The following is a 122,377-nucleotide window of genomic DNA, read 5'->3' on the forward strand; positions in this document are numbered from 1 at the left end:
ATATATATTTTAGAGGCTCAAACGCAAAGCGTGTAAGTGACATTTTGATTCTGAACATTCTAACGATATTTTCAGGTGATTTTTTCGCTCAGCAGAAAAAGAAACATCATGATTCTTAGAAGACTGTTTTTTTTCTGATTCCCATACTTGTATAGTATGAAAAATTGCGGAAAAAACTTTTAAATAAATTTTTTTTAAATAAGGTATTTGTCCCTGACCCCCCTTATTGCTTCTAACCCCATCATTATCGTGCGAGTCGTTACCACAAGACTTAGAATGCTTTTCGTCTTAACAAAGCTGGTAGCGACTGAGTGCCTTAAAAATAGGAAATGAAAGGAACCAAGAAAACAAAACCTAGAAAGAGCTAAGATTTAAGACGTTGATTCTTCATAGAATCAGAGCAGGCATTTTTCTTAGATCCAAGATTTTTTTTTCAACAATTCCTCTTGACATTACGACAAGTATTACTGAATTTGTTTTATAATGATTTTCTGTAGGAAGCTCATCGATTTTTTTTTATTTTTTTCATTGTTTTCCATGGAATTTCTCTGCGAATTTTCATAGGAAATTTCTCTAATAATTTTATTCAGGATACCTCAAGAATTCAACATGAATTTTCCTAAGGAGAACTACAGAAATGGAAGATCTTCAAAGATTAATTCAGTAATCATCTATGAGGAATTTTTCAAGAAGTTCATATACCCACGATTTTAAACAGTGATTCATCCATCGATTTTTTTGGCACATCCTCCAATATTCCCGGCCAAACGTTTTCTTTAATTCAATTAATAACTTCACCAGAGATTCCAAAGGATTCCTGTAAAATTTGATTGAGATTTTGGTTTTTGGATTGATTGGTTTTGGTAATCAAAGTAATACTTGAGGAAATTACTGGAGGTAGTAGTTTTGGAGTTCTCATGGACTTCCTGGATCAACATCTAAAGGATTTTTTCTAAGGTTTCTTTGGAAAATCATTGGAAAAAATTTTGGGAGAATCGGTTGAGATAATGCTAGAAGTATTTCTGGAGAGAGATGCCTGTAGGAGACCCTGAAAGTATACTGAATCAATATGATAGTTCCTAAAGCTTTTCTTCGAGGGATCTGAGACGAAATTCTTGAAGAGCCTGTTGAACACCTTATAGTCTCCGAAGGTTACTTGGAGCTTGTACAATTTCGCATCAGGATTCATTGCAAGCAGAATAAGGAAAAAGAGACTTTAGACAGCATTTTGGTTAAAATAGATAGTTTAGAGACCTTCTATTGAAAATAGAGATTTCTTAGAGATTTGCATTAAGATAGAGACCAAATCTCTTAAAAGAAACTTAATATCAGTCCTGCCTTTGGGATTACTCATTGGATCAACTTTTGTAAACGAATGAAAAATAAATGAATATCCTTTATTTTTATATCTTTATTAAACAAATTTGACAAAAATAGGCCAAACTACTTGCCTTTATAACCAAAGAGGTTGTTCTTATTTCCTCATCTATTTGTAGATCGCAAATGGATAAACACCAAAAATGGGGTCCTAAAATGTTTTATGAAATCTTGTTTTTATTCAATAACACGAAAGAGCATGTTACTGCAACGACTTTAGCAATTTTCCCGCTCAAATAACGACTATATCATATTTAAACTTTAATTTAAAAATTGCGTCTATAAATGAACCTTGACACTTTCGATCATGTTTGACGTTCGCTTAGTCGGCAAAAACACCACAGGGGTTTTAGTTTTATCACTGGGGTTGTTCCTATCTGACATTTCAGAAGGAACACGGAAAACAAAATACACCCAAATTTTGAGTTTAAGTCAAGGGGTGTGACAAAATATTAAATAAATCTAAAAAAATGTTTTTTTGGACTGAAATAAACGAAAAATATTTAAAAATTGAGTAAACATGTGTTTTTGGCCTAAACTTAAGCGTTTGGCACTAAAATTGGGACAGTGTTTTAGGACCCTATTGTGCCAGTTTGTGTAGTTTGTTTTTCTTTGCAAACAAGTGACCCTAATCGCAAAAGTTTTCAGGAGAAACTGAAGATGCTTGACAAATGTTTCATCACACAGAAACTCCATCAAATCCCTTATCGTGTCTTACGACGTTGATTGTGTTTGGATGTATATTGAACAAATGATAAATTGTTTAATTTATTTTTCAATCTTTCTGCTGTAGAATAGTGGGTAGGACAATCCTTTGACTGTCCTACCCAGGAGTTTTCATGCGTAGTACATGTCCTACCTGTCCTACCCACTTCCCGCGCCACTGAGTTATACCAAAGTTATACTCAAAGCATTTACTAAGTTTTCTATTCCAACATTAAAGTAAAAGGATTATTCCTTGAACCCAACATAGCCCTATGGTTTGTGTTCAAAAATTAAGACGTCAAAAAGAGAGAGCTGTAACACATACAAACAGACGTAACACTGACAAAATTTCCATCGACCACGCATTTAACGATCATTTTACACTGCCGCCATCTGCAGGTCTGCATGGTCAACAGATAATAATGGTGTTGAAGGGCAATGGGTTTGAAGAAATTTGTTGTAAGTATTACGTCTGTTTGTCTGTGGATTCCCAATGATAGTTTGTTTGGTCCAATAAGCTAAAAACCGCTGCGTTGAGTTGAAATAACTATTTTCAACTTTTGAGGATGTACAGAAACCCTTTCTAGACTTCCTGACTTACGTCAATAATCTTCTCACCAGAAATCTTTCATAGGTTTTGTAAGGAATACGCCAAAGATCATGCAAGACATCGTTTCAAGGATTCTTTCGTAAATTAATCCACCAATTCCAAAAATAATTGTTCTAGACCAAATCCTTATAATCCTAAATTTTTCATGAATACCTCTCTAATTCTCACATAAAAAAACGAGGATGTCTTCCAAAAATTTTCTTTAAATCTCTTAAGATATGGTCTGATACGGATATGGATATGGAAAATTTATTCTAGGATATTCTGAAATTTGATGTGAAGAACCAGGAATACCCACAAGGGTTCATCAAAAATTGCTCGGAAAAACTCCCGATTTGCGAAAAACACCTTTATGTATTGCTCTACGCTCTACGAAAGTCCCCGCATAATACTTCTGTATGAATTGATGGTTTTGCTTTAGAACTAAACTTGGAATTCTACAAGGAATTTTCATAGACTCTTGAATTCATCAAAGATTTACTCCAGGACTTCTTATGATTTTTGAAATATTTTCTAGGATTTACTTTAGTGATTTTCCAGATTTTTTTTCCAAACATTTTTTTGAAGGAATTACTGGAGAATTTATATTCACCAATTATCCTCTAAGAAAAATGAGCATTTGTAAGGTTTCATGGATGATTACCACTGATCCTTTTCCTCCAAAGGTTCTATAATTTTTACAAAAAAAAAAAAATGACGGCAGACGATATATCGGTTTATTTTCAACCAAAAAACACTCGATTATAACCACGCGATGGTTGAAACAATGACTTACTAGCGAAATGATCTCGTATTAAAATTACCGCGCACGTGTTCTAGAACGTTTGCGTCTTAACGCGACTCGTGTTTCAGACGCGCGTAGAACATTCGCGACTCGTCGTTTCGCTGCTGTGTGGTGGGTGAGTGCCACGTGGGTACCTGGATGATGATGTCAATGACCGTGGGAATCTCTCACGAGCACTCACTGGTGGAGCTCAAGTCAGTTGGTGTAGCTCGCAATTTCAGTGACGTAGGCAGATTGGATCACGCTGGGGGCGTGTGTTTTGCTCCATTTGAATTGGGTTTATAAACGGATCCTTGTTTGCGCTTTTTCCGTCGTTTGCACAACTTCAGTAATATAAAAATCAATAGTAAAGCGAGCAAATACCGTTAAGCTCTAATAAGTTGCCTTATCCTGTAATAGAGAGGTCTTTTTCGTCTACCACCTACATATTTCTTCAGTATCGAGAGCTAGTGTTTTACTAGGGCGGTTCAAAATTTAAAAATGTTTGAAAATCCAATCTCCCATATGCTCCTTACCATCCTTACCATAAAAATAGTGTTCTGTGAAATTTTCAGCTTTCTAGGTGGTGATTTAAAGGTGGCCCAAAGACAATATAGGTTTGTATGGAAATTACTATGGAGAAATTTTGAGATATGTTCCAAACACGGTAGTTCTGTATATTAATACAAACTTATTATCCCATATTGAAAACTCGTTTTTCAAACCATAATGAAGAAATTCGCTGAAGAGAGAAATTCAATTCGAAGGATAGCAGAAGAGATATCCATGAGTTTGTTTGCTATTATTTAGCTTAATATGGGATTATAGCCCTGCAAACATGTACAAAAATCCCAAACAAAATTAACTCAACAAAGATTAGTTTCTTCAGCAACATCCTTCATTAAGGTTTGAAGAATGAGTTTTCAATATGGGATGATAAGTTTCTACTTACATTACAGTACTAGAGTGTTTGGAACATTTCTCTAAATTTCTCCATAGTAATTTCCATATAAACCTATATTGTCTTTGGGCCACCTTTAAATCACCACCTAGAAAGCTGAAAATTTCACAGAACACTATTTTTATGGTAAGGATGGTAAGGAGCATATGGGAGATTGGATTTTGAAACATTTTTAAAATTTGAATTGCCCTAGTGTTTTACTCAGTTAGTGTTCCTCCAAGTGGATTTCGAAAAACTATTTCAAATGCTTTCTGTAACCTTCAAGAATAGTTGAGACTGTTTAGCAAATTCAACTAGAAATTCATCACAGGATATTCCTCATGAAATCAAAACTCACGATAATTTTTTCAAGTGTTCCATAAATTACATCAAAACTGAATCTAAATTATATTTCAGGTATTACTCGCACGATTTTGAGTCTCTTGTCTCTTGAGTCCTCAAATGATTTTTAAGGAATGCTATCAAGGATTTTTCCAGGAATTCCTCTATCATTTACTCCAATTATTATGGTATAATATAAGGAATTCTTAGAGAAAAAGTCAGTGTGATTTGTGGTGGAATTCCTGAAGTAGTTTCTAAAAGAACTCTTGGGGAAAGATCTGTGGAACTTCTAAAGAAAATCCTAGAGTAAGTCTTGGGGAATCTCCTGGAAAAAAAAAACAGATGGAAAAATACTGGAGTAAAACGGAAGTTATACATAGATAACATCCTACAAGTTGTTAGGTTTTGAAGTTTACATGTACACGATGAAACATGTGTCAAATGTACAAATTGAAACTGCAAAAAGAAACCACGAGCTCCGGTGGGGATTGGACCCACTACTCCCAATTGGCCAGATGGGTGCTTCAACATACAAGCTGTGGATGCCCTCGAGAGACCCCGACTCTCGAAGGCGAAATTAACTCGATTACTCCATAGCACAAGGTATCATCATTTCACAGTTTAAACCTGCTTCGGATGAATGAGATGTACATTTGATAAACTTTAAAACCCAACAACATTACATTTCCTTAGGCAGGAATAGCATTCCTAACTAGACAGTTTAAATGTGTAATCCTACAAAGGTTTTTTTGCGAATCCATGAAAGAATGCTGGAATCCTAGAAGCAATTCTCGTAGGAATTTTTGAACTGTTGATCATTCTGTCCTTTCGCATCCTGGGGTTTTTATAACTCTGAAATCTGGAGATTTGTATACAGTATTGGACAATACATTTGCAACTTTTACGATTTTCCATGTAAAATGGTCAACTTTAGAGGGTTAGATCTGAGTAATTTATTCACCGATTTCTCACAGTTCTTCAAACAAAGTTTAATTTCAACTTATATTTTTGAGTGATTTTTACAATCACGAGTTCAAAAGTAATAACTGTTTGACTGAAGTGAAATTTTGATAGATTTCAATAATTGACCTAAATAAGAAAATTGGAAAGATAAGCTCCATGGTATATTTAACAAAGTTGTAGATTTAGACGAGATGAAAAAATTTGCTAAGAACAGTTTTTGTGTAAAGTTTTTCCTTTTTTAGATAAATAGTTTATAAATTTACGTCAAAAAACTGACTTTAGGTAAAATCGTTATAACTTTTGAACTCGTGATTGGAAATCTAAAAAAGTTGCAAATGTATTGTCTGGTACTGTGTATCGGAAGATTCCGACGTTTTGGCGAAAAATGTGGAGTACTACATTGTAGGAGAAATATTTGTGGGTTTTCCTGGAGTAATGTCTTAAGGAATCTCTCAACAAAACCCAGAAATGGTAGAATCATTGATCAATGGATTTCTAGAAAAAAAAACCAGGAAGAGTATCTTTCTCTGGGTAAATTGCTTAATCAAGTCAATGGAGGGGTTCAGCCTGCTAAATGGATTTTTTGTAGGAATCTCTGAACACATTAGTTGCGGAGCCTCTTTTAGTACTCTAGAATTTTCTGTAAGGGATCTTTCAATAAAATTCCCTGTTTGTCTGTCATATTTCGTGATTTTTTGATGATTATTTCTTAACATGCTGCTTATATATTAGGAAGGTTAAAATGGTTTTGTGCAACAAGTCCTGCCTGCAGAATGCTTTAACTGGTATGAAACGTCAAACGTAAGGGAAGACGGGGTAATATGCGCACTAGACTGATGCATATTTTACAGTTTATGCTCCCTATGCTATAAAGTGATTTGGGAGAAATTTGGTTGTGCAAACGCCATTAGAAAATTTATATGTAAATTACTTCGGAAAAGGCAAACCTTATGTGTTCAGTATTCTATCTGCTCGTCACAATTATTTATGGAAAAGTAAACAAACTCTTCTCATGTAAATCTTCCCAGCTACAACTTTGTCGAAGACCACATTTTTATAGAACGTAATGATAATTTGTTATTAATGATTTCAATGTCTAAATCATGCTGAGATGATCAATCCACTGCTTTCAGAGAAAAACTGCTTTTAAAACAGTGCTGTAGAACATAGTACCTAGTCTGGATTACTTTGATCTATTATTCCCGCCAGGAGCACCACTGTTGCCTGCCGAACAGTTGGTGAAGCATGCTGCTGCATACAAACCCACTTCATGATGATGAATAACAATTTATCCTGACATCTTATCAATATGTGGTTTTCGGCAAAGTTGTAGCTGAGAGGATGTTACATGATAAAAAGGTTGTTCACTTTTCCATTGACGAAGAGATAGAGGGTTGAACACAAAAGGTTATATTTTTCCATAGTAATTTTCATAAACACTTCAAACTACACAGTCAAATTTCTTCCGAATCATTTCAACCTCTGGGAAGCCAGAATTTGCATCACTCTAATGCGCACCCTGAGGAAAAACTCAATTTTAGCTGTGAATATTGTCAAAAACTTTATTCTATGCAGGTTTACAGGAAAGTAACATAAATAAGCTAGTAATTACTAAATCATATTGAACAAAAAAAAAGTTTAAAAGAAATGAAACCATAGCCAACGATGTTCCGAACAGCGGGATATAACGCGCCACCCAGTTCGAAACTGATTATGGCTAAATCCATTTTTTTATTTTTTAGTATGCAGTAGATACTATGCAGTTGTATGTTGTGAAGTTGGATTTGAGGTATAATTTGAATCTCACCGATGGTTTCTGAGAAACCATTCAGAGTGCCGTATTTTGCCCCGCACATTTAAGCCCAAGGTAGCCAATATCGTTTTTTAATATTTTGGTGAGGAAATTATTTAAAATTTGCAAGATAAAATGTATTTTAGTCAAGTTCGTATGCAGTTACCATATTTTACTAAAATACATTTTATTTTGGAAATTTGCGGTGGCGCGTTTTACCCAGACGGCGAATTTTACACCTAATTCCCCTAAGGAATAATAATGCACACGTCTCTGGTTGTGATACTTTAAGAATTTGAAGTGATCGTTTGGATGCCGTTTTTGACGATCGTTTAAAAACTACATTTATAATGAGAGTTATGTCTTTTGTGTGTGCTCATAAAAAACGTTCGGCCTTACACGCTATAGCGTATATTCTATAGAATCGTAAGTTTTACCCAAGTTTTTCAGCGTTCTAAATTGTCATCATTCACATGAGCATAGGTGACACTTTGGTTAATGACTTGCATCCTCTCCAATTAGATATCCGTCTTTCCGCACCCAACCAAGACTACTGTCAACTGCCTGACGAAATGGCAGTCACATTCGACTCCGTTGCACAGTATTCCCCTTTTCCTTGCTTTTTACTGCATAAACGGCATTTGTTGCCTAATTGAAACATCAGCTAGCAGCCAGCAGCGCAAATTGAAAGTGAGTCGCGCCTGTCTTCACATTTTCATGATCTAGCAATACGCTCGTATATTATCCCGACTCAAGCGCTGCTGTACCGAGAAGACTCATTTAGAAGCGAGGATCGTTCCGACGAAAATTAATTGCCAGTCTAATTGCTCGGCGTCAAAGAAATGGTCGGTGAATTACTTACCTTCTTGTTTCTTAGGATGGACCAGATGCTGATTCGGTGAGGCGTAATATTTCCAGAATTCAGATAGGGAGTTTCGTATTCATTCAAACACCGTCGTTCGATTTCGAGTTTCACTGATTTTATTCGATATTAGTGTATACGTCAATTGTAATATGAGTTTTACAGGTTACAAATGTTCGGACGGAAATTTTATCATTTACATCAATGTGCCAAACACGGTTGTGGAAATTTTTTGGTGTGCGCATCATTCTTTGTGCAAGTTACTTATCACTAATCCACGTTTACTTTTATTAAATAAATAATTTATTTGTTATCGTCTTCTTCTGTTATAGTAAATCTGATGCATACAAATGCTCTGCTGTGTCCTTATGCTAGAGATCCCAACAATTCTTTGATTTCCTATGCACTAGCTTATTGTATTTACAAAGATATGCATCATCGCTCATAAGTATTTTTTTTTTGTACAACGTTAATTTTGATCTAGATTTTGCCCCGTTTTCTTCCTAAAAATGATCTTCGATAAATGCAGCAGTACCTTTCCGTCTAAACTGTCTAGCTTTGGTTTGTTGAGGGGGCTTCCGGGTAGAGTTTCCCAAACTGCTCTCTAATCACAAGATGCGTTCGGAGCAAATTCTTTAGTGTTAATTTCACAACAGAGGAAAGTTGATGGACTGAGTTGGCTACCACCAAGTGCAACCTGTCCCATCGAAGGTGACCTCGATGGAGGTGACCAATCGGGTGGGGGTGGTGGTGGTTGCCGAAGCAGCAGTGTGTGCAACCGGGGCAACGTTGCCAGCAACTTTTGTCATTGTTACGGCTGCGGAAGATAGTTCTTCTGGTAGTTTTGCTGGGTGGACGTTACGCTCATCTGGTTGGGAATCTCTTCTTTCACCACTGGTAGTACTGTGAGGATAACAAGGGAAAAGAGACGAATCGATTAACCAATGGGCAATTGTTGAAAAAGGAAATGATTATTCATTTTTATGTAAAAAATATGAAAATCTGTATTACTCATAGATCATAACAAGTCCCATATTGTCTAGTGGTTAGGATATCCGGCTCTCACCCGGAAGGCCCGGTATGGGAAACTTTTTTATCAAGAATATAATGGAGCAATATATATTGAATATGGGTGTAGCCAGAATTTCCAGCAGGGGCCATCCTTTGCACCTTTTTGCATGAAACGTTAAATTATGAAGGATATGTATCCTACTTTTAAAACATGTTTATTTTGTATCAAACAAAAAACAGTTTTAAAGCAAATTTGATTCTTTCAATGAAAAATATAAAATGTACGACTTTTTAGATAACACAATGAATGAGAAACAAGCATTTTTAGGTAAAACAATCAAATTCTCAAACATACAAAACATAGCATAAGCATAAGCATAAGCATAGATGACCGTACAATTCGTAGTTGCTACTCCGTGATTGACCAGAACAATCGAAGTTGCACAGGGAATTAATGAATGGGGCTTGGGATTAGCTTACCATTCTTCAATGTGCACAAATCGAGAGCTCAAATTTTAAAAGTCAATAACGGCGCCGGCCACGTCCTTACGGTCATCGGGGAAGGGAAGGAATGTTAGTGTGACTACCGTTGTTACTAGAGACCGAGATCACCTCTGCATCTCCACGGTTGTCATGGAAAGGATATTGGGTTAGTGGGTAAGGTATAGATTTGGGAGTCACCAATGGTAGGTGATGCGATCCATGATATAATTACGCCTAACCGAATTCGCGAAATAATTCGATAATCGCATTGGACGCCGGACAAGTGTTCATCACTCGCCCTCGCAAGAGCAAGCGATGCGATCAATAGATCAAACACAACTAACGGATCACGCCACTTTTCACTTCACCCGACCGACGCGCGACATGTTTGATCCTGTCCTCATCGCCCGCCCCCGCAGGAGCAAGCGTCAAGGTCGACGGATCAAACACAACTCTCAACCAATTCAAAGCCAACGATAGAAGAATCAAATTCTCAAACATACAAAACATACGAAAAATACAAAAATGTTCCAAACGTCACTAAAAGTTTTCTTGATAAGCGTGATAATGTTTAAGACATCATTCTTATTTTTTGAGTTACGAAAAAATACACAAAAATTCCTGAGGATACCCTGTCTAAAGACGGAGTTGAGTATTGGAGGGTTAATTTTCATACAATTTTACTAGGAAAATGCACTTTATCCACGAATAACTCTCAAATTTATTGAAGCATCTCTAAAAGAGTTTTTTAAGTGAGTATATTTTCAAGGAATCTTAAAGGACTTGAAATCACCCAGAACTTTGTCTCGGGAATCCTCGAAGATACTTTGGATACTTTACACTCTTCAAAAATGTTAGCATTAAATTCCCGAATGAAATGTATTCAAAAACACAAAGCATAAGTTTTGCACTACATCAGGTTCATTTGGTTTTGCAAAAAAAAAAAATATCGTTGAAACACTCTATGGAAATCTCTCAGGAAAATAAATATTTCAAAGAATTCACAAAGTATTTTTAAGAGTTCCACTAATGATACATCCAGGAATTTTTTACCAGGTTTCTTCAAATTTTTTGTCCTGAGCTCCTACGGAAATAATACTCGAATGGAATACTACCCGGATAAATTTAAAGATTTTTCGAGTGTTTATTTCATACTTCATTAAAAGGTAGATACGTTCGTGTGGTAACTCCAAGATATGTCTTCAGACATTATTGAACAAACCTTGTGATATTCTTTGATAATTAACACCAAAAACTACTCCTTGAATCTAATTTATACACAGGTTAGGTTCAAAATAAGTCTGGAAGAGATTAATATTAGAAATTTTCTGATGATTTCTTTAGAAACTTCTCTAGATTGGCAACAATCTTCTTGGGGATCCTTTAAGCATAAATCAAAGAGTTCATCCATAAACCTATTGATATATTTTAGAGCCCGAGAAGTAGTGAGTTTTTAGGTTAGAAATGTTCTTAGGGGGTTCTTAGAGGTATAAATTCATATTTCATGAAAAGTATTGGATGAAGTTCTGAAAGAATCTCTGAAACCATTCCTAGAGTTTCCGAGGAAAATTTGCAGTTTGTTTATTTAGAGAAAATGTAGGATTAATTCCTGTAAAAAATTATATGCGACATGTTTTAGATAAAGCTAGCTATAATTCTTGGCATAAATCCAAATATATCATTTGGAAGAATACCTATGAAGGGTTGCTTCTGGATGAATTCCTGGATCATTTGTCGAATAAAATAATCAAATCTCTGCAGGATTTTTTGGCGAACTTTTAAATTATTCATCAAGAGTACACGAACATTTTTCCGAATAATCTCTAGTAAAATTCCAGAGAATTGCATTCAGATATGTTAGTAGTAATTTAATTATCACGGGGCAATGTCATTCAATTTTTTTTTCAATTTCAATAAAACCAAATAATAACGGAAATTTCTTACTTTTCTTCATCGTATTTCAAATATGGAAATACTATCTTTTCACGAGATAGCTTGAACATGGGTTAATGGATTTATACAATTCTTCCACTTACGTATTGTATCAGGGCTCTTACGTGCTTGTGTGATCGAAAAGTACGGGAAAACCACAAATAATATTGTGAATATTTTGAACAATCTAAATGTAGTAATGTATACTTCACATATCACAAAAGACAATGGTCTAGAGTGCCATAGTTTAACCAAAAGTGCACTACTCAGCTATTGAAGTTTAAGTTCTGGGGCAGTACAAAGTTTGCCGAAACAGCCGAGTGGCAGCTATTTTATGAATAATAATAATAATACAAAATTGGCTCCATAATGCCTTATAGCGCTTGAGCCTATAAAAAATCAGTTAAATGTGAATGACTTTTTGCGGCATGTAAGTGCAATGCGTCATTGAAACATTTGAACTTGCTTCACTGCATTAGAATGCATAGTTAGTCTATTTAAAATTAATTCTAAATTAACTCCAAAAGGACGCAATTTTTCATTCGATACTCCGCTTAGAAGTTACATACAACCAAATAAACAAACTTTAGGTAAAACATTGATGGTACATTTCTTCTGATAATCACGGCAAATGATAACCCGTTTATATAGAACAGATTTTCTTTTGGACTTGTACAATCAAAAGGGCGTAACATCAAAATGGGCCACACGATTTTTTTTAAATTTTGCCCAGACATGCAGCTTAGCTGTAGAAAACGACTGGTGATCAGATACCGTTCTGATTCAAATTCCGGACACTCAACTTTGTATGGGAAAGGTTTCACTTGAAATGTTTCAAAATTTCCCGTTCAAAAGTTCCCAGCTTTCAGGCTTGTTTTAATAAACATTTTCCATAGCAAGCCATGAAAAAATATCATACGCATTTAGTTTTGACGTTCTTCTAACACCCTCAGCCGTTCAATTTGTAATTTTACTAGTTTAATTTTGGTTTTCGTGTGCTGTCCGGAATTCGAATCAAAATGACCGTAATTTGAAGCAAAAGTGAGTTTGCGTCCGGAATAAAAATCATGGAAAAAAACATTAATTTCTTTTTATTTTAGGTTATTTGAGCTGCGAAACCCAAATCTTCATTCACCATTCGAAAGTTAAGTGTGTTTGAAGCTTGATAATGCAGAGGTATCATACAGAAAGTGTTCATTTATGTGCTTTTTGCTCGGTTATGCTTAACCGCGGCCTTAAGTGTCCGTAATATGAATCAAAACGGTAGATTTGATGAAGATTTTTTTTCTTAAATAATGGTCAAGGGAGTACCGTGGCCCCTATAAAAATGTCAGGTTTGCATTTATCATTTATTCCTACTTTGTCAGAAGTTTCCCGTTATTTTATTCCACACGAACACGTCGCATCCATTTACAAATTGAACTGTGAAGAAATCATAAACATCGGTTACCTCGTTCTCGAGCCAATCCGTGACATACACTCAGGCAAAAATACTATGAATATTCATCATTTCCCCTTATGTTTATTTGCCACAAGAAATCGGTAAGTATTTTATTGATTCACCTTATGAATTTATCTGAATCACGCCAGTGTGGTGTCTTGCTGATTTCATAAAACAGCATTATGAACATTGAAATAAAAATGATGAATTTCTTATATCAGCAATATAAACTACATTGCTTTTTATGACACAAATTATTATTTAATTATTAGTTTTTATATTCAGTTGACAATGCATTTCATTCAGAGTATTTACAGAAATGTCAACGCTTTCACCTACTCATTATTAGGTGAAATTTATTTTGATGTTGAGCAAACGTGTGGAAATTGAATTTCCAACTATTTTATCGTGTTGCGAGCATCACAATAAAACGCAGCAAAGTTGCACATCGAGCTCCTATTTTACGTTGGTCAAGCCTAATGCCAAAAAGATATTGAACAAATTGGCAACGGCATTACTCGTACTACAATATTTTGATGACGTCAACTCGACCATTACTCTTCGTTTATTAAAATCTACATCTACATCTTTTTCCAATTATTTGGATCCCCGCGATTGTACATTGCCTAACTTCCTTTCGGGACTTCTAAAAAATTTGACGCAATATGTTGGATCTCAACGATGGCGGTGATTTCGTGCTACAACTTTTCATAATAACAACCTTATGAGTTTTTCACATTAGTGACAGCTATGTGAATCGTAAGGCGGCCTAATGAAATTGATATATGGTAATGTTGTGAAACATACTTCGCACTTACGGTTTTCATCGAACTAATATGAAATCCATAATAGCCTTATGAAATATGGTATCACTAAGAAAATGATTCATGACGGCAATGGAAATCATAAGGCGTGCAATGAAATTTGCAAAAGTTCAATATATTTAATAATTTTCCCAATTATGGCTATCATTTCAACGGTATGAAATCCATATAAGCCTTCTGAAATAGGTTTTTATAGATTTTTCAATGCTTCATAAGGGAAAATTTATGAAATTCGTTAATTAATTTGCCTGAGTGTACATTTCATTTTTATTTACATAGGAGAGAGATTTGAGGAAAGGGAGTTTTGAAGGGATGTTTAAAAGAGTTAATGGAGTTAGTAATGCCAGAATCCTGGATGAAACCTTTTTAAATTAATAGAAAAAATGTTTATTGAAGTAATTCTTTATAACAATAAAATAACTAAAATTGAATTCTTGGTGTAATTCCTGAACAAGTTCAATATGTTCTTTGTTAGAATTCCTGGGATCAGAGACGAAACATATCATGCTCACTATACTCAATTCACTGACAGTTTTGCTACCATCAAAGTCGACGCAGCGCCTCCAACTGTTTTGTTTTTATATGAGATATTGACGTTTACTTGTTGTTTAGTGATTTCTTGGACGAATGGTAGAGAGGGACTAATTTTTGTACAAAGTCCAATCAAAATGATACAAAAGTAGATGAAGAAAACAAACAACGATGCCCGTTTGTCGTTTGTGTTTTTGACCTTTACCAATAAAAGAGTGTCAGTTTTAGAAAGCTAAGGATCAATGAGGTTTATGTAACTTAAAAATATGCTGTGATGTGGGAAATGAACAATAAGATGCACGTAATCGATATTATTGACGCGCATTTAGAGTGTTTCGTCCAAAATTTACAACTCCCTGAAGCGAAATGCAAAAAAGTCAAGCTGCCTCGAATGAACCCCATCATTTTATTTCCTGAGTATCGGTTGAGTATCAGCAGGTTAGAAGGAAATTAGCAATCGTGTAGCAAGCGCTTATTCTTTGTTTTGTTGTCAAGGTGAGAATGAAAACAAATAAAAATCAACGAAGATTCTAACCTGCGAGTGGCAATGGACCTATGCACGGGTTCGCTATTTGACGTTTCAGCGGTGCCGTGTTATTTACGTGACCATGGCAACGTGTGAATTCGGCACCGCTCAAACGTCAAATTAGTGAACTCTTGCATTGGTCCATACCAATGCACGAGTTCATTAATTAGACGTTTGAGTGGAGCCGAATTCACTCATTGTCATGGTCAAATAAATAACACGGCACCGTGCAAACGTCAACCTGCAGTGAACTCATGCATGGACCTCAGGCCCATGGCACGGGACGACTTTTAGCGTAGTCAACATCTCCATGTGTTTACTCATTTTCGGGTAATCAGAATGCGAAGTTTTGTTTAATGTTTATGATCCATAATCGAGCAAGTGTCGCAATCAAATCACTGATATCTTTCTTGGAGGCTTGCAGGATGCCTTTTAATGTTTGCTCTTCTTCCAAAACCATCGAAATGTTGAATGTGCTTCAACTTTTTGGCACAATATATTAGCTGATTTAACTATATCAAAAATTGATAATCAAACCATAGCAAACAATTAAACAAAACAATGGTCTTTATTTTCACAGTTCTTACAACTGACAGTGGGCGATATTCACTTATCGCCCGGGACATCCTGGCTACGAAGAACACTGTGTATCGATATATGGTTGTCATGGGCCTAATGAACCTGGGAGGGAGAAACCGATACAAAATTTATGTACGTCATAGTGAGCCGAGATTCTGCTGTTACGAACTGTTACTGTGAGCCCATATTTTAAAGAATGGACAAACACGAAAAAAGCGCGTAATTGATCAAAACATATTTTTGCATTTCAACAAAGTTGACAACAATCAGTTGAAAATCAATTCCTGCACACCCAGAAGCAATGCCACGATAGCACCTTTTAATTTGATCGAATATAAAGTACTGAAACACACATCTTTTTACTCTTTTCCAATGAAAATTAAAATTAAATGCACATAAAACTATGGCCCTTTTTCCAAGTTTGTCCAGAAAGATCGCAGGTACACATCAAAATAAAACTAGCGTTTTTTCCCAAGCCTGCCTTGATTGTCGTTGGTGAGCGGAAGTTATCTTGCAATTTGGAAAAGTGTTCAATATTTCGTGTGTAGTATCTGTGCCTACCTCCCAGGCATGGACCATAGGCGAGAGTAGATTAATAATTTCGTCCCTGCCTGGGACGAAATATTTTTTCAAAATAAAGTTCCATCTGGATTTTATAGATAAATTTTTGGAGTGAATATCTTGAGAGAAGTTCACGGGTGAACTTCTGGAACAATACACAGAGACATTAAGGAAAGAACACTTTAAGATATTTTTGAGATACTCCTAGAGAAGATTTATGTAATAATCTCTGGAGTATCTATTAAGTAGGTAAAATCCATGGAGAATCTCATAAAAATATTTAGGGGGATATAAGGTGGAGTTCTTGCGAATATAGGTGGAGCTTTCTCCAAAAAGATTGCTTGACAACTTCTACGATTTAAAATCTATCATGAAGCAATTATTTCGTGAATACTAGTGTTTTAGTATCGTTTTTTTAAGCATGTGCCAAAGGTAAATATTCTCCCTACCCCTCTGGCTACACTATGAGATTGAATCAACAAATTTTGTGATTCCTCAGAATCGAATCGTATGCTGAAACTTAGGTTTTCGTTTTTTTAAACGTTTTTCTTAGGGACCGTCCAAAAGTGACGTAGAATTTTAAAGGGAGTCGATCTTTGATTCTGTGTTGAACCGTGCATGAGGTAAGGGATAATAGGCTACGATAGGGAAGTGGATGTGAGTAATTGTCTTATGCTAAATGCTACATCATTTATGGACGGTCCCTTAGAATATGGAAAATCTACTTACTTGCTGTATCCCATGGTGAATAGTATGTCTCGAATCTCCGAGGGCATGGAGGAGGTGTGCTACCTGAAACTAAAGCATAGAAATAGTGTTATGAGCTAATCATCGTCCTAAGATTTCCTCAACAGATTAACCTTACCCAAGTTGTTCGATAAGGACCCGTAGGTGTTGATGGACACGGACTGCACCGGCTGTTGCAGCTGAAATATGTTCAGATGTACTATGCTTCTATTTTATTGGACTAAGATCTCCCATATTCCCAACAATTACTTACCTGTGTCGAGTATGAGTAGTTGGTCCTGGTTGGGCACGGCGTATAAGAACCCAGCTGGGGCGCTTGCATCCATGACGTCCTGTAATAGCAAAATACAGTTGAGCAATGGTATCATCAGGCAAAGCAGAGTGCACAACACTTACCCCGTATCATACCGCGGATACTGGTAGGGACTCTGCGGGAACACCGGTCGGCCAAAGTTTCCCGGATTGGTCATGTACGAGTCGCTGAACATCTTGGAGTAGTGTCCCGTCCGGTAGGGTCGCTTCATCCGCCTCCGGCGCTTGTAATTTCCATTCTCGAACATGTCCTCGTACTGGGGATCCAGGGTCCAGTAGTTGCCTTTGCGTTCGCCTCCACCCTCGCGGGGGATTTTCACGAAGCACTCGTTCAGACTGAGATTGTGCCGGATCGAGTTCTGCCAGCCTTTTTTGTTCTTCTCAAAGTATGGGAAGCGGGACGTAATGTAGCCGTAGATTTCACTCAGAGTGGCTCGCTTCATCGAGGAGTTCTGTGGGGTAATTTCCACAAATTAATTAAGTCGGTGGGTATCAACTAGTAAGCATCTGATTTTATGATAATTATAAATTAGAAGTTATGGTAATCTTTCGCACATATGCGCTTTCTTGGATTTTCTGCTTTGAAACTTGGTGACTATAGAAAGGCGAGCGCTCTCAGTCACCCGTGTCATCAAGCAGCCGGTTGGATTAAAATGTGATTAATAAATTCTAGCTTCAATGAATGTGGGTAATTTATTTTCTCCGTTTAGAAAGTGACGGATTCGAGCGGCCGATCTAATTTTGGAATCTTGAATTTTTCTTTCCATGGAGTATAGGAAATTTATCTTACTAACCTGAATGGCCATCGCTATTAGTGCAACGTAACTGTACGGTGGTTTGGTGTTTGAATTTCGGTTCCCGCTTGTTGGACTCGCCGAACTGAAAAGTTGACAGCAAAAAATGATGAGGTGAATAGACCTTGATTTTAATACAGATTAATAAGCCGATTTTTGGTTTTAAATCAGTTATAATTCCATGATAAAAATCAAAATGTTATATGGGAAGAGAACTGGGAAAAATGATAAAACATAACTTAACATTTATCTCTCTCTTTGTGGCGTTACGTCCCAATTGGTACAGAGCTTGCTTCTCTCAGCTTAGTGTTCTTATGAGCACTTCCACAGTTATTAACTGAGAGCTTTCTTTGCAAATTGACCATTTAATACAATTCTACAAAAATCATCAAAACTCACTAACCTGTTACTCGTACTCTTGTCATCACTGCCCATGCTGCCGTTGATGGAAATTTCATCCGTCTTGATGTTCGTGGTGCTTTGCACTCCGTTGATGGTCGCGTCCGTATTCTCCGCATCCTCGTGTACCCTCTCGATTACGGTGGGCAGTTGTGGCGGTCCAGGCGATTTCACTTGATCGTACGCTGGCAGTGCTACTGAAATGTGGTACAAGATCAGGCAGAAAACGTTACAGCTATTAGTTATCGATCACCACAACAATGACTGCATTTACGCAATCCAAATCGCCAAGAATATGCTAGTACACATGGCTTCCGCGGAGGAGCGTAATCGAAGTGTTACGTGTCAGTGCCGATTGATGGCACAGTTACCACGTACCATTGAGAGTGATTCAATGGTCTACGATCGCATCGATGACACACATGGCGAACGGAAGCGCTTTGCGTTAGTATTTCAATGGCAATTTGCAACTTGCAACTAGTGCACTAGCAAAACGCAAATGCACAGCGACAAGTGCTATCAAAGAAGGATTGCGTCCTCTCCTGATAGGAAAAGACTGTTTACTATAACATGGCTATACTAACCAAGTTCATGCTCACCTAAGTGACTGAGGCCGTTGAATGATTCTTGTTTGATCTTTGGCAGGTTTATCAGATTCTAGAAAGAAAAGTGGAGAGAACATGAATAGGATTAGTAAATTAATAAATAGTTTATAACCTGCGGATTGGAAATTGAAATGGAGAATCATGGTGACTCACAATTTCATGACGTCTGTTGAACCCTTAGGTATTTGACTTGAGCTGATTCATTTCTTATATCTAAGTGTTCTGTGTAAGGCACAACTATCATCAAAGACAAAATACACACTTAATATGTTGGCCTAGAAGATTCTGTGTATCTTTATTCAAAAGCGCAGAGGCTTCTGTTATGATTCTAGTCCTGATAAGGTAGTAGATTTTAGGATCTGGGATTTTCTCGAATCAACAGCCCCAATAAACAGCTAACAGGCAGGGACCATTTTTACACGCGTCAAATTTATGCACCAATATGTGCCCCAAAAACCAGTATCATCAGTATAGTGCTTGAGATATGACTATATTTTTAAATCGTGGGTGTATTATGGATTAAATCGCCAAAAGAACGCATAGATCAGAGGAAAAAATCGCTTCTTCGTCGTCACTTGGCTCGTTGCCTAACTGAAATATACGGGACAGCTGCCATTCTAGGCGCAATATGCAGAGCATAGTGGCACCTCACGTTCCGAAGTTCAGAACAAATGGAAGTATAATGTTACCCACGCTGAAGAAGCGCACGGTCCATGAAAGTGCCTTCCCAGAGGACTTTCCCCGTCCGAAAAAGAACTATTCGCCCAATTGAGCAGCAAATCAACCGAGCGTTTTACACATCCACAGAAGTATTCGTCGTTCGTCGCCATCGGCAGTTTTCTTCGTTGGGTTGATGATGTGATAAATTGGAACTGCCAGCAGATTAATATCAATCACAGTCTCGTTCTATGGACGGACAGCTCGGAAAAGAGATTTTCACACACCGCCACCGTTTTCTTCATCGCGATGCACAGTGGCGGAAAGCCGGACAAAACCTAAAAAAATCGACATCAAATTTCACATTAACAATTGAAGTATTGTACTCCAACTAAGAAACAACCTAATTTTTTTTTTCATCTACTAAATTTCAATTTATTTGAACGAAAATTGAGTCGTGGGGTAGTTTGGAGATGTAGTGAATTTTTTTCACCGTTATGGACCTATGCATGAGTTTACTAATTTGACGTTTGAGCGGTGCCGAATTCACTAGTTGCCATGGTCACGTAAATAACACGGCACCGCTCAAACGTCAAATAATGTACGCGTGTATTTGTCCATATAGAAAGATAAGTTCAATTGTTCATAAGTTCATTAAGAATTCAAAAATCTGTAAATACCGGGTACCCCCGTTGGTTTGACCACATTTAATCTGAACACTTTTTAATTTGTACCCCGCTAATTTGCACATCGTTCAGATTAAAAATGGTTCAAACGTCATTTAGCTCATGGAACGGAGAAAACTGAAATGGAACGCTGTGGAACGGAACGCAGAATCAAAACAAAACAGTGAAAGAGGTAACCAGAAACACGTTTCTAGGGTGACTAGAAGTTCAAACTAAAAATGAACCCCGATAGTTTGCATGAGGTACCGTTCAAATTAGCGGGGGTGCACGGTATTGTGATTGTTTTTGGATGTTTCAAATTTGTAGTTTGTACGGGGTATGCAGAAGTTCTCGTTTTCATTAAATTTTCGTACAACGTTCTGTATTTGGGGAATCAAGCGCTTTTTGTGAAACACTTCGAAATAATCTCTTATGCTGTATATAGCGCCAAATTTGCTCTAGTTTTTGGTGACGTCACTGTTTGCGCAAAACTGCGTCAAGCATGGGAAATAAAAATTTGTGAAAAATACACTCTTGAAAGTAATGAAAATTACTGTGGACGTATTTCTGATTATGACTGAATGACACATTATGTAAGTGATGGACAAACACGTATCCTTGAAGATGCATTGAACAAAAAATGTATTTTTACATGTTAGAGGACACGAAAACGATGGAACTGTGATCGACATTTCCAGTATCAGACACTAACGTTTTTAAAATTTGACACAAATTTACGTCGTTCGGCTCGATTCATTATGTGCATCCGGAAAGACGTAAATCACACGATTTTTTGGGAGTGTGTATCATCGGTTTAAATGAATTTATAAATATTTAATCGTTTTTTGAATGTTATGTTATAGGGCGGTTCAAAAAAAAAAAAAAAAAAAAATATATATATATATATATATATATATATATATATATATATATATATATATATATATATATATATATATATATATATATATATATATATATATATATATATATATAAATCTCATCTTCCGTACATTTTTTGCCATCCTTACGAAAAAATAGTGTTCTTCAAAAATATCTCTTCTCCCATCCGTCGGATAGAATTACTCTCTTCTTCCTTTATTATGGTTTGAAAAATGAGTTTTCACTGCAGCACTGACATGTTAGAAACACTTTTCAAAATTTCTCCATTATCTTCATACTTTAATTAAAACGGTATAACAAGGGAGGATAATTTTATGGAGTAAAACATCATATTTCAATGAAAGGTTGTTTTTAATCTTTCAAAATACATAAGAACGAAAAAAATGTTCACCTTTTGTTTTGTTTCATTTATTTCACGTATCGACACTAAATATAACTTGTGCTTCAAGGAAAGTCTTATGATGCTGTACATTGAGACGATTCAAATTTCAAAAATGTTTGAAAATCCAATCTCCCATATGCTTCTAACCATCCTTACCATAAAAATAGTGTTCTGTGAAATTTTCAGCTTTCTAGGTGGTAATTTAAAGGTGGCCCAAGGACAATGTAGGTTTATATGGAAATTACTATGAAGAAATTTTAAGAAATGTTCCAAACACGCTAGTACTGTAATGAAAGTTCATTCCATATCGTAAACTCATTCTTCAAACCTTAATAAAGAATGCTTCTAAAGAAACAAATCCCTTTTGAGCTAATTTTGTTTGGGATTTTTGTACATGTTTGCATGGCTATAATCCCATAAGAAGCAAAATAATAGCAAAAAACTCATGAATATCTCTTCTGATATCCATCGGATTGAATTGCTCTCTTCAGCAAATTTCTTTATTATGGTTTGAAGAATGAGTTTTTACTATGGAATAATAAGTTTGTACTTACATTACAGTACTAGCGTGTTTGGAACATATCTCAAAATTTCTCCATAGTAATTTCCATGTAAACCTACATTGTCTCTGGGCCACCTTCAAATCATCACCTAGAAAGCTGAAAATTTCATAGATCACTATTTTTATGGTAAGGACGGTAAGAAACATATGGGTGATTGGATTCTCAAACATTTTATTTATTAAACCGCCTTATCCTACATACTTTGATAAAAATAAGGTAACATGGTGGGGATGATTTGATTGAATTATTCATATTATTTCTTTGATATTTGTCTTTCAGAATACATGAGTACGAAACAAATTGCTTACATTTTTTCACTTCAATATTTTTAATCATTTATCTTACGTATCGAGACTAAACATAACTTATGTTCATTAGGCAAATCATAGGATGATGTACATTCACCATGACAGAAACTTAAGCTAAATATAATCGGGTCAGACGCGACGGAAATATATCTTGTAATGCTTGCTTGAAACTTTTCAGGTTTTCCCAAAAATAAAATGCATTTACTCATAGCCTGCATAATCGCATATCCTCATAGGTTTGTATGCAAAATTAGTAGCTTCAATACACTAAATAAAATTTCTATGAATACAAACACGTACAGAAATATTGCAAGGTTGAATCAACAAAATTGTTTGTTGAGTTCGACCCCTCTAGTTTGTTAAAATAACAATCCTATTTTGCTACTTCAACAATCAATTTTCGTAAAATCAAAAAAGTCGTTCAACTCGATAAACAGTTCTGTTTTTATATATTTTTTAAGCGTGTAGGAAAAATATGCAGTATAAACGTCAATCAAAATGGTGCGATTTTTGTTTCGTTTAAGTTTTTGTTACAGATGAATACTGAGTTAGGTAAAAACAATGGTGAAAAAATCAACTTGAAATTCATAAAATTCAGTGCATTCAATAAAATACAACTAATAGTTTCTTAAAATTTACTTAGCATAGTAAATTTTAAGAAAAAAAAATCAACAGAAATAACTAACTACTTTTTTTTATTTTATCATTCATTTCAAACGCTTTAGCTCCATAAGCAGCATCCTATCAGACGATCGGCAAAATTAGCGCCCGCAAACACATGATGTTTATATACGCATTGATTTGGCTTTATGTATAAATTTGTTTTATATTAATAAACACCAAAAATAGAACTGAAAAATAAATGTTTAGTTATATTTGTATTGAGAACCAAATACATGGACGAGATAAAAATAAAACCTAACCTAGCATTATTGGCATCCCAAACAGTTAGTCAACATGTCAAAAATGATTGTTGAATCGATAAAAGGTTGTGCTACGCCAGGTTCCCGCATGCCAGTTCCACGAATACTCCGTTTCACTGAATATCCCAGTTCTCCCAAAAAGTTCGTGGCACTCATAATTGTCATAACTTTTTGTGTTTCAAGGTGGCGAACGAATCGGTCAGTGGATATGCTCCCTTCTTTTATTTTGATTGGCCAGTTTTAACGTCCGAAGCATTTTTAGGATAATGTCGAGGTTGATCAAATATCCCATTCTTTTGATTGCTTTTTGTTCTTTCTAGTTCAGTACCCGGTCACTGAGGATTGTTCTTGTACATTTTTGAAATGCATCACTTTGCGGGGAAAGGAGTCATTCGGGAACACGGTTCATTCGGGGGAAACGATTCATTCGGGGAACTGGCATTCGAGGTAATGAATCACTATATCTTGCTTCATTACCGAGAACTTTTACAGATTTATCTAATTTAGCGACGTTATTAGCGAAAGAGAGGATCGATGGAGAGAAATCACTCGTGTCAGTTTGGCCCTATTGAAGTAACAGTGTAGAATTGATTATTTTGTTGTAAAATCAATGTGTTTCAAAAGTAACCGATGTTCAAAATAATGTCCCACGTGCCTTTGACTCAAAACAACTTTTTTTTGTGATACCCCAAGGAAAAAAGCGAGCACATGATAGGCAGTTGAAAGCGGTATCTTTGGCGTATATATATTTGGCTTATAGACATTTGGCCGAATTAACATTCGGGTAAATTTTGCCTTTTTAGAATAATAGGCTGTTTTTTTTTTATATTTATACTGTTCCAATGTATAGGAGCACTTAGCTGATAATAATTCAATTTGACTTTTACCTTCTTTTAATAATAGGCTGCCTTATTCGGCCAAATGTTCTCATGCCATATGTCCACTAGGTTAAACGTAATTTTATTCATTATACTTATTGACATTAGCAATAGTGAGTCCATTGATCCTTAGAATCTATTATATCTTGTACACATAATACAAAATTAAATCTCAAGACTTCCTTCTAGAAACTTTTAAAAGACAACATGCTTCTTTATTGATTTTCTGACAATCGATATCAGTTTTACAAATGTTTTTTTATGTCTTGGATAGAAATAATGTTGCCGAAACGTTCCTTAATGAATCATCTAGTCGAAAACGTGAAATACAGTGAGCATGTTAGTAATGAATACTAAAAATGCTAATAATCTTAGTTAACGATTAGAAAAAAAACGCCTATTTAAAAAAAAGCCTAATTTGGCTGATACAAATATTAATTTTCTTTTATGTCCAAGACCACTTGGAAGGTACGAGGGGGGGATAAAAATAAATAAGGAACAAAATAAATGAAAATTTAAAAAAGTAATTTTATTGAATTTTTATTTCTAACGATAGATGTTAAATTTTTTTCAATCGTCCTCTGGATCAATATTTTACCTGTTTTTTACTTGAAAAATAAAAAAAAAACAACAACTGATTCAAAAAATGATGAATCTTTTTTTTCTCCCCTTCTAAATTTTCAGATTTTTTAAGGGGGGAGTGACATAGAAGAAAATTAATATTTGTATCAGCCTTAAGAGTAAACCAAAACATTGAAAATGTTGGATCAAAATATTCTATAATAATAATACAGTCATCTCTCCCTTACTCGATATTGAAGGGACCATCGAGTTAGGGAGGTATCGAGTTACAGAACACAAAACCAATGTAACTGTGATCCAAGGGACCATCGAGGTAGCCATGAATACCAACTTTTACTATGGTTCTCTTACTCGATATCGAGATAAGGAATATCGAGTAAGGGAGAGTTAACTGTATATCAATAGTATTCGTTCTTACAATGACATTTGAAGTAATAGTATATAATTACTAAAATAATATGATTGAAGTTTCAGAAGCTCTGTTAATTTGTATTCATATATGGTAAGTTATTTTTATGAAATCTATATAAATAAAAATGGAATGGTGTTTGTATGTCACGAAATGGCTTACGAACGGGTCAACGGATTGGAATGATTCTTTCTCCGTTTTGTTCGTCAAGGGTTCCGACGTGTTTGTGTGTACAGTGATACCTCCATGAGTCGATGTTCCATGACTCAATATCGACTCAATGAATCATACTAAAACATAATTTCATGGTTACTATGATGGTCCCTAGAAGCAGCTTTCCAAAGAATTGCTGTTCCATGACTCGATATTTCCATGAGTCGATGGTCCCTTCAATATCGACTCATGGAGGTTTCACTGTATAACAATCCCAGGATATTCCCGGGTGGGTGGAGTGAAGTGAGGGGTTTTTTCATCTGAAGCTTAAATGACGTTGTTTTAATGGGGTTCAATGGTGTTGAATGAATTGTTGTCAGTTGGCATGTAAAGCATTTTATAAATATTTCCTAATAAAGTTGTTCAATTCAAAAACTTATATACCGTTTTGATTCATATTACGGACACTTAAGGCTTCAGTGAACTTCAACTAATCGAAACATGTATAAATTGAATCGTTCCCTATACAACTTTAGCGTAATCAGGCCTTGCAAACACTTACATTTCGAATGCTGGGTGAAGATTTGGATTCCACAGCTTTAATTCACTTTAATCAACAAAAATGTTCGGCCTCTTCATGATTTTTATTCCGGACACAACCACACTTTTGCTTCATATTCCGGGCACATTGATTCGAACTCCGGACAGCTCATGAACAACACAATTAACTTGTTTAGGGGTATTGATTTTCTTACATATTCTGAATCTACGTTAAAAATTAAACTAGAATCCAAAGTTTCATAATTTTCCGTCACCTGGAACTATTTTTAAAACGCATTTGAAATTAGTATGGAAATCACTTTTGAATCACCCCTCGGCAAATTTTACTTCGGGACGAACTGCCATTGTGTAAATTGAAATGTCATTGATTCGACGGATTGAAATCTTTTTTTAATCATTTATAATATCAACATTGAGATATTGAAGTGCAATAAAATCGTGTTATACTTAGAAAGATGAGCTCTTTTGATCAAGCTGGAACAAACAGTAAATTGTTCTCCACTAAACAACGCAATTAGAATACTCGAATCATTAACTAAATGCACTAATCCGTTAGAAAGACGTCAAAAGTAGTTGAACATTGTAAATTTTCATGCTATGTAACATGTTTATAAAAATCATCTTTCAAATTGGGAACTTTTTGACGGCCCATTTTGAAACATTTCGAGTGAAATCTTTCCCATACAAAGTAGAGTGTCCGGAATTTGAAGCTGTCTGGGATTCGAATCAAAACGGTAAAATCATGTGGTTGAAGTGCGCATAGAATTTACTGGAAGCCATGGGTACCTCAGATCAGTAAGCGTGTGTGCGTGGAACTTAGCGCATCGAGCATTATGTTGTCATGACAACGACGAAATGTGGTGTTAGAAGTGGAACAACCTAAAACTGTAGGCCGACGACATAGTAACGCGGCGCGAAGCGAAGCGTGACGCGTTCATCGTGTGATTTGCATATAAGCGAAGAGTGACGCTTTATGTGACATTGTAGCGCCTTGTTGAATTGCGTGGGTCGTAGTTACATTACAGGATATCCGGAATAAAAAAAAATGCAAAATAAGTATGTTGTAGTTTTAGATCTACATTTCCTACCATTAAGGGATTGACCATTAATTACGTTACACATTTTTTTAGGATTTGTGAAGGGGTTTGTATGAAAATATACAAAAATAATTATATAGCACGTAAGAAATCTAAATCTTATTAAATTTTGCGTGAAGTAAACATAATCATTAATGAAATGTTTCGCGAGTGCAGTATAGCATATAGTGTAAATAGGAAACCATAAGAAAAATCAAACCATCATTGGTCATCGGAGAGTTCATCCAGTTCATAAAGTGTTACAAATCTGCATGGGGTTCCAACAAACTTGGTGAGATTGTTCTAATTTATATTGTATTTATTTATCTTTTTGTATCATATATAACTGGGTTGGGAGGGACCACCAGGGCACCCGAATGAAGCGATTTGGACAGGGAGCTTGGGACTGCCTCCTCCCTGTTGTTAACATTTCGTGGATTGGAGGCGGGCTCTTCGACCCCATCTATTGGGAGTATTCTGTCAATCGAGAGCTTGATTGTACAATTGTTCGTGAAAACTTTCTTCTGGAAGGAGATTCTTTTCCCCTGCCGCGGGTTTCGTGCAAGTGTCTCTGCTTGCGGGTCCGCACATCCGTTTTTGGCCCTTTAGAGATGGGCAAACCGTTCGCGAACGGTTCAAAAGAACTAGTTCTTTGTGGTGAGCGAATGAGTCATAGTTCTTTTTTTGAGAACGGTAATTCAGAACCGAAGAGAACCGTTTACCCCGCTCTTGGCATGCCCCTCCAACATCTACCAGACGCTGATTACGAACGATCCGGTGCGACGAATGACCAACGATTGAAAAATGTGTTTGTGTGAGTGGTGATTCTTCATCGCAATCATTCCATTTATTCAAAGATTGTCTGGATTTTCTGGATAAGTATAAACCACGGACGGACAAAGTTTGGCGCGCAAATGGAAGCCCAATGAATGAACTTATATTTTCATTTTTAAATTTGTTTAACAATAAATCGTTTATATTGCGATTGTTAGGAAAATTTTCCGGTCTGCGGTAGCCGCAACTGTCGAAGTTTTATTGGACACTTAAGGGGACAGGATCCGTCATTGATTTCGGGATTTTCAAAAGCAGTTTTTCCGTTCAAACACAGTGAACACATTTTCATCGAATAATCTATAGTTTTGGACAGAAAAACTGCTTTTGAAATTTCGATGATGACGATGATTACGATGACGAATTCTTGAACTTCAAAATGCATTCTGCCAATAATTCAATTAATCTAATCATAACATGCTTGCAGAGAAAAATAATTATAATAATAACAGAAAACAACCGTCAGGATTATCGGAATATCATTGAAGTTAATTGATGATATTTCAGTGAAAGCAGTAAGGTCAGTTGCGGTAGTTTTCGGTTGAACCGTAAATCGGAAAGTTTTCTCTAAAATAGCAATACTAATTTCAAAATAATGTATTTTGTTCAGTTTTCTGTAGTACAAATTTTCTTATCAATAATAGAATAATAATTTAGATTAATATTTCGACTTTGACTAAATAAATCTTTTATGGGTCGTATTACATTGTCCTGTAAACGAAAATGAAAAAGATTTTCCAAAAGAACGAAATAACGGTTCAAAAGAACTAGTTCGCTTTCGAGAACGGAACGAACGGAACTGTTCATTGAAAAGAACTGTTTTGCCCATCTCTATGGCCCTTCATACAGGAGAATGACTGCTTACGAACAACAGCACAATCTTGATCAAATCGCTTTTTAGATTATTCCAGTGCTATAGGCAGATGCCCTGCTACAATAAATGGCAGAACCAAATCAACAACAACAACATCATAACAATCCCAGGATATTCCCCGGGAAAGTTGAAAAAAAACGAGCGTGAACGAAACTGTCATTTTGTATGAGACGATTAATAGCGTTTTTCAACAGCCTACTTGATGGCAAGACGAAGTTTGCCGGGACCACTAGTAAATAATAAATAAAAATGGGATCGTGTTTGTATGTCACGAAAAGGCTTGAGAACGAGCTGTCGGATTTTGAAAAACCTTCCATTGTTATGTTCCAAAAGGGTTCCAACGCGTGTATGTGTGTGTGCGTAAAATGCTAGGATATTGAACAGGAAAGTCGGAAAATGGGAATGAACGGAACTGTCATTTTGTACGAGACGTTTCATGGCTTTTTTCAACAGCCTATTTGATGGCAAGACAAAGTTTGCCGGGACTGCTAGTATATCTATAAAAAAAAACTGCCTTTCAATAAAGAATGCTAATCTACGATGAAATCAGTATCAGCAACAAGCATAACAACACTAACACAGCAAAGCTTCAAAGAAATGCATACGATTATAATAAGGCGAGACTAGCTTTTAAAATGATCAACTATTATGATGCCAATGATTATTCGACCAGTAATAAGGAAGAACAACCTTTGTTCTAACGAAGGAATATTGATACAATTGAAAATTACGTTAGCAATTGTAGTTCAAAACAAATTAATCATCTACTTATTTTTCACGAATCACAAACTACTAACGCGGAAGTAATGATAGAATGATAGCTTGGACACGGTGTGCTGAACTGTCAGATGTGTCCCAAATTACTACACTTTTTTTTATTAAATTTAGGGCAGGGTTTATTAGAGTATGTTTAAGAGAAAAAACTAGTAATTGAACTTTAACACTTCATTTTTGCAAAAAAATGAAATACTAAAATTGCTCGCCTTAAAGTTCAATTAGTTGTTTTTTTCCCTATTTTCAACCAGTCAAACTTTATTTCATAATTCTGCCGTTGCCCTTTCAGACAGATGTCATTAAGATGAATCCGAATCATAATCCGAACATAACAAACAACACTAAGCTTCATATTTGTTCATCTCCTGAATATTCTTCCAATACATACCTTCTACATTTTATGCATTTTAATCACGATTCTTAGCATAATAAAATTTGGATATCAAACATAATTTTTTAACATATTTTTAAAAGCAGACCTGCCAGTAAAAACTGTCATCGATTTCCAATCAAAATATCTCACCTTTCATTTTTCGATTCAAAGCAGTCATAAGAGAATCATTCGTTCGAACCAATTATCAAACTTGCTGAATTCGATAATTAAAAAAAAATATACTGCTTCGCAACTAAAAATGGGTGAACCAACGTGCGAAGTTCGATTTTTGACCAACTTTGCCACGTCGCGAGTCGCTTCGCTATAGTGCGCATCTATACCCTCCACCGTGTGCATTATGCGCACTATTGAGAATCGACTCGCGACACGGCGAAGTTGGTCAAAAATCGAACTTCGCACGTTGGTTCACCCATTTTTAGTCGCGAACCATTATACTAAATAAAAAATGTCCTTGGAAAACTCTTTCGGGGAAACAGTACATTCGAGGGAATCGTTTTCGGGAGAAAATCCTTCGTGAAAAAATCATCCAGGGAAATGGTTTTCGGGGAAATGTTGGACAATCTACAAAATTAACAATGGTAAAATTTTCAGCCATTTTGGACTACTATTGAGGTTTTGTCCGGCTTTTGCATGAGAGCCCGCCACTGTGACGTGCTGCTAAGCTGAGACTGCTAATGTCTGTCTTCCCGGCTCATTTACAACTGTGTCAACGTGGCCGTTTGATGGCACGAAGTCGAATATTTCCTCTTCGTAAATGGTTTGTCTAACGGGGGGCATTACAATCAATCGTGCTGTTTGAACTAGATTCGTTTTTTTTTCCTTTTCGCGATCGAATCCAAAAGTGCAATTTCATTCACGTGGATTGCTCGGGGCATGTTTCTAGTTATCAATCTAAATAATTTGACTAGCTGGGATAAATATTTTTGTTTTTCATCACAAGATTTGCAAAACATCAACCTGTTCGTCCGTCGCACCGACATCTGATAGGTATATGTATAGCGTTTTCTTAGCTTAAGTTTGTAAATTTTTCACATCGCTCGTATCTTACTCATCTTGAGCCGAGAACATAAGCAGCAAAGTCCAAATTAATGGACCGAACAAATACCATTAAATCTCACACACGATTCGTGATGGGTGCCGTAGGACGGCCAGTTGAGAACACTACACTTGTTCGGCCGAGTGACAATCGTGGCTTAGAAAACGATTTTTCAACTTCTGATTCGACGATTCTGGCAGACGGTTGTGGTGTCAGAACATGGGCCAGTACAAAGCCTTTGCGTAGAAGCGAACAATTCGAACCGGAAAGCCAGATAGAACGGGTTGCCTTAAAGATGGCACAGATTAGTGACTTCAGACGTGAACAAGTGTGCTGGACCACTGTGGGTGGAACATGTATTAATTGGTGAGTTTTGTAGCAAGCGATGTAGAGTAAAAAACGAGTCATCGGATTTTCGACTTATTCCAATTTGTTTCGGAATTTGTCAAAATGTGAATTTGATCCAAATGAAAACTGATTACGACACTTTTTAATGTGTTCGAATCCTCTGAGCATAATCTCAATAGAGAAACAAAAAAGTAGATTGGAGTACCTTGCACCTTCCAATTCCGCTCCAATCGCTTATCTTTGACAGATACGCGTATTTCGACTTCCACTTGTAATCTTCTTCAGTGGTAGATGATCTGGATACGAGCAACTGACACTGAAGAAGGCTATGTGGTAGTCGAAATACGCGTATCTGTCACAGATAAGCAATTGGGGCGGGATTAAATGTGATAAGGACAGTTAAAATACCTGTCGTGTTGTTCGTACACAAATTATTTCTATTGACAGATATTTTGATACTACCACTTAAGGTAATAAAACAGGACTTCTTAATTGCGCCCCAATGGGTCATTTTCAATTTTTGATATTGAAGCCAATCAAAAAAACAATAAATGTTTTTTCATAAAAAAAAAGATTACATAAACTGATAAAGATCAATGAAGTACTGATTTTTCGAAACTAATTTGACAATATTTGAATTATAAATGGATAACATTAAAGAAAGTTATCCTATTTAGCGGCAAGAAGGTGGTCTGCTTCCTCGGAACGATGCACAACCGCAGAGTTTACTATTTCATCAACAATGCACTGCCATCGTCAAGCGCAAAGCCAGTAGTAAAATTCACACATCAATTTCTCAGGAAAAAATACGAGTCTCACATCGTGTGCCGTTGCGGACATGCAGAATCGCAATGACCATGCACCCGATTATCTCAAACTCTTCGCCGGTAACAGCTCATGTTGCCCCGCATCTGCAAAGCTTCCTATTTCAACCGAAAGGAACTGTGGAATCTGTGAAACCTTCCACCACAGACAAACAGATGTAACACTTGGAACGAATTTCTTCAAAATCGATCGCCCAGTTTCGTAGCATCACTACAAATTATTGTTTTGTGCAGAAGGCGGTAGTTTGAAACGTCAAATTTACTAAATTATTATGCGTCTCTGGCAGTGAGATTTGAAACTTATCGAATTTGGAACGATCGGTAAATAATCGATCGATTGATATTTTGTCAGACTTACGTCTGTTCGTCTGTGTTTCCACCCTCAATCAGCCATCACGAAGTCACACTTTTCACAGCGGATTGACCTGAAAATTCGCCATTTATTTTCGCATGCACGCCGTTTGACACCAGTCCGGCTATGCCACGCCGCTACTCGCTCAGTCATCCGTCGTCAATGAGCTTAAAATTGAAACAAAAATAAGTGTGCTAATTTTTAATTGTAAAATAATTACTTTTTTCTTCGCGCTTGATCGGTGCATTTTCAACAGAAATGTGGCGGCGAAAAACGGGACCACGCTCGATACTTATCTCGATTGGTGCAGCGCACTTATTTGTCGCCGCCTTACCGAACTCTTCGGGAATACATATTTTTACCTATTTGTCAGCAATTTGCCCGAACAATATGAATGCTGTTTACCGATACATGGAAGTGTAGAGGGAAGTTGAATTATGACTGCGAAAGTTTTATTTAAAAAAAAAAAATGCGCTTACTGTGAGTCTGAAAATGCTTCAGATCGTATGTTTCCCGTTAAAGCTGAAGATTCGATCATTCAATCATCAGCAATCATCAAAAAATTAAAAACCAGTTTTATCGCTCAAATTTTAGGAAATCCTCGTGAAAATCTATCATTGTAATACAGATAGTAAGTGCAATGCAATGATAGATTTTCTTGAGCATTGCTCAAATTTTGACCAAAAAACTGGTTTTTAAAATTAGAAAAAAAAAGATGATGGTTATTTTCCTTTTAATCGATCGCGTTCAAATTGGCTAACGTGGCAGCAATTTATATCGCAACGAATGAAGCAATTTCTCAAGGCAGAAAAAAGGTCCGAAGCTCTTCTGTGGTACTGTGTGAGCAAGTATATATTTGTAAACGATGACTGAGGCCATAGGGTGACGCTTTAGAGTGATTTACTACCTGTTTATGAAATACGCGGAATTTCATTCTAGTCGGTCAGGTTTTACGTTTCAATGAACCCGGTTTGATCTTGAACTCCTCATGGGGTTCAACCTAGGGCATTTTTCAATAGCTGGGACCGTTTTTTGTTCACATGTTTTACTTCACTCATTATAAAGTGACCATTTTCGGGCACTCGGTGACAGTTTCCGAAAGGGCTCAAAATGGTAATTTTTGCAAACGCTTGTGCTGTTGTCGCGTGACGGTTTCTCATAGAAGTAAATAGATATCATATGATGTCCTTCCTCTCTTTCTGGCGTTGCGTCCAATCCAGAACAGAGCCTGTTTCTTATATTGGTGTTTTACAAACACTTCCACAATAATGACGTGAAAGCTTTGTTTACAAAATGAACATTTTTTTGTATTTTTTGCAATAGTCTGTAAACTGAAACAAGTCATACATTTTGCTAAATATTTGCTAATTATTTCAAAATAACAGCAGTATTAATAAACTTCATTCTTAGGGGATTATTGCACAATTTTTCGGAAGAGCTCACAGCATATTGCCAGTTGTCAAAGGATTTTCTTAGATTTCACTATAATTTTTTTAGATTTTGCTCTAGTGCAATCCTCCAAAATCATCCCAAGACATTAAACCTATGAATTCTTTTAGAGATTCCTCCATTGCACCCGGAATATTTCCGTAGAATTCATACAGAAATCACTCCAGACTTTGAAAACATTCCTTTGGGAATTTAAATATCTAAAACATCATGCAATTCGTTGAGGCATCATTCCATAAAATTTTATGGAATTGATTGGTCAAAGATTTTCCAATTATTAATTACATCATACAGGCGTTCTTTCAATGATTCCCGTAGAGATATCTCAGAAAATTCTTCTTGATAGTTCACGCAGATGACGAAAAAATACTTCAGATAACTAGAATTCAATGAGGAATTAGGTTAGGTTTTTTAGTCATAATTTCTTGATATTTTTCAGAAGATTATTCCACGCAATACATCCAGCTATCTCCTTGTATTCACCAATGAGTTCTGCGAGGATATTTTTTTTTACCAGAAATAAAGAACTTCTTTAAGGTGAAGATGGTGGTGACCAATCGATTAAATTTTCAGCTCAAACCTCAGTCTGGTTCTCTAGATTTGTGGTCTTGAAAATTTGAGGTTTGGCTTCGATGCATATTCACCTTAAGGCTATACCCAAATTTTATGACGCGTTTTGCAAAGAAATTTTTCTAAAATGCTTATACATCCCAAGTAACCATGGATAATTTTATCATTGCATATATAATGCAGCTGCATTGCAGTAAGCCTACCATTAAAGTAGTCTTAAAGTGGAAATGTTCACTTTTAAAGTTGAAATAATGCAAGAACGTAGATAAAGCAATCAACCAACTTATAAAGTATTTATTATAAGGGCAGCAGTGCAATTCATAAAGTGATAATAGTGGATTGATAAATTTGTAATGCATGGTAATTGTTTTATTGCTTGACAGCTCTTGAAATTTGCTGAAAAAAAGCAATGTTGCATCAATGTTGTTGATATGTAGTAGAAAAAGTGCAATGTTATAATGCTTGTGATTACTTGGGTTTATCTCACAAACTCCTCTAGAAATTCATAATACTGTCTTTCGAAGATTCATCCTGAAAAATTAATCAGAGATCCCTTAGCGATGAAAAAAAATCTCAGGACGCCTTCCATTTTTTTTTTTTTCAAAATTGCTTTTAAAATTTTTATGGGGGAACTCCTCAAACGATTCCTACTTGATGTTAAGCATATTCATTAAAAACTTCACAGATATTTTAAGAGATTATAAGATAAAACGTGTAAAAGGATTTCTTCAAATATTTATTCAAGGATATCTACTTTTAAACATTAATCTTCAAAATCGATTCACAATTGCTTTAAAAATCCTAGATTTCTTTCAAGGGTCGTAAAGTATTCCTTTCCAAACATTTACTTTATGAATTTCAATAGAAAAAAATTCCCAGAGATTATCTAAACAATATGTAGAGGAGTTTCCAATGAATTTTCGGTAGATATGAAGTACGTTATACAAATATTATATTGACTTGAAAAGTTCAATATCGAAATATTATTCTGGATCATCTTCTAATTCAAATTCAAGTGACGAAACCACAACATCAATCCACTAAGCTAAAGTGATTCCCTGACAAATTCGTTCCTCAGAAATGCTTGTAGGAGTCGTATGTGAAAATCTCAGTAGTAAACTTGAGGAAATATTTGAAAACATTTTAGAAAAATCTTTGAATAGAAAGTCTAAAGAAGTAAAACCTATGTTTTAAAGTAATAACTTTGATTATTTCTGAATAAATATCCTGGAAGGGATTTCTTTCCGGACTTCTTGGAGGAATTTTTCAGAAAAAATTCTAAAAAACAGTCTGGACAAAAGTTTGTATTGTATAATGAAGAACTCAGATTTATTTCAGATTTCTAACTGGCCAGAGTAAAATTTTGTGTCACCAGTTCTTCAGGTGTCTTTTTCAATCGAAAATGATCAAACCCGTTTTTATGGATGGCTTTCATAGTTAATGTTTCATGCAAAAACTTAGCATGGATAGTTATTCTGAGATTGAGGATGGTGTTGGAATTGTTCGTTTTCACTTGAAACTCACGAATGAACTTTTGAGGTTCCCCTGGTGGAAAAACTAGCTCCGTTGTTGGTTCTTATACTCTTCGTAGGGTATGAATAGGGGAACCATTCAATAAGAATTATTTTCTACGATCAAGTTAGAAATGACAACTCTAAGATAACCGACGACTTTATCATTTCTTGATAATGACAAATTAACACGACACTGAAACCAATGCAGTGTGGTTTATCTCCCGAATAGAGAAAAAAAAATCTCCAATTGTGATCACTGACCGATATGGTCTAAATCAGTGATTCCCAAAGGGAAGATTTTGAGGTGCAAGCGGGCGAGAATTTATAAAACTGAATTTGGGGGAAAAAAAGTTGAAAAGGGAGCGAAAGTGCTAGAATGAGAGCAATAAAAAAAAACAATTGCAAAAGTTATTCATATTTTGAGGCTCAAGTAAATCGATCATATGCCAAAATTTAACCTTTGCGTCCCTGACCTATTTTTACAACCAAATTTTCGTGATCTTTTGGCTCAAATATCCATAATGGTAAGTCAATTTCAATAAAATTTCGGCATCAAGATCTTGGTAAACGTTAATATAAAAAATAGGTTTGCTGAAATCTCGGTCAAAAAAGTACCGAGATTCTGTATTGAAAATTATCGAAATCTCAGCTGTTCGGTTCTCGGCGAAACATTTTGCTGAGGTCGGTGAAATAATTTAAGTGTGTAGAGCATAAATCGGAGTGTTCGGGTTGATACGGAGGTCAATTGAAGTGAAAATATAATCGAAAACTAAGATTTTAGAAAACCATGTTTGAAAATTAGAACTGACTTAACTTTTAGCTCGGGAGTCTTTGGTTTTTCGTTTTGATATAATGTCAAATCTGATACCTTTATAATTCTTTTCGAATGGGTTACAATCATTTCCAGGGTCCTGGAGTCGGCTCCAGAACATCCCGGAGTACTTTTGAATGACCCAGGATCATTGACCCTGTGTTGCAAGAAATTACTCAAACTCTCCACATCTCGATGTTCTACATCTCGATAGCTCTCCCTATGTCGATGATTTTTTCAGTCCCTTCATTCTGCATACATTTTCACTCTCCATATCTCGATACAGTGGGGGATCGAAATCCATACAGCCTCAAAATCCGTATACTTCATACAGAAAGTAGGCGTTTTGTATGAAGTGGACGGATTTAGATTCATTTCTTAGGTGTACGGATTTCGATTCCGCACGGTATACTCCTTATCTCGATATCTCCCTATCTCGATGTGATTTTTGTTCCCAATTTTCTCTCCGTATGTCGATATACCCATGATCAAAGGTTACTAGACTAGATTTTAGAGATTCAAAACAATTTACGAAGACGAAATGGCATCTGTTTGTTTTTAATTTTCCTGGTAACGGAGTGATTTTCAATCTAGTATTCGTTAAAAATTTGTTCTATGTCTCGATTTCTCCCTATCTCGATGGTCCCTTCGAAATCGAGATGTGGAGAGGCGACTGTATTATTCTCCTGACAAAACATCTTGAAGATTGATGTATCACATGATATGGTTTGCGCTGATCAAATTTTGATCCCCAACTGATGCCCGAGGAATAGGTCAGGGACGTAAAGGTTAAAAAACACTTCTCTTTCGATTGATCCACAAATCAAATAAATAAACAAGAACATCCGTTTATTATAATTTATAATATGAAGTAACGGACGTTTCTATTATTCTAGAATGTTTGTCCACACTTGAGAAAACTGTTGTTTTAATTTTTACAAATGGTCGATTCTAAATAGAACCTCAATGGAAGGTTATGCCTACTCTAGAACATCTGAAGAATTTCGATACTTTCGATTACTCGATACCAAACAATTTCACCTCTACGAGTTTGTAGGAACCTTTGAACGTGCTCGTTTTCAAGTTCTGATAGACAAAACTTAATAATTGTTATATTAGACTGGCCCTTATACAAAAAAGTTGTAAAACTCAACGGGGCACCCCCTAGATATGTGCCTTAGGGTAGGAAAAAAGCTCTCTCAAAATTTAAACTCATTTGGTTGCTCCCCCAGCTGGCGCATTTATTTCGAAGTTTGTATGGAATATTCGTTTCAAATATATTAAACATTGACCCTATGTCACTGTTTCGTTCCATATACTAGTTAATCGCGTTCGATTGAGCCAAGAATGACAAATACACTAGTTGATACCCTAATGAACATAGTTGCAGAAGGTTATATCTGGATTTAAGCTCATTTTCATTAACCTTTCAGTTGTTGAAAGTTAGTCTTAGATTAGCACTCCCGTGCAATCACATTTATGTATGTACCGTGTACCGCAGCTCGCCCAACGTCAAAGGTGGCCACCCAGCTAAGTTGAAGAAATACTGAGCAATAATGCCAATCTACTTCAGATAGTTAAAACACCTTCTCAATTTTAATCACCATACAACCTTCTACAATATTGTTCTTTATGGTATCAAGTAGTGTTTTTGACATGCTGGGTTCAATTGATCGCAATCAATAATTTCCCTGACCCAAACAGACTATTTCCAGAATTGTCAAACATATATCACCCAAGATTTTTAAAACTTCTTGCAACAACTTTAGAAACATAAAAACAAGTTTCGGTTATCTACACCTATATCTACACATAGGAATATCTCGTTTAGATTTGTTGATACAAGAATATCAATGCATGCGACAGATGCATGCAATTTCTATGGATGTACGAGTCGAGGACATTTTTTGGCATTTACACATGATGGGCAATTTTATCACAATTAAAGTGTAATATCACAGACAAAACCTTTTCAATTTTACTAATTTTCTGTACACCTGTGAAGAGATATTAATCAAAACGCAGCGCAGTCAGTTCAATAAAAATCAGGGGGCAACATCAGGGACGATTCCACAAATATTGATCTCGAAGGGGCGAAGGTAAGAAAAACGTTTGGGAAACACTGCCCTGTTTCTTCGGCAAATTGATAGACTATTGTGTTAATTGGTGTTTTGGAATCTTTTTCATAATAATTTCAGGATATCAAGAAGGCATTCCAGTAGAACGGGCCAAAAAACACAAAACCAATTTGACACACCGCTACACTTGTATCATATTGACTCACAGATTGGACGGATATCTTGTTTTGATGAATAAGTTCATATTTGGATGTGGCACGAAGATTTATAGATTTTTTTTTCAAAAAGTGTCATTGAACAAATAACTTGGTTGTACACAATCAAATGAGCTTTTATGGATTTGAACATTTTTTTAAAAAAGATTAGATACGCTAGTAAATCTGAAGGCCTGTTCAATAAGAATTACGATGATTGAGCCAGAACACCGAGAAAAAATAGCATGTAACTGAGGAACCATTCTAAAAAAGTCTCATTTTAAGATTATTTAATGAATGATGTGCATACCACCAACTTAATTATTCCTTTTAACTACCTTCAACCCATTGCGTAAATGGAGGTTCCAATTAATCTTTTTCCTAATTTAATTTACAAGTATTTTTATTTGTTGTGAGTTCATTTATCTTACTACCAGACAACATTCATTAATTTTAAAAGTTTTTGTAAATTATACTGAGAATGACTAATTATGTTTGCCTCAGATATCAATTATATCTCTTTGATAGATCATCTGTTCGTCCATTGTTCTACCAAAAAATAAGTAATACAGCCGTCTCCACCAATTCGAAACACTCCGTTGCACTGTGCCACCTGCATCAACGCCTTTATGCGGTGATGAGTGAAATATTCATTTCGGCGTAAATTTTCAACAAATTAAAACGGTGTTAAACTTTTATTGCCTGCCACTTTACACTACCGCTGACTGGCCGCATCCATTCGGGGGACGGCACTCGGAAAATTTGAAAAACGACAAAACCCCAAACGAAGCAAAACGTAAAATGATCATCATCCTCGTCTTAATTGCTCACGTCGTAAGTCATCCCGTGTCATGTGACAGCTTCGCGACTAATTTCGGAATGGTAAAATGGAAATCCCTGTTTTGTAGGTAATTTACACAAAACTTCATCGTTTGATTATTAATAAGTGCGAACAACGAGTTTTGAACGAATTTCGAGGTTGTTGGCATGGGTAGTTGATCGGAGATGCATTTTCCGCATTATCGCCTTCTGCAACCTGTCTTGTTCGCACTCCGAGAAAATGCATTATTCGTTTAGCTCTGACGGCGATGCGTTGGCGTGACAATTGTTTGTTATTTTTAGGGTTTCACTTTCACTGAATCATAATTTAAAACCACGTTGCGCCACTACGCAGCACAGCTCGTAAATCTCGACTAGCGCAGCATCGCAGGCATTCGTGTAGTTCTTTTGTACAGCTCCTCCATGGCGGCGAGGACCTCGCAAGAACAAGACGTGTCTCGCACGTAGAAGAACTCGGTCGAAGACGAAGATTGAAATCGGCCAGGCCAAAGCTGTTGACACGCTGGGATTAGCCGACCCGGGGCGCGCAAAAGGCAGGGAAATTTATTACCCTCCGAAGTCCTCTATATGGGATTCTGTTGTTTCCAACCTATGCGATTGCACAATGGTCTGAATCGACAATCTAGCAGAAAACAAACTTTTTTGTTTGTTCTCATTTATTGTACACGAATCATAGAAGTTGTTTGTGATTGAGTTTTGCGTATTTTTAGAAATAAGTTGAGTAGGATGGTCCTTATTTAGGTTCTAATATTTAATCAAACTGTTTTGTTTGAGGAAATTTGTAGTTGTGTTTTTAAGACAAATTTTTAAAATGTTATTATTAAAAACTTGAACGAAGGCATTTTTAACCGATTCTTCATTTGAGTTCATTAGATCTATTCGAAAAACAAAACAGTTATTTTGATTTAACAGGGACAAACTTTTAGTGTTACTTACACTTGCTATCTGGATTGCAATGATTGATTTTTATAAGGATTTCTTTAAGGGGACACGGGAGACCGTGTTATTTTCCCTATCTTTCGTCTCACTCTAACAATAATCATCAAAACTTTGTGGAAGCAAATCTCGAGTTTTAGTGAACCGATGAAGCTGAAAATTTATCGGGTTGTGCACTACATATATAGAATCATAGTGATACATTTTCGCATCGATATATGGAGTGGTTCTTGAGATTTGCTTCTTGAAATGGATAGGGTGATTATGATGACATCCCGTGCGGCCTTAAATTCGAACATAGTTATGGTTTTTCATTTTTCATGATTGCTGATGATTTAATGATGGATTCTTGAGCCTTGAGGCGAAGTAGGCCGTCATTGAAATTTGTACGCACCGTTGATGATTGTTGCTTATTCATCTCTCGATTTCGAATCAAAGAAAATCAGTTGGTTTTGCACTAACACAGCTGAAAAAGTATCAGCATACTTTATGTATGTTGGCGCGTACAGTGATACTTTGTAAAGTCAATATAAACTACAGTGATACCTCCATGAGTCGATGTTCCATGACTCGATATCGACTCATGGAACCATACTAAATAAATAATTTCATGGTTACTATGATGGTCCCTAGAAGCAGCTTTCCAAAGAATTGCTGTTCCATGACTCGATATATCCATGAGTCGATGGTCCCTTCAATATCGACTCATGGAGGTTTCACTGTATCAAGAAAGAGTTTTATCACTTTGAAATTGGTGGCAGCAAAATCATCATTGCTGCCAAAACGAATGACGGGCTACTTCGCTTTAACACCTAAATGAATCTAACTGTTTGTATTCTGTTAAATCGAGTTTATTTGTTGGAGTTCCTCGCTATTCTCTTCAAGAGATATGGGCCCCATCGTTATAGACTTTACATGCAACTTCTCGTTGCTGCGTGAGAGTGGAGCAGATTTCCAAAAGTGGAGCTTCCATGTATGCTTGTTCACCAAAGTGGCATCAGCAGAAGCAGTAAATTTGAGATTGCTTCAAGGTGATTATAGAACGAAGCCACACCTCAAATTATCAAGAGCACTAGACTTGAGAACCAAACAGCACTCTGCGTTGAAAATTTATCCCATTCGAATCTGAATATTTTCCAGTTGCATCTGTTGGTCGAAGAATGCAGGCGATCTAATCGGCAAGGTGATTCAGTTGAAGACAGTCGGCAGCGTTCAACAAAGAAGAAGTTCCAGTAAATGCCACAAATTCTAATTCAAAAATGCAGCTGTCGCAGCAAGTTTCATGACCATCGCGAATGTTACAGAGAAGAGTCCTGGACGAATCCTTTTTAAACTTGATTTCAGGAGCAGTGATACCTCGTTTGAAGCACCTGAAACCGCGCTCCCTTCGTCAACAGAAGGACGTGAAATTCCGAGGTAGTTGTCGTCGAGGCATAACGGACGAAAGCGCAGGCTCCCCGGCAAGTTATTCAACTATTTTACCGGTTATGAAGCTATTTTTGGTGAATAGTACTCATTCCGCAGCTAGACATGAGACGCTTGATGAGCTGATCGAACCATTTGGATGGCTACTGTGCGAGACAAGCTACAGTGCTGAAATCGAAATAGGTATTTTGGTTGAATGCAGAAGGCTTCATTCGATAACGAGGAGATGTTAGCTCCTGTAGCAAGACTTGCCACGGCGAGTGTCGTCGGATTCAAATGGACGTCTGAAGGAAGAATTGTGGCGATTCCTGATAGCGTAACAGCATGCACCACCCAATACAGTGTGTCGTTTACTCAAGTCATTACGTAGCAACAAACTCTAGCAATCCCCAGGGTGCTGGAATGAAAACAATTACCCATTGGCAGCGCCTCTACAGTGTAAGTACGATATTTGAAAGGAACAAAAGAAAAGGACGAAGTTCGTACGCAACGAATGAGCGAAGCCTGATATTTTGACGCAGATTTGGTGTCGGATATAAAAGATAGGGAGTCAGTTAGCAACTATCTGATCAGTGTATTCGGAAATGCTGAATAATGGTCAAGTAAAAAACGGGGAAGGGACGTTTCGCATAATTTTATGTGTGGACGTTTCGCATAATGGACACTTGGTATAAAGAGAATTATATGCCTTCTTCAAAAATGCTACCTGTTCTTATATGGAACTGCTTTATGTGAAACGTCCATTATGCCAAATGTCCGTATGCAAAACATCCTTATGCGAAACGTCTTCATGCGAAATAGGTCACCCCCTTAAAAAACAGGTGACCGTTGCTACATCTTCAAGCGAAGCGGAGAACTAGTCCTTAAGTTTGCTTTATTATAGATGCCATCTGGCTGTTAGGAGTAATGGCAGACTTTCAGCTGGAGGGTCCATCATCCGGTCGTAATCTTTGAAGATTATCAAAGCGATACCTTTGGTTTGGTTACTTTTACCAGGATTTGTTCACGCGGTACAACTGGAGGAGGTGTGCTGGGGCCTGTATTGTCGCCTCTCCCTATTGAGTTGTCAGGACCCCCAGTTACTTGTTTATGAAAAATAACATAGGGTAAGTGATCCACTAGCTGTTGGTGTTCCTATAGTTGCGGTTGTGTCATTGATACTGATTTCATTGAATAAGCCACAGAACCGACACTGCCAATCGACTCATTGGCTTGTTGGTGCACAAAATAGTTGAAAACATCGTTCAAATTGCTTAAAAATTTATGAAATACCACCAATACTGCCTCACTTGTACCAATAGTTGCGGAAAAGTGTTCCTATAATGGAGGACCCCATAAGAAAACAACAGATACCGCCCTCTATAGGAACACAAATTAAAAATATACCACAACTAAAGGAACAGTGTACCAATAGTGGAGGTATTATTTTTCACTGACATGTCTTTGGTTCCTGCGATGAAATTATTATTCTTATGAGGTTAATGGGCGTTACTTCGCGTTACAACTATAATATTTAGCATTAGCATTAGCATTACGCATTTCGCACAAATTCGTAGTTGATACAGTCCTAGACCATTGTAGGAGGGTTGCCTCCTTCCCGTCCGTTACCAAAGTCAGAAATTTGGGACTAACCTCTAACTCTTAGACAAGATTGACGCATCCTCCAATAAGTCGAGAGCTGTCCTAGCCACCTCCTTGCGAAGGTGGGGAATGGGAAAGGATGATTGATGGAACACCTACTTAAGAAAGATGCAAAGTACTCTACGACCTCTCATAGGTGTTACGGAATGTTGATGGAAATGGCAGTGCCATAGGATACGTTCGGTAGACGTTCTGGCCGACAAATGGTTAATATTTACGCATTGTGATCATGCGCTGCTGATCAGAACAAACTCACCGAATTCTTTTTTCGAACTCCTCCGCAATCCTTCGCTCCTTTAATAATGAACAATAGCGTAACTTGGCACTGCCCATCAAAATGCACGCACCGCAGACATAAAAACTGCAGTTCATAACCTATCACCAATAGCAAATGAGTTTGTGGGATGTTATCATGTTGGTTTCATCAACGGTCGCTCGACGACGGACCAAATATTCACTGTACGGCAATTCATCCAGAAATGTCATGAATATAAAGTCCCAACGCAGCACCTGTTTATCGATTTCAAAATGGCTTATGAAAAATTATGGACAAGTACAGCTTTACCGGGAAGCTCACAAGACTAATAAGAGCAACGATAGACGGTGTACAGAATAGCGTGAAGATGCCGGGAAAACATTCCAGTCCGTTTCGTGCCTGCTGTTCAACATGCCTTTCGTGCCTGCTGTTTAACATCGCGTTAGAAGGTGTCATGCGGAGAGCTGGGTTTAATAACCGAGATACGATTTTCACAAGATCCAGCCAATTTGTTTGCTTCGCGGATTATATGGATATGGGAACGGTGGCTAATCTGTACACCCGCTTGAAACGTGAAGCGACAAAAGTCAATTTGGTTGTGAATGTATCAAAAACAAAGTACATGCAGTGTTACGAAAGTCGGTGATAAGTTTGTTTATCTCGGATCCTCGTTAGTCCTAAATTACGGAGACGCATCATCAATGAAAGTCCTACTATGGGCTTCAGAAGAAGCTGCGATCGTGAAAGATTCACCGCGCACCAAATGTACCATACACAACGCTATTTAGACCGGTGGACATGAAGCTTGAATCATGCTGGTAGAGGACCTGCAAGCAATTGGAGTGTTTAAACGACGGGTGCTTAAGATCTTCTCTGGCGGTGTGCAGGAGAAAGGTGTGTGGCAGCGGAGAATGACCAACGAGCTCGTCAAGCTCTACGACGAACCCTGTATCCAGAAGGTGATTAAAGTCAGAAGAGTGCGTTGGGCAGGGCATGTTGCAAGACTACCATGCAACAACCATGCAAAGATGGTGTACGCATCGAATCCGGTTGGTACAAGAAGGCGTGGAGCACAGCGAGCGAGGTGGCTTGAGCAGGTGCAACAGAATCTGAAGAGCGTGGTCCCTGACTCTGGAAAGTTTAATGACCATTGACACACGAGCCATAATTTCATCCCATTTATCCACCTGCATTCACACAACACGCATGACATTCATCGTTCGTCGAAGGAAACGAGCCACGAAAGGAAAAAAGACAGACACACACCACCCACTGCTTGACGCCGGTCACTGTGTGTCAACACTACTTGTATCATTCGCTGACACATTCTCATTCTGATCAAGAAACAGAGGCAAAATTTTCTATTTTATATGCTATGTTGGCAACCAAAGGATTTTTCGATTATCTAATACATGTTATTTAAGGTTGCATTACCAGAAAATATGGAAGTTAATATTAATTTCATGCAAAACATAAATCACCCGAATGGCTCGATTCCATTGTAGTCTGTGAGAGTTGCTGCGCTCTTTCACCAGATGCCAAACGGGAGAGTGAATAGCAACATTCATAGGGCTCTCCGATTGCGATGTGCCACGAACTGTTATGGTTCACGAACTGTTACACTCTCCGAATATAGTTGGATCGGCTTATTCGGATGAAAATCCAAACCATGCGTGGTACAGTACTACAGTAGGAGGGAAACAACCATGGATCGAATAAATTGGCGTAAGATCGTAAACGAGGTTTCATAAAATAATTGATGTAACACCAAGCAAATATTAAATAATGAATCTAATGATACACAGTTTTACTGAACCTTGCAAGTTTATATAGGGTGTCCCAGAAAGTATGTGCACGACTTCACCATACTGCCATTTCAAGACTAGAGATGATATAAATCTGATTTTTAAAACATTTGATTACTGTATCCAATAAGAGTAGATTGCGGTTTTTCAATGAATAATTTAATTATTAATGTGCTGATCACGTAACATCTCATTGAAGAATCTCTTATCAGTATTGCACAAATCGCGTTATTTTTGAGCGAATTTGTTTTACAAAATTCGTTCTATGTCGGAAAGTGCGTATAATAAAAATCAGAATAAATATATTTATCAGCGATGATATGGTAATTGTTCGGACTATCACTTATTCAAATTGGAATTTTATACTTAAGAATGTAAAATTTGTATTGGAACCAAAAATCCGATTACAGCCATGGTCGATTTGAAAATGGTCAAGAAACAGGTCCTTATATTTACATAAAAACATGAATAAACCAAACATCAAAGTTGCCTATCCAAGAGAATAGAGATAAACCTTTCGTAAATTTGAAATGTATTATTTTTATTACTATTTCAAAAACCTGAAGAGATATAGCTTCGTGATGTTGTATTAGATGGAGAGAAAAATACGAGATTTATCAAATTTAACCATTTTTCGAAGTGTTCATAAAAAGCCAAATAAAATTTCAAACAAAAATCTATGTAAAACATACTTGATACAATGTACTTCAACTCACCACGGCGAAAGATATTGATAAGAACATATTTTACCAGTTAATTTTCAACAAAAACGATATGTTGGGTCTGTGCTGACCATATAAGAATTGATTTACTCAAATCAAAATTTTCAATGGGAACGATTTTTAAATGAAACAAATTTAGCACAGATTCTGGTTGAAATAGCCTATAGAAAAATACAAAAATATAAGAATATTTGAGGGTTATGGAAAAATAGTATGATTTTCATTATCAAAGTCGTGCCCATACTTTCTGGGACACCCTATAATTCTTAGTATTTATAAGCAAATTCAAGTGGAAATCATGGAATCTTTAAATTCCAATAACTCATAGAGTTGAATCAATATTTTTCTTATAGTGACATTTGAAAGGCTTTTTTCAGCAAAAACTGCAAGAACTTTATTTAACTTCACAAATATCATTCAAAATCTCGAAATTCGCCTGACACTCACAATATTTCAAAATTATCGACGTGCTGCTTTCAGCAAAGTTATTGATTTTAATATGATCTACATCTTCTTTATACACAACTTTTTTCAGCAAAGTTCATCATAATACCAGTTTGTAATAGTTTGCTTAAGAATACAGTCACAAATTCGCTCAAACAAAATAGATTGATCAAAAATTTAAGCCTAAATAAGCACCACGCTATCTAAATTATTTCTAAGATGCACAACTCAATTACGAATAACTTCTATGAAGACATCATACGTCTAAATGAACGAGTACAGAGAATTTATTTTTTCCTGCTATGTGACCGATTTGGACCATTGTGCATTGATGGGATGCAGCAACGTTTCAACATTAGCATCCAGTTGCAGCAATAGCCGCCTAGGCGTCATCGAGGCCGATGGGTTTTCGCCAACTGGCAGCTGCCGAGTAGCTTTCACGTTTCCTCTACACCACCGGAGGGAATCAACGCCAGCCGCGTGTTTCCGTAACACAGGAGTTGCTGCTATACGGCAGCTAAGATTAAGCGATCGGTGGCCGTCCGCAGGGTCTCAGGAGAATATTTTCCACTGATCAACAGTCAGAGTCAGAGCACGAGAAGCTGAATGGATGGCATAGTGAAGACGACATGAAGCCAGGGGTCGGTAAGCGGTTCTAACTTTAGAAAGCATTGTTTTAAAATTGTCACGAACATTAACACACTTTCGCCGGTTCGTTTAGTGAATGGGAACTGAACTGGCTGTGGAATCGTGCGGGATGAAGAAGAAATGGAGGAAAAGATATTTAGATTGGTTGTTGAGTGCTTGGTTACTTGAGTACGATTAATACTTGTGCTGCAAACTAGGTGTTTTTAAAAGAATCATTTAAATTACTGTAAAAAATACAAAAAAAAACTATTGTTTTGTAACATATTTAAATGAAGTGCAGTAATACCTTCCTCGATCTCATCAAAAGTCATAACAGTTCATGAAACCGCCCTGAAAAGCTTCGGCTTTTATGGATGACCCCTTGCCTTGGCGAAAGTGGAAAATCATTCAAAGAATTTCAAAATATTTTTTCGACCTGTCTTTAAAAACAAAACATTCTTATAAAATGATCCAATAAATCTAATCTCTCCATACAGATTATCTCGCAAAAGTTTCATTGACTGGTATCATATTTGTTAAAGTTTACAGTCATTTGTGCTAGAGGACTGAATATGTATTACAGCCATCCGAATGATTGAACAACAAAATTCTTTATTTCTGTAGGGTAAAAGCACCGGTTTTGGCCAGCCTAAGAGAAAATGTAAATAAAAATTATCTGGGAAGCCGTATTTATATAACAAATATATCAAATGCAAGCTTTCAATCCACATTATGTGTGCAAAACATCAAAGCTGAGATATTTCCATTTTTTCGCTTTGAAAATCCCGTTGGTCAATATAGGCCAACGGAACCAGTTTCGGCCAGAGATTTAACTTCGGTTCCTAAATTGGCCAATCGCATTGATTTCTAATGAGAGTGGCCAAATTAGGAGAGCTCTGGCCAATTTAGGTGTATGGAAGTTAAAATTATAAGGAAAATGAATTGTTTTTCTTTTGTTTTGAATCAATTTGGACGAATAAATGAATGTAACTGTATCATGTGAATGTGATCTACTGAACACAAAAGGTTTCATGCTGATTGGCTTTGTAAAACGGTGTATAATCCCCTATGGCTACAACTGACGTATGGCTAAAACCGGTGCTTCTACCCTATTTTACTACCCAAAATTTCATTTGATAGCTCCGCGGAATAAACTCATAAATAAGTACAATCTACGGCTGAACCGTTTACGGTCAATCTGTACCGCGTTGATCCGAACCTATGCTGTGGACCCGGCTCAGAGAGTAAAACAAATAAGTAGTTTAGATTGTACAACAATTCTAATTTATAACGCCAACCAAGTTCGTCCAAATTCGTTACAGACCGAATCCGAGGAAGAAATCAAATCTCATGCGCCGTTAAAATTGAAGAACACATCTCATTCATGGCATTCGGTTGAGTTATTTAAAATAAATAAAATTTTGGAGATGATTTATAAACTTCTGGTCGCGTAACACGCACTCTCTCGGGTCGGAATGGGCCAATAAGCAAATTCTCGTGCAAGGAAACATAACCAACTGGGCGCTCTCCTTCTTTCTAGCACACGGTCTCCCAAACTGTGGTCCGCGGGCCCCTAGAGCCATGAAATCTTCTCAAGTGTTGTTTTTCTTGATTGATGGATAAATAAGGAGCATTTCTTGCAAGCACTCATTATAATTATAATTGTTAGCGGGGTTCAGATTTTTGATATTTCGAATACAAAAAAATGCCCTTAGATTAAATCGTTTGTTTAACTACGAAATGATTCTTTGTTTTCTGAAACGAAATAATTTCAACGTAACAACAACATAATAACCATAAAATTTAAATTTATTATGGATCAAATTGTGACATATTATGGATCAGTGTGCAAAATCAAGAGATTTTATAGTCAATGCATTTGTATTGCAGTGATTCGGTAAAAATTAACAATGTGTTACGACTTATTACAAAGAACATAAGAGTTGGATCTAGAAACAAGGGTGAAACGTCAATTTATGGACAGTAGAGAAAAGAATTATTAATAGATCAATAAAAATACCTGAAGGCGCTTTTCAGAAAATTCAAAAAAATCAACAATAATAACACGTTTTGACTATTCTACCATTATAATTGTCATTGTTTGCAAGAATATTTAATCTTTAAATAAGTAGCTGCTCTGATTTTGTATTTTTTGAATAAATTATAAGATATTTGGAAAGCTTCTTCAAACTCTGATTTCGTGAACATTCGTTTTTACCTGCGACAAGTAAGAAACCACTGCTCTAGCAATAGCCATTCACACAGAGAGAGCACGATATTTAATTCGAAAATAAAACAACCATAAACCTAAACAACAACAGAAGAACCATTCGAGACTATAAAAATCAGAATGTTTACACGAAAAACGCACCCAAGCCTGATTGTTCTTTGGTCTCTCTCTGTGTGATGTGCGATGTCCCCCATTAGTCAATCCAGTCCAGAAAGGCAGATATTTTTCGTAGCCAGTACGGAAAAAGAGGGCAATTGGTTTCAAACCGCAAAACCCAAAGAACACCAGACCTCTGCCCTCTTAGCAAGCGCGCTCTTTCGCCAGGCGGCCGATTGTTCCATATTCCAGCACGTGGTATGACAGTTTTTCCAATCTTCAGGAATTTTTATGGACCCAGAAGATTATCATAAATCAAGTGGGAAATTTCGGTCGACTTGGGTAACGACTACCGGTCGGGTGGAAAATACGTAACATTCAACCCGACGATGCCACCTGTTCAGAGCGTTTTCATCAGCATGATTTGTTGCTTGAGCTTGGTCAAGAAATGGAAATTCCGTCCTGCTTATTTTCAATATTCCGTTTTGTTGCAAAAAATATGAAAAAAGTTCTCCCCGACGGGGAATCGAACCCCGGTCTCCCGCGTGACAGGCGGGGATACTGACCACTATACTATCGAGGAATTGTCGACAAGGGAGGAAAAATAGCACATCATAAATTCAACTTCCGTTGCGCTGGTACTACTCCAGTACGAAAAGGGGAAAAGATAATGAACGAAGGAACACGCTTAGAAGCGTTCGCAGTTATCGAGTAATTCCTCAGTGTGGAAGCGCGTGACTGACTCTCTCGCGTTCTCTTTTGCTGGATGTGAAACGAAATGAACCGTGCTTGTCTATTTTTGGAATGAACGTAGTCACAGAGAGAAAACGGGTGTCTACCGTCTACCTGGTGAGCATGGAAGAACGGGATCACTGATGTTTGGCGTAGTGTGCATTGCACATACACGCGGAGTTAATCAAATTCGTTGCAAAATATACAGTTCCATTCAGATACGAGCAGGGTCTTAGATAGAGAAGGAGGAATGCATGAATGTATTTTTTCGTCTACTAATGTTGCGTTTTCTCAGATATAAACATATTATGTATGAATATGTAGATATCGCATACCGAGTAGCTACACGCCCCATTTTGCAGCCCGCTCATTGTACACAGCCCAACCGAGGTGTTACTTGCGATTGCTTGCGCGTTGGATTACCATCCGTCGATTACCCGAGGAGGAACAAATAACAAAATTGGTATCATACTATGTTTACTACTGAACATTCCTCAAATTGATGTTATAATTGTATTGAAAAAAATATCAACCGATTAAAAATACTTCATTGAGATATTCGACAGCTATTGAGGACTGCTGGAGGTATTGAACTACTATTGAAAAATTTCACTTGTGTATGAAATTTAGGTATTACAAAACTTGATCTAATTATCAGCTTGGTGTTTGTAGAATATGTTTGTGGTATTTTACCTTTCATGCAGGGCTCATTCATACCTCATTCAGGTTGTAAGTATTGTAAATTATCTGGTATGAAATACCTTAGTTTGGTATTCAGTAGCAATTTATGTCTGCTCGGGTAAGCAGGACATGTCCAGATTTTGAAATTCTTTTGAAGTGTCCTGATTCATTTTTCATATATCTAGGTTTGTCCTGCTTCTTCCTGCTTGCTAAAACTATGGAACATTGAAGATAATTTCAATTTGTAGGAGCTGTCATTAAACCACTATCAGAATAAAGGGAATCTCCGAAAATCAGATTATTATTGTCAGTAAAAATTTGTGGACGAAAATAAAAACAATTACCGCTGTGAGATACCATTAATAAAAAAAAAGTTTAATCTATTCGTTTGTTCAGTAACAGTTAGCTACTTGGTTACCAATGGCTTTTAGGACGAGATCATTAATTAAGCGAGAAATGGTAGAAATCGTGGGCAGTGCTGGGACTGGTAATAGTAGTAGGCTTGAATTTCGAGAAACTCACGTGGTCTTCCCAGTACAGTAGTTCAAAAACGTGTATCTCATCAAGTAGCCTATGTTGGGTGCATGAATTTTCTAAATCGTTACACGGTGTCCCGACAGACCGTTATTATGCAAAAAATTTAATCTGAGCACAGGGCTCGATTCCTGAGGTCATTCTGCATCCCTGGACCAGTTTTCAAAAAAAAAATCCCTAGTAGGAATCAAAGAAATCTTGATTTGAAGTTTTTGACAAAAAATTTCAATATAATCCTTATTAAAATTTTGCAATAGCACTCGAAAAACCTACAAAAATGCACAAAAAGTTGGCCAAACTGTTCTCAACCAGTATAAAATTGTTACCGTTGTAATAATTACACATTTACAACTGACTTAACTTACCAGAGTGGTCTGAGTTTTTTTTTTTCATAGTTTACTAGTTTAAATTTAATTGATTGTTGTTTTCTATGTTGAACCGATTGAAATGTCAAACAAATAAATTAACAATTAACAATGTTGTTTTTTTTTTTCGAAGAAAAGGGTTTGAGAATAAATGTAGCACAATAATATTATAACTATTATTCGATGCCGAAAAATCGCACATAATACTTGCAATATCTAGCATTTTCCCGCATTTCTCAGGACGTTGATCGTATTCGTTGTTATGATAAGAAGCACTTGGTCCACTCTGACTGCATACTTTTATCGATTTTTATGGATCATTCAAAGTAAATTTGTTACATATCTCTCGCAGTTCACAACATTCATCAAATCTGATCAACGTGAAATGGATCTAAGATAATTTTGCATCTAATGACAGAATAATCCGTTTTCCCATGTTTTGTATTTGTATTTGACTTAACGCAGACAAATTCTGAAAAAAAAACATTGTCAGTCTACTTAAAACAATCCCTAGAGAATGTTCAAGTGTTATTTCTGAAGGAATTCAAGAAAAAATATTTCAGGGAATCTCTTGAAAAATCTTGGGTGTGGTTTTAGTGGAATTCCATGAAAAATAACTAGTGCAGTAATTGATTTAGTTTATGGAGGAATTTTTGAGCAATATCTATATATTGTACACATATTATGTCTCAATATATTTAATAGGGAGGCATTGAGGAATTTCTGGAATAATTTTGAACAGTGGAAAGTACCCTGAATAATTACAAAAATAACTTGTAGAAATCCCTTCAAAAATGGCGAAACAAATTCTTGGCGTAATTTCTGTAGGATTCCTTAGAAGAGTACTACGAAAACTCTTTGAGGGATACCAGAAGAAAGTCGGGAGCTATTTTCTGGACGATGCCTTGACGGAATCTATCTTTGCGATTTCTTAGAGAAATTGTATGAGAGTCTTATGAACGGTTATTTACAGCAAGCAACTCAGGACGATCCCAGGAGTCTAACTAGCCATGGCCAAATCAACAACCACGGGGACCTCGTATACATTCTTAATGCTTTTTCAATCTAGATTTTTCCATGCAGTCAAATGGACCCTACCCATTGAATCAAGACGCGCTTTGGATTCCATTTTGCTTACTGTAAAAAAGTGCGGCGAATGTTTTATAATTTAATGTTTCATGCAAAAAGGGTGAGGTGGCTGTGTATAACGATCGTTTTATTTGAAATTCGTAAATGATGTTTCGATGTCGCTAACCAGCTGAATGATACTTGAAAAGCACGTATTTTCGTATCTTTTATGACTGTTTTTCCTCACCTTAATTATTTGAAGTTTTAGAAAATTTGAAGAAGTTTTGTACCTTTCTGCGAAAAAATGTAATTAAAAAATGAATTTCTATACAACATTAAAACGATTTTGATACATTTGTGCTGCATTTAATCCAATAATAACTGTAAATATCAACATGTTTTATTCGTAATTTCCCGATCAAATATTAGGCAGTTGTCTCTGGTAGATCAATTGAGTGGTTTTCCCCATGGGTGATCCACATCTCGAACTCTCGAAGGCATAAGATCATTTCCTAATGCGGTCCCCAACATGCCAAAAAACACAATTTTAATCTTAGAGGGACAATCTTTCACCGCGCCGCACCTCAGCGACACTTCAACTACCTATTAGAAAGCCATCCCACGAGTGAGGAAATCCGAAATTTACGAAGCCGCGCGCGGCTCTCATTAGCGGTATGTTGTCTTGTGGGGATTAGACGTGGTAATTTAGATGACTTTTTATTTTTATACATCGTCGGTATAGCACACACAGACAGGTTTCACACAGCATCATCAGCGCCCTAAATCGAGGATATTGTTTGTTGGATACGGGAGTAACAAATCCCAGCGCACGAGTTATCTTGAGCGTAGCCAAGATTTTCATTAGAAGAGTGGTCCCCTTTATGGGAATCCTGTCATTTTGTCAGGCATCAATTTCTAAGGAGATTCGCGGAGAAATGTTTGTTGTCTTCGATAGAACATTCATTTATAAAAATGCTCTCCTCTGCCTACACCAATGCACGAGCAGGACTAATTGATTCCATCAGCCGGCAAGGATTCACAATGTCAGAGCTAATTAACCCTCTCTCTCGTTTCCCTCTGTAATAAGATCTGCTCGGCAGGTGCGCAACCCCCGGCAGCAATTGCGGAAATCAACACTTCAATTAGCGACCGTTTGGCCTTCCGGGCATTTCTTCTCCTAATAGCCATTTCCATGCTCTGCTCCGGCCCATTTAGCCGTCGTCATCGGCGCGCGGAAGCTCATAAACAAGACGAAAGACTTCGTAAAGTGTGAACATAGGGAAAATCACGTAAATAACAACATTTTGAAGCACCATCCGGCGGCCGGTTTGGTTTGAGCTTGAGCCATCAGTACTATACACTAAGACATTGTTTGTAATTTTTGTTTGTTTGTTGTGAGTTCAAATGTGAACACAAATTAAAGTGAAAAAAACAAACAAAATTCTGATGATTTCCGAATGGCATCGCGCGTCTTAGATATGAGCCGTCGCCGTCGCTTTAGCGGAGGTCGAAGATCGCCGCCCCGGTGGTGATGAGTGAGACTACTGGCTAAGACTAAGCTTTTTTCAACCTAAAATCCCCCTTATAAAGAATATGTTTTAAATACAATAGATTTTATTGTAACAAAACGATATTTTCCAACCTGCTGTAACGAAATTTAATTTTAACTTTAGTCGTTGCACTTATTCGTTGAATACAAAAAGTTAGATAATTCTATTGTTTTGAGCTATTTGTCAGGAAATTATTTCTTGAAATTTAGAAGTCCATTAAAAATGAGTGAACCTTGAAGGTGCTATCTTTACTTTACTTATAACAAGATAGAATTTACGTTAGTTTGCATTTATAAAACAATAGAATCATAATACAATTCATTCAAACAACAAAAACAATAATTGTGAATTAACAATAAACGCAATAATGTTCCAATCTTGCAGAAACATTCAACAATTAATAAATCCTAGAATCTATTGTACACCATAGGTTTTATGGTGTTTGAATAGGTTCAACTTTTAAATTAATTATTATCTTTTATTCGGGCATCCGCCATTGCAAGCGAAAGCTAAAAAACCGAGAGGTGATTAATCCCGACTACACACACGGTGGCATTGTTTGACTTGTGCAACTGTAAACTAAACGCTTGATGGGCTGATTAACGCTCTCTTGGGCCCGTGGGGCCAACACTGGACATTTGGTTCGGTCGGTGGGTGGATATTTACGACCATCAGGAGGACGGGGCAATGTGTCGCCGAATGTGAAAATTTGATTAGTTATGGTGAATTTGGAACACTTTCGAAACTCGGCCAAGTCAGAAGAGCGCAGACGCACACTTACCATTGTGGACCATTTGGTGTCGTACTGCATGTGCCCGTCGGGAGGCGCCATGTCGTTGTTGGCGGCAGTTGTCGCCAACACTGAAAACGAGAGAAAAAATTTACATTAGTTTCATAATCTAAAACGTTATTACAGAAGAGGATCTAGAAGAAAGTGCTATAAATCTTGAAATAACGATTACTGAATATACAATATGATGTGTATTAAAATTAAAATTGTATTAAACTAATTTGGATCTTCCATTTTTGGAAGTATTAAGACAAAAAATTCCAAACTTTTTCTCAGTTTACTACAGATGTCACGCAGGCTTCGTCCTTTGGCGAAGAGGCCTCAGGTAAGTCGAATGTGAAAATATAATGTTGGCCCCAGCTCTTACAGGAAGTCTTTCAGACTTGGAGTCTGATTATCAACCTGAAGCGTACGATTTGACAAATAACTATGCAATATTCTAGCAATGTATATCGGATAATTAAAGGTTTTTTTTTTTATTTTACAATCAAGCTTTCATGCCAAACACTGTTTTAATGTTTTTTCTATGTCTAGAAGAGCAATAACCTTCAGATTTGTTGGAACGAATTAAGGCGCAAGAGAAAATGACACAGAAGTCAAAACTGAAAAAGCAGTTTGCTCCTATTAAAACAACATCTTGATGAAAATAAAAACACACAGCCTTTTTACTTCAAGCGTGTGCTAGAATAAGGGCGTAAGTCGCAGGATCGATTTCTCTTCATGGATTCTCTTTTCTGTGAAAAAAGGTGACAAGAAGCAGGTTTGTCAGCATTTTTTCACCTCAGGACGCAAGATTGCATCGCTGCCAAGCGGTCTGAAGTGAAAAAATGTTAACAAACCCGCGTCTTGTCACTTTTATTCACAGAAGAGAGGATCGATGAAGAGAAATCGATCATGCGACTTACGCCCTTATTCTAGCACACGCTTGATTTGACAAATAAAAGAGCTGTGTGTTTTTATTTTCTCAGATTTGTCTATTTACACGGAAAAAAATCCGTTTCCGGATTCATGAACGAAAAGTCATGAATTCATAAAATTTTATGTTTCATGATATCATGACTAAAAGTCATGAAATCGTGAATATTACGCAAGAATTAGTATGCTCAGGGCGTTACACAAATCTAACTGTCACTTTCTTCAAGTGACAGACTAGACAACACGTCTCATGGCGATCGGTGATTTTTTATAGTGAAATTATTAAGTTTTGTTTTTGAAAAAGTTTAAATTCGGAATCTTGCCATCATATCAGAATGGCATCTTGGCAAAATAATTGTGAGTTCTCACATTGTGTCACTATACAATGAATCTGTTGGAGCTGTTACATGTTCCGGAATATACTTGCAAGCCTTCATTCTGATTATGCAGATTTTGCTTGACAAGCTCGTCGGCGATTTTAACTGTTCGGATTTTTAACTGATGCATTCCCCACGTCCTATAACAGAGCAACTCACAGAAGATCTTCGGCGGCCAGATGTTCCAGTTCCACTTTCCACAACCGCAAAGTCGTTAAGGAGTGTTCCATCACTCATGCAATCCACCAGCATTTTGTGAGCCCAGGGACCATTTGCCAATTCAATTGGTGCTCGGAACAACATTTTGCGTACAAACCTAACCATCGGATGTTCACGTTTCTGCTAGAGATGCGGCAATCGTTAAGTTAAAAATTGTGGAATGTTTTCACGGTTAATTACGAAACTACCGGCACAAAAGTCGTAACTATTTTAATCTTCATTTCATTTGTTTACCAATAGCAAATATAAACTGGGATTTAAATTGACGTATGATGTTTGTTTTTCATGAACTGGGTTAATTTAGGGTTCCTGCTTCATGATTTCATACTCAACTTGCCACTTTTCAGCACCAAAATCGGAATCACAAATGAGAGGCATCTAAATACATGAAAAGTGCTTATCTTTTCATGAACTGTATTCATGATATCAGATCCTGCTTCACGATTTCATGACCGAAATTGCCACTTTTCGTATCAAAAATAGGAATTATAAATGACAGATGGCTAAATCCATGAATAGTGCTTATGTTTCCATGAATTTTATTTATAATTCAAGCATACATACTTCATGGTTTGAGGCTTTCAATTGACATTTTTCTTCGCAAAAAAATGAAAACGTAACGTACAGCCGGCGTTACGGTAAAATGCTTTATGATTTCATGACTTTTGGTCACGGTGAATTTTCTTATGTTACACTTTCCTCCCGAAATCATGACTCATTCTCCTTATTGCGAGTGCCGCATTTTTACACGTGTAAAAAGAGAAAACTGCTTTTTCGGTTTTGACTTTTGCAACATTTTTTGTTTGTTACACGTAAAAGTTGATGAGTGATCGAATGTAGGGTTTTGTTTTACTTCGTCGTAAGCACTACTATTCGTCGTATCAAACTTTAAATGTTCCACTACGGCGGATATTCAAACATAGATTCATTATCCAAGTGTACTTTTGTGAAAGCTGTTATGGTTTGTACACTTGTACACCAAAAATGCAATAAAACGACTGTATTTCGGTAAATAACTTCAGTTCAATTATCCACTTTGCACTTTTTCACCGAAATCGCATGGACGTACACGATTTGAGAGAAATTCTTGGCGATCGACTGAGCCATACCACTTTCCAACACAAGTTTCTTCCCGCCTCCATGGGTGACTTACTTCACCGGGCACTTATTTTCACTATGGAAATCCTTCGTACTTTTTCACTGAAGGATTTCATTCCAATCACACGCCGTAAAACTTCAATAAATCACCAAATTTTACGAAATTTCCTCAACCGCCGCGTATAATTGAGAATGTAAACAAAGTTCAATCCGTCGTACTAAGAAAAAAAAAAAAAAACATGTGCGCATCAATGTGTGCGCGACGCTCGACGTAAAAATACGGTTCCTTTGATTGTGTTGTTTTCGCTGTACTGTGAGCAAATGCCATAATTGTACGGTCAAAAGGAATTGTGTTCATATGTTTGGGCTGAATTTTGATGACGAACGATTGATTTTAAAGGAAATTAGTATATTCCATCATGCTGAAGGAATGGAGGGAGATGCCGTAGATCTATCTATTCTAGTAAAACATTTTATTATAGCGTTGATATGTTGTGTTTTAACCACTCAATACACACAGTGAGTCGTAAGTTGTGATACGAATCTGGAAACTGATTGCGACGGATGAAAACGATACGACGGATTGAGAATACGGTAAGATGCATTTTCTTTGCATTATTTCCAAAAAGAGATCAAGATTTATCAAAATGTTATTGTACAATGCTAAAGCCGTTTTGAGGAAGAATTGTTTGGCATCGGTTTGTATCAGCATCATTCACTGCAATACTGGAAAAATTGCAGTTCTCACTGATCAATGCTTAATACGATGGATACTAGCACATCACCCTACATGTCGGAATCCAGAGAGGCAAAAAATGAATTTTCGTTTATGTGGACCATCATTCTGTTCTGATGGAGATATACTGGTCATAGCAGATATGATGCCATAAACTTTTCATAGCAGAATAGCGGTTGCGTTGAAATAGCCTTCTCCTCACGTTATTAGGATGTGCTTAAAGGATCAAGTGTTAAAGATCATCGTTTATAATCACGAATTCGAATTTTAATTCACATTTTGGTATTACAATGCCTACTGCTGCTTCAACAATGGAATTTGTTTTGAGAGCATTGTCATTATCAAGTATCGTTTGCAAAGAAATGTTAACATCAATATTACTATCGATTATGTTTCATATGTATTCCAGTCGGCTCGCAAATTATTGAAAGTGTAAGAATTGCTAGAGAAACTAACGGAGTAATCCCTAGTGGCTCTAGGATAAACGCTTGCAAAAAATACATGCAGGCATATCTTATTCTTCCCGGGAAATATTCCACAAACACAAATCGCTGAAGCCCAAGAGTGATTCATAAAGTAATTTTTGGAAGAATTTCTGCAGGAAAAGTTAGATTGCAGGAGGAATTTCTCGAAGAATTCATTTGTGAAGTAATTTGCAAATAAATCACTGGGGAAAATTTCTAAAAGTCATATCGGAGAAATCTTGTAGAAAACTTCTTGAAAATCTAACAAGAATTTTTGAAGGAATATCCGGAGGAGTTCATGGAGGGAACCTTGTAGGTATTCTAGCATGAATCCTCAAAAAATATAATGGATGAATCCCTAGGGAAAACATCTGTAACAACCTTGAAGCAGATGGATTAAAAACCACGCGTAAACATTGCATATCGAACCATAATTTTTTAGTCTTTTTGTCCTTTTGGTAAAAAAACAATTAAGGTGAAGAATGAGTGAAGATGAATCACTAACCCCCAAATTTTCAAGAGCATAAATCAGGAGAACCTTACATTCGTTTGAACTGAAAACTTGATCGATTGCTCACTTCATGGTGCTAGCCAATCGATCAAGCTTTCAGCTAAAACTAATGTTTGGTTCTTCACATTTGTGCTCTTGAAAATGTGTTGTTTTACTTCGATTCATGTTTACCTTGATTAAAAAAATATCAAATTGCCTCTTCACAACATTTTGGAAAAAAGAGATTTCAAAATCAAATTTATATAAGCCTAATTTATCAATACTGACATATGAACAACCTTCTTGTCAATTTAAATTCTTGACGTTTTAAAAACTACTCTTCAATACTGTATCAAACATTTTATACAATTATTAGGTATATAATTTGCCTCTTGTGACGCCATGGTGGTGTTTTGTACACAATTTCGGCAAATTAAAAATACTCTAACAAACTCAACCGATTATCAGTTCAGACTCGCTTTGTTGGAAGTGCTGAAAAGCCATGGTAGAAAAAAAACGATGTTCACGCTATCATCCAAACAGCTCCCCATACAGCGCCATGCACGCTGTGGGCTTGTCTTGCTGGTAGTCGACCGGACAATTATCACAACATTCACGGTTGCCGGGAGAAATTTTGACTCCATTCATTACTTGTTCGCTCTTTGACAAGACGCGATAGCCGGTCGTTTTATAATTTATGAGATTATGGAGCCAAGCAGGGAGAGACACTGCGCTATCAAATGCACTTGGATTATATATTGAAGTACACGCATAAGAAAACGACCGCGAAAATAATAATTATTATTTTTCTTTAATATAGTGACTTTTCGCCCTTGGCGTGTTTGCCAAAATGAAAAAATTGAGATCAAATTAAATAGGACTACTGGACTACATAAGCTATAAAAAATCATAACATAATAACGAAAAGCCTTAACAGGGATCTTTTGGCGTCAACAGAAAGTTTTCAACCTGTTCTATGTAGGAAAAATATAAAAATAGTAATGAAATTATTGTTTTTGCATAAAATCGCTTGAGCCGCTATTGGTACACGTGTTCCAATAGTTGCGCTAGTGCTCCAGTAGTAGACGTTCAGGAATGATACAAGGAATTTTAAACAAAATAGCTAATTTTACATAGGTTTGACATTTTTCTCTCGGAACAGCAATTAATATCTTTCGAATGAAGCATAAAGAACATCTCTGGGATACTTCTTCATTTTCATACACCCATTTTAAAAACTGATTCCATCCGTTCCACTACTGGAACACGATGGCAACTACTGGTGCAATGGAGCATTTTTTTGAAGACTTAATTATATATGATTTTTTGATAAAACAAAAAGCTAGAGGTGATCTATCCACCAAAAAAGAAAAACGCATGTCGTTTTTATCGAAAAATGTACGTTTTATTCCATAGTCCAATCTACTGGTACATTACAACCATTGGTACCGACACCCCAAATTGGACCAACTAAAACGATGGCTCCGATAGTTGTAGTATTTCTAGATGAATACGCTTATCTGTAAGAAGATAAGCATTAAGTGTATAAAGTAAGGAAAAAAAACAAATTTACGCTCAAGTTCTTTCATAAAAAAATTGAATAGATGAGCAAATTATACTCTATTATATGTAACATGTTTAAGCGTGTAGTGATTTTTGAGAAAGGCGGATGGCGTGCGCGCACGTCTGCACCAGGTCAGCCGAAAGGTCGAACTCTCTTCAACTTGGCACAGTTATCAGTGGGAGCACATACATCTTTTATGATTGAACGTTCTTGTTGTGAATTCCCCAAACGAAGCGAAGAAAAAAAAAACGAATCCCAGGAGATAGCTTATATTGTTACAGTATGATGCTTTGTTGGCGGTGATGTCTTAACATGAATTAATTAATATTTGATTGCTGAAAAAATATACAAAACATCGGGTGCAAGTGTTTTGAAAACACCCATATTGGAAGATGGCACAGTCATAAATTAGTTTTAACTGGTGTAAACAAATCAAAAGCATTCGTTACTAGAAATTGTTTGTTGTGAAAAAGAAACATTGAGACACACCTCCAATCCTCAAGAGAACAAATATTGATTCTATCACATTTATGAAAGTTAAAATTCCATCTTACATAAGACCTTTTTTCAAATGGATGCGAATTTTGAAAAAAAAAGCTTCTTTTTCACTTGTTTTTAATTATGAATCGTGGTTTACGGCTAACCAGCCGAGGGGAAGTTTAACAACTACCGAAAAGCTAAACATTACATATAATTTGCAATTGGATTAGATTGTCCATCTAATCCAATTGCAAATTATATGTAATGTTTAGCTTTTCGGTACTTCTTTTTCAGTTTTAACATTTGTTTCTATTTTACTTGGGCCTTAAGACAGAGCATATCAAGTACAAAATTTGGAGAAAAAAAAAATAGATTACAAGATTTGATTGGATAGATAGATGCAAACTTTTCTTGATTGTTTTCAATTTGATCAGATTTGTTGCTTGAATGGTAAAGAGGACGAGCTGTTTAATTTTTTAACAGTAAATAACAGTAAACATTCATATATCAGTCATTAGACTGGCCCAGCTCAGTATGGGAGAAAAATAAAGTTGTATGATTCCACGGGGCACCCTCCAGGATTATTTCTTGGGATTAGACGAAGCCTTTCTGAAAAATTCAGCTCATTTGGTCGTTCCATGAGCTGGCGCAATTGAATTGAAGTTAATATGGGATTTTCAGCTCAAACATATGAGCAACAGCACATCATCTACTGTTTGGTTCAGGAAAAATGATGATCGCGTTCAATTGGACCCAGAATGACAAAAACACTACTTGATGTAATAGCGAAGAATATTGTAGAAGATTGTACCATGATCAAAATTAATAAAGTTGGTGTTTTAACCATCTGAAGTATATCATGCAATACTGCTTGTATTTCTTCAACATATCTTGGAGGTAGCCACTAAGCGCATCATAGCCACCTATGACGCTGAGCGAGCTGAGGCACATGTCGCATGCATATAAGTGACTGTACGGGAGTGCTGATCTAAGCCTAACTTTCAACAACTGAAAGAGTAATGAAAATTAGATTAAAACCAGATACAACCTTCTGCAAATATGTTCATTAGGGTATCAACTAGTGTATTTGTCATTCTGGGCTTATTTGAACGCGAATAATTAGTATACGGAACGAAACAGTGACATAGGATCAATTTTCAATATATTTGAGACGAATATCCCATACAAACTTCAAATCGAATGCGCCAGCTGGTGAAGCAACCAATTGAGTTGAAATTTTGAGAGAGTGTTTTTCTTACCCTAAGGCTCATATCTAGGGGGTGCCCCGTTGAGTTTTACAACTTTTTTGTTTAAGGGCCAGTCTAATCAGTCATTACTCAAACTTATTTAAAACCTGGGTCCAATCTCAAAAGAGATCCAATTTTTTTTGTGTATCGTAATGATCGACTGGATGGAGCATGTGATGGAGTTGCAATCATCGCATTTATAGGCGTGTAAAACATAAACATTTTTTGTCATTTGAAGAAATAGGTTTTGACACTTTATACACAGCTTGGTAAATTTACCAATCTTAAGATACTGTCATAGCTGCCTACTTGTCTTTTCAATGCACTGGGCAGCAAGTTAATTTGCTCCAAACTGACTTGCAAAAATTGACTCGCAATAGGTCATTTTTTTCTGTCATTAGTGACTTCAATGCCAAACATCGCTCATGGAATAACTCGCGAAGCAATTCCAACGGCAGCATTTTATTAGATGAATGATCTTCAAGATATTTTTCAATTCAATACCCTGATAGCCCTACTTGTTTTCCTCTTCCAAAAACTTGTCTACGATTGATTTGGTCTTAAATGACTCTAGTCACCTTTGTGGTCAACTGGTTACGCACGCTGATTTTGATTCTGATCATGCCCCTGTTGTATTTCAAATATCACATGCAGCGATTCTCTATCCTACCCTAATGAATCTCAAATTAAAAAACCAGTTTCTTCTCCCAAAAAGAATGTCTTCAATTATTCTTTATAAAAAAAAGCTCAAGTGTTTATCCAGCTCCTCTACTTTCACAAGAGATACATTCATAATTTTTCTACTGATGAATCGTTTCAGCACTATTAAATGGGTTTCTCAAATGGTTTTCCACTACTACATATACCTATAAGATTTCCTTCGGTAGTTTGTCCGGGAATGTCTCAAGGATATTTTGAATATTTTTGTTCATAATTGTTTCCAAGATTTGTGAAGCATTTTCTTCATGGATCCTTTGAACCATCCAAACGCCTTTTCATAATATCGCCAATATACCGCATGTTAATTTGTCTAAAAACGACCACATTGCACTAGTACTAGTAAGTTCGATGATTTACTACTCCACATCAATTCTTCCAAAGATTCCTGAAAGAACTCCTCTTTCTCTTGAAGTTTTTCCAAGGATTCCTCCAAAATATATCTTAAGGAATCCTGCCCATGCATATTGGAGATTCATTCAATAGTCATTTCAGGAGTTCTTCCAGTAGATCTAGATGAGACTTTTTCTCTATAAATTCTTCCAGAGATTTCTCCAATCATTTCTACAGGAACGCCTCCTACGGTACGCCACTTACGGTATTGCTCACTAGAAGTTCTTCCATGGGCATGTTTAGGAGATAGGCTCATACATGTGTTGGTGCATTTTTCTAATTTTGTTTTGATTGTTTTCTGTGGTTTAATCAGGATTTTTATTTTCAATCATTCCTTTCAGGATTCTGATATGAATTCATCCAGAGTGTTCCGACAAGTTTTCTCCAATGAATTTCTCCATTCCAGGAACTATGCTTGCCCTTTGTTCAGATATTTTTGAAGAAATTTCATAAGAAAATAGAAACCCCGTAAGCTATACCTCTAGAAAGTTCCTCAAACAAATTCGAAAGAAATTTTTTTCAGAGAGTGCGAGAATTATTATTATTTCAATTGATCCTACTAGATCTCGAAAATGTTGGAACAAATCTATGATATGTAGTATAAATTCGATTTTCCTTCACTGAAAACATTATTGTAGGTGTCCCTGGAAAAAGCTCCTTTATTTTTAGCGACTCATTAGAGTGTTTTCTTTAGGAATATCTATAAAAAGTATGTGGAAAAATCCTTCTCTGAGTGGAATTTCTGACAAAATTCTTAAAGCAACCCTTGTAGAAAATGTTATACGAATACAGGAGTCTCCAAAGAAATTCTTGCTGGAGGTCCTAAAGAAGTTCGCGGTGGGAATCCATAAAAACAATATTTAAGAGATAATAAATCTTCGAGCTGTTTAGTGGAATACCTATAAGTAGATAAAAAAAACGAATTTAGTACTATACAATTTAATTCCACTAGCGTTTGTATCTTTTGACAGATACGCGTATTTCGACCTCAACTGTAAGGCCGTTTTCAGTGTCGTGTACTACTAAGTCGAGTCCAAATTTGGATAAACTCTTAGAGTCAACCTAGGAAGAATCTCTGGAAGAGTTCTCGATGAACTAATAGAAGAACTTCTGGGGGAGAAACTTATGAGAAATGTGATGCATTTCTTTAAGAATCCCTGAGTTAGGACAATGCCAACATGTTTCCTTGAGCATTATTTTTAAGATTTTTTTAAACAAGCTTTCCAGCTGAATTATTTATCAGTGTGAAAATACATTATCGGCGACGTGATACTGATTGGCGGCATATGGAGTGCATTTTCTGCGTCAGTGTAACGAAATTTGAATGACGAAGCTCAGCTTTGCATAGAACACAATCGATTTTGGAATTAAATTCTTGGCGATTTTCTAGGTTGTTCGTTATTTTAAATGCTTCATATATCTTACATTTGTTTTATGTTAAAGTCGGTTACTTAAAAAACAACTCCAGCTGTTGATTCATGCGAATACGATATCTACCAGGCGTCGTTAGGCAATACACATGAAATCGACCGTGCTCAACAGTATCCTTTCGTCTCTAGAGTTTCCCACCTGCAATACCTGTTGCCATGCCGAGCTTCGTCAGGACAGGGCGTGGGATGCCGTTAGGTATGCAGACACGTGCAGCCCATTACCCGTCAGTGGCCGCGGGGTCCATACTACAGAGCGCATGTGAAAAAGTATCATCTTTCCTCCGTTGAGTTGAGGGTTATGGTGGGCTCCGATTTTTCCATTGCTCGCTAAAGAGGACTATAGAGTAAGATGGGGCAAAAGTTCGACTTTAGTAGAATATTCAATATTTCTAGAAAAGTGTAAGTAAATGAAAAATCGAATTCAATACTATACCATTTCATTCCACTAGAGTTTTTATCCTTTGACAGATACGCGTATTTCGACCTCAACTGTAAGGCCGTCTTCAGTGTCGTGTACTAGACTCGATTTGAAGACGGCCTTATACGACACTGGAGACGGGCGACAAGGCGCTTGCATAAAAAATCGATTTTTTGTCTTATTTTTATGCATGCAATTGAAGTTTGGCCGAAAATAACAATTTACATTTCTGAATCCAACAAATAGCCATAACTTTTCCTAATCTTAATCGATTTCTATAATATTCCGGGTGAAAGTCTCTTTCTGGAAGAGTATTTAAACCTTCAATTTTTAAAAAGAAACTTTTACCCCATTCTACTCTATGGATGGATGCGATAGGACGAATGGATCGATTTCCTTATCATCGCTCTCAGCCCTCGCAGTCAATTTATACCGGGAGAAGTCTCTCAGATTGATGATAATTAATAGGTTATCAGCTATCATCGCCGGGATCAAGTTGATCAGCCAGTGCCCGCTGCGCATATTCTTCGCCCCGGGCATGGTGGAAATTTCAGCGAATCGATGAACACATAGTGCAAGGGCAGATAGAGGAGACCCTGATGGAGATAAGTTGTGCTTTCTATCTGTGGAATGTGTTTTGTGTGCGCGCAAAAAAGTTAACGCAATTGATTCACACTCTGATTACTTACAGGGTAATAAATCATCGTTTGAACGGGTTCAAGGTTTTAAATGGCAGGATCCGTCATTGATTTCAGAATTTTCAAAAGTAGTTTTTTCGTTCAAAATCAAGAAAATTTACACGAAAATGTGTTCACTGTATTCTATTCTCCAAGCGAAACACAGTTAACATATTTTCATCGAAAAGTTTCTAGTTATTTATATTTGTCCTATTTGTAAAAAGTAGGCATTAAAAAACAAACCAAGGAGTTTTGTAACAAGTTTCCTACACAAAATCATTGAAAACCATTTTAAAATTCATTACAAGTGTTCATTACCTTAAATGCTAATTGCCAACTACAAAAGATTTATATTGTTCAGCATCACAATTTAGAAGCTTGTTATATGGAGCATAATATTAATTTATAAGCTAGTAAATTCCATTATGCAATTCAGCTGTGTTTTTTTCATATGAACTTATCTGCATTAATCAATTTCTCTTCATCGTTGTTCTCTTTGCAGAAAACTGATTCTCTTTTCGTAACATATTTTCGTGCTGTTGGGCGAAGAATCACTATATTTTGTTTCATTAACAAGAATTTTTATATTATTACAAGATCTATCTAATTTGGCGAAGATATTAAAAATCGTCCATGTCAGTTAGGCCCTTATGTAGTATCAGAGTAGAATAACTCGACTTCCAATGCCGAAATATGGAACATATTTGCAAATAAGAATGTTTGTACTGCACATTCTTATTAATGGGAGGGCCATGAGGAAACAGTAAAAAAAATATCACACGATAGCAGAGCGTAGTTTCGATCTACGGACCTCTGGGTTATGGGCCCAGCACGCTTCCACTGCGCCACTCTGCTTCTTGCTACACGGTTAAGGTGAAATAGCTTTGAATCCAAACATGGCAGCCTCAAAGTTGATTTTCTTATTTTAAACTTTCTCCTAGTGCGCAAATATTTAATTGAGTTTGCACAGTCGTTTGATGCTTATTTCGCGAGATTTTTGCCTTCAAAGTGTTTGGTACATTATTGAATTTGGATTACAAGCTGTTTCCCCCTAAATGAAATTTATAAAACCTGTTCTACTTGTGAACCAATATTTGGCAAATAGTGTAACACTATTTAGGGATCGTCCAAAAATGACGTACCATATTAGGAGTGATGGGGAAGTCGTTGGCTTTTTGTGAACAATGGGAAAATAGGCTCAAATTGGGAAGGAGGGTGTCAAAAGTCGATCATTAATGGACGGTCCATTATTCGGTTCGAACGAAACGTGTAAACTTGTGTGATATGTAATGCACATAATTGAAGCCTGGCATATCATTAATCAAACACTCTTAAAAATAATGAAAATTACTGTGGATGTAATTCTCGTCATGACTGAATGACACATAATGTAAGATATGGAACGTCACAAAAACGTGTCCTTGAAGATGTATTGTATTGTAAAAAATGTAATTTTACAGGTTAAAGGACACGAAAACGATGTAATTGTGATCGACATTTCCCGGATCAGGTTAACGTATTTAAAACTCGACTAATATTTATGTCATTCGGCTCGTCCTGAGATATTAAGTGACATATAACACATTATTACATGATTTCAGACTTAAATTTACATGACTTCATGTTTACAACATATAAGTGAAGTTTACATGACGTGAAATCTTCATTATGTTTAACAGTGTATATAGCAATTAAAACGACTATTTTAACCCCTCATTTCCTTCTGTCGGGTATGATTTTAAAATGTTATGCTACGATTATGCGAAGGAAATGAAAACGACAAATGGAGTACAATCCGTCATTGATTTTTCATTAGGGCTTACTTGAAATGATCGAATTATCTTCATAGTTGCTTTCTTCGCATTTTTACTGAAACTGAAACTTTTCGTAACACTTTTCAGCGTTGTACAATAAAGGGTCACCGAATTCTGCATCGTAAGCTAGAAACATTGCTGACGTTATTATTTTGGTGAAGTTATTAGAGAAAAAGAGGATCGTCAGATAAGCCATTAAGAAGGAACAGTGTCGAATTATGTTTGTAGTTTGGACTTCTATAGTTTATGGAATCATAAATAATATATAAATATAGTAGTGGACAACTATATAGCTATTTAGCTATTTTGATTTGAAATTAGTCAAAAATATATGTTTCCGTGTTTTGAATAACGTAATTTAAAATGTAAGTATAAGGACCGTAAACTTAACCCTCTAATACCCAAATTTTTATTTTCGATCAATATTATATTTCGTTACCTAAAATCTTTCTAAACACGTTTTGGGCAATGGTCAGTGCCGTAGCGTGCTATTGGCCAGGTTGGCACTCGCCAAGGGCGCCAGGCTATAGGGGGCGCCAAAATGGGAAATTTAATGACTTATAATAAATAACCCTTAACAACTAATATCATATAAAAATACTAGGCCAGTATTGAACAATATTTTAGGCAGGATTCTTTGGTATTAGTTTACAATGTTTTTACAGAATATCAAGCCAAACATTTTCATTGAATCTAAATGAAAGTTTTGATTGAATGGAGGACGCAATCACAGAATCCTGGAAAAGATCATCAGATAATTATGTAACATTGAGATTAGAGCAAGAGTGAAAACCATTGGAATAGAATATATTTGTAATAACTAAAATTTTGTTTTGTTTCTCCAAAACAATGATCTGGATTGACTGATAAACATTTGAGTCCGTACAGAATTTTTCGTAACATTGATTGACAACATTTGCTATTTAACTATTTTTTTGCTTTTTTTTATAAAACTTATAGAGGATACCTTGGTAAGATTTCTTTAGAAATCTTCTTTTGATCTCTTCAACTATTTCATGAAAACAAAACTTAAACTTTTCTACACAAATTCGTTTCCTAAATTTTAAACTTTTTTACACAACTTAATGCGCTATAACTCCTCTTATTCTTAAAAATAATTATTTATGTTTGATATAGTTTTCCTTCATGTTTGACGTTTCTCATTAACGCCATCTACAAGTCTTGCTGCACATGAACGTATTTCGTGCAACTTAGCCACCAGATGATAATTGTGTGAAGTGGACGATGGATTTCAAAGGACACTGTTCTAAATGTGACGTCTGTTTATTTGTGGTTGAATTTATTTGATCTTTATCATGACACATTTTTAAAAATTTTGATGGACAATTCTTACAGAAAACGCCCTATAATTTTAAGAAGTGTCCTTGAAAATTTTCTGGAATTTCACGTCAACTTGTAAAAAAATAATAAGGGGCGCCCAAATGGCGGTTTGCCAAGGGCGCCATGAGGCCACGCTACGGCTCTGGCAATGGTTTATTTTTATTTGCGAATTTATGGTTTTTGATTTTTATATTTTTTTTCTATTTTTGAGTATCTTTTTTCATTTTTGTGGTTACTGTTTTTTGGCAATAATAAAAACTCAAGTTTTGGCGGTTTTTTTTTTTATTTTTTTTCTGGAACATATTTTATTATCCTTGTAACTAACGGAAAAAACTGTTTTGAAATTATTTTAATACAACCAGGCTCTTTTTCTGTGAAAGGTTGATTGTAGAAAAATATAAAAGGTACATTTTTTTATATTACACGTTAAGTAAACCCCAGGCACTTGTAGGTTATATAAAAATACAATTCTTCAAACATTTTTCACAAATATAAAAAGTTTCAAAAGTCATAAAAAACTTTCCTTATATGCGTGTTATGAGCCAAGGTTTGAGCCAAAAATAAAATCATTTTGATTTCCGAGCTTTGAACACGAAAGTGTACCCCGTCTAAAGATGGGGTTGGGTAATAGAGGGTTAATAGTGGTCCATTTTATTTCTGCAGTACTACTAACTGAAAGCTCAAATATTATCTACCATTTTGTTTCAAATTCCGAACATGACTCATATTCCGAACAGTGGTGATTTCAAAGGTAAGAATTAATTTTTTTCAAAACTTTCATACGTACGGAATTTTGATCATAGAGAAATTGATCATCCTGTGGAGTATTTTAAGAAATTTTTCTTGCAAAATCACCATAAACCAGTCGAGTGTTTGGAGTATGAGTCATGTACAGAGTTCAAGACAAAACAGGACACTGTTACATTCTTTTGGCTGATAAAGCAGGCGAATATTTGGTGGTTGAATTAACCCGGCGGGATGTGCAAATATGTATAAAAAACAAAAATCTTTAATCAAACGAAAGCGACGAGTTGGGAGACAAATAAAAAGTGCATTTATTGTTCACAGGTCTCTAAAAATTATCTTTTTTTTTTCTATTGAAGGTCTCTTTTAGGGATCTCTCTAGAAATTCTTTTAGAGATTCCTCTACCAATTCTACCAGAAATTCTTTCTGCGATTTTTTAAAATATGCTTAGAGGATTTTATCCAGAATTTTCTCTAGGAAATCCAGTAATTTCCTCAGGGATTACCCCGATTTTTTTTTTCATAGACTATACAGGTCGGACTCGATTATCCGGAGTATCGATTTTTTTTCACTCCGGATAATCGAATCCTCCGGATAATCGAATCACTAAGAAAAAATTGAAATCTTTGACAAAAGAACTTAAATATTATCTTTTTTCGTTATTGCATTTATATGATGCGATGGCGTAGCCAGAAATTTTTTCTAGAAACAGTAGGGGTCTTTACAAGAAAAAAAAACTTTTTGACCTGCATACACAAAAAACCACTTTTTCAAACCCCCCTTTTCTTAAAAACGTTCTGCACTGCAAAATCATCCATATTGTATATTGCAAAACCAAATTATCTAAGATTTATGCATCGAAATTGAAAAAAAAGAACATCAAAAAACAAATTCCGGATAATCGAGTCTAAAATTCCGGATAATCGAATCCCGGATAATCGAGTCCCCGGATAATCGAGTCTCCGGATAATCGAGTCCGACCTGTACTAGGAGTTGCTCCATATATTTTTATTATTACTCTACGAGATCATACAAACATTTTTGAAGATGTTCTAAATGTAAATCTTGGAGGATATACTAAGAAATCTTTGGAAAAAATCCTCTCAGGAAATTTCTAAGGGTGATCTTAGGAAAATCCAGGGTACATTCTTGAGCTCTTCGAAACACAATTTCTGAAGGAATTCCTTATGAAATTTCTTGGAGGAATTCCACGGAAAATAATCACATAATGATCTCCTGGAGAAATCTGGAGAAAATCATGAAAAAATACATACAGTAATACTGTCGTAATTACAAAAAAAAGGGAATTGTCTAGCCTGATTCTATTATGAAGAATCAAATTCTTGCACTTATTTATACAAATCTTTTTTGAATCTTTCTTAATTTCCTTTGGTTCTCGTGAAGTCATCCTGAAGGTTTTAAAAATTTTATTTAAATATATTTGCATGAATTTTTATCATCGTCCCGGATTCATAATAAAAAAAATGGTTTCCAACTGTTGGTTCTAAGATTTCGTAAAAAAAAAATAAATATGAACATGTTTGTCGAAATGGCGATGGCCTCTTCGAGCCCCCTCCTGGAAAATACATCTATATAAATAAAAATGGAATGGTGTTTGTATGTCACGAAATGACTTACGAACGGGCCAATGGATTTGAATGCTTATCTCTCCGTTTTGTTCTTTAAGGGTTCCGACGTGTTTGTGTGTATAAAAATTACAGAATATTCACCGGGAAAGTCGGAAAAACTAGAGTGAACGGAACTGTCATTTTGTATGGGATGATCCGTAACGTTTTTCAACCGCCTACTTGATGGCAAGACGAAGTTTGCCGGGACCACTAGTATTAAATAAAGGAGTCCCTAAAAAAAGCCTAATTTCAGAGACTAACTAGTCTAACTAGTTTTTTTTGGGTTCGAAATGGTCTCGATTCACCTGAGAATAGTGGGCTTCTTAGAAGATTAAGCTTATTATAAAAGTCTGAATAATTAGATAGGTAATTAAAACCTCCTATAAGGGATCTCAAACTTATCAATATGTATTATTCTAGACCTTCTAATGGCAGCAATAATTTGCAGATTACTTTACCCAAAAATCATTATCTAGAAAACTTTAGAAATTTCACCAATTCAAAGTTAAAGTTGAAACAGCTTAGAATACAAATTAAATATTGTATCAATACTTTGAAGGTACAAATCTTCCGAAATAAGCTCCAAATATTGGTATTTTTTTAAGCGTGACAAGCCTTACAAAATGTTTGAAGGACTCATACAAAAAGTGTGACAAGGGGGGGGGGGGGAGTTGAAAAAGTTGAAATTTAGCGTGACATAATTTGTGTACCATTCCAAAGTTTAAAATAAAAAAAAAAAAGATCGGTAATCTATTATTTCTTCAGATAAATGCTTTTAAAGCGGTGACTTAGTAGATGTCGGCCATAGTTGGATTCTGAGATGATTGGCCTTAAAACAACTGAATTTTGCAGAATTATTAGCAATAATTTCACACAAATCGTGGCTTAATTTTAACTCGAAAATTTTGGTCAGAATTTTCACATATTTATATCAGACGAGTTTTTAACAGAGTTTTAAGAAGGATATTTGTCAGTTCTGGAATTTTGTACAGCAAATTTTGTACAGCGATATGCGATATGTATATTGGGTGAATGGACAGAAAATAAATCTGATAGCAATTCCATTACTGCTATATTATGCGGCCCAGGTATATTTTCAATGTGACTGCTATGCAATTATATTCAACAATATGACAAAACAGCGTGGTATTTTTTTTCCAAATTATGTACAGTATGGCCCATAAGAAAAATGCGAAAATCGTCATATCATGTTTTATGGTAGTTTTTACATAGAAAATGTGAATGAAACATAAATATTATTCAATACTTGTATTTTTTAATCTATTTAGACTCAGTTTTTTGCCTTGAACATGATTTTTAAATATTAATTTCACCTTACCAGAGAGGAATTGGAAGCATATCTTCAAATTTTATCAAGCGGACGTCGAGTTCAATATCTGTGAGATGAAAGCTTCGAAAACATCACCGATGGCGTGAGATTCTTCACAGGACTTGTCTCCAGCATACGCCCATATAAAATGATAGAATTAATTCATACCTAGGTAATTGGAGACTCAAACATATTTTCGAAAAAACGGTACATTTTGGAGAGCTTTGATTGAATCTTTATATAAGTGTGATAAGCGGCTCTGTTTTGCTCAAAACCTATGAGCTAGTATTGATATAAGTTGTATCTAACCGAAGGAATAAATTTCATCCTCACAAATCTGTTATAGGCCTCCGTATTTATTTTTTATTCAACTTGAAAAAAAAAAATTGGCGTATAAAACCTATAAGACGGAAATGCCCTCAAAACTATGACCCTGTCAAAATATTTTATTGTGATCATGAAAAAACGTTCTCTAAGAACTCCTCCCTCCATCCTTTGATACCAAACAAACTAAAATTTACAACAATAAAGTGATATTTTTGAATGTGAAGGTTTATCACCCGAGTATACGACAATCAAACGCTGTTTCTAGCTTTGAGCGGACAACACCTTTGAACTTCTTTGCCTTATTACATTCTTTAGGACAGTAAGAAAGATATTACAAAAATTGTCCTGGATAGCGAAGTTACGTCGGAATATACTACAATAGTCAGAAATTACATTCACTAGCAAAAACAATGAAAATAACGCTTATGAATGCTATATTCACGTTCAAACAATTTTCGCATTTTTATGGGCCATACAATCACACAGATTTTATTAAGTTAGTCGAAAGTATATACGATTTGATGACGTTCCATGGTATTAACTCGAAATCGTTAAAAATATCGAATGTGACAAATATTCAGTTAGGCAGCATCCATTTATTACGTAACGCTAAAATTGGAAATTTGTGACCCCTTCCTCCCCCCTCCGTAACGCTTTTTGTATGAAAAATTTCAAATTTTTGTATGAGCCGTAACGCTTGAGCCTACTCCCCCCTCCCCCTAGAGCGTTACGTAATTTGTGGATGCCGTATGGGCAGTAACGTCATCACATGTTATTTCAAGCCTATGTTTCATATACCATTTTAATCAGATGCTTCAAAGGATTATCCGCAACATATCTATTCCAAGGGATAGATTGGTATAATTTCAAATAATTTTGCTGTATGATATCGTTTCGTTCAATTTGTAATCTTTATGATTCCAGGATAAACTAACTTCTATGAAAGATCTAAGCACGTTCATATAGACTTTTTATTTGTTTCATATGTGAACGTACATGTACTTCAGCATATTTGGATTTTGATACGCACAAAAATATTTCAGCTAAGGTTTACCGTTAAATTACATGTAGCACTTGAAATAGTTTTTTTTCCACTGACTTTGTCTACCAAAATTATTTAATTCGATACGTTCTTATAGAAATCCTTCCTACAAATAAGCGATCCTAGTAGGAAATAATACTTACTGTAGTCAATTTCACTTCCGATGAGAATTTTCGAAATGTTTCCAACAAACTGTTCTCAAATAATCCCCTTCGGCTTTTTCACTGAATGCCAAAAAGGCCCACTCGGAGTTCTTCCCAATCAATCACCTTAGATTTCCTCGCACAGCGAATTCTTCCGTTTCCACAATTCCTTCGAGTACGACAATGGCTTCACTGCTCCGCACTTGTAACTACACAATGTTTACTACTTTAGTAAAACTTTTTACAAACACTAAACTCCCGCAACACGCCGCCGTATCAACTGAAACTGAACTATTTAACACAATATTTTCTTCGGCAGCAATATTTTCCAAACAGCTCTCTGATAATCCACCGGAAGGTGTGTGGCGAGTTATGTGTAGTAAATATCGGTGGGCTAGTAAATATTATCATCCAAGTGGTTCAATATTTACGAAATCCCCGGGAGAGAAGGAGGTTTACAACAACTCGAGAGATGTTTAATGTACGGTGCTTCTGTTGGGTACCATACTCTCTGGCAAGATTCGAATCCGAATCGTCTTCGCTACAGACCAGCTCAGCCAACAGGACCAACTTTCCACCACAGACTGATGCTTATTTGTTTCTTCACGCTGATTGTGTTTCAAATCGGCCAAATCCAACAAGCCAACCAAACTGAAAGCAAAGCTCATCGGAGCCCAGCCCGGAAACCGTGTTTACTAAACGAAAATTGGAAGCGTACTAAAGCGGCAAGGAGTTTACTTTTTCACTTTTACTCCGCGAGTGTATCGCGCCTCATTTCGTTCCTCCGCCCGACGAAGACGGACGACCAACCGTGAAGTGAAGACGATGAGCGCGCGATCCTCCCTTTTGCATCGACGAGCGACGACCACGGACTACATATAGGGTTGGAGGTGGTTATTTCGGCTTGCGAAGTAATGTGGTCAGGCGCAATTTTTCGACATCTCCGTTGCAAAAAAATACGGTGATACTAAAAATAGTCGTGGAAATTCGGTTCCTTAATAATAAATCTTCGAGCTGTTTAGTACAATACCTATAAGTAGATGAAAAAAACGAATGTAATACTATACCATTTAATACCTTTAGAGTTTGTATCCTTTGACAGATACGCATATTTCGACCTCAACTGTAAAGCCGTCTTCAGTGTCGTGTACTAGAGTCGAGTCTAGTACACGGCACTGAAGACGGCCTCACAGTTGAGGTCGAAATACGCGTATCTGTCAAAGAATACAAACTCTAGTGGAATTAAATGGTATAGTACTAAATTCGGTTTTTTCATCGGTTCCTCAAATTTAATAAGGTTCCCCGGGAAGGTGAGAATCCGGGGAGAGTGGGACCTTCTGACCTTCATTTAGAAAAAGTTTTTCAAGGGGGTATTACCATGTGCTCCATGTAGGGTAAACAGGTATAATACGCCCCCCCCCCTAAGGGAAAACTGCTCTATCGCAGTGGAAAATACATTACTTGTATAGATTTTGGTGTCAAAGTGTTATTTTCTTAGTTGGTCATGCTCTGCATGCAACTTTCTCTTGCCAGGTAGCTTATAAAAAGAAAACAAGACGTTTTCTGTAAACGGTCCAAATTTGGCGTTTCAAAACAAACCGGGCAATATCCCCCTCCCGTAGAAAAAGTTCTGCAGCGTCGTTGAAATGTTTACAAGGAGAATTCCAACACTTGCTAAACTTAAAGGGGTCCATTAGCAGTCGGCTTCTGATAAAAGTTTTTATAATAAGTACAATAGTAAAGGATGGGCTTCATTTCCAACGGGGTTTGCCTATCGGACTCATAGTTTTATGCCAAAAAGCAGATTTTCGATATTTTTGGTATTTCTATTAATTGTTTATACTTCCCAATGATCTTATATGTGCATCATAATTTTTTCGCGGATATCTAAGATATGTAATCATATTTACTTGTTGAAGAAGCCTCAATGAAAATGAAGTGGAGCGTATTGCCCGGTTAGGGCGCATTATACCAATTTACCCTAACAGATTTCAATTAAGCGCTATTGTCAACTTGCATGATAAATTGTTATACGCTTTACGTCTCGCATTACCATCAGTAAGCTACAGTTTTAAGTATTATTACAAGCTGTTTACAATAAACAGGTATTCTGCTTTTATTTAATATGAAAATTGCTATGGTCTAACTAACCCCAAAATATCAATATATTCGGGGTAAGTGGGAGCTATCAAAACAAGCACCAGAATCAAAACTTTTCCTACACGATTCAAACGTCTTCCTAGCGAGTGACACTGAAGCATTCAAACAAATGATTTTTATTAAAAAAGATCAATCTCAAATTACGCAAATGTTCAAGAGGGATGGAAAATGTCTAATAATTCTATATATTTCTTTTTGTTTTTATTTCCGAAATACGTATTTAAAATTGAACAAAGACAGAGATGAAATTTTAAATTCATCATGAGACCGATTACTTTTTCTATATTTATTGAGATTTATTTGTTTTTTTTTCTACCAAATTTAGTAGTTGCGGAAAACAATTCCATCCCATTAAGTGAATTTCTGCCATGCGTAACAATAACAACAGAACATATTTACAATTTCGTCAATTATTGAAAGTTTACGTGCTATTTTTAAATTATTGTGGTGTATGCCGCCCTTAAACATACACCACGACAGCGTGAATAATGTATATTGTGTTTGAAATGATAATAAACGATGCGAGCAGCTGCTCGTTCTCTTTTAACGTCTAGCTGTTGACCAAATCAGATGTCTTTCATTTTACCTCAAAACATCCCTTACTTGTTTAACGTATTTTAAAAATAGGTCGTACTGTGCTTTAATACTTGTATGTAAAAATTATGACTTATAAATGATATATTTTGAACAGGTTTTATTCTTCTTTATGTTTTAGTGAGGAATTTTCAGGTGATATTGGTGACAGTTATTTCGGCGTAGGATGTAATGTCGGCCCATTACGTAAATAAACCAACAAAATGAGGATACTCATTTAAAATGGATTAAACGTCACGACAGGTAGGACAGTCAAAGGGTTGTCCTACCCACGATTCAACAAAAACAAAATCAGAAGAAAGCTTGAAAAAAAAGTTAAACTATTTGTCATCTGTTCAATATACATACAAACTCGATCAACGTCGTACTTATTCTTAATGGAGAGAATGGAAGACATGATGAGGCTTTTCATAGTTTCTCATGCTTAGTAAAGCATGACATAGTTTGTGCATGACCCCCAAAAAAGTCTGGCTCGTATGAAGAACAATTAAGAATAAATATAGTGAAAATCTTGGGAATCTAACTGTAAGAATTCTTACAAGTAACTACTAATCGTTAGAATAACTTTTGGAGCAATCTTCTATGGTATTTCTGAATGAATCAATGGATGGTTTTATAAAAATATCAACGACCAACCTACAGAATTGCACAAAACATTTCAAACTTTTTTCGATTTTCCGTTCAAAATGATCAACTTTGGAAAGCTAGATCTCAGTGATTTATGAACCGATTCGGATGAAATTTTCACAGAACATCAGACATATTTTGAATTTCAACATTTCAACATCACGAGTTCAAAAGTAATAACAATATAACTAAAGTGAAATTTTCGACGAAAAATAGAAAACTATCTATGTCAAAATCTAACATGGGAAGATCACGATGGTGTTACACGGGGTTTTCAACCAGACTACTTTTGTTAGATTCTACATGTCGAAATATGAAAAACCCCAAAGCCTTTCGGGTGATGAGCCAGTGGTGTAACCAGGACGAGCTCTGAAAGGGGCAATTTCGTACGTATATAATATTATTGAGCTAACTGAAAATTTGACAATTTTTTTTTTAGTTCATTGTGATGGTAGAGAATAGAATTGACATTGATGTATGTTTATGATGTATTTTTTCCATGCCATATGCGCAATCGGGATGGGTTTCTTCTTGGTATACTATTCTAATAAAACCCATTTTATGTTGGTGTCCATATTCCATGCTAGTTACGCCTATGCCATAAAAATACATTATAAATATACATTGATGTCAATTATGTTCTCTTCTATCACAATAAATACAGAGAAAAATCTTGGCAAATTCTCAATTGACTCAATAATATTATATTCGTACAAAATCGACCCTTTCAGAGCCCCTCCTGGCTACACCACTGGTCCATCACCGAAAGGCTTTGGAGTTTTTCATATTTCGACACGTAGAATCTAACGAAAATAGTCCGATTGAAAACCCCGTGTAACACCATCGTGACCTTCCTTTGTAAGAGCTTTACACAAAAACTGTATTCAGTATTGTATTCAGTATGTCAGTATTGTATTCAGTATTCCAAACTTGTTCATCTTGTCTAACTCTACAACTTTGCTGAAGATACCATGAAACTATTCCTTCAATATGTTTAGTTATGTCAATTATAAAAAATGCCAAAAATCGTTACTGCTTTTGAACTTGTGATTAGAAAAATCATTCATTCATATATGTTAAAATTAAAGTTATGAAAATTTCATTGAAATCGGTCCATAAATGACTCAGATATAACCCTCTAAAGTTGATCATTTCGTATGGAAAATAGAAAAAGTTGCAAATGTTTTGTCCTATACTGCATGTGTTCGGTATACTATATCGGGTTCAACAGGCTCTTTCTAGAATTCCGTCTCAGATTCTCCGAGGAAATGCTTCAGAAATCATCATACCTATTCATCATACCTTCAGAGTGTCCTAAAGCGATCTCTCGTGATTTTTTTCTAGAGATTTCTCTGCTAATCCACCAAGAAATCCTTCTGGCGATTTTTCAATGCATGCTGAGAAGAATATCTTCAGAATTTGCTCCAGAAAATTCATGAGGACTCCAAACCTACCTATTATTTTTCCAAAACTATCCTAGAATCTTCTCCAGATTTCTTTTCACTAATCCTTCAACCGGATTCTAGAGTTGTTATTGTAGAAGATCAACAAAGGTTTATTCAAGAGTTTTGACAACAATAGCTTGAGGGGTTTTTCAAGAAATTCTGCAAGAATTTCTACACTTGTTCAATAATTTATCCACGTTTCCATCCAGGGATCCAGGAATTTCTTGAGGGGTTTTTCGAACAAATCGATTTCTCTCTAGGAATTTTTCCTGCATTTAATCCAAGTATCCTCCAGCGTTCAAACCAAATATTACCCCTGCAGTTTTTCCAAACATTTTTAAAAATGTTTATCAGAACATTCCTATGCAATCTTACAGTTAATACTACAGTACTGCCGTTATACGCATAAATGTTCCATGTTCCAAAATATGAAACCGAGAAAAACGCGATTAAAAATTTTAGTACATTTATGCTCCGTATTGGTGAAGGTTATGACAAATTTGAATAATTTCTTCATAATAATATGAGGCTATGGGTGTTCTTTATAGTCAAGAATTGGTTTAAATAACTATTGGTTATGCCTAGAAATACCGCGTTTTGAAGGAATTTCTACGCATAAGAGTCCCACTAATTGTAGCAGACCGATTTTTGTACAATCAAATTGCTCTTTGTGGTAGCATTGACGAGAGTTTTATACCGAAAATGGAAGATGTGTATTGTAAAGCCTATGTTGAGGGTCCAAACGAAGGCTTGCGTGGCATGTAGCAAAGTGAAGCCGTATATGGGTATGTGAATCAATGTGGTCAAACAGGTTGGTAAATGCTGGGCATGGCGTAACATTGGGTATCTTGTGTACCTGAAGGAATAAAATAGACCCCTTTGAGTGGTTCATAGCCTCCAATTATAAATGTTCCTGAGCTGGCTGGCCTCTAGATTTCTGCAGGACCATTCCCCCTATTGTTTGGAGGGCCATAGTGCACAGTTTGGCTTAGAGTTCTTCTCTGGAACTCGGACGATGCTCAGCCGCCCCTGACATGGGGAACAGACGCTCAAGGTTTGCAGAAGCAAACCGTGGGGGGATGGGGAACCTGTCAGCACACGACCAAAGTTCTCAACTGGGTTGATTACCCGATCTTCTCTTAGGTTGTTCGAACCCCAGCCATTACCACGAGAGGTTAGGGATAGGGCAGAAGGTTATGTACCACAAGAAGGAGTCTATTTTATTCCTTCGGGTATGCGAAGAACCAATGGTACGCCATGCCCAGTATTTACCTACCAAACGAACCATAATGTAGCATTCAATTTTCAATTAGTTGTAGGGTTTCAATGCTAGTAATGGACCCCTTAGTAGCTGAAATTCATTCTAGACGCTTTTCCGCAATGATATCTCAGACGCTTATACGTTTTGTGGAGTCTAACAACAAATTCAATATCTTTACTTCATAGTACGTCTATGAAACATACAAAATCATTCGATTTTTCCAGCGAAATATACATTTGAAAAACTGTTGTCCGAATGCCTATTATGGACCCTCCCGGGGTCCATAATAGGATTGTTTACAAGTTTGACGTTGCGTATTATGGACCCTCCATTTGATTCCCATGTAATCCGGCTCGCTGCCGATGAGCCTATTATGGACCCACCTAGAAATGCGTATTATGAACCCTCTTGTGTGGTTTCAATTACAAAACTGTTCAAATATCTGTATTTGTGCGTCTCAAACCAAATATTTTGCCTGAAACTGATGACTAACAATGTAATCGAAGTTCCCCCGGTGGATTTTCATAGGAATAAAGTTGCTTTGAGTGTTAATTTTATGTTTTTCTGTAGGGGGTCCATAATACGCAAAGGGTCCATAACCGGCATCGACTCCCTAGTTTCTAAAAAACGTCAACATGAATATAACTTCACACCGCACAAAAATACAGGTAACAGAAAAATGTGATTAAGACATGAGCTCAGAAAACCAGAAAATCAGAAACATGGTCAAGCAAGTTGCTGAAACTAGATAAAATTTTGCGTCGAATGCTTCTGGATGCATCCAATTTCATTCATTTTTCAAAAAGTTTCAATAAATAATTTGAATTTAGCAAAAAAAATCGCCTAGCTCAATTATTTAGTCTATCCCTGTACAACACCTGTCTTAGAACACTATTGTGCGAAACAGGCAGTGTTCCACATGGAATGTAAAGCCAAAAAAAGATGATATACAACGATTTGACACAGCTCAATGAATCCTATAAATTTAGTATTTTATTTGCCACAGTTTTTGGAAAATACATAGTGGGACAGATATGTGTAGAAATTCAGTAGCGAGACAGTTATGCGTAGAAATTCAACAGTGGGACAAATTGACTTGGTATGCTTTTCATAGAGTGTTCGAACAAAGTATATTTTTTTAAATTGTTTTCTAATAATGTAGGTTAAAATAGACTTTTTAGCTACAAAAACTTGAAAATGACAAAAAGTAACATGGGACAATTATGCGTATAACGGCAGTGAGGGTATGTTCAGATAAATTTGTAGTTAAAATCTTATATAAATCTTGAAAGACATATAGAACATAACGAATCCCTAGAAACTCTTGGAGGCATTTCTGGAGAAGTTATTGATTGAATTTCAGAAGACCAGCAATCTTGGAGGATGCCCCAAGGAAATCTATGGATGAGTTACTGGATAAAATTTTGGAGGAATTAAGACTTTCTTGGAAAATTCCTCAACAAAATTTAGAGGAATTTCCAAAATAATGTTTGTAGAAATTCAATTTCTGTGGTACTCCTTGGGAAAATCCGAAATGAATTTTTAGGTATACTATGCAATATTATTATAGAAATTCCCTAGAAATATTCGTGTAGAAATTCGTTGGGAAATAATAGCTAAATGTACTCCTTCAGAAATTTCTGAACATACCTAAAATAATTTCTGAGGAAATTCCTACAGAAGATCATGAAAAACACATACAGAAAATAATACGATCAGTATTACTTGTCGTACTGCCACGAGGGATTCTCAAAAAAGTCTTAGATCTTAGAAAAATATCTGTTGGGGAGAGTCCGCTCTCTAGGTAACGCGCCCTAACTAGAGATTAGGGAGTCGTGAGTTCGATTCTCACTGAGAAGACGTGTAACTTTTTCGCAAATCTTCATATCAATTTGTCCATCTAATCCAATTGCAAATTATATGTAATGTTTAGCTTTTCGGTAGTTGTTAAACTTCCACTCGGCTGGTTAGCCGTAAACCACGATTCATAATTAAAACAAGTACTTACATATGTGTTTAATCACCGGAGCTTGAGCTTCCGAAAAACTGTGATAATGAATACGAGATGAAATCCAAAGCCAGCTTGTACTGTGAGCAGATATAATAATTTCATAAAAAAAAAAAATAATAAAATATATTTTTCCGATACATTTATGTTTACACTTAAATATTTGCCATGACAATATTAATCGCGTAATGGAAAGGAAACCTTAAAACAATTGAAAAATCTCAAAAACACCAAAATATACCTCTCTGGAATTTTGACATCCGTTTCATAAAGTATTGCTCTATGTTGCCTGAAAATTTGAGCTTGCGATTTTTTGCGCTTTTAGAGATATTAAGGTTTTATGCGTCGTATTACTATTTTTTTCCACCAGAGCTTGTGTTCGTTGTATATTTATCAGCAAAAAATATTATATGACATGGTTCTTATGAAAAATGTCAAATTCGGTGAAAAAAATCGTTTTTTCACTATTTTTCTCTAATTTCGCTAATAACTCGAAAACAGTAGGCTGTGGAATTTTGACGTTTTCGAGAGAGTTGTTTATTTTATCAAAATGAACAACATGCCAAGTCTCTAGAACGTCAAAGTAAAAAGATTGTGGCGCCACCTATGCGGACGATTAACGAACTATCCGTTTATGTCAGTAGATGGTCCTCGTTGTTACAAAAAACTTTGCCAAAGACACCAAATCCCGGAAACGCTTCGTTACCGAGTTATTAATTTTGTCCCGCCAGATTGCGTCCCTGGCCCATAGTGCAATGTAAATTAAACACATTAGCAACATTACGAAATACTTTTTCAATATCTTTTGCAGATCGATTCCAGGTTCATCATTAGCCTGTCCAAAATGAACGATTTACCCTACGATGACGTGAGTTGCTTGCACGAAACGCGATGAACGGCGAAGGATCGTTCGCTAGTCCATTTTGTAGCGAGCGAGCGACCAACACCGACTGAGCAGCGATGACCGGAGGGAAGAAAAATCCTACACAGACAGCGGTTTTCCTCCAATGTGATAATGCGCGCGCATTATTGGTGGCACCGGGGGGAGCATCCATCCTACAGTGCAATGCAAGCAAGATGCAACTGAGAGCGCATCTACCAATGGCCCACCGTCAATGGTGCAGCAGAGGCGAATCTCGGTCGCAAAAGTGCATCGTTGGCGAACACGAGGCAGAGCGGATCTGATGGTGCTGATTTGATTAAAATAAGAGGAGCGTGCAAGTCTTCAGGAACATGAGACGAGACAGCGACTTTCGTCTTTGCATGCTTTGAATTTTCATACTTTACTATAGCAATTCTACATCATTTTTTATGTACGATTTTGCAAACATGTTCACTTATGAGCATGTGCAGAAATCTCACCTTTCTAAATACACAAATATACTCACTTCATTTTTAAGTTATTTGAACTTCAATGTAGTTGCCCTAATAAAAATATCAGTTTTATTAATTACTTACTTACTAATCCACCAAAGCCTTTTGCAGAGTACCCCTTTGCTTTGACCGCTTTTAATCTGAACACTTTTCAATTTTACCCCCACTAATCTGCACATTGCTCAAATTAAAATTGATTCAAACGTCATTTAGCTCATTACACTCAATGAAATGTAATGGAACGTTGTGAAAAGGCCTATGAGGTGACAAGAAACACGTTTATCTATTCGTTGTGCGTAGGTTATCTAGAAATTTACATTTTTTACAATGAACCCCAATGGTTTGTATAAGGTACCGTTCAAATAAGTAGGGGTGCACGGTATAATTATGTCACACAAATAGAGCAATATTGCATTAATGATTGCTATCAACTGTTCTAGATGAATTCTATTGAACTAGAAAATGTTTTTATAACAACGCCTTAGAACTTTTGAATATAAATCTATCTAGCCAGATATATTTCAACAAAAACAATACCGAAACAAAATTGAAAACACTTCTTTTATAATTTGTTTTATAATGCTTATTATATGGACAGAAATATTTACATATACACTTTATTTATTTGGCCGAGGCCGGCGAAATAAATTGTCGAGAACCCAATAGCTGAGACCTCGGCGAAAATTTTGGTAGAAGTTTGAAGTGCCGACAATACTGCATAATGAGAAGACCAGCTCAGCTGTCGCTTCTAGTATTTAGATTACTATCAATGCTTTTAGAATAATTCTTAGTACAGATTTTACGACATAATACACTGCGCATACAAACTATCGATATAACAGATGACGATATCCCGAATTAACTAATGAAGCGTTATGAAAACGTGTGCGTCTCTAGTTGTGAGGTATGAAATACCCATACAAAACTTAAAATGATCGTTTAAAGCATGGTCTATGGGAATTCATTAGTGTTACGTCCGCTTGTCTGTGTTATGTGAGATGTTGATTAACCACTGATTTTTTAAATCTCAGGGAAGACAATGTAAAGTATTTTTGTATGTATAAGGTAGACGATTTTCAAATTCTACACCATTTCTACACTCGACTATAAACTGTTTTGATAAGTTTGTTACAAATGCCACATCGAAGTGCAAAACAGGTCCAAAGTTCTCATCAGAATCGTGGCCAACTTGAACATCTTACGATTCGTTGTACCTGTTTACAAAACTTCAGCCTCATTTGCAGCAGCAAAAAAAGAAGTTTGTTTGTCACAAAGCGAGACCCACTAACCCAGTGGCCGCTTTACGGGGAGCCTAACGTGCAACACTCAAAACACAACACTTCGGTAGCATATCTTAGGTCCTCGATCGAAAGCTTCACCATAAACATTCATCCACAGTCGGTTCGATTAATTCTGCGACTATAAAAAGCTCAAAATTAAATAAAGTCAGTAAAATGTGCTGATCGCTGGAAAAGGCTCCCAACGCCATATCGGTTTTAATGTGTGTCATTTAGGAGCTGTTGAACCGAAGCTGGCCACCCGAGCAGAAGAAAATAACTACTGAATACCAAATTGAGGTATTCCATACCAGATGATTTCCAATTTTTACAACCTGAATGAGGTATGAATAAGCCCTGCATAAGAGGTAAAATACCTCAAATAATACCTTCTGCATATTCTAAAAATACCAAGCTGATAATTAGATCAGGTATTGTAATACCTAAATAATACTTGATGAATTTTCATATAAACGTGAAATTTTTCAATAGTAGTTCAATACCTCCAGCAGTCCTCAATAGCTTACACGAATACCAAAATGAAGTATTTTTAACATTTATTCAAATACCATTATAATACCAGAATAAAGTATTGATTACTGAACAATACCTAATTGTGGTATGATACCAAAATATGGTATGCATAAGTTATTGCGAGTTATTATTTCCTCCTCGGGCAATCAGTTCTGCTGGAGTTTTCAAACGAATATAAAATGCCAATAAAAAAAACTGCCACCGATCGCTGGGTCAGCAGAATGAAAAGGAAAAACTGGAACCGATTGGTGTGGTTACAAAACTGAAATTGATATCCCTCCTCAGCATTAGCACATATTATATACCATCATCAGTAAACAACGACGACGACGACGATGGCTGGGTGCTGAAGGGTTTTCGAACAATCGACTTGGTCACGGACGACGTTGAACCATTCTGCCAGCGGTTCCTAAACTTTTCAAGATTGTAGTACCTTTAGCGTTTTGCTGGGTATGACGCGGCGCACCAGTGTTTACAAAATTAATGCTTATTTTATAATACTACAAAAATGTGGAATCCGAATCCAGATGAGTCAATGGATATAAAAACAATTTTTCAAGATAAGAAGTTATGTATTAAATATCAATCAACTTAATTGCCGAATTAAAAGTTTTGTTCTAAATATAGAATATTTTAATAAAAATCACACTAATTTTCTTCCATCATTTGTAAATTAAACATAGCATCCAACCGCATAATAATGTAGTTTTTGACAAATGTTGAGATAGTATTACACTGCTTTCAAATTACAGTCATCTCTCCCTTACTCGATATTGAAGGGACCATCGAGTTAGGGAGGTATCGAGTTACAGAACACAAATGCAGTGCAACTGTGTTCCAAGGGACCATCGAGTTAGCCATGGAAACCAACTTTTACTATGGTTCTCTAACTCGATATCGAGATACGGAATATCGAGTAAGGGAGAGTTAACTGTATCATCACTTTCTGTAAGAAGTGCCATCAAAATTCTTAAGCCTTCACAGGTAAAGAATGGAGTAGATAAAAACCGAATTTAGTACTATATACTACAGTATGTATTCAATTCCACTAGAGATTGTATCCTTTTACAGATACGCGTATTTCGACCTCGAATGTAAGGTCATCTTCAGAGCCGTGTACGCAAACGAATGAAAAAAAAACTATCAGCAATCGTTATGCCTGCCTCCTGAGAGTCTCTGATTCTCTAAACTCTTTACTAACGAAACAGAACAGTCAGTAGAACTGAAAGGTCCGTTTCCCAGGAAAAAATATCGCTGAAGAAACCGAAATATGTTTAAGTGCTGTTCGTATAGCCATGTAAACTCTTTGTTATAAATCGAATCTTTTTCTCCAAGTTGCTGCTGTAAAACGCTCTAATTAATCTAAAAGAAGTGAAATAGATGAATATATAAATTTAGAAATTTTATTTTAAGATTTTCAAAAACAAAGAATGAAGACGTCTAACGTTTTGATGTCAACAAATTTTAAATATCACAGTGCTTACTTTGATCGTGCCATAACAAAATTATAGTGAAGGCAAAAATGTCAGAAGGGGGTGATTCAAATTTTATGGCGAGTCAGCGTAATAGGTAGTTCAAAAGCTTCATGTAGAGCAACAACAAGTCTTGTTTTGGTTCCTACAATGTAGTATCAAAACAATATAAAATCGAAGCAGCAACTTATTTTGAAACCAAATATGCTTAAAAAATACGACAATTATCTGGTGAAATGAATCATAATCAATCAGTGTCTGCATATTTCAATATACAGTCAACAACGGCGATCGTCAGTAGGATCCGTCATCGTTGAATTCTTCTTTGTGTGAATGTTTTTTTGACAATACATGCACGAATCTGGTAGAACGTGCATTCAGTTTTTCAATTACTTTTTCTACACTGATTCTCATCCACCTACTGACAGCAAATTCAATTCGCTAGTGAAAAAAATCATTTCCGTCAGAATACGCAAAAACATCCGCAAATTGCAAAAGTTGTATTTTTTTATTAGAATACAATCATGATTCATCAACTAGAGGCATCACATTGCCGTTTTCTTACACCAGTAATATAAAATTCATTTGTTATTTTTTATATTCAATTTTCAATTTCAGTGCCTCTAGGTGAAATTGAATTTTGAAATGACACCAACAGTGGGTGAAACTGAATGCGTGCGTGTGTTGCACCCACTCTCTTTCTCGTCGCATTCGAACTCGAAGTCAGATTGGCTTCTTGCTAGCGGAGTTTGTTTTTGTTCGTTTTCGCACTGATCGGGTATCATTCGGCTGAATTTTTACGACACTGTAATCAATCATAATTGATTGATTCCTCATACCTTTTTCTATTGTTTATAATTTAATTTTTACCCTCGTTTCCAGTTCCAATTCTGCTGTTCTTTGCTGACGCATTATTATTCACTGCTATATGAATAATTGCGTTACAAAATATTGACATTGTACACTGCTCCTTATGTCACAGTTTGATCCATAATGTGAGTGGTCCATAATAGTATTGAACTGGGTGGGAGGCACAGATACTACACACGAAATTTGATACAAAATATTTACAAACTGCAAGATAACTCCAGTTTGCCAAAGACAATCAAGGCAGGCTTGGTGAAAATCGCCAGTTTTCATTTGTTGTGTACTTTCGATCTTGCTGGAGAAACATTGAAAAAGGGCCACAGTTTTCTATGCGTTTAATTTTCGGTTTTATTGAAAACAGTAAAAAGAGTCTCATTCCAATACGTTATATTCAATTAGAATAAACGGTGCTCTCGTGACGTTACTTTTGAATGGGCATGAATTGATTTTAATTCGATTTTTGCTACTTTTGATAAAATGCAAAAATATGCGTTTGCTAATTACGCGCTTTTATCATGTTTGTCCATTGTTCAAGATCCGGGCTCACAGTGACAGTTCGTGACAGCAAAATCTCGGCTCACTGTGACATAGAGAAATTTTGTTTTGGTTTCTCCCTCCCAGGTATTGAATTTTTGTGCAATCCTGAATAAATATTGCACACCAAATAGTTTACCAACCGAAGTTCCAATTTGACACGGTATGATTCGTGCTTTTACATTAAAATTTTATGTTTTCTATATTGTTAATTTTAAATTTAATAAGTTAAATTTGACATGAATTGATCCTATCCAAGGGATGATGGTATTATTTGTGAAGTTATATTTCCTCTACTCCTGCATGGACTATTGCTTACATTAATTAACCAAGGCTGATACATTTTTAAAATCTATTTGTTCATAGTTCTTGTATACATTAAATTCGGAAGAAAACCTCAAAAACTCTAAAATAAAGCAAATTTGACGATAAATTTGTAGGAAAAAATCATGCTATTTACGTAATATTTACTTCCAGTAAAGCTGTATAGTTATTTTACACCACTTAATTTGTTTTCAAAAACTTTTCCATTTGGCTTAATTTATAGCGAAGAGCTTTGCACATTAGTTTTTTTTTTCGGAAAATGACAATTTCATTTCCTGTTGGAAACCCTAATTGGCTCTCATAAAATCATTTTAGTGCAGTGTTTCTCAAACTTTTTTTGACTTTCACCTCTTTGAGGCCAATATATTTTGGTATCGCCCGATATATCATTATGGGGCCCAGATAGCCGTAGCGGTAAACGCGCAGCTATTTAGCATGACCAAGCTGAGGGTCGTGGGTTCGAATCCCACCGGTCGAGGCTCTTTTCGGGTTGGAAATTTTCTCGACTTCCCAGGGCATAGAGTATCTTCGTACCTGCCACACGATATACACATGCAAAAATGGGCATTGGCATAGTAAGCTCTCAGTTAATAACTGTGGAAGTGCTCATAAGCTGAGAAGCAGGCTCTGTCCCAGTGGGGGGGACTTAACGCCAGAAAGAAGAAGAAGAAGCATTATGAATCTCTTGAAGTTTTTAAAGAACAATCAGCTATTTCTTGAAGTATTTGTTTTCAAACTGGACAAACAAATAATTTAAATAGTATTTCAAAGAGATTAAAAGTTGCAATTTACACTGTGCTTTGCTTTGGAAATACATCAAATACTATTCTAATCTACAAATGATTCGGATCCACGTAAATTATACCAAAAGTTTCAGGTTCGTCATTCATAACTGGTTCCAAAGCCAAATTTTCAATAAGTTTCAAGCACCAGAACTATTTTTAAAAAATATTTCGAAATAAAAAAAAATAAATCTAGGCAAGGCGATTATGAATTTCAAATTATACTAAAACCTCATCTATGTACGTTCAACTGCTGTTTATCTTCGCTCCATGACCTCCTTAGCAAATTTGTTAACAAGGTGAGCACGATGAAGCGTAGTCCGCATCTGAAAAGTACTGTGCAAAACGATCCAACAAATCTGAAGGCTATTCTACTGGTCTTGCTCTTCTAGACATAGAAAAAGCATTCGACAGTGTTTGGAATGAACGTTTGATTGTAAAATTGAAAAATTTTAATTTTCCAACATACATTGTTAGAATAATTCAAAGTTATCTGTCAAATCGTACACTTCAGGTTAATTATCAGAACACCAGATCTGAAAGACTTCCTGTAAGAGCTCAAGGCAGCATTTTGGGACCAATATTATACAATATTTTCACATCTGACTTACCTGAGTTACCTCAGGGATGTCAAAAATCTTTGTTTGCGGATGACACAGACCTCTCCGCCAAAGGAAGAAGCCTGCGTGTCATCTGTAGTCGATTGCAAAAAAGTTTGGACATTTTTTCTTCATAATTGCAAAAATGGAAGATTTCCCCTAATGCTTCCAAAACTCAACTAATAATATTCCCACATAAACAAAAAGCTCTTTATTTGAAACCTTCAAGTAGACATGTTGTCACGATGAGAGGGGTTCCAATAAATTGGTCAGATGAAGTTAAGTATCTAGGGCTCATGCTAGATAAGAATTTAACTTTCAAAAATCACATTGAGGGCATTCAAGCCAAATGTAATAAATATGTAAAATGTCTCTATCCCCTTATTAATAGAAAATCAAAGCTTTGTCTTAAGAACAAGCTTTTGATATTCAAACAAATTTTCAGGCCAGCCATGTTGTATGCTGTACCAATATGGACTAGCTGTTGTAATACCAAAAAGAAAGCTCTGCAGAGAATTCAAAATAAAATTCTGAAAATGATTCTGAAGCTTCCTTCCTGGTATAGTACCAATGAGTTACATAGAATATCCAATGTTGAAACATTGGAACAAATGTCAAATAAAATAATTAATAATTTCAGGCAAAAATTGTTACAATCTTCTATTGCCACGATTAATGCGTTATTTGTTTAGGTTAAGTTAGGTTAAGTATATTAAAAAAAATTCTCTTATAAGCAGGTGAAATCAACTCACCTGTAAAAAATCTGAACTGCTACGGCAAATGAAATGTAATATGTTGTTAACAAAATATTAATAAAATCTTAAATTTGTTTTACCAAATTAGGATGATAGTGTTGTCTAATAACACAGAACACCTAGATATAAGAAATGAATGTCATGTTTAGTAATCTTAAACAAAAAACTGTGCAATAAATGGTCAAGGAATGATTCCGCTATCCAAATTTCTTGAGCTGTTCGCAACTGTTAAGTATAGCCCATTTCATAACGTCGGTAACGCCTGCCGTGCAAATGAAATAGAGCTGTCACTTTTCCGTGCGGAAAAAAATCCGCTCAATTACTCCCCATTAAGAGGAAAATAACCATCATTGTGCAATGCTCAAGAAAATCTATCATTGCATTGCAGTTGCTATCTGAAATACGATGATAGATTTTCATAAGGATTGATTGACGTTTGAACGAAAAAACTGATTTTTAAATTTTGACGATTGCTGATGAATGAATGATGAATGAAAGTGACTGTTCGCTCCTAGGAGATCGTCTGTCAACATTACTTTGGTAAAAAGCAGACCTTTTTCTTGAGCGCTTTTCTTGCGCGGACTATGCTTAAACCAAAACCACTAAACATGTAGCAAAAAGCGGCCTGTCATTATTTTATTCGTCTTTAAATGAACGAAGTTTTATTTTCGTGTTTTTTTATTTCTCGTGATGTGGGGGAGCCGAAAATTTGAGAAAGTACAGTTGAACTCAGAAACCATCACAACACCAATCTTTTTCGAGAAATCATCCATTTTTTATCTATCTTGATTTAGAATTAAGCTTAAAAAGTCAAGTAATGCAGATAAGAGCTTTCATCTTACTTTGGATGATCGATAAAAATTGAAAAAAAAAAATGTGCAGCGCATTGAGGTGCAATAAAATACAAGACATTTCGAGAGATTTGGAAGGTTTTTCGTTATCGAATGGTCCTTGTTTTCATCTATCAATGGAATTTGGTAAATTTCACATTATCCGATTTGATTTTGATTTCTGGCCAACTTTATTTGGATAGTTAGTCAGAAATTGCAGCAATATCTGTGCAAACATAGTGGACCAAGTGTCATAATGCAATTAATTAGGTAATTGATTATTTCATTTTCAAGTCGATTCTAGAAGATTGTACCCCGCTTGGCATGAATCTATTTGGTATACCAAATATATAAAGCCGTTTGGCATAAGGTCATTTGATATTTTTTTTTAAATAATGGTCGTTTGGCATAATGAGTAAATAAGAATGAGAAGATTCAAACACAATATATTACATATGAGGGGCCCAAACGCAAAGGGGTGTAAATGACATTTTAGTCGGTTTTCAGTAAAGTACACCAAAAAATTCTACAGTTTCCAAGCTTTTCCACGGCATATTTGGTGATTTTTCCGTTCAACAGAAAACATAACATAATTCGTAGAAGATTGGCTTATTTTACTGGCTCCCATACAATTTGTATGGAATTAAAAACTGCTGAAAAAACTTCAAAGTCCAATTTTTTTAAACTAGGTTTTTGTCACCCTTTGCTTCTAACCCTCTCATATATACCGTTTTGTCTCAAATTCCGAACAGACTCATATTCCGAACACTCGGTTTTTGTATGCAGATTTGGTTGAAATGTTTCGCTGAAATGTCACCAAACAACAGGGAAATGATAGCCAATTGCAATTCAATTTTAACGTCTCCAATATAATTTATACCGTGGGAGTAGTGATGATTCTCTAGTTTGAGACTAGTAGAACAAGCTCAGATAAATTTATTTGGGAAATTATTGAATGCGATTTATTCGTGCTGTTCGGAATTTGAATCAAGGTGTTCGGAATATGAGACAGAATTAGCACAGTGTTCGGCATTTGAATCAAAATGGTGTTCCATACTTTCACGTAAAAACAATACTAAAACTAATTAAACCAACATTATTATTGGTACACCCAACAGTTTACAGTAAGACTTTGCTAAGAAATTAAAATTTACACAAATATCAGTCAATTTATGCCAATCAGATGCATTTGAAGTCACTGTTGGCCTTAAGTGTTCGGAATATGAGTCAAAACGGTAATCAGCGCTTTCTTCCGTACCTTTGAAAATTTACAAACTTTTTTCATTGAATATCGGCAGTTTCTGTAGCTTTTCATTAGATCGACATCAACGAGCGCATCGCAAAAAAATCTCAGAAAGCGTGGCCGCTCAGAGATTTTCCAAGCAAACTGGTCAAATAAAATGCCAAGCAAACCGTTTTGAATAAAATTATCAACAGTAGACGTAGAACATTGTTGTTACATACATTTAGACGGAATAAAATTTGATTGAAAGCGAGTAATGATTAATAAATATATTTTAAAGGACATGTGTACAGTGAGTGTTCGAAAGCATAACTTGATGAAAGCTCCCAGTGAACCACGTATCGTATAAGAATGTGCATCCAAAATCACATATTCATGCGTCCAAAATCAGAATCACACAAGATGCCATATTAAGCGTTATCAATGTCAATACAAGTTGTATATAAATCCCCAATACTATTCATAAACGACAATCTGTGTTGACAACAAAACATGTCGTAAATAGTGCAACGTAGAATCGCGTTATGTTATATAAACTGACAGATCATATATCAATCCAGAAAGCATCGTATGAAATCGCAATAACTTAGCAAAAATTGCTATCCAAATTTGGCATCTGCTGACGATGGGCCTCAAAGAACAACAAAGTATGTGTCGCTGTACATGAACCATGTATTAATATTGGCAAATAATCACCTATCGGATATGCAACCCTTGGTGGTACAGTGGTAAGGTGTCCGATTCATGAACCAGAGGTCCGGCGTTCGAGACTCGCTGAAAAATTTTTTTAATTTTCGTCCAAATTTTGTGGCATCGTATATCTGATCGCAGAAAGTCAGAAAAAGGCGTGCCAAGTGCGTAAATAGCCTCCACTTTGGTAGGTATATAGCCTTTTCGTGCATTCTATACGATTGAATTGATTCATATAAAATGATGTATAACAAAAGTTATACCAACCAAAATGTTGACTGGGCTGTGACAGGTCTGGTCGAATATGTATTCGGAATAATAATTTTCTCTATTTATTAGGGCATGGAGTATCCTTGAGCTTATCGTGATATACACATTTGAAAATGGTCTCGTGGCAAGTAAAGTTCTCAATAATTAAGGAAGCGATTAAAATATTTTGCTGCACAGCAAACTCTGTCTCAGATTGGATGTAATATTCGATGATAATAACATTGGTAGGTAGAACAAAATAAAAATTATATTCAAAATATTGAAAGCTTCAACCCAAAGATCTATAAACGCAGCATAATTCAAAAATAGCCTATAGACGAGAGCAGATTTTTTTCGTTTAAAATGGTAATGCTTAGGTGCCAAAAAATTATCTTCTCGCAGTATAACTCGAATTAACAACACATTTTTAAAGTAAAACATTGATGGAAAACTTTAAAATGATCCAATAAAAATTTTAACTTTGGAAGGGTAAATTAAAAGAACTGCCTATTTTTGAAAGAAGGGAAAATTTGTGATTGAAATAATATTGTTTCCAGAAAAAAATGTAAAATATTAGCATGATTCAAAGTAATGATTATTCTATGATGACGGCGTGCATAAATTTATAAAAACAGTAAAATTTTAAAAAATACGATATTCAGCTATACTAAATATTATCTCATAAGAGTTACTACAGTAATAAATTTCTCTTTTCGCTGATACCTTGGTAGATTAATGTTTTTGATTATCACCCTTATATCAGTTGGAAACAAATAATCTTATGGTTAAAAAAAGGTGAAACTAATTTAAATTTGAATTAAAAGTTAATACACATAATTATTGTTACATCGTATTTTGAAAGAACATCAAATGTTTGAAGGATGGGTGAATTTGTGCTAAATATATCAAAAGCTTATGTGCCAAAGTTTTTCCAATAGCACAATTAGCATAAGAATAACTAATATTTGAAAGGAGAATAATTTATGGGTGAACATTAAAACACTATTGACAATATTTTTCACACTATCGATAATCAATGAGTCGCCATAGTTTATTCCAGAGCATGGTATTGTTGAATGAATTAACGATACTGATGTCGAAGAATGATGATAATTAGTTTATCTTAAAGATTTGAGCCCAGTTTGGATAAGCAAGCATGGAATGATTATTATTTTCCAAGAAATTGTTTTTAATTGTTCAGTCAGAGTGAACTATAAATCACTGAACGGTGTTCTTTGGTACATTCACAATGGAACAATCAATTGTTTTTTTATTAATTATTTTATAATTAATTAATTGCTCACAACCCATAAAAAAAGGTTCTATTAAAGGTTTGAGTTATGTTTTAAATGAAGGCTTTGAGATTGTTTTCCATGATTATCACTTACAATATATTGTTTGATAGATAGCAAATGTGGGAAAATATTGAACAAAAATATCCCACAGGGTCAAATATGCGAAACGTTGAACTTTCGACTATTTTTGCTCTAAATTAAAAAAAAAAATACATAATCTGCTCTGATTTACGTGAACTATATTGCCCTTCTACGCCAACTTGTCTCATGTTCTATGTAAACCTTATGGACCGCGAAACAAATATGCGTATAACGGCAGCATTTGAAATAATTTACCAAATTTAAATAGGATGCTCATTAGGGCGATTCAAAATTTGAAAATGTTTGAAATTCCAATCTCATATATCTTTCTTACCATTGTTACTATTAAAATAGTGTTCTGTGATATTTTCAGCTTTTTCGGTGGTAATTTAAAAGTGGCACAATGTAGGTTTATATGGAAATTACTATAGAGAAATTTTAAAAAATGTTCCAAACACGTTAGTACTGAAATGTAAGAAAAACTTATCATTTTATGGTGAAAACTCATTCTTCAAACCTAACTATCTGAAGTAGATTTGTGAGGCTCATGCATTATTGCTTTGTATTTCTTCGACATAGCCACTAAGCGCGACGCACTCGGAAAAGTGTCTCAGCGCACAGCTTGGGAACTACTGCATTATGCGCTTACGGTGCGACTTTCGTAGAACTTCACGACGCGGACTTTGCGCTGGCGATCACGAAAGAACCGAAACGAGCACAGCACAGAAGCACTTCCTGGTTGGGCTGCACAATGTTATCTCTGGTTTCGTTGGGTTTTCCTCGGGAAAATCACGCGCAATACAGAAAATTTCGCCTTTGCACTCATGCCTCCTAAGGTTTGTTACACGCTCGGGCATCCGAGCGCGGTAAATATTTGCAAAAACATTTGCTCCCTGTTTGTAAATAGCAAAGTGAGGCTGGCTAATATGGTACGCATACTTCAGGGTTTTCCTGCCCTGCAATCATGCTGACTGCAAGGCTACACCACCAGCCCGATAATCCTCTGAGTTGAGATTTTGGGAGGTCGTCTGACCATAAAAGCATAAAAGAATGAAGCGAATATCTGCTCCTAGCAACTGCCAAGTTGGTGGCGTAATTAAGTATACTACATTCCAATGTGGTTGGTAATTGAATGTTATTCTATAAAAAACAATTACTTACCTATACTCCCGTGCAAAAGTTTGAATTCACCCCCTCAAAAACATACAAAAGCGTTCTGTCCATATCTCTGTTATTACACGTTCAATTGATACTCTTTAAGCTGCATTCGAAAGGCAAAGAGTTATTCTTACTTCATATGTATTTTTTCAAAAACATTTTTTGAATTTTGTATATTAAAATTTTACTTGAAGTTGTTACATTTTTCAAAAAACACACTAAAAAATCATATCAAATTTCCTCAGCATTGAGTCGACCAAAATTTTAAAAAGAGGTGTCATTAGAATCGTAATCTTATATTCTTTGAAGAGACCTCACGAAACTTTGGCGGAAAAATCTGGAAAGTATTCAAAATCAATGCAACAGTCAGTCAAGTCATCGTGCAAAAGTTTGGGTTCACCCCTCAGTATGATGCAAATCGTACAAAAGTTTGGGATCACCTGAGCCACGCACATCATTTTTGTCAATCTCCTGCCATTTTTCAACCGATTTTAATAGTTTAAAGCTTTTAAGAGCGCAAATAATGGCGCGTACATGATTGGTTTGAGATTTCACAGATTTAAGTAAGTTCAGGTGAACCCAAACTTTTGCACGATACACTATACTGAGGGGTGAGCCCAAACTTTTGCACGATGACTTGACTGACTGTTTCATTGATTTTGAATACTTTTAAGTTTTTTCTGCAAAAATTTAATGAGTGCTCTTTAAAGAATATAAGATTACGATTCTAATGACAAATGTTTCAAAATTTTGGTCGATTCAATGCTGAGGAATTTAGCTATGTATTTTTAATGTGTTTTTTGAAAAATGTAACAACTTTAATTTAAAATTTAGTGTACAAAGTTCAAAAAATGTTTTTGGAAAAATACATACGAAGTAAGAATAGTTCTTTGCCTTTCGAATGCGGCTTAAAAAGTTTCAATTGGACGTGTAATCACAGAGATATGGACTGAACACTTTTGCATATTTTTTTAGGGGGTGAACCCAAACTTATGCCCGGGAGTGTATAATCAAATATCATTAACAGTATTTGAAATAATGATAGAGGTCAATTGATTATATCGAAATAAGGTTTTTGTTCAAATTTGAAGAAAACTTTACAAAAACCACATCACTGCATTTCAGATAACATGTGCAGGGCAATGGAGTTTTTTTTTTTTTGATCCTCGAATTGATTTTAAGCGAAAAAACAAGTTTTGAAAATTGACGGTTATTTTCCTATTGAAAAAACGATCCCGAAGCAGAATTTTATTTCGATGATATTTTACCAAATCACTATAAAAATAAATTCAACGCTATTTATATTGGTTCCATGGTGTAACGGTTAGCACTCAGGACTTTGAATCCTGCGATCCGAGTTCAAATCTCGGTGGAACCTCGTTTTTGCAGTGCATGTTTATGTGGTGTGCATGTTTATGTGTCTCTACGTCATATTTGAATTCTTTGGCAAAACATAATTGTGTGATTAAAGGGCGGGGAAGGTGAGGGAAAAGATGTTAACATTCGCATATCATAAAAATAAAACATAACGTGTTTGCTAGATTCTTCGGTAATAATTGATTCAATTTTATTTTGCTATCTGCACTGACTAAAATGACATAATAGTAGTATGAGGATTCTCAAATTGGTTCATTTATTTCGATAGATGATAATATTGTGCTTGATCCATTATTATTCTTCTTTATATTTTGTATGAGAGGGGCTGAATCAAAAAGAATTTTCAGAGGGGGCACCCGGGTTTGAACCGGGGACCTCTCGATCTGCAGTCGAATGCTCTACCACTGAGCTATACCCCCTTCCGTGAATTTTTAAGTCACTTAACACAACGGGTCGTTTGTACCGCAACGAACGTGACCCTATGGCAATGAAAGTAATATTGTAAAATCACACTTATCACGTTATCGCTGCGAGTGACGCAAACCAATCAGTTACGTAGCACCGTCAGACCCGCCACATCACAAAGATCGCAGTTCAAAGTGCTTCCAGTACCGCACCTAGCCAATAGTTAACGATGTGGTGTTGTGTAAAAATGTGAATTTCTTCCGCTGATAACAACTTTAGCAAGCTTTCGTCAATTTGTATTCTTCTCTAAAATGACACTCATAGAACCGTTAACGCCAGCATTGCAAAGGTTCAAGGTCCAAAGATGACATTATCATATATGGGCACCTAACTGATTTGTCATCCCCATCCGATTGATATTGTACCCACATGATATCGTTTGGCGAGTGCTTATCACGTGCTCGGTGGGAAACGACATCCAATTTCATCTGGTTAGAATTTCAACCAATGTGTAGGTAATCAAGTGCGCATGTTCTCACCACAGCACCGGAGCCGCGTTGAGGAATTTAACAGCGCACAAGAGTGTCGACGACGGCTGGCGCGATACGTGGCACTGGTCAAGTGGCTGCCCACCTCAATGCTACACGGTTCTCCGCTAGACCGTAATCATGAAAAAAAAAATCATAACAATTAAGTACGGGACTCGATTCCTAAGGTCAAATTGCATCTCTGGACCAATTTAAAAAATAACCTTTGGAAGAATATAGGATAACCCTCTAATACCCAATTTTTTATTTTCGATCTAAATATCATTTTTCGTTCTCTAAAATCGTTTAAAAACGTTTTGGGCAATAATTCATTTATATTCACAAATTCATGGTTTTTGATTTTTATAATTTTTATTTTTGAGCATCCCTATTCTTTCTCATTTTTTTTTTGAAGCCTCTTCCGGTAACTGATTTTTGACAATAATAAAAATTGAAATTTTTGTGGAGCTTTTGAAAATATTATTTTTTTTCTGGGGCATATTAAATTTTCCGTGTAACGGACGGAAAAACGGGTTTGATATTATTTTAATACCACTGCTGTGATAGATTGTAGAAAAATATGAATTATATGATTGTAGAAAAATATGAAGCTACGATTACACGTTATATAAGCCCCAGGCATTTACAGGTTATGAAAAAAAATCAATTCTTCAATTATTTATCAAAAATATAATAAAGTTTCAAAAATCATAATTTCTTTCCTTATATGCGTGGAATAGGCTAAGGTTTAGGGGAAAAGCACTAATTTTCGACCTACAAAAATTCTGTGCCAATTTTCGGATTTTCATACAAAGTAGGCCAAAATCGTATGAATGGGTCGAAAATTGGTGCTTTTCTCCTACGCCAAAAATAAAATAATTTTCATTTCCGAGCTACAAACACTACAAAAAATTCCAAAGCGTATCCCGTCTAAAGGCGGGCTTGGGTATTAGAGGGTTAATCGTGATTTAGATTTTTCATCATAATAAGCAACAGAAAATCTTCAAAAACGCTCAGAAATCGTCCCAGCTGTTTTCAACTAGTACGGGAAAAGCACTAATTTTCGACCTACAAAAACTCTTCCAATTTTTGGATTTTCATACAAAGTATACAAAGTCAAATGTCAAAATCTATAAATTAGTCGAAAATTATTGTTTTAACCCTATAGATTTACGTTACGGGCCTTCCATAGCTGAATGATTAGAGTCCGCGGCTACAAAACAAAGCCATGCTGAAGGTGTCTGGGTTCGAATCCCGGTCGGTCCAGGATCTTTTCGTAATGGAAATTTCCTTGACTTCCCTGGGCATAGGCTTACCAGAAGAATATTTCTGAAAGGGGGACATATTGCTTTACCGTGCACTCCCGCTAATTTGAACGGTACCTCATGCAAACCATCGGAGTTCATTTTTAATTTGAACATCTAGTCACCCTAGAAACGTGGAGAAAAGGAGGACATTTCAAAAATTTGTCACACCAGAACAAAAATTTATATTGTTGCTCCTTGAAGAAAAATTCTATAGGATTCTTCTAAAACGGATTTTTATCTCTTTCAGTTCTCTCAAACAGCTAGACATTACTAGCTTGCGTTTAGATTGATCCAGCAACTGAGATCTTTAATAACAGTATATTTTGAATACAATACTTTTCGTTTTTTTGCCATAAAAACGACGGGCTGCATTTGACGATTCGAGACAGCAGAATGTGGGCTGCATGGCGTTGATATTTTTCCTCTTCGCGAGTCTCTCTCAGGCGCTGAAGTAGTGCTTGATGGGAAATTCCTATAGGGCGATATTCAAAACTGAAAAGGCAATAGCTGGCTCTTTTTCAGTGGTAGTAAAAACGAAATCCTGAAGCAAAGAAAGCACCATGGCAGATGAACTAAATACGAAAAAATATCTACTCACATTACGCATGATTTCTAATTACCGTAAAATCGGGTGTAATTGATCAGAAGGGTGAAATTGATCATCGTATCTTACGATTTTATTTATTCGTAATGGAGCACAAATATTAATTTAAGCTGCAGTAAGTGAACGTTGTTTGTCGTAACTATTGTCGAATTGTGTGTTGTGAAGTTTTTTGCGTTAGACAATGTTTATTACAATGAAAACAATGTAAAATTTCAAAATCATACACGGTGAAGTATTGACAAACACCTATGAACTTCTATTTCTAAGCAAGGATTTGAACATGGTATAAACCTGAAAGTTTGTGAGGACGCCTAAGATATATCCCTAAACCAGATTTCATCACCAAAACTCGTACCAATTAGCTCAAATGGTTGAAATAATTGAATTTCTGTTAGATATCATTGAATTCCTTAGGAAATTGCATACATTTAGGCGTTTTCCGCGTAATTCTTGAAATTTAACTATTCGTTATTTATATAAATATTGCATTGTTAAGAATTTGACAAGCATATTCGGATTCAGGGAGCTCAAATTTATCATGTAGAGTTGTTTTGAAAACTAACAATAATGGCATTGTCAAGAGATCAATTTCACCCCGAAATGAGATCCCCTGATTTTTAATTTTAGATATATTTATAACACTAAAATGACGTTTGTTAGAAAATTTCGGTAGATGAGTCGATGAGGATCACCTTCGTACTTGTTTTCCTGCATTTAGTTGTTTTACTTTGTTAACATTATAGAAAACAGACTAGAAAAAACGTGAAAGATGATCAATTTCACCCAAAATTACGGTATTTCTTTTTCTATAAAGTTTCCTAATTGCTAGTATTTTACGTTTTTCATTAATTCCTTATATTTTAAAACGTCAATGTCAATTGACAGCTCTCGACTACCGACTACCATTCTTCCAGTGAGTGGAATACAAACAACAGTGTTATCGCTCGGCGGCCAGTGAGAGAAACTGAATGTTCGAAAGGTTGTCTGTACTTTTTGCAGCTGGCACCAACTGTTAGAGGTTATGAACGAAATAAACAGTCGTTACCCTATTGGGGATGTATCATGACTCATGAGATGTATTTTAGGATTAAGAGTCTTGGAAAACTAGTGATGAATGACAATAATGCATTAATAAGCAAAAAAAATTTGGGAGTATTTTATTGGTTCAACGGTGCAGTATAACCTTAGGAATCGATTCCTGTACTTAGTTTAGATGGACATTTTTGGTTATAATGTCGGTCCAGTGGGGCACCGTGCATTAGGTTCGTGTGTGCTGCGACGACCTACCTACAACATGGATAGACGGGCGTAGGCAGATATTCTACTGAGTCATACGCTTTGGAGTTCAGCTCCGGTTGGGCTTACCTTGCGCTGGAGGATTGTGCGCGGTTTACAGTTTTCGGTTAAGTAAGGTGTACCTGTACGGCTTGTAATGGAGAAGCTCGTCCGAATTCGTTGAAGGATGTTGATGTTGCTGTTTTCGACCGAGCGAGCACAAAAATGCTCGGTCAAATGTGAGGAAAAGGTGCATTTGGTATTCAAATCGGTGGTATCGCAATGTTGCACTTTTTTGTTGTGTGCCGTACGGTAAGGAGCAATATGATATTTTCAATATGTAAGCAGAAGGGCCTTTAACGAAAGTTCATTGCCCTTGGATTGAAAATTGTTTACTTGGTACATGTAGTCCAGAATACAATATATGTGCAGCACATGATCCAGTTTGGGTTTCACCCCTCAGTATGAATCGTGCAGAAGTTTGGGTTCACCTGAGCCGCACGCGCATCATTTTTGTCAATATAGGGTAGGTGTACCAGTTATGGCCATAGTGGTTCCCTATTTCGCCACACGGGATAATTTGAATGTATCAACATTTTGAAAAGTTTTTTTGTATTTTAGCAGTAAGATAGAGGATATATCTTGATGTTGAAACATTCAAAAAGATTAAAAATGTGAAAGCTATCCGAATTTCGCATATGGCCAAATAGGGAACCACTATGTCCATAACTGGTACACTTTCCCTATCTGCCATATTTCAACCGATTTTAATAGTTTAAAGCTTTTTTGAGCACAATCAATAGCGCGTACATGATTGGTTTGAGATTTCACAGATTTGAGTAAGTTCAGGTGAACCCAAACTTTTGCACGATGACTTGACTGACTGTTTCATTGATTTTGAATACTTTTCAGATTTTTTCGCCAACATTTCGTGGGGTCTCTTCTAAGAATATAAGATTAGGATTCTAATGACACTTTGAATCAAAATTTTGGTCGATCCAATGCTGAGGAAATTAGATATGATTTTTCAGTGTGTTCTTTGAAAAATGTAACAACTTTAAGTAAAAATGTAGTATACAAAGTTCAAAAAAAGTTTTTGGAAAACTACATACGAAGTAAGAATGACTCTTTGCCTTTCGAAAGCGACTTAAGGTGATTATAAAACGAATTCAAACTTTGAATTTACAAGTGCACAAGACTGGAGAATCTGGCTCTGAATTTGTTAGTTGGGTAATGACACTTTGATTTAAAATTTTGGTCGATCCAATGCTGAGGAAATTAGCTATGATTTTTCAGTGTGTTTTTTGAAAAATGTCACAACTTCAAGTAAAAATTTAGTCTACAAAGTTCAAAAAAAGTTTTTGGAAAAATACATACGAAGTAAGAATAACTCTTTGCCTTTCGAATGCGGCTTAGGGAGTTTAAATTGGACCTGTCATCACAGAGATATGGACTGAACACTTTTGCATGTTTTTAAGGGGGTGAACCCAAACTTATGCGCGGAAGTGTACCTGGTTTGAATAAAGAGAGTTGCAGCTGCTGATTGAGGTATCAGTCAGTAGCTGTCTAGTTGAAGGATACATCTACATTCTTAATGATTTGCAATCGGATGTGGACGGGCTAGCCTCACTGGTATCTGCGCGATCTTAGCGGACTAGCTTTTCAACAGCCGACAGCCCGAAAGATGAAAGTATACAATTGAGCCTACAACATTTTTGGAAAAAGTAGCTCGAAGATATCAGAAATCATATGCTAACAAAGTGTCCGCATATTATCCGTACAAACTTTGAAGGCATGCCTCTACGCAATTCTAGTGAAACAATATCAGCATTCCTACATTTTTTAATATCTTGAGGAATTATATGCCAAAATGCGTTGAAATACTAACAAACAAGATAATCGCAGGGAAGCAATCTTTTAACATTGAATAGGATTGGTGAAGGTTAGTGGAAAATCAATTTAAAAGGTACCGAATAGGTATATAGGTAGGGAATACTTAAGTCAACATAGACTTACTTTACATTAATATGATTTAGCTACGATGGAAGAGGAGACGGAACCAGCAAAATAACATTCGGTTCTTTTGATTGGCTTACGAATGATGACATAAAGCAGAGGCGCGGCCACGTTCGAAACCATGGGTAGGACAAACTTTAGTAAATATTTTGATCGGTTTTAAGTTAAGTTAGTTCTGATGTTTGCAAGCGATCTAACGATATTTTCAGGTGATTTTTCCGCTCAACAGAAAAAATAATACATATTTCTTAGAAGACTGGCTTGTTTTTTGACTCCCACACAATTCGTGTAGAATGAAAAAAAAATCAGCAATTCTTCAGAGACTTCAAAGAAGATTTTCTTAAAACTAGGTTTTTGTCACTGACAGCCCTTCGATTCTAACCCTCTTATTTTCATGCCAGAGTACTTTTAAAATAGGAAATTGAAGACCTAAGAGTCAGAAGATAAAAAATTAATTCTTCATAGCATCAGAGCAGACATGTCTATAAGCTCTAAGACTTTTTTTTTTTAAGAATTTCACGTGACATTACAACAAGTATTACTGTATACGTGATTTTCTCTAGAAATTTCATCAGCTATTATTGAAGTGTTTGCTTTATGTTCAGATAATTACTACGAAAACTTCCGGAGTATGGTATAGTACTAAATTCGGTTCATTTACTTATAGGTATTCCACTTAACAGCTCGAAGTTTTATTATTATTATTATTATTATTACTATCATTCCAAAGGAGCTTATTTAGTGATAATTTTACAAGGAATTTCTCCACGAATTTTCTTGGTAATTCCTCCAAGAATTTCGTTTAGGGTGCCTTCAACCTCAATTTTCCAAAGGATAACCACAGAAATTGAACTATTCTAACGATTGATTCAGAAATCATCTGAATTCCTCCGAAAATTCTTTGAGAATTTTTCAAGAAATTCCTTTACATTCGTCGATTTTCCTGAGTCATCCTCCACAATTCCTGGTTAAAATTTATTCTAAAATTCAAAGTCAATAATCACTTCGCCAGAAATTTCTAGGGATTTTTTTTGTATTTGTCTTTTAGGGTTTATATAAGATTTATACTAGGGATTTCTCTAAAGATACCTTCAACAGTTGCTCGAAAGATTAATTCTAAGATTTCAACATAAATTCTTTCAGTTATTCTTTGAGATTTTCTCAAGTTAGTCTCGAACAACTTTTTTAAGGAATGTCTCCATGGAAATGCCAAGTAAATTTTTCTGAAAAATAAATCCATGAGGTATTTTTGATGAAAATTCTAGAGTTACGTCTGATAAAAATTGGGTAAGTTTTAAAGTCACCCTCCATGGACAAGGATCTTTGAAACATTTCCTGGACTCTTAAGAATTTTTTTAGAAGATTTCCTACAAAAACAGCTACGATAATCGAGAAAAAATCAAACGTGTCTCGGAATAGTATTCCGCAGAAATTTCTGAAGAGGTTCCTCGAAAATCGTTGCTGTAGCATGAACTCATGTGAAAATTTAAATAAACTTTCGAAGTTTGGTTGAGAATTTTTGTGAAACTTTTTAAGAAATATTTGGTTAAACTTCAGGAGTAATAAATGGATTTAAATGGTGGTAAAAATCCTAGAGTATTTTTTTTAAGTACCCTTAATGAAATGTTGGCAGGAAACGTGGATTAATTCTTGAAAGAATCCACATGAAAAGGTGGAGGAATTCTAGCAAGGTTCCTCGAAGAAAACCTATTTTTTCAAATACTCTGGAATAAACGTTCGTGGATTTCCTCAGGAGAAATTCTGCAGAAATCTTTGAAAGATCTCCTAGAGTAACAATTCGCAATCTCGGTCGAAGGATATGTGAAAAATATCTAGAGGAAATTTTAGGATAGTTTTGAAAAAAAATATCATAGTAATACCTGAAGAAATTACTGGAGGTAGTAGGTTTGGAGTTATCTAGGATTTCAGGAAGAAATTGGAGAAATTCTTCTAAGCATCCTTTGAATTCCTGTAGAAGACCCTGAATGTATTCCTAATAAAATCACAATAATAATTCCTAAAGCTTCTTCTCGGGGAGTCTGAGACGAAATTCTGAAAGAATTTGAACCCGTTATATTCTCTTAGGATTTCGTTGGAGCCTGTACATTTTGTAAACCTGTACAATTTTGCATTATGATTCTATGCAAGCAAAATAAGGAAAAAAGAGCCTTTGAAGATTATGTGAAATATATACTTTAGAAACCTTCCATTACCATGCTGAGGGTCGTGGGTTCGAATCCCGCTGGTCGAGGATCTTTTCGTAAAGGAAATTTTCTCGATTCCCAGGGCATAAAGTATCTTCGTACCTGCCACACGATATACACATGCAAAAATGGTCAATCGGCAAAGAAAGCTCTCAGTTTATAACTGTGGAAGTGCTCATAAGAACACTAATCTGAGAAGCAGGCTTTGTCCCAGTTGGGACGTAACGCCAGAAAGAAGAAGAAGAAGAAACCTTCCATTAAAACATAGAGACTTTCTAAAGATTTACGTGAAAATAGAAACTAATAAGAAATCAACTACCAGCCTTGTATTTATGATCATTGATTGGATCAACTTTTATCATGGAACATATTAAAAAATATGAATATCCTTTTCAAATTAATTTTATTTCAAAACAATACCAAATACAGACCAACAGCATACCTTCACAACTAGTGAGCGTGCTCTAATTTCCTTATCTATTTCTAGATAACAAATGGACAAACAGCAAACATTCTATGTTTTTATGTTTTGTTTTTCTTTGCCCCGAAGTGATCCGATAATCCCGAAAGTTTTCAAGAGAAACTGAAGATGCTTCAAAAGGGGTCATGCACAAATTACGTCACGCTCCAAGGGGGGGAGGGGGTCAAGCCAAGCGTGACAAGCCTTACAAAATTTTCGAAGGACTCATACAAAAAACGTGACAAAGGGGGGGGAGGGGGTCTAAAAAGTCGAAATTTAGCGTGACATAATTTGTGTACCATCCCAAAGTGTATCATCGCGCAGAAACTTCATCAAATATTTTGATGGAATTTCTTCAAAAATTATGTAAAATATATCTGTCTAAAATTCGTCATAACCTGCTCTAAATATTTTTATTATTTATGCCACAAAATATCAGTAAGAATTTGATAAATCATAATGATAATGATGATAAAAAGTAAATTTTATTTTACAAGCTTTCTACTGATCTTGTTTTTTTTTTCTTTTTTTTTTATTTGTTGAATCATGGGTAGGACAATCCTTTGACTGTCCTACCCAGGTATTTTTGTGTGTAGTGCATGTCCAACCTGTCCTATCCCCTACCCACTTCCCGCGCCACTGACATAAAGTAATCAAACCAAACCGACGCGCCTCGACTCGCCGCATTTTGAAATCAGTTTTTTAGTGTGGCGCTGCATTCTTACGATTTTTATGAACACAGCGCACTATTCACATATTAGCTGCGACACTCTAAACAATAATTTTAAATAAATGTTGGTCTTGATTTCTACCGGATATATAATAAGAAGGGAGCATAATTTCAATGCTCGAACTTGTGTGCCATTGAAAGTATACTGAACGAAATCAAATATATGTTTTTTGGTATAAAGCAATAATACGACGGCGCTACCGCATAATAGGACGAAATACCGCAATAATAGGACGAAGGAAGAGTTTCAGATTTATGTTAACATTTATGTATTTTCGATTTAAACATTAACTCTTTTACCTCACTATACTCCAGATAAAGGATAGTTTCAACACTTCACATTGCAAAATACTACAATATGTGGGTTTTGGGCACTGAAATACGATTTACATTTCAGCACCGTGCTTAGGTTATCCGTAATAGGAAGGATACCCTAGGACAGTTGTGTGCGTGATGAAAAACAGCCTATTACGATGAAAATTGAAAAAATAGCATTTTTTGTAACTAGATGCAAAAAAACGGAATTTCTCGCATAATCTGGGATAACGCACTGAGATTTAGTACAATTTAATTTAATTAGAGTTTGTATCCTTTGACAGATAGGCGTATTTCGATCTCAACTGTAAGGCCGTCCTCAGTGTCGTGTACACGACACTGATGACGGCCTTACAATAGAGCGCTGCATATGACGAGCCTAACCTCACTTATTTGACAGCTGCTGGTCCTGTTGTTTACGTTTCGGACTTAGTCGTTTTTTCCATCATTTTTTCATCTTCGCATTTCTATCACCAGCATGCTGATGGTGACGATTTTCCACGGTAGGAAGATAGAATAATACGATCCGTGGGTATCTGCAATGGATTTGACCTCTCCTCGCAGCAAACTTTCACGAAATTAAGAATGATTCGAAAAAAGTACTAAGTCCAAACTGTAAACAACAGGACCAGTACCTGTCAAAATTGATGCGTGACGTCACAGTGCAGTGGAGTATTGAGGTCGAGATACGCGTATCTCTCAAAGGATACAAACTCTAGTGGAATTAAATGGTATAGTACTAAATTGGATTGTTATAGTTGACAGGTCAGGATAATTTGCATTACATAGAAGCCCATAATATTTGCTGTGGAATATAACTGGAAAGAATAGCCTATGTTGAAATGAAGGCAATAAAACATTGAAGAATGTTTAAGCCATTTAAAAAAGTAGTAAGTATTTTTCATTTTAAATGTTATTTCGGTCTAACAACCCATTCAACCTAGCGTCATATGGCGTAATGGCCTTCGGCCTAACGACCTGTTCCCTTTATCCCGGGCCCCATAGGCCTATGGAGCTCTGCACTGTTTTGAATTTGCATGGGACTTTGACTTTTACTGGCCTTGTTATTTACAAGTTTGACGGAAGAGTGAAAGATTGAGAAAGATTTTTGTGCAAAGCCCCATAGGTGGTTTTTCATCACGAAGTCGCTTCTCCACATCTCGATATTGAAGGGACCATCAAGATAGGGAGAGATCGAGACAAAGAACAAATTTTTAATGAATACTAGATTGAAAACCTATTTCGTTTTGAATCCCAAAAATTAGGTCTAGTAACCTTTGATAACGGTCATATAGACATATGGAGAGAAAATTGGGAACAAAATATCAACAGACATACATCGAATTATGGAGATAGAAAATGTATGCAGAATGAAGGGACCGAAGATATCATCGACATAAGGAGAGATATCGAGATATAGAACATCGAGATGTGGAGAGTCGACTGTAATAAAGTTCGTGTTGTTGATTCTTGTATTTAATTTTGTTGACTTAGAAAACTTTCCTGATAACAAATGGCGAAATGTTTGGAAATTAGACCTATTTTGTTAAATATAGCAGTTTGTTTGTCTGTCCCTAGAAACCAGCGTACAAATAAACGGTAGTTTCTGAATGAGATTGTTTATTTATTTTTTTTTAACTCTTAAAACGTACAAGACACAAAAAAAGTTTCATTCAAAACCGCTGCTCATGAATGAAGTTTTGAACGATGCGTGTCGCACCGCAAAACTTATTTCATTTTAAATGCTTTGTTTTGAAATACTGACCCGTTGTACGTGCCATCCCCCGGTTGTAATCTTCACCTGTACGAATAAACGTGAGCCTCCTGGTTCTGGGCAATTTCTCCCTTTAGACATTCCATTTAGGTACCTGTCCTATTGCCGTGTGTGATAAAACTGTCGCACGAAAATGTGGATCCGGGAAATGTCTGAATCTGCGATTTGCTTTTGAATGTATATTGTGCTTTGTTTCCTAGCGATTCTTCAAATGAGAAAAAATAGTTCTATAGGTACACTGAGGCATTCAAGTGGGTTCAACATCTATGAAGAATCGATAATTTTTCACAGTATTAACCGAGCCATGTGAATGCATTTGCATATAGGCTATTGCCACTGACAAACAGACGTAATACTTAGAACTTATTTCATCAATATTCATTGCCCAGTTTACGCCATCATCATCTGGTGAGCATGTTGCACAAAATACTGTTGCAAATGGCGGTACCGTGCACCCCCGCTAATTTGAACGGTATCTCATGCAAACTATCGGGGTTCATTTTTAATTTGAACTGATGTCACCCTATGTACAACTGAAAATCGTACTTCTGGTTACCCCTTTGGCTGTTTTGTTTTTATGCTGTGTTCCGATCCACAGCATTCCATTTCACTTTCACTCCGTTCCATGAGCTAAATTACGTTTGAACCATTTTTAATCTGAATGATGTGCAAATTGGCGGGGTACAAATTGAAATGTGTGAAGATTAAATGTGGTCTAACCAACGGGGGTACCTGGTAGTGTGAAACGAGAAACACGAAGAAAAACTATGCACGCGCCTCTGGATGCGTGATTTGAAACAGCAAATTCGAAATGATCGTAAGATGAGTGATCGATGTAAATTTCGTCAGTGTCACGTCTGTTTGGACGTGGCACTAGTGTGAAATATAAAAATCGAAGAAAAATGATGCGCGCACCTCTAGCTGTGAGGTAGTAACTTATAATTACGTGTTACGTCTGATTGTCTGTGATAATACCCTTTCGAATACTTCAACTGCCATCAGATCCCATTGTTTATCGAAACACACTTTCTCCCCTGCTGGTACGCCTTCATTGCCCGATCGGCAAGAAACACGATCCCTCAGACTAAACACCCGCGTGTGCAAGTATCGAGGAACTCCATGCATTACTCGGCACAGTAGGCTGGTTGGTACGTGATCTTTCCACCGGTTCAACGCTGAGCTGATCGCCATTTTATTACTGCACTTTGCACTGCATTACTACGCTGCATATTTATATACGTTCATATCCTCATAATGTGCATTGTACGATATGCAACTGTAGAACCTAAAGAGCTTCCCGAATAAGAAAAACTACAATTATTTTGATAGACGAATTTGAAAGATAAAACATATGGTGCACAATACAGTTTATAACTTATTTGTGGTTGAATGTTCAGCAAAGTTGAAACATTTATCGTTCCTACTGTAAATTTCTAATTGGTTTTTATTGAAGTAATAAACTCTTTTATGTTTCTCTTGATTTTAGAACATTTTATTTTAATTTTAGGGTGGAAATGCAATCAAACTTCAATTAATCTTATTATAAGCAAAGTAGGAATGATACCTTCAAGTTTTGCTCATCTTTAATTCCCCATTTTCTTAATATGTGTATATCTTTTTATGAAAATTGCGAAAATTTTTGTAGTTATCTGTAGTTAAATAGTATTGGTGTCTTTTGCGGTACTATTCTAAAGTATCTAATCAATCATCGCTTATAAGTCATTTATCAGATTTTACATAACTGCCTTTAAAATCATCCAATTGAAATACCTACCATAGATCCTATTGTTCCTATTGATCTCAATTACTATGGAAAGTATTGTAAAATTCGTTTGTAAAGATACATAACGACCCTCTTTTTTATTGAAAAAACATTCAATAGTACAATATTTTATTGTTTTGTATGGCATTGTAGCCATATTTAAAATTCAAAAAAAACTTATGTTTTCAATATTTTTTATCAGGGTTGTGCAGTATGCAACCAAAGACAAATGCAACTGTAGAACCTAAAGGGCCCGGGTGCAGTAGCGACCGACCTACAGAATCGGACCGCCTGCTTCGATAAATCCGTTTTTCCAAGGAACTCGATCAGTTGCAGTTGCGGGGGTGCATTATCGAGTGCAGTGCAAAATGCGTCATTGCAATTTCTTGTGAATAAAGAAACTTAGAGAGAGTAACTGTTGCCGCGGTTGCCTGTCGTTGGGATGGACGTGAATGGAGGGATGCATTCGAGCTTACCTCTGGTTACAGCAATGGAGGCGAGCATGGATGCAAGTGTAATGAATGCAGCATGTTGAGTAGGGTGTTAGGGTGGTGGGTGGTAGCATTGAGTAACGCCCATTGGAAGGCGGGGCCTCTTTCTTTCTTTGTGTTGATTGCGTTCTCTCGCGCTCTCTTGTTCTTTGAAACACGTTAAGTAATTTCTACACATAAATATCGACTAACGTCATACTGATTTGAACAATGCTTTGTTGGATTTAGCACAAAAGAAGCTGGCTATTAAACATATTTACGTTCAATAGGAGTTAAATGTTTTATTAGAAGATTTTGTTCCAACTCAATTACCTTTGAAGGTGGCTCGGCATTTGTATGAACGGAATTCAGCGTGTTAAAGAAGGGGAGGAAAGTGTTCATTGCACGCTAAGATATGTTCACACGAAATTACTTGAATCCCATATGTACACTCAAAACAGAGATAGTAACAAAATTATTTATTTTGGAGTTTTTTTTTTGTTATTATGCTGTGGATTTTAATGCTATGAAATTCTGTAAATATCCTTGGGTTGAAGCACCACTTGATTGAACCCAATCCAAATGATAGTTAACATAGAAAAGCAGAATGCAGAAAAACAGATAGAAAATTGGCAAAGATGAGGTCATATTTTAACGATTCTATGTAGTCATATACGACAATGTCTTGCAAAGAAAAAAAATCTGACCGGACTCGAACCTGAGTCATATTGTTACCAGCGCCCTTGTGTTAATTTAACAAGTAGAAATAAGTCTGATTATTGAAAAGGTAGAAGTGAAGACAGACAATTGGAACAGTTGACAACTTGAATGTTGAGCTGCAGCATAATGATAAACTTCATTGAAACCCCAAATAATACCAAGTGTTGTTGTAAAACTGTTTAGTTTATTTGAAGCACATTTCTCATGTTTAAATTATGATAAAATATAAATTTAGCTTGCAAATATATCATTATACTTCTACATTTAATGTACATATAATTACCAAAAATTTGAAATTTATAGTGGATACAATAATTTTTGTGCATTATAATTGCTGCTTTGTTGAAACATATCAGTGATGTCGTTACCGACTACAACGATTATGTTCCCATTCTGAAAAAAGCAATTCAGAGGTAATTTAGGTACTTTTACGATTTAATTACTCCGTATACGACTGTGTCCATTCCGTTCTCGTATACACGAGTTCAGTTTGACAGCTTTGATCAGTATACTGTTATGCTATGTTCAGACTAGATATAGGCTCTCTTGATATCAGAAACCATGCATCTAGTTTTCACTGGAAATAAGAAGTATGACGTTTGATATCAAGATAGCCTATATTACTAGAGTCTCAACAGGTCCGTCCCACTCGGGTACCACTTCTAGTATGAGCCATTTTACGAGACGTTTCGAAACAGCTGATCGCCACAACGGCGTCAATTGACAGGTGACCTGGGATTAAATCCAGCGTGATTTTCACTAACGCCTCATCTTACCAAACGAGGACATGGAGAAAATGACAAAAATGAGATCCAAAAATGTTCGTTACTGCAACATTACACCTAGTTATTGTATCAGCTACCTCTTTGTTACCCATATTGCACATAAAAAAGCACTTTTGTGATCAGAAATATTTTAATAATTTTTCTCCATTCAAGTTTTCGCCTGGATGAAAAGCTACGCTAGAAATGCGCACAGTCATCAACCATCATCATCGCGAAAACTGACGCCGATGATTGAAAAATCCCAGGTCTCCTGTCATTTGACCAGGCTTCGTAAAATGGCTTATTGCATTTGGTCTCTTGGTAGTGCAAAAGGTACTCAAGCTTGACAGATTCATGACTCACACGGAGACGGAATTCAACTCAATTTTGAGTTGTTTCAACGCAATTCTGTAGTTGAGCCCAATAACTCAATTTTGGCTAAATTTCCAAGGTCCCCACTAGGTAGTTTGGCTTTAATTCCATTAGAAAAATATACTCAATTTTGGGTTGATTTAACGCAAAATTGAGTTCTTTCGACCCAAACATAAGAAGAGTTGCATTTACCCAAATTTGGCTTATTGGGCCAAAGTACCCCCATTGAGTAGATGCAGCTCTCTCTATTTTTGACAACATTCGTGTGGGAGAAAGAGAAAACCGAGAGATTTTGGGTTGAAACTATAATCGATATACTTAATTTTGGGTAAAGTAAACTCAAAAATTAGGTAAAAATATTTCTCCGTGCAGGATTCAGGGTAGAGGGGCTAGATTGACTAGCTCGAGCACGTAGGCCATCAAAGCGGGCCCTTTGTGCTCTACAATAATTGTTATTATTCCTCCATAACAATCATCACTATCCTGATAATCAAGATAACCGAATGTTGTTTTGTCTCCAAACGAAGAAAAACAAATAATAATAACTAATAGTCATTTAAAGCTCCTGTATTGATGAAAAGCGTCATACAAAGACAGCGAAACACACAGTGAGAGAGCAACTAATTGAAAGCACACCTACATAGGTAGATAAGGTGTCCGGCCATTTGGCCGAACGCCGTTTGGCTGAATGCCGTTTGGCCGAACGCCATTTGGCCGAATGCCATTTGGCCGAACGGGTCGTTTGGCCGAATGCCGTTTGGCCGAATGCCGTTTGGCCGAATTACGAACAAAAAATTAATCAAATTGCTTTAACGATGAGTGTTCATAGGTGTGGCCCAATAACTGATCGGCTATTTTTTTATGATGTGGCCGAACGTCATGTTTGTCGCTTTATTAGTGCTCTGAGAGAATAATTAAAACGATCCGTTAATTCAGGACGAAGTTGTCAACTCGCGCCAAGACTTGGTTAGTTGGTTCGTTTCTGGGTGGCTTTAGGACATTTCGTCGAATGACATTTGGTCAAATGACGTTTGGTCGAATGACATTTGGTCAAATGACGTTTGGTCGAATGACATTTGGTCGAAAGGACATTTGGTCGAATGTACATTTGGTCGAATTGCTTTAGTACATTTATTTTGGTCGAAAGACGTTTAGTTGAACGTTAATTTGGTTGAAAGCTTATTTTCAAATGGTTTATTTAAAAATCATTTGGTAAACGTATTCTTTTGAATAATCTGAATCATCAACTGTTGTTGAATAAAAAACAAGACATTTTATGTACTATATTTTTTAAATTTCATACATCTTTTTTGTAATTTAAAGTTATGCCAAAATCTAGGATTTCAATGATTATTCAATTGAACTTATAAGAAGTAGTTTTTTTATACATTGACTGAAATATTTAGCTCTGGTGAATTCATTATTCTTTCAAAATATCATCATTCTTTGAACAACTGCTCAACAAATTATCTTGCTACTCAACGATGTGAACATAATGTTTTTATTATTTATTATTCTTCTGAAATGTTATCGTTCTTCGTAATGAACTGCTGATCTTCATCCGATGGAAGCATACGGAGAGACTACAGTGGGGGACCGAAATCCGTACAGGCTCAAAATCCGTACGCTTCATACAAATAGTAGGTGTTTTGTATGAAATGGACGGATTTAGATTCATTTCTTAGGTGTACGGATTTCGGTCCCACACACTCGGGATCTTTCTTTGCACTCCGGGTCCTACAGCTTACGGACGTGGGTAAGATTTTTGAATGCGGAAATCAGAATTAAAACGGCAGGAAAAATTTGTTTTAAGTGAATGTTAGGTTTCAGTAACTTTACTTTTGGTCAATAGGGTAACGACTGTTTATTTCGTTCATAACCACTAACAGTTGGCGCCAGCGGCAAAAATTGCCAAAAAACAACCTTTCGAACATTCAGTTTCTCTTACCGGCCGCCGAGCGGCGACACTGATGTTTGTATTCCTCTCACTGATCGCGCTACGCTGGATTCTCAAATTTCTCAAACTTTCAACACAAGCGCATGGAAGAATGGTAGTCGGAGAGCTGTCAAAACGTATGGAAAATAATGAAAATCGTAAATTGCTCGCAATTAGGAAACTGAATCAAAAAAGTAGTGATTAGAAATCAAGTGTAAAGTGAAAACATAACTTTTTGTGTTTAGTTCATCATCCGAGGTGCTTTCTTTGCTTCAGGATTTCGTTTTTACTACCATTGAAAAAGAGCCATCTATTGCATTTTCAGTTTTGAATATCGCCCTATTGCGACTTCTATATATGCCAATCATTGTGACTTCTATATATGTAAGGGAAGACGAGTTGACTGAGGACTCAAAAGTTGGCTTCCTTCCATTTATGATCAGCTTATCTCAGGCTGATCAATATGGTGAGAGAGCGTCCATCAAATTGAATAACAAAGTTTTGCTGATCGCATAATAGATTGTTGATAAAAAGGCCGATATTTTTCAATTATTCTATCGCTCTTGTATTAGCGACAAAATGCTACTCTCGACAATAGTCAGACTGAACGTAAAACTTTGTTCCATCCTATTCAGATTCGATCCCTTCCGCGAAATGTTGGTTCGACCAAATATATTTTGTTGAAATTAAACTTTTTCGACCAAATGTCCATTCGACTAAATGTCCGTTCGACCAAATGTACTTTCGACCAAACGTCATTCGACTAAATGTCATTCGACCAAATGTCATAGATTTTTTCTGGATTACCAACGGTATGCTAGAGAAACAAAACAAAAAGAAGATTGGAGTACCTTGTACCCAGGCTTGATAGAAACTCCTCTGCGAGGCAAAGAGGAGGTGATTTTGCCGTTTTTCTTAGGAGAAAAAAATAAACTCAAAATTTTCAACACAGATCCTCAAGCGATTCGAGTGAGAGTGCAGAAAAATGCGAGGATTTTTTCAGATACTCTCTCTCTCTCGTTGCGATGCTCACCATCACTCACAATTCAAACGAACTCTCGAGTCTGCCGCCCGAACAGACAGTCCTCGGGGAGTTGTGAGAGCACCCTTTTTTGATGGAATTTAACTCGGTTTTTTTTGTGCTGCATCTTCCTCGCTCATTTTTCGTTGCCTCGCTGCTTAGCATTTTTTGGCTCCCTCGCAAAGAGGCACTGGCAGCACGCTGCTCTAGAGTATGTCACCGAACTCTGATGATGTTGAGGAGAATTATCAAGCCTGCTTGTACCTTTTAATTTCGTCCTAATAGGGTAACGACTGTTTATTTCGTTCTTAAACGCTAACAGTTGGCGCCAGCGGCAAAAAGTACAGGCAACAACCTTTCGAACATTCAGTTTCTTCCACTGGCCGCCGTGCGACGACACTGTTGTTTGTATCCCTCTCACTGATCGCGCTACGCTGGATTCTCAAGTTTCTCAAACTTTCAACACAAGCGCATGGAAGAATGGTAGTCGGAGAACTGTCAAAACGTATGGAAAATAATGAAAAACGTAAATTACTTGCAATTTGGAAACTGGATCAAAAAAGTAGTGATTAGAAATCAAGTGCAAAGTGAATACATAACTTTTTGTGTTTAGTTCATCTTCCGTGGTGCTTTCTTTGCTTCAGGATTTCGTGTTTACTACCACTGAAAAAGAGCCATCTTTTGCCTTTTCAGTTTTGAATATCGCCCTATTGTTTAGCTTTGCTATGCTTATGCTGCTAGGGTTTAAAGTGATTTTCATTAGAATTTTTTCCTTCTTTTGAACATAGGCTATTCTTTCGATTTGTACTGGTTCCATAAATATTGGCTATAATTAAGGTTATTTTTAATTGGGAATTTTACCTTCTTTAAATCATCGGCAGTTCTTTGTAGCTATACTGATACAATAATTATTTGCATTACACTCACTTACATTTTTATAAGAGATTCTTCCTTCTTTTGACCATAGGCTGTTCTTTCATATTTGAATATTTTTCGTAGTCTTATTAAATCCAAGATTAACTCTTACTGTTTTGCCGTTGTGAAAAGAAGAAGCTTGAACTCCTTCTTACTAGAACTATGAATTAATTTACTTAGTACGATTCGAAGCATAAGAGAAAACCGATGCTACAAAAGCATGCATAAATCGTAAACCGTTTTAGTAACTGTCGAAAGCTGAGTACAAATGCAATGCGAAAACCTCTGCTGGCACCTATGACCGCTTGCAGAGAAGTAGAATAAATGCATTTAGGATTTTCTTCTTCCTGCATTGCTAACTGTAGTTCACTATTGTTTTCAATTTCGGCCAAACGGCATTCGGCCAAATGGCATTCGGCCAAATGACCCTTTCGGCCAAATGGCGTTCGGCCAAACGGCATTCGGCCAAACGGCATTCGGCCAAACGGCATTCGGCCAAATGACCCGGAACGCATTTAGTGGATTGTGAATGCATCTTTTAGCCAAAACTTAATGATTAATACAATTGGGTCCTAAAATTTGTAATGAAATCTTGTTTTTATTTAATAACACGAAAAAGCATGTTACTGTAATTACTTTAGCAATTTTTCCCGCTCAAATAATGGCTTTATCATGTTTAAACTTTAATTAAAAAATTTGGTCCATAAATGAACCTTGACACTTTTGATCATGTTTGACGTTCGCTTAGTCGACAAAAACACCACAGGGGTTTTAGTTCGACCACTGGGGTTATTCCTATCTGACATTTCGTAAGGGACACGGAAAACAAAATACACCCAAAATTTGAGTTTAAGCCAAAGGATGTGACAAAATCTAATAAAAATGTTTTTGGGCTTAATTCAACGGAAAACATTAGAAAATTGAGTAAACATGTGTTTTTGGCCTAAACTTAAGCGTTTGGCACTAAAATTGGGACAGGGCTTTAGGACCCAATTTCATGTTGTATTCGATTTTATAGGTTACATTTTATTTTCAAACAGTAGCATGATAACAGTAGCATTGTATAGAAAAACAAAAATCATTAATTGGCAGTCTTGCCGGTGTACTGGAAAACTATTATCTTACCAAATGAGAGAAAGATTCACCTTCAAGTGGGGATAATGATTCGTAATCCAAGCCAACAATAAAAAGGCTCTTGCCTTCCCATGGTTTTACTGCCTTGAACAGATGGCTAACAGCCAGGGAGCCAGGATTGGGTTTAGGCCATACAAGCGAGAAACCACTTGATGAGCTGATGTTCGTTCGTCTTTGAGCCATGGTATCGATGCAAGAATCCGGAGCAGGGGTGGAGCTGAAACCCAGTCGAGTACATCAAGGCTACCCCGAGTCCACGAATCGGTAATGCTCTTTACTTATGCATCAAGCCAATTTCTGCCTTCCATGTCGAAACAGTCGAACCATATTCTACCCGAGTTCACACCACGTTCATTAAATCGGGGAACAAATGGCTTAGTTAACAATTTATCGTGCCTTGGATAAAGCAATGGATCATTGAAGGTAGTTTCTGTCAGTGCTCACCGCATCAAAACAAAGACGGCACTGTATATGGGATTTAACATTGTGACAGCATTACTGTTCTGTCAAACACACAAGGCTACGGTGGCGCTATCTATGCTTTCCATAGCGGCCGTTTTGGTTATTTTAATGATCCATTCTTCTAAATCATCAGTCGTTAGTTCACGAATACGACTGACCAACATAACCTTAGGTTTTGGTTGTCCTTCGTCTCCTTTAGATTGTTTGGTAGTTTGGTCATCGTGACGACCATTCGCCGCAAAAATAGCCTCTTCACGCTTCCATTCTGAGGAACGAGAGGTGGTGTCCTCAATGTCCTCCAGTTCACGAGCTTTGGATGAGCTGTCCGCAATCGGGTTAGGTTAGGCTCCTACCGAGGCATATGAGATCGAAGTTTGCTGTCGAACAATGGCCACAGAGTCCGGGCCAGCTGACTTGGGCACGATGGTTGATGCACAATCCATGTCACTTCCAATGATGACAGATCCAATTTCGGAATCAAAGACTACTTGTCCTTTCTCCAAGGACGCTGCGTTAGGTCCGGCTTTTTTGTTTCCATTTGCTGACATGGTGCTGTAAATTTGCAGAAAAAAAGTACAATTTGCTGAATAATAAGGAGGCACAAATTGAATTCAGATAACAGAACTAGTGCGAATCAATTTGATGATGGTGATTGGACGATTCGATAGAAAAGAACTTACTCATGCGGTTATAACTACAATACACCGATTTGTCAAGAAGAGTGTAGTACTAGTTTTGATTGTTTGATACACATGCATATAAGTCCTTTCAGCTTGAAAGCTTGAAAAGTTGCCAAGGGGCTTAAGAATTCGAGCGTGTGCTAGAATAAGAGCGTATAGCGTATAAGTCTCATGATCAATTTCACTTCATTGATCATCTCTTTTATGAATGAAGGTGACAAGATGCTACGGCATTCTAGATTTTGCTCTTATTCCTTATGTGCCATACTATTTTGGGCAACTGCAAGGGACATAGAGGTCTTTATTTTGTCTTTGGTCTGAACGTAGTATTAACTCTTAACGTAGGGGTTTTCAGCTTTTTTGGTTCGCGGAGCACTTCATGAAATAAAATTGTTGCGGGGAGCACCAGTTCTTCATCACCATCCCATTTGAGATCCTGATTTTTCTACAAGCTTAAATTTTCCCTATAATTTCTTTGAGAAATTGAAATAATATGTATGTTGGTAAAACTTTCAATAATTTTAATTTTGTTTTAAACTTCAAACTTTAATCTAAAATGAGTTATTTCATTTGAATGAGCAAGCTATTTTATTACAGACTTAAACTGTGACAATTAGGCATCTTAATGAAACTATATTTGAGTTTTCATCAAAAATTTCAAAGATCGTGACCTGGAAACGACTATTTTCTGACTTTTGTTTTTTTAGTTCGAACAACTGAGTGATTTTTTCAGCAAAATATTAGTTTTTGAGCCTTCATTAATGTGTTTGAATGGAATAACCACAAATTCAACACTTACGGAAATATTCATAATATTGATAAAACTTGTGAATACTCCTAATTTTTTATCATGGTGTTAACATTTCGCCTAAATGCCTATACAATTTTCTAGGAAAATCCGGAATTATTTATAGTAATCCGTTATTTTTATTGATTGAACATGCGTATGAAAAATATGACAACTGAATCATCTTCAGCGATGCCGGTTTGAACAAAATATCATTTTCCTCGCTTACATCAGTGCTTTGCCAGTGTAAGCCATAATAGGAAATTAATGTTTCGAATAAGCGGGTACCCCCGTTGGTTTGACCCCGTTGAATGTCTAAATATTAAATAATGAAAACCAACTGATTTGCTTATTGAATTCGAAATGTAGTGGCTTTAGATAGTTATGTGTGATAGAACATGAATGTCATGAGACTGAAAGAAGAAATTTGGTAGAAGAACTCTTGCTCCATAAAATATGGATTCGAGACTCCTCTGCTTGTCGCAAGCTCACTTGAAAGTTTTTTTTTTCAAGCAAGTGAGTCAGCAACAAGCGTGGCGCCGCAAATCCATACTTTGGGAAGCCTGGGATTAGCATATTTCATTTTATTCGAAGATGAAAGCAAGGAAAATCTGTTAGTGGAATTCGATTCTCTAACATCATACATTATATCTAAT

The 122,377-nt window shown here is 36.1% G+C and overlaps 1 protein-coding gene and 4 non-coding genes across 8 annotated transcripts; 1 reads left to right on the forward strand and 4 right to left on the reverse strand.

Moving 5' to 3' along the window:
- Nucleotides 1-8,450: 8,450 nt before the first annotated feature.
- On the reverse strand, nucleotides 8,451-76,366 carry LOC5566982 (forkhead box protein E3). 4 transcript variants are annotated; one of them, XM_001651342.2, is made up of 10 exons: nucleotides 75,546-76,366; nucleotides 55,942-56,021; nucleotides 19,094-19,151; nucleotides 18,499-18,691; nucleotides 18,096-18,180; nucleotides 17,386-17,753; nucleotides 17,243-17,321; nucleotides 17,108-17,168; nucleotides 16,972-17,040; nucleotides 8,451-9,257 (listed from the first exon to the last, which is right to left on the reverse strand). In XM_001651342.2, coding segments are annotated over exons 1-10 (1,086 nt in total). In that variant the 5' UTR covers nucleotides 75,547-76,366; the 3' UTR covers nucleotides 8,451-9,165. The 4 variants fall into 4 exon arrangements, with proteins under 4 accessions (XP_001651392.2, XP_021703526.1, XP_021703525.1 ...); XM_021847834.1 differs by having other exon boundaries at nucleotides 18,499-18,688; nucleotides 75,546-76,350; XM_021847833.1 differs by having other exon boundaries at nucleotides 18,499-18,688; nucleotides 19,079-19,151; nucleotides 75,546-76,350.
- Nucleotides 50,742-50,813, reverse strand: Trnad-guc. The gene has a single exon. It is a non-coding gene; the product is annotated as a tRNA-Asp (tRNA).
- On the reverse strand, nucleotides 67,959-68,030 carry Trnam-cau. The gene has a single exon. It is a non-coding gene; the product is annotated as a tRNA-Met (tRNA).
- A 22,644-nt stretch (nucleotides 76,367-99,010) lies between the features above and the next one.
- On the forward strand, nucleotides 99,011-99,082 carry Trnaq-uug. The gene has a single exon. It is a non-coding gene; the product is annotated as a tRNA-Gln (tRNA).
- A 346-nt stretch (nucleotides 99,083-99,428) lies between these two features.
- On the reverse strand, nucleotides 99,429-99,500 carry Trnac-gca. Its single transcript has one exon. It is a non-coding gene; the product is annotated as a tRNA-Cys (tRNA).
- Nucleotides 99,501-122,377: the final 22,877 nt, after the last annotated feature.

Source organism: Aedes aegypti, chromosome 2 (assembly GCF_002204515.2).
Source record: "Aedes aegypti strain LVP_AGWG chromosome 2, AaegL5.0 Primary Assembly, whole genome shotgun sequence".
NCBI lineage: Eukaryota > Metazoa > Arthropoda > Insecta > Diptera > Culicidae > Aedes > Aedes aegypti.

What these genes read in the sequence shown, in the direction of transcription:
- LOC5566982 (XM_021847832.1), bottom strand. An exon ending in TAATAGCGATGGCCATTCAG is followed by an intron (nt 17,754 to 18,095) that starts GTTAGTAAGATA and finishes ATTACCCCACAG; the next exon opens with AACTCCTCGATGAAGCGAGC. An exon ending in TTCACCATGGGATACAGCAA is followed by an intron (nt 9,258 to 16,971) that starts GTAAGTAGATTT and finishes TTATCCTCACAG; the next exon opens with TACTACCAGTGGTGAAAGAA.